The following is a 110,509-nucleotide window of genomic DNA, read 5'->3' on the forward strand; positions in this document are numbered from 1 at the left end:
GACACAGTGCCAGTTTCTGGGTTTAGGTTGGACACCCACTGAGGACGTGAGCTGACAATGTGAGCTGGTGGGGCCTCTGAGGTTTGCGGAACCTGTGGGTGGTGTGCATGGCCATGCCGTGGACAAGACTCAGGATCTGAGTGGCTGAAGGGAGGCTTGGCCTTGAAGCCAGATGGGGCTCACAGGAGAGGCTCCTGGGGCGGCCTCCTGTGCTCTGTGCCTGGGCCAGCACTTTAAAGGCCAGCTCCCTGTTTGTGTTCAGTGTCTCATGGTCCTCCACTTCTCTTCACTGATTTGCCAGAGCTTTCTGAGGTCTGGATGACCAGAAAGGCTCTCCTATCCACAGTGGTGCGATGCAGCATCGGACAGCCAGGCGGTGGTGGGTGAAGGTGCCGTAGCCTCAATTTACTGATCTGTAAAATGGGGGTGATAATAGACCCTAACTCACAAAATCATGGGGCAAAGGCTGTGATAAACAGAAACTGGGTGCAGACACAACCAGCCCTCCACAAGTGTGCATTCTCCTGTCCGCCTCTTCCTTCTACTCAACTCTATCACCAACTGGGGCAAATCACTGACTCTGTGTTTTAATTTCCTTACCTGAAAGTGCTCAATAAATGGTGACCATTACTATTTTTTTAATTGAAGTATAGTTGATTTATAATGTGTTAGTTTCTGGTGTACAGCATAGTGATTCAGTTGGACACACATATGTATATTCTTTTTCATATGCTTTTTCATTACAGGTTATTGATTATAGTTCCCTGTGCTGTACAGTAGGACCTTGTTGTTTATTTAAATGGTGACCGCCGCCCCCCGAACAGAGGCACTGGGGAATTGAACCCAGGACCTTGTACACACCAACATGTGCTCTACCACTGAGCTACATGCCCCGCCCCTACATGATGACTGTTCTTGATGGAAGGATGAAAGAAGCCCAGCAAAGTCTTAGACTTTCCAGGCAGTGGAGCGATGGGGGGGGGGGGGGGTGGCGGCGGCGGAGGGGAGTCTTCTGGCTTTCTTTTGAGGCTAGGACTGGATACGGTCCCAGCAGATGTCAAATTCTTTCTCTGAGTCTCAACATTTTCTCTGCCTTCATTTTTTTCCTTCTTTCATTCAATAATCTCTCATTAAGTACCTCTGATGTGCTGCTGATTGTGTGCTAGGGGTGCTGGGGAATTTTAAAAAAATGAATATGTCAGTGGCTCCGTTTGGAATGAGCTCCTAGGCTTAGAGGGGACACACATGTGTATAAAAATGATGGCCAGCAGCAAGACTAGGATTATGATGGAGGGAATGTTGGAGTGTGCCTGAGGGGGTTAGAGAAGAAGAGATCAGGGCATAAGAAAGAGGAAAAAGGAGACAACCTTCCAAACCAGTGAAAAGAAGGAGAAAAAAAAAAAAAGAAAAAAAGACTTGAATCTGACCAGTGACAGGGCTTTCCATATTCCACATGAAATTAATGCAAAACAGAGCCACATCTAGCCATAATGTGGTTTTTAAAAAAGAAAACCACAAAGAAATACATATCTAAGTATTATACAAAAACGTTACATTTCAATGTACCAAGAAACAGTGATTCCATCTTGGGGCAAATACAATTCTGTATATGTAAGATCTGCAGTTGGCTGTGAGAGTTAGATGAAATTCCCCCTCTGACTCAGTTTGGGGGTCCTAAGAGACTTCTCCACCCCTAAGCAGAGTTGCAAGTTTCCTAACATTTAACAGAAGAAGGGAAAAAAACCTTATCTGAACAAACTCTTGCCCATTGGTTCATGCCAGCGCTCCCCAGCTTTGCCTTGCATGGCTCGCTCATTTTGTACTTTTTTTCCTGGGTATTGCTGTTTACTTTATAGTAACTTTGATTAAATGAAAGTGTCTCCTTGAAGGTTCCCCGTCCATCACAGGCAGACTCCTGGTGCTAAATGATCCCTTGGTCCAGCCTTGGTCCAGCCCTCATGTTCTGCTCTCTTCTTCCTTCTTCCTACCTCTGTCCTCTTTGGGTCCCCAGTCCTGGGAGAGCTTGGACAGGCACCTTCAGGGTCCTGGAGAAATCCCAGGTGCAGCCCTGGCTGACAGCCTCAGACCATGGACAACAGTCCCCCTAGGCTGCCCCAGCATCTTAGCCTTGTTTTCCCCAGGAAGGGCTCCCACTCCAAAGACTAACACTGCTGGGTTCAAATCCTTGCTCCACCACCTGTGCCATTTGTGATCTCAGTTTCCTTATCCGTAAAGTGGGAACAATAATAACTGTCTCCCAAGTATTGAGTTATCTCTTGTAAACTGCTTAGCAGCATGCCCGGCCAGGAAAAATGCTCAGTAAACAGTATCTATCATTGTTGCTGTAGTCACCCCAGAGAAGTACAGAAAGAAAAGGATTTCCTGAATCCAGGACAAAACCCAGTTTTTGTGGTACCAGGGAAACATCCACTGTCATTTAACTCCCAGGGACCTAGCAGCCTTTGCTGTCCCCAGAGGGCGTCACTCCCCTTCCAGATCTGCCCAAGGGGCAGCGCACTTGTCCACTTGACTTTCTCCCTGCTTGCCATCTGAAATGTTTCCCCATATTCCTTCCAGAGCACTCAGGGCCCTCCACACTTTTCATCTTTTTTTGTTCACTCTCACCAGATAAGAAAAAGAGGTAACCTTCTGATCTTTAATGAGTCCCAGAGCCCCTTACCTTCCAGTCACTCATTCCTCCATGCAACAAGCCAGCCAATATTTATTGAGCGCCTACTGTGTGCCAGGCACCCTGCTCAGGGATTTCACTAACCACAATCCTAAATCTAGTCAGGTTGAAGTGGGTTAACTTTCCGCCCAGATCTAGCTGAGTGGCGTCGGGCACATTACTTAACCTCTCTGAGTCTCCATTTCTCATCTGTGAGTTGGAACTGTCATATCTCCCCTGGAGTTGGGATTAAATGAGACCAACCACTCCCCTGCGGCTGGTGTTTACGGTGTATGTGGACAAGTGCCAGAGATGATTTGGATTCTAGGCTTCAGATACATTTCTTTTTGTCTTTCCTTTTTCAAGTTGTTTGTTTTTCTAATTGCCGAAGTATCTAGAATAAAAAGCGAGACTCCTCCTAAGCCCTCGAGACCTCAGACCGCAGAGGTAACTAAGAGCAGAGTGCATTCTCCGTGACCTTTTGTTTTGCACTCACACAAATACACACTCAAGAGGATTGGTTTATTATTTTTCATCTGACGAAAATGGAATAAAGTATCTAGACTGTGCAACAAGCTTGCTTTTGAATTAACAATGTATTACTGCAGTTTCCTTTCTGTGCATGTATCAAATACATACTTTAACAAAATCCGGGCTCACGGCCTGGCAGCAGGCGCTGCAGTTCTGCAGGGGGAGGGGGCGGAGATCCGGGCTCTCACCCCTCCCTTCCCAACCCTCCCTGCGCCAGGGCCTCACCCGCCCCGGCCCCTCCAGCCCAGCCCCTCTCCTTCCGGACCACCCTGCCCCCTCCCTCTCCCAGCCCCCTGCACTGGGCCTCCTCCCCTTCCCAGCACCCCCCTTCACGGACCCCTCCTCCTCCGCTCCTCAGGCCCCTTCTGGGGCCCCCATCCCGAGTTCCCCCTTTCCCAGGCCCCCTTCTCCCAACTCCGTTCCCTAGTCCGTCCAGCCCCTCCCCGGGCCTTCCCCCTCCCAGGCTCCCTTTCTCTCGTACCCTTCCCCCTCCTCTCCCCGGCCCCTCCCCCTCCCGGGACCCCAGCGCCCCTCAGGCCCAGGGGCGGGACGGGAGCCGCGGATCCCGGGAGGCGCGGCAGGGGGCGCTGCGCGGGCTGAGGCGCGGCTGCGGGCGGCGGCGGCGGCGGCGCGAGGAGGAGGCAGGAGGAGGCGGGGGCGGCGGCGGCAGGCGGGGGGCGGGGAGCCGAGCGCGAGAGGGAGGCGAGCGGCGAGACACAGGCTCCGAGGCTCCAGCGAGCGAGCGAGCGCCGAGCGAGCCCGGGAGGGAGGGAGCGAACGAGCGAGTAGTTGCGCCGCCGCCTCGCAATCCGCCGCCATCCCGCCGCCTCCGCGCCCGACCGCCACCCGACCGCCATTGCCCGGCCCAGTCGCACCCGCGGAACCAGACCAGGTGGGCCCGGGGTGCGGGGCGGCGCGGGGCCGGGGCGGCGGCGGCGGCGGCGGCGGCGGGCGCGGTACTAAGATGGAGGCGGCGCGGCCCGGCCGGCTTTGTCTCGGCGGCGGCTGACTGACAGCGGCGAGCCCGGGCCCGGCACACCTTTGTCCGCGAGCGCCGGCCTCGGCCCGCCCCGCGCCGCCGCCGTTGGCCTGCAGGGCCGGGCCGGGGGCGGTCGGGTGGGGGGGCGGCGGGCGGCTGGCTGGCCATTGTTGTGGCGGCGCCGCGCGGCCTCGGCTCGGGCGGGCGGAGGGGTCGGGCCCCTTCTCCCGCCGGGCTCGCAGTCCCCGCGCCCCCGAGGCTGGGCCTGGGCGCCGCGCGGCCGCGGGCCTCCCGGGAAAGGGGCCGCCGGTGCAGACGGGGCCCCCGGAGCCCCCGAGCCGCCTTTCCGCCCCAGATCCCGACGGCCGGGAATGCCTCCGCGGTCTGGAGGGATCGAGGACGGTTCCCGGGTGGCCCCATCTTGCGTACCCGTGAAAGCAGACCCGGGGTGCAGAGCCGGGGTCGCGGGCGACCCTCGGGGCCGGGGGCTGGGCGTAGAGTCGCCGAGCTTTTTCGGGGCGCGAGGCCGGGCGGGTCCCCCCCCCCCCGACTGTCCCCGAAGTTGATGGTCAGGGGCTGCTGGCCTGTGTGCAAGGGACAGGGGGGTTAACAGCCGCGCAGACTGCTGCAGTTTGAGTGCGGGAACAAGAGGATTATTTTCGAAACACTTAATGCTCTGTTGCTGAAAATGTTTAATAATAAACAGGATGTCGCTACTCGGGGCCTGCCAGATCGGTTTTTTTTCATCCCTTCCTTTTTCTTTTTTCCCCCTCCGCCTTCTAAGTAAAACACAGCACTGTTGAAATCGCGGGCTTCTGGAGAGTGGATTTGCCTACGTAAAATTGAAAGGCGGTTTTTTTTTTTTTTCCCTTTCCCGTTTCTCCCTTTTTTTCAGTATCGGGGGCGGTCCGATCCCACCTTTAGGCAAGCCGGGGAGGTGTTTTTCAAGAAAATGGTTAGCTCGAAGGAAGTGGGAGAAGGGGGGCTGGGAGGCTCTCCGGAGTGTGTCATTTGCTAAATGGCTGCCCAGGAGAAACCTTTAGGAAGCTTTGCTTTACAGGACTGTTAAATTGTCTCTGAGATTTGTTTTTTTCCTTCAAGGTTTTGTGTGCATTTTAAGTGAGTTTATACATTATCATCGAGTTTGGTTTTTGTCACCATCCTTTTGAAGTCTTAGCAGGGTTTCTCCCAAGTCCAGCTATAGCCTTCTAGCCCTGTCTGTGCAGTGCTGTGGTCTAAAGTGGGCCTGGGGAGGCCCAGGCTTTGGGGTGTGGATCCTACTTCTGTCAGAGAACTCTGGAACGCTCGGAGCCTTCGCTGGCATACTCAGGGGACATTGCACCCTCCAGCCGGTAGAGTTGGGAAGATGGTGAAAGACCTCGAAGAGGGCCTGGCACACAATTGGTGCTTAATAGTTGTTTCTCCTAGGGCTGTTTGTATAACTGCTATCAAGTCCTAGGGTGGAAGTTAGCCACTTGTGCCGTGCTTCATGCTGAGCCGTCAGGCAGATGCCACAGGTGCTGGGCTAAGGCATGGACAGTGGAGGAGGACTACAGGCACAAAACATCACTGGGCACTGCTTATTCACCACTGGGCTTCTTTGGGAAGACAAGGATGAGAAAGAGTAGCGTTTGGAGCCCTCAAGAACTAAATGGACCTGGGTTGTGTGGTAATTGGTCTCTGTCCTTGGATCTGGGATGCCTGCCCTTTTCGAGGCTGTTCTTGTTCTTTTGGTTTAAGGCAGAGCAGGAGCAGTTCGACAAAACAGGTACCTAAAGACAACAAGCAGAGGCCTTGGGAGTCCTGCCTTTTGAGGATAACTGCCTTCCTTTGGGAATGGCAAGCAATCACTCGGGGAACCTCTGCTTGTTTGGGCAAGCGTGTCTCTTGGAGCCTGGGTTCTGGTCCTCATCGGGTTACCTTACGCAAGTCTAGGCCTCAGCTCCTGTGTCTGTAAAACGGGAATAATTATGCCTTGCCCTGGGTAACTGTTGGGCCTCTTGGGAGCCTCATATACTGTTTGTAGCAAAGTGCTTCCATCCATGGGAGGGTGATGAAAATGTGTTTTTGTTGGTTACTTAGTTTTCTGGTCTCTGCTAATTCCTGCTCTTTTTCTCCTGTTATCTTATTGATGGAACCACGCCAGATTCTATCTCCAGCTAATGTTTTGATAACATTCTGGAAGTATCAGAATGGCCTGGAAGAGCTAAGCTTCTCAGCCAGACCTGTATGTCTGCTGTTCATTGGACACCATAGGAAGGACTGAGGCTAATGCGGGGGAGACTCTCTGAGTCTTGGCCATGGGTGAGGGCTGAGACCCAAGTTTCCTCTGGGCCAAACCTGTAGCTCGTTTGTAAAGGGCCCCAGAGACGACTCTGCTTGGACATAGTGTGGTTCTGCAGTCTAGTGGGAAATTTGTTTTGGTTCATCCCGGCATTCCCACAGCCATCTTAGTTTTGTTTTGTTCTTTTTTTTTTTTTTAACCTCCTTGGAACCTCCTCCAGGCCTGGCTGTGTGACTGAGACATGACTGAGATGTTTCAGCAGCGTCAAGTTGGCCTTTCAGTTTTCCCTACTTCCTGCCTCCTGGCCCATCCTTTGTAACTGATTTCATTCTGGGTCTGGACTGTGTTAGCTGGTTGGTTAGGGAAGTAGATGAATTAGCTGCCCCTCCCATGAACCTTTTTGGTTACCTGTGAATTTCAGTTATCCACTGGCTCCCTAATGCTGATTGCACGATAAAGGGGCCCGTTTCAGCCTGTTGTGGGGGTCTGTCATCTTCTGCAACATTCTGGGTCCTCTCCATTCTCCTTCCAGCCCAACTGGGTGAAAAGAGATCCTGGGGAAGGAAGAGCCAGAAACCTTGGGAGAGTGGAATTTCAGGAATGGCAAGTCAGAACTGGTTCCAGCACTGTCTGGTTGCCTGGAGCCTGGCCGAGGGATTTTTTTGTTATGCCTTTTGGTTGGCCCATCCCCCACCTTCTTTTAAATTTGTTCTTTTTTTTTTTTTTTTCTTGAGGGGATTATTTTATTGTATTCTCAAGATTTTTTTTTTCTTTTTGCCTTGCACAAAGTACTGACTCATGTTGCTAATAGCTGTGTGCTGGTTGTACGTCTCATTCTACCGGTTTAAGATTGATCATTTCTGTGTTGGTTTCTATTTCAAACCTGAATAGGCTGGTTGGGCCAGTCCATGTATTCCTAAATTTGGTAATGAGGCTTCTCCACAGTCAAACATGCCTATCCCGTTACGGGTGAGCAGGTGCTAAATAGGCCAATCTACACTAGATTGTAAAGCAGTGCATTTCCCCCTGAAGAGTACAGTTCAGCAGAGATCTGTTGGGCTTTGTGTTCTGAATCTCATACTTTAGTGAGGGCAAACTAGACTGTCTTCTTTTCTAATCGTAATTTGATTTCTTTCATAAGATTCCCCCCTCCCCCGGAACTTAAATAGACTTGGGAACCTTGGGTCTGTTATTTGGACAAAGAAATAAAGGCATAATCTGAAGAATATAATTGAATCATTTTGCTGTACACCTAAAACTACTGTAACTCAGCTGTACTTCAATTTTAAAAATAGGTAAGCAACAAGGATTTACTGTATAGCATGGGGAACCATATTCAGTGTCTTGTAATAACCTATAATGGAAAATCTGAAAAAAAAAAAGTAACTGAATCACTTTGCTGTACACCTGAAACTAACGTGTTATAAATCGACTATACCTCAATTTAAAAAAACAAAACAAAACTTGGCCTCTGGTGCTGGAGGTGAGACATGGTAATCCTTCTGGTGAAATAGAATTGTGTATGACAAGCTTTTAGGGGTACAAGGTGCCGTTTGGACCGGCCTCCTCCACTGGGAGCTGGAAGACCTGGGCTTTGCTGTGGGTGTTATCACTGTCGCTCTGGATGGCACGTGGGACTCTCAGCCCTAGGAGAGAGGCCTGCCTTTGGGACTTGAGCCAGAAGTCTTGGTTGAGTTTGTTCCTAGCTGTACTCGTTGACTTTTTTTTCCCCACTCCCGTGAGGGCTGAGCTGAGGGCTGGGTTGTTCTGTAGGTGCCAGCAGCGTGGTCGGTGTGTAAGGCTGTGTGTGCGTGCAGCAGGAGGTGTCTGCCAGCAAAGTGAAGTCTGTCTTAAGTTACTGGCGGTCCTTCACAATCTCTCTAGACGACTTCCTTCTGCTCCCACCTCTGCAGCTGGTTTTGTAGCTCTGCTCTATATCCTTTCTTCCTCTTTCAAGAAAACCACTAGCCTTTTCCTCTCTGTAGTGGTGCAAAAGCAGTATTTATTGCTTTTAGAAGTCACTGCTGCATAGCAGATACTCCTTGGGCATCTCCTGTTTGCCAGGCACTGTGCAAAGCCCTTGAAGTACATTTTCCCCCATTCATAAAAGGAACATTTTCACTGAAAAAAAAATGCAAAATACTGAAGAGGATAAAGATAAAAACACAAATCACCTCTACCTCGTCATCCAGAGATAGCATTAAGACTGGTGTATTTCTTTCTTTTGATTATGTTTTTTTTCAAAATTAGAAAAGTACTATATACATTATTCACATTTCATAGGTCCTCTTAATGTTGTAGTATATTTCTGTAAGTTATTGAAAACATGGATTTTTAATAATTACATCATTGTTCTTATGTGGAGATGCCAACATTGACGCAGTTCTCTATTACTAGACATTTAGATTTTTGTTACCCATTTTTCCTTCTTAAAAGCAGAACTTTCGGGAGCATTCTTTCGTGTAAATTTTGGGTCCATGTATTTGAGCCCTTTGATGAATGGGCTTGGGGTCTTAACTCCATTTCCTGGTTTGAGTCTGGACCAGTATCTTGACTTATCTGTTGTTCTGGGGACACAGGTGCGGCTGCCCCCCTTGTGTTCCTCGGGAGCTCATGGGCCAGTCGGGGGAAGGCAGGCACCTCCTTAAAGAGGCCCTCAGGATCCCTCAGCCCCACTCTGTCTTCACCCTCCTGTGAGTCTTTCCTAGTCCCCATTGTTTTTCTTTCTTTTTTCTCTTTTTTCCTCTTGCTTTTGTTTTCTCTTTTTTCCTCTTTTGTTTATAACTTCATTCTCAACTTTAAAAACAGATTTTTTAAACCATTATTTTATTGTAAAGTACACACACAAAGTTCGCCACCTTGAACGTTTTAAGTGTCCAGTCCAATGGCATTAAGTACAGTCACAGTGCTGTTCAACCACCTTCCATCTTCAGACCTCTGTCCTCTACCCGGATTGAAGCTCTGCACCCACTGAACACACTCCTCACCCCCTGTCCCAGGCCCTGGCGGCTGCCGGTTCACTTTCTGTCCCTATGAGTTTGATTAGTCCACGTCCTTTAGATAAGTGGAGTTATCCAATATCTGTCCTTTGGTGAATGGCTTATTTTACAATAGCATACTTTTTTCAGGGTTCATCTGTATTGCTGCGGCATGTGTCTGAACTCCATTCCTTTTTAAGGCTGAATAATATTCCATCACACACTTATTAAAAAATTTTTATCTTTTTAATTTTTTGGTGGGGGGAGGGAGTAATTAGTGCACACGTTTTGTTTATCCATTTGCCTGTTAATGGGCGACAACTTGGAAATATATTTTTGTTTTTGTTTATTGAATTGTCCTTCTCCCCCATGGGGTGAGTGTGACATGAGCAGAGTTCTGTTACTGTCTGTTCCTTGCTGTGTCACACACAGAGGGCCCTCCGTCACCGTGTGTAGGGTGAGCTGTGGAAGAGGGTCTGGTGGGAGCCCTCCGAAAAGTCAGGGCCAGCTCAGCCTGGCTTCGGGGGGGGGGTCAGGGAATGCCTCCCAGAAAATGTGGCAGACTTGAAGTAAGCACCTCTTGAAAATAGCGAGGCTTGGAGTAGTTAAAGATGTGTTTCTAAGTTGAGGTCAGAAATGTGTGGGCCGCAGAGGGAAGCGGGTGGGTCAGCTTGCTTTTAGAAGGTGGACATTGTGCAGGTGCTCTGGTGTGGCATGGGATGGCCGAGATGGGAAGGTGGGCTTGGGCTCCGGGCCTTCCCAGCTGACTCTCCCTTGTGCTTGGAGCTCATCCCCTTGTGGGATGGTGGGATGGATCCCATTGCAGGACCTGCTGGGAAGGGGAGGTCATCTCCTGTGCTCTTTCCATGGTTCCTTTGTGTCTTTAGCGCTTTTTCGGCAGGTGTTGTTTACATCTAGTTCAGTGCTTAAAGAACTGCTCTGTTCCAGGCGGGACAGAACACACAGGCCGGTCTGGGAGGGGCACCCTCCACACTGCTTCCTGGCCGACCTGTCAGTGGGACTGAATGGGCTGAGTGTTCAGAAATGCTGGGGAGAGTGGAACAGTGCCCTGAAGCATAAAGTGGAATTCTTTTTCTGATGTAAAATTAATTACCAAAGTATATGTACCCATATAGAACGAGACGAAAAGAAAAAGCAAGTGTATGTAGAAAAGCGAAAGCTCTTCTCTCCAGCTTCCCAGGCGGTGACCACCGTTTACGGTTTGGTGTGCTTATCCTTCTAGGCTCTGGGTGCGCTCGTGAATGTGGCCCTTTGTAGGCAGGTTTTTAAAAAAGTTCACATGAGAGTATACATAGTGAGCACTCTTCCATACTAAGGTACACAGACCTGTCACCTTGGGTGTTTGAAGAATAATACTTGTTTTTTTAAAGAAAATAATGCAAGTGTATGGAAGAAGAAAACAAAAATAGTTCTTAATCCCTTGGCCCAGAAATGCCAAGTTGTATTGGAAGGCATAAGGGTTCTTCCCCAGTCTCTCTGAAAGGAAACACTATTTGAAATTTCCTATGATTCCTTCCAGAAAAAAAAAGCACATCATTCATCTGCATTTATATATGTTCTTAAAACATGCTGCCCTCTTCACTTAAGGAAATGTCTCCACCTGGGCCCTCCTGTATAGATGGAGCACAGCATCAGTGTTAGCAACTGCAGGCGCTCAGTAAACAGTAGCTATTAATGGTTCCTGGATCCACCACTAGCTGAGGGCCTGGGGGTTTGGAGTAGGCAGGCTTATACGCTTGGGGCTCTTTTGTTTACTAGATGTTGGTGTTTCTAATTGTGTGCTAAGCCTTCTGCTCTGTGCTGAAGATTTAGACCCAAATCAAACCAGCCCTGCCCTCTCCTGCAGAAGCTCAGACCCTGGCCTCCCAGTGGGGCAGGGGCATTGAGCTTCTTTCCGCCATCCATCTCTCTCCGAGGTAAAGACCGTCTAACGGGAGCATTTGTTCACTGCTTGCTGCCCTTTGCCGAGTCTTCTGTTCTTGGAGGGTTTGAAATGTCTTGAAAGAGATAAAGATAGGTTTGTTAAAGCTCATGGGTTCCAGCTGCAAGGGAGGCTCTGCAGCTTGGCAGCCTCGGCCCCAGACTGGCATCAGGCAGACAGGAGTGCTCATTTCTGCCGCTTACACCCCGCAGGCCTGGAGCAAGTCTCCCTTATCCCCCGATCCTGTTTCCTCACCTGCGGGGTGGGGTTGGAACCTGTCTCACCGTGTTACTGTGACAATGGCACCTAGTCCCCTCAGAAACAGTCCAAGGTGTTGATTCTATATTGCTCAGTTTACCAGGACTTTAAATACAATGTAATAGAGGTGTAATTAGTAAGTACAATGTAGCAGTTTGTTACCAAAACCCAAACACTCCAGAAATGCCCAAAGTAGAAAGTAAGAGTCATTCCTTCCTGCTTGCTATGTGTCTTGAAAACAGGTTCTTTTTCCACGAGTGAAAATGTTTTAAGGACACCGGTGAGTTCTAACCCTGAAGCGACTATGGGAAAGCAGGAGGTGAGAATGTTCATTGGTGTACTTAAGGCTATGCGTAGTTTCCAGTCCTTTCCTGTCCTCATAAGGAAAAAAAGAAAGGGCCATGGTGATTCTTTGTCCACCTGGATGACTGGCAGTGCTGTATTGGTGACTCTTAGAAGTGGCAAAGGGGAGTTTGACAGGTGCTGCTTGCTCCCCGGAGATTAAAGCTGTGTGAATTGGTATTGGCCTGGGGGTGTTGGGTACAGGTGAAGGGGGGCTGTGTGCTCCGTGATGAGAGCTTGTTAGAGTAAAGGGGCAGGACAGTGTATGATGGTTTAGGAACTGGGGAGAGAATATGGGGTGGGGTGGGGTCTGGGAGTTGTGATAATAGAGTTCTAGTAGGATGGGTAAGGTCTCAGTAATATCCGTTTATTATAAATAACCAATGAGTAAAGTCAGTGTATTTGTGGGCGAGCACGTGTTCCTCTTTCCCCTTGCTGAAACGACAGGTTGGCGTCCCTCTGAAAGCCCCTGGGGACCACTTAGACCGACCGTATTTTTTGGTTCTTCCTTTTCTTAACTTCACTCCTGATCTTGCCTGATTGGTGACCCAGTGTCTGTCGTCATCCTGCGTCTCCTCTAGTGTCTGAGGCCTGGAGGATAAACAGCACGTGGATTCTGGGGCCCAGTGCCTCGGGCTTTGTTGGAGATCATTTAAACCAACTCAGCCCTTGTTGTTCCCCTGTCTTCAGTCTATTTGAATTTATTTTCATCAAAGAGAAGGTGACTTTGGGGGGGGGCTAGTCGTTGATGAACTCTCTCTATATCAGCAAACACCCTCCTGCACGAGGCTCAGCTCCGAGATGGTGTCACAGAGAGAGAAAGGGGGTGGGCTGACCTTGGCCCCCATTTCCTCATCTGTAAGGGGGTGTGACAGTGAGGACAGCCACCTCAGCGGTTGTGGGCAGGATCCTCTGCACAGTTGTAATTATGATTCTGCCAGCCTGATCCTGGCAGAATTAAAGGGACACATTACCATCCAGGTGGAATGGTTTGTTGCCAAGAAGTCTCCTTGGGGGCCTCTTCTGCCTTCTCTAGACTGAGGATGGGAGGGCGCAGGTGGAGGAGGGCTGCCAGAGGGAGAGGGGTGGTTGTTTTAAGTGGCTGGTGTTCTGTGTCCCTGTGGGCATTAGCTGCTGGAGGGCACTTGCCTCCTGTGTAATTTACCTGGTCAGAGGTCTGGGGCCTGCAACACTGCTGGTGTCTGTCTCTGGGCGGGGTCACAGTTCTCATCTTCCGTCTCACTTTTCTGTCCCTTTCAGTTCTTTGGGCACGAACTCAAAATATGCTTTGTAGGTATATCAGCTGGTACACGAATATTGGCCCAAGAGTTAAGTTCTGTGTACTGGGACATTGGTTGTAGCATTACTTGTTGCAGTGCGCATGGTACGCAGAAAATGATTTCCACGTCCATCTTAGGGCAGTGGGTAAATCAGTGTGGCATAGCTACACAGCGAAATACTACATAGGCATTACAAAGAGTGAGGTAGACCCGTTTGTGTTTTCTTGAAGAGATAACCAGCGTATTAATAAAGGAAAATAAGTTGCAACATAATGTAGTAACATCCCACATTTTTAGGATAAAAACTGAAGACCCACCACTGGTAGCTTTGTGCAGACTGTGAAAAAAAGGCGTGGAGGATATCCACCAAGTTAACATTGGTTACCTTTTGAGTTGGATAGACTTGTTTTGCATACTTTAGTGTCTTTTGAATTTGTTATAATGGATGTGTATTGGAAACACCTGTTAGTTGCAGAGATAACTAATTACACAGGTAACCCATATAAACTTAAAAAGAAAAAAGAAAAGAGAAAAGAGTGTGGGCCAAGACTGAGGCTGGTGCCTTATTGACTCTTTCCTGGGGAGAGCTTCACCTGGGCTCCCTTCTTTGGCTCAGACCCATCCGGAGTGCCTTGGCTCCTAGCTCTGGGGCCCTGATGGGTCACAGGAACCCAACCAATTCAATCATGTCTCTGTTTGTGTGTCAGTGGTCCCGGGAAACTGCTTTGTTGATCTAGTTAGAAGGAACAATCCGATACAAATGCCGTCTCCAATTTCTGTCCTCTACTAAATCAGATTTTATGATACAGAGTGTAGAGTTCGGTGGCATTTGTAGAGTGCTTCTTACTTGCTAATTCACCATTATTTGGCGGTGGAAGGGGAAGGAGAAATGGAAATGGAGTTATGTGTCATGTATTTCTTTTATTTGCAGGTCCTTGGTAAATTTTGACCCTGGGCAGGGAGGCTTATGTGTGACAAAACTGTCCACCCCCAGCTGTATATTGAAATGGCCTTTTCCTTTTTTTTTATTAAAATTTTACTTACTTGCCAAATTAACTGCATATTCAAAAGGTGAGATAGGCCAGTAACTCTCTGCAGACTGCACATGAACTTCTAACTGGAGTCCGCTGCAAGCTTCAGCTCTAGTGTGCCTGTGCGTTAGGTGGGTGGGAACTGACGCCACAGCCCATGAGGAAAAGAGCCATAACAGCATTGAAATTGGCCAAGAGTGATGAGGATCCGACTGGAACCATCCAGCAAGTGCTGTGCTTGAGCCGGCGCACACCCTGGGGCCACTGGACCCTGTGTTAGGAGGAGATGTTCCTTACCTGATGCAGTGCCCCGCTCAGACCCCAGCCACCCACCCGGGGCCAGACTTGCCCTACACAGTCGCGTTGGCTGCAGCCCCAGAGTGCGGGCAGAGCCTGTGCGGGTACTGTGGGTGGTTAATCCTGGGCCTCAGGCCCCTTGGTGGCCCATATGGTTGTTGTCAGGGGCCCACAGCATGGACCTCGTAATCCCAGTGGCAGGCATTGTTTCTCAGGGCGCAGGGAGTGCCCACACTTCCGCTGCAGACCTGGAAGTTAGACTGATTTGGGTTCAAGTTCAGGTTTTGTTCACGCCCTAACATGAAGATGGTGACCTTGGGCCAGTCACTGAGCCTCACTGAGCCTTGGTGTCTTGTCTGTAAAATGAGGGTACAAATGCGTTTCTCTCTTTTATTTCTTGCTTCAAAGAACTATTTTAAAATTGAGCTTTAGTCAAATGTATTCATTCAATGACTTTTGGCTTTTTCTTCATTGTTTCTGTTTTCCTTTGTATTCAATTGTTTCTCTTTTTCTGATTTTTTATATCACATTCTAAATTCCTAACAGAATTTAAAGTTTTTAGATTATTAAATTTCCTCAGAGTACAAATTTGTCTTTGTTTTTAAAGTTTGATGTGTAGTGTTTTTTTCTCCATCTGTGCTATTTTCTAGGTATTCTGCAGCTGTGGTTTTGAATTCCCCTTTGAGTCAAAAGTTCTTAGTAGGGAGTTTTAAGTTTTCCCATTGATGGGGTTATTTTTACTTCTACTTTCATTATATCTTGTTTTATTGCACTGTGGTCAGAGATTTTTGCTTTTCAGAATTTGGGGTTTTCCTTAAAGTCTCCTATGGAATCACTTTTTGAACACATTTGCTGTTCTGCCTTGATCAGATCATGTATTATCATCTCTGTTTTGAATGGGCTTTGACTTACTAAGTTGTAGAGATTTTTATATTTTCCAATGTTTTCTACTTAAAATGATCTTTTTCATTTTAAAATGACTCTGCAAATACAGATTCATGCCAGTTATATTTTCACTATGGATTGTCCCCCAACTCATATGGAATGCCTCTTTGTTCTGCTTTTTACTCTTTTGTGTCTGGCTTCTTTCTTTCAGCATTATATGTTTGTGAGTATCATTTGTGTAGTTGTGTGAGTTTATTCCTCATTTATTTTTCTTTAGTTTTATTGAGATACAAAATGACAAGGTGGACAGCATAATGATTTAACTTACATTATGATTACCACAATAAGTTTCGTGAACATCATCTCATAGAGATACAAAATTTAAAAAATAGAAAAAAACTTTTTTCCTGGTGACGAGAACTCTTAGGATTTACTCTCCTTAACAACTCTCACATGTAACATACAGTAGTGAATTATATTTACATGTTGTACGTTGCAGCCCTAGTTCTTACTTATCTTGTAACTGGAAGTGTGTACCTTTTGACCACCTCTATCCAATTCCCCCCACCACCCCCACCCCGCCTCTAGTAACCAGAAATCTGATTTCTTTTTCTATGAGTTTGTTAGTTTGTTTTTGAAGTATAATTGACCTACAGTACTGTGTTAGTTCCTGGTACACAGCATAGTGATTTGATATTTTTATGCTTTTCAGAATGATCACCATGATAAGTCTAGTTACCATCTGTTCCTTCTCATTGTTAAATAGTATCCTGTTATGTGAATATAATATTTATTCATTCTAGTGGTGGTAGACTTTTAGCTTGTTTCCATTTTGAGCTGTTCCAAATAGTGCTGCAATTAATGTTCTCACACACATCCTTCAACGTGTGTATGTTGGGTGTACACCTAGGAATGGCATTGTCAGGTTGGAGGGTAGGCATTTGTTCGGCGTTAGGGGATGTCTTCCAGATTCCCGAGATTGTACCAGCTGGCACACCCACCAGCTGTGCAGGAGTGGTGTCCCATGCTCACCAGCACTTGGTGGTGGAAAGATGGTAGTTTTCCCCCGGTTGATCTCTGGATTCCATGTCATTCCAGCCAAAATCCCAGCAGACTTTTCTTTTGTTGTTTTGTTTGGCAGGTGACAAACTGATTCTGGAATTTATATAAAAGTGCAAAAGGCCAAGAATAGTCAAAATATTCTTGAAAAAAATTCTTGAAAAGGAACAAAGCTGGAAGGACTTATCTTACTAGATGTCAAGACTTTATAAAAGCTACAGTAACTAAGACAGCACAGTGTTGGTGAAAGAATAGACAAATTGGTTGATAGAATAGATGGAGATCTTAAAACAGACTGCACAGAAGTGATCACTTAATTTATGACAAAGGTGCTACTTGATGAATGGGAAAGATGGCCTTTTCAAAAAAAGGTACTGGGAAAACTGGATTTTCTATATGGTGAAAAAATGAATCTTCTGTCTCAGGTCATATCCAGAATCAGTTTTAGGTAGCTAAACATGAACGATAAAACACAGTAGATCTTCTAGAAGAAAATGCAGACTATCTTTGTGATCTTTGAGAAGATAGTATTCCTTAAATAGGTTACGGAGTGCACTGCCAAAATAGAAATGATTGCTACAGTGAACTACATTAAACCTTCTATCTTCTGCTTTTTAACAGATGCTCAAATAAAATGCGTCAGGTACTATTTTATAATTGACCAGATACATTAGCTCATCTGTCAGTTCCATTTACCCCGGGAACCCTCTGTCCTGCTCTCATCAGGCTGGTCCTCTCTTGCCTGCTGTGCAGATGCCATCTTGGGCTTTCTGGGGTTGTTCTGGATCTGGTCCCTGTGTTGCATCCTGTGTGCGCATCTGTGTATCAGTTGGGTAATGTGAGCATCACATAACAGCAACTGTCTTAAGCTGCCTTAAGCAATAAGGACATTTGTTGGCTCAAGTGACTAGAACTCAGGAGGCGGGCAGGTTTCTGATTGGTTCGTTCTGTGTGTGGTGTTGTGGTCCTTAAGGAATCAGGTGTCTTATTTGTCTGGGTGGGTCACTCGCAAGAGGGTTGGGTTTCTCTTAGACCAGGCTTGCCCTGCCCCCCGAGCTGGGTGTGGGTCAGCCTCCCAGTCCGCAGGCTTCCTGGGGAAGGACAGGGTCACTTCCTCTAGGAAGGAGGAAGGGAGAATTTGCTGCTGTGAAGGCGGGCGGGAGTGGCCACTGTGACGCTTGCCTCTGTCTTGGTTTGCTCTCTTGTTCTAGAGCACCTTTCTCTGCAACCTTCTGAGAAGGCAACTGTTTTGGGTCCTTGTGTGAGTCCGAAGATCTTTTTCTGCCCCCACACTTGGTCAGCTGGGTGCTGGATTTTACACTGAAAATTGTTTTCAGGAGGGGAATGATGCTGATAAGCACATCACTTGTTCCTGAGAACTCACTGCCGTCCCATTGTTCATCCTTGGGACCTCTTTTTGGGGGAATGGCTTTCAGAAGCTTTGGGTTCTTATCTGTATCCCTAATGTACTGAAATTTCACATGTGCCTTGTGCTCTTTTTACTTTCATTATTTTGAGCACTTGGTGAGCCCTTGCAGTCTTGAGTACTTTAACTGGGAACTTTTCTTGTAATTTTTATTTGATAATTTTCCTTCCTTTTTTTTTTTCCTCTTTGTTTCTGGAACTAGTTAAATTTGAACTCGTGGGGATTAATCTAATTTGAGGGTTGGGGAGAGACTTACATTCATCTCCTTGTTAATTTTTCTGAAATTTCCTTGACTTCATCTTGCATTTCTTCTACTGAAATTGAAGTTAAAAATTTTTAGAGTAATTTGGATTTACAGAAAAGTTGGAGGTGCTATATACTTGTTACCAGTTTCTTCTCTTACAAAGATCTTAACATTATTATGGTACATTCGTCCCAACTAATGAACCAATATTTATACACTAGTTTATATTTTACTCAGATTTCCTTAGTTTTTACCTGATGTCCTTCTTCTGTCCTAGGATACCACATTTTAGTTGTCATGTTTCCTTAGGTTCCTTTAGGCTCTGACAGTTACCCAGTTTTCCTGTTTCCGAGGACCTTGACAGTTTTGAGGAGCACTGATCAGGTGTTTTGTAGAATATCTCTTAGTTGGGGTTTGTCTCATATTTTTCTTCTGATTAACCTGGGATTATGAGGTTTTGGTTTTCGTGTGTTAAATTCTTCCTAGGTCTTTTTCCTGTTTTCTGATTGCCCCGAAGCGCATGCACGCACACAGACACACACAAATCCTGTTTCTGTTGCATGTGTGCAGCATCTTCTCTTCATTTCCTGAGGATATTAATTTTATATTACATATTTTAAAAAAAATTTTTGTTTCCTGGCATTGTCTGTTTCCTCCAGGTTCTTTTGTTTGGTTGGTTTCTGTCTCTGAGGTCTCAGATGTCTGTGGTCTTGGGCACACACAGTGGGTCAGAGGGAGCTTTTGGGTGGGTGGGCAGCTGGCCCTTTATTCTTGAGCCCCAAGTGTCTGCGTCTGTAGGTTTTTAGAAGATTCCTTTGCCAGCGGTGGCGAGGTGGAGCTGTTATGTTTGTCTGCGGCTCCCCTGTGAGGCCCACAGCAGAGGGGGCCTGAGGTCCCCCACGATGTGCTCCTCGGGTTTTCACTTAGCTTCTCTTTTAGCTCCTTTCCTCTCCCTCACCCCCTTTGACCCTGGTGTTCTCAAGTCTAGACTTCTCTGGGTTAGCTTATCCAGAGGGGAGAGAGGAGGCGACATGGGAGGCTGGCTGTTGCATAGGCAGCTTTTCTACAAGTGCTCCCAGCTTTAACTCCCCCCCCCCCCAGTCTTACAGGGCACCCCTGCTCCTAGCACCTCCTGAGCCCTCTGGGTTCTCAGTTCCTAGCATCCTTTAGTCTGCTAAGTCTGTTACTACTCTGTCCTTTGTCTGCCTAAGTCGCCCCTGACTTTTGGATTCTCTTTGTCGTTTGTTTTCATTTTAGAGGGTTTTGGAAAGGTGAGCTGTTAATGTCTGTGGTCCTTCTGCCATGTTTAGCCACAACACCCCCATTTTCCAGAAAGTTTCTATGAATCACGTGAACTTAAATTAAGGGCCATGTCTGGGACGTGTGTGCAGACACAGGGATACACAGCCGTAGCTCTGGGCGCCTGTGTTCCAGTCACTGTGTGCGTGTCCATCAGCTACACCGCTTGCTGCTGTCTTCACGTGGTTGGTGGCGGTGTCTTTCTGTGCCAGAACACCTGGAGCTGCTGCTGCTGTGTTGCCAGACCCTGAAGACAGGATGAGTTGGCATGTCTGGTTCGTTGTCACTACCTCCTTATAGAAAGTGAACTGCCTGTCCTTGTTCTCGTGAGTGGGGCGGGAGCCTGAAGGTGCAGCAGGAGAGGTGGGGCATAGTGACGCCATGGGTTGGCTCCTCCTCTGTGCCTGGAGGGCTCCATCAGGGGTGTCTGTGTGACACCTGGGACCGTTGTCTCTAGTCCTGCAACAGCCTTCTAAAGTAGGTCTTCTGTCCCCACTGTGTGGCATTTGGACTCGCCGGCTGGCTCCCACCGTGGCAGTCCGTGCGCAGGGAGACCTGCTGCTTCTCCTGGGGTGGGTGTCAGCTTCTGCTGTCCGCAGCGGCTGTCACTTGGTGGATGATTGAACCCATCTCTGTCTGTCTACCCTCCTGTGTGCCTGTGTTTTTCCGGCAATGAATTTGTGAGGACCTGGAGCTTGGGAAGGTGGAATGAATGCTTTCTCTTGGGCTAAAGAAAGGCACTTCCTGCCAATTAGTTACCCCTCTTCTAGCTTCCAGACTCCAGCTTGGAGGTGACATCATTCCTGCGGGAAAGGCTTTGGGTGTAAACACAGTCACTGCTGGACCGGACAGGGACAGGGACAGTGAAGCTGTGGCTGGCTGGGACGTTGTCCTCTGTGTGTTTATGCTCGGCCTGTCTGCAGTACTCTCTAAGCTTTCTTAAAATCATTCTCATAATTTTTTTTAAAACAGAACAAATCTCTTTAGAATTTACATACACTGATTTTTGACCTTTCTTGCTAAACTCTTGAAATAAGGAAGCTCAGACACAACAGAACAGAGTAGATAATTAGCAGCGCAGCACGCTGCCCCAGAACTGAAGTGACTTGTGCTGGTGAAGAGGGATCCCACAGTGTAGCTGGCAGCTGGTTTACGGGTGATAATTTTCTGTGTTTTCTTTAAGCATCACTGTTTTTCTGTATCAAGCATATATTCCTTTAGCTACTAAAAAATGTCATGGATAAACAAATGAGCAGGGCCGGGATGATTCACCTCCGTGAGGCAGTCTGTCGTAACACCAGTGTGTGGTTGTGTGGAACGTCCCTGCTCATTGCCCTGAAGGAAACCTTGTAGCTAGAGCAGTTTAGTGCTGTTTGAAATGTAGTTACAGTGGAGTGTTTATCTCAAGGGTTTTCTGAGCATTAAAGTGTGTCTCTGTCTCCTGAGAATTAAAGGGGGTCCACAAATAGATCCTAAACATCCATGGGTTTATGGTCATCGATTTGAAGGTCTGCCTTCTGCATCAGGGCCCTTAAGCTGCGATATGCCAAAGCAAAGTGGAGCACAGGTGTCCAGAGGGAGCTGGGAAGTTGGAGGCTTCACTGGTTGTATGGGAGTCTGGGAGGCTGACGGTGGGGCTGGGCAGCTGAGGGGTGAGCAGCGCAGAACCAGGGTGATGGCTGCCCTGGGTCCCGTGGGTTGTAGCCATTCTTTCACTTATTCCTGACGTTAGACCTGTGAGGTGGGTAACGGTGTGTTCATCTCTGTTAAATCCACAGGGAAACTGGCCAGTGTTGGGTGGAGGCAAGATGCAAACCCGTGTTTTGGAGAGATGAGACTGGTGGGGGCATGGTTGGGTGTCGAGATGAGACTGGATGGTGGTCTGGGGCCAGTGTGTTGGGCTAGAGGGTTTGGATTTGACCGTGGAGCAGTGGGATGATGTCGAAGGTATGTGAGCAGGTGCTCGTGACCTGGTTTGATTCTGGTGGCGGCTGGGCTGAGAGAGCTGGGTCTGTGGTTCAGGGAGGCAGTGGCAGGGCACGAACAACCCAAAGTGTGTGGCGAGTTGGGGTAAGGAACTCTGGTCCCTGAAGCACAGGCCTTGAATCTCATTTTTAATTTCTGTTGCTTCCTAAATGTGCCTCTCTCCTCGGGGCATGGCCCTTCTGCTGGTGGCTGACATCTCCCATGACACTGGGAACACTGGGTTACCAGAGCCGCACTTCCACCCAGTGTTGTCCCCTTGGGCCTTCATTTTCAGGCAGCTTACTCTTGGAGAGGTTTGTACTCTGCTCTCCAGGCTCCCACATGCCCTTCCTGCGGAATCCTCACCTGCTCAGGCTTCTGCAGGGGAAGTGACTGCTTGTGTTGCAGACTCAGCAGCGCAGGTTTCAGCTTCCCGGGAGGGCCAGCCCCTGACTGCTGGGCGTGGAGAAGTGGGTGCCCTGCGTTCCGACTGGTGCCCTGTAGGAGCCTCTGAAAGCTAGAGGTGTGGAGGGTGTTCGGTTACGCTGTTGCTGAGTAGTGAGACAACAGACATCCCCCTGCGGACCCAGGCAGGATTCCCCACCCCCATCCCCCACTCCCACCCTGTCCTGGGGTGAACCCCTTTTTATCGAATCCGTTTTATGGTAATGTATCTGCTTCTCCCTTTAGACTGAGGAGTCAGCAAACTGCAGCCCCAAGAGTTCCAATAAAGTTTTATTGGAACCCACCTCTGTGCTTTTGTTTCTGTTGTCTGTGACTGTGGCAGCGGCCGGGCGGTGGAGTGGTGGTGACGGAGATGCTCACTGTCTGGGCCTCCTGAGAAGACACTGCGGAGCTCCTTGTCTCCGCATCCTTGGCACCGCACCCCCAGCAGCACTCTGTTATGCAGAGTGGGCATGCAGGTCTGAGAATTGGAAGTAGGTGATGCGGTGCCTCCCTTATGTCAGAGTGGTTCTTTGCTAGACACTGACTTGCTGGAGAACGATGGAGTTATTTCTTTCTCCCGTACCTGGGTTTTGTGGTGATGGTTCTCTGTGTTTTGACTGAGACTTGACAAGTGTACTGTTTAATGGCTGTATTCTTTCCTGGCCCACGTGCCTGTTTTCTGCACTGTTTATCTGGCCTGCTCTCAGTTTCCATTCCTGTCAGATCATGCGTTTTGGTATGTTTTGTGTAGCAGTGGGATCTTTCCTTTTGGACAGAGATATTCCATCTTCCTTTCTCCCCACTCCAGGTTGGGGCTTCTGCGCTTGTGCCTCGCGGCCCAGGCTCTTAGGCTAAATGCCCGTGCTCCTTGGGGGTGGGGCTGGAACACACAGTGCATCCTTTCATGTTGGTGACTGAAGAAAAGAGCCACATGGTGATGTCACCAGATGTCCTGAGGATTGAGGACTATTTTAAAAAAACAGGTGATTTAGATCAAATATTACTACACTCAGGGAGGCCTGGGTGTGCCCTGAGGCAAATCTGGCTGATGGCAGCATTGGCGCGTATAAAATGTTCATCTTTGAACACCTCGTCCAGTACCACCATCTGTGCCACCACCCAGAAGGCAGCCTTTGAGCTGGGGTTGCCACAGGGCAGAACCAGTGCACTCGCCCTCCCACAGGTAAAGCCTGGAGTCATAGTCCCCCCAGCGTGTGTCTGCAGCCTGGTGTTCCTGCCTGGACTCCAGGCCCGGTTCCAGCATCAGTAGCCTTGTGACTGTGGACAAATTACTTCTCTTTCCTGACTGCACCTTAGCGTCCATCTCTGTAAGGCAGGCTGATGACAGGAGTGTCTTCCAAAGAGGATTGTTGTGTGGAGTTGGGATCAGGGACTGAGCGCTGAGCCGGCGCCTGGCCCTCAGGAGCTGGGCCACACTGTGATCGGCCCTGCATGTGCAGCTGCAGTGGCTCCCCGCTGAGCTACAGGCTGTCCCTAGAGCTGGCTGGGACCCAAATGGGAGTGAAGTGAATCCTGTTACTCGGAAATGGCTTGTGATAACACTGAGTGTGGGAGATCCTCCCCCTGGTGGACGGAGAGCAGTCTGGTGACCTGGACAGGTGGGGCTGCTGTCTGGAGAGGCGGGGCCTGCTTATTAAGTTGCCTTTGTTAGCAAATCTTTCTGGGAGTTTTTGTTCCAGGAAGGCCTGGGCCTCTCAGCACATCTTTAGGTAACTTGCTAAGGTATGCAGACCTGGATTTGCTTTTTAAATGTCCTTTTCTTCATTCCCCAAAGCTATCTTTGTGTGGATTTTAGGTCCTTCTTTCCTCTACCTAATGGCAGCCTATTATTTTAGGTCAAACATTTTCCATATGCCTGCGGGGGGCCTGCGGGGCCTGAGGGCTTGCAGCAGTGGGGGTGGGGCACAGGCAGGACTCCCTCTCAGGCAGGGCTTCCCTTGGCTTGTGTCTGTTTTGTAGATAATACTGAGGATCCAAATTAGATCTTGTTTGGGGAAAAAAAAGCAGAAATGAATTCTGTTGCCTACAGAAGGGAGCGAGAGCAGCGTGAAAGCGGTGGCTGCACTCCAAGCTTGGTCTGTGCCCATCAGGCTTGAAAGGACACGCCTGTGACCCACCCAGAAGCATGTTCACTCTGCTGGCTCCGTGATTCACACCCAGTTGTTTGCCTGCACCTCTTTCTGCTGTCTGATAGGGCTGGGCAAGCTTAGGGGTGTGTGTGTGTGTGTGTGTGTGTGTGTGTGTGTGTGTGTGTGTGTGTGTGTGTGTGTTGATGGATAGAAAGTCAGCAGATATTTGGAAGCTGGTTAAACCCCTAGTAACAGTCAGTGTCCCTGGCCTGAGTTTATGAAAACCAGGGGCAGGCAGAGGAGCCAGATGGGTGTAGGACGGAGCTAGGCCCCAGACGTGGCCCCGGTTCACTGGAGGTGCGTACAGTTGGGGGAACCAGAATGATTTCATTTGTGTTTCGGATTTGTGTCCAGTAGAATCTGGTTAAATGAAAGAACCCCTGTATGCTCTAAGGCCCGTGTCTGTATTCTTTCTTTGTAAAGGGCCAGAGAGTACACAGTTTTGCCTTGTGGGCCACTGATGTGCATTCTTCAGGCCAACTCCAGCTTTAAGGGAGAGTTGGGGCTGGAAGAGCCTCCCTCTGTGTGGTCTCACTGTGGAGCATCACACTGACCAGGTATCAGGCTCCCTCCCCTGGTGCTGTTTCCATAGCAATGGTCACTTGGTTCCCACAGCCCGTTAGCATCCTAGGTTTCTGTCAATATAAAATCCAACCCCGGATGTGTGGTCAGAGATGGCTGCTTTGATGGTGAATCACTTGTAATTCCTTGGCTGTGGGTTATTAACATCGATATGTTTGATTTTAGAACCTTCTGGCACTTGTGAAGTCTTGTCTTGGCTCCCCAGTTCTGTAGATGGGGAAACAGGTCTAGAGAGGCCAGAATGTGCTCAACAGGCACAAAACTTGGTTAAAAGGTGGGAGAAGGGGCTTCAAAAAATTGCAGTGTTGGGTTGAGCGTAGGCGGTAGCCCCATGTGTCCTCTGTTTCAGCTTCTCTGAGGGGCCCTCATTGCAAGAAGTAGGAGGCGTTTTACCTAAACATAGTAGGTGGTGGTCAGTTAGTATTTGCTGAATGGTTGAACTTATTGAGAGGACAGAGTTCAAGCAACAGGTGGAGACCAGCCAACATCTCTTAGACACGGTTCCCAGGAGAGTGGCTTTCAGTGGCCCAGCGCCTGCCTGCCTGTCTTTCCTTCTTTCCTTCTTCCTTCCTTCCTGCAGGAGTGGGGTTGTGGTCAGGCTCTGGCCTCCTGATGCTTCCTGGGGGTGGGGTGGGGCTGGTTAGTTCTGAGAAGCGTGGTGTCACCAGGAAGACCCATGGAGGGCTCTCCGCTCCGACATTTGCCCCTGGGCCCAGGCAGTGCAGAGTCAAAGAAAGATTGGTTTGTATCAGTGAACAGGCAGAAGTTTGGTCTGGCAGGTTTTTTTTTTATAATGTTACGTAAGTTTCATGTGTACACATCGCATTTCTACTGCTGCAAACCCCACAGCGTGCTCACCGCCAACAGTGTAGTTTCCATCCGTCCCCACACAATTGATCTCCTTTGCCCATTTCGCCCTCCCCCAATCCCTTCCTTTCTGGTCACCACTACTCTGTTCTCTGTATCCATGTGTTTTTGATTGGTTTGGTTTGTTCATCTATTTTGTGTTTGGTTGGTTTTTATATTCCACATAAAAGTGAAATCTTTCTTTGTCTATCTCCATCTGACTTATTTCACTTAACGTAATACTCTTGAGGTCCACCCGTATTATGCAAATGGCAAGGTTTGAGTAATAGTCCGTTGCATTTATATATACTACATCTGTTTTATCCATTCATCCATTTAGGCTGTTCCCATATTTTGTCATTTTGGCTTTTGTAAGTAATGCCATAATGAACATAGGGTGCGTATATATTTTTTTCAAATTAGTATTTTCCTATTCTTTGGATAAATACCCAGAAGTGGGATAACTGGATCACATGGTAGTTCTGTTAATTTTTTGAGGAATCGCCATACACTCTTGCACAGTGGCTGCACCAGTACACATTCCTGTGGACTAACAGATTTTAAGTAGCTCGGTCAGGGACCGCGGAGGTGTAGCTGTGATTTAGCATTTCTGCCGTTGTGCTGCAGTGAAGGGTTGTGGAACATGCTGCTTATGAACTAGCCCTGTGACCGTGGGTGAGTCCCACCATCTCTGCAGGCTGGATGCCGCGTGGAGGTTGTGTCCCCTTTATCCCCTGCATGTCCCAGGCCCAGCTCACTGCGGGCACATGGCAGTGCTCAGGAAAAATGTGTTGGATAAATGAGTGCATTAGTTTTCTATCGTTGCTTTGACAGATTACCATAAATCTAGTGGCTTAAAACAACACATGGATTCTCTCACAGTTCTGGAGGTCAGAAGTCTGAAATGAATCTTGTTGGTCTGAAATCAAAGTGTCAGCAGGGCTGTGTTCCTTTTGGAGGCTCTAGGGGGAATCTGTTTCCTTGCCTTTTCTGGCTTCTGGAGGCCGCCTGCCTGCCTCTGCTCTCTGTCCTCTTCCAACTTTAAAGAACATCGCTCCAGCCTGTGCTCCTATTGCCACGCCTCTCCTACTCCGAGCCTCCTGCCTCGTGCTTCTGAGGACCCTTGTGATTCCACTGAGCCCGCCCTGATAATCCAGGACCATCTCCCCTTGCCAGGGTCCTTCCTCACATCCCTTTGGCTGTGACACATGGAGGGTAGCATGGCCACAGGTTGTGGGGATTAGGACATCCGCATCTTTGTTGCTTGGCTTGTCACAGTTTGTTCAGTATCCTGGTCAGAGTCCATGGGGAGGCCTCCTGCTGGTGAGTGGAAGACTCAGCCCTCTGCCTGGGCCCCCGTCTCTTGGCGGGCCCTACTTGGACCCTTGCTCAGGCTGTAGGGCCTCTTCAGGGGTGCCCCCCAGGCTGCCCAGCTGTTTCCCACCTGAGACCTTTGAAAGTGCTTGTTTAAGGCCTTTCCTTTTAGACCCAGGGTCAGCAAACTTTGCAGGCTGCATGCTATCCTCTTGCATGTTCTTTGCTGTTCTGTTTTTTTTTTTTTTTAACAAATATGAAGAATGTAAGAAAAAGTCATTTTAGCTTGAGGGCCTTAAAAAACAGGCCATTGGCTGGGGCCCTGACTTGTGTTTGCCAACCCCTGTTACAAACCGAGCTCTGCACGCAGGGGCCATGTGTGGCTCTCACCACAGCGACAGTGCCAAGCGCTTTTGTTGATGGTGTTGAGTGTGTGTGTGTGTGTGTGTGTGTGCGCGCGCGCACTAGCGCTAGCAGGGGTTCCTGTCCCCCCCAGTGGTCTTTTCTGCTGGTTTGATTTGACAGAATTACCTGATCTTAATGGAGACTTCCAGGCTATTCACGTTTGAAAGCCTGTTAAGCACTGGCCATTCTGCCGCAAGCAAGAGCCGCTCCCTTTCCTGGAGGGGCTTACAGCCCAGTCTAGGGGGAGGCAGCCCGGGGAGGCTGTTACTAATTCTGACTTCGGTGGAATTGGACCCAGTTTGGGGGAGGGAGATCTAAAGGTAAGGGGTGTGTTGTGGAACCCTGGGGCGTCAAATCTGAATTTAGACACTTTGGGATGGTTTCCACCCCCGGTCACTGCTGTTCCTTGCTCCTGGCACTTGAGGGTGACTGGTACTGAGTGGCTCTGACTGGTAACTTGGTGAGCATTTCTGCTGGTTCCTTTTTCACTGAGCCCGCTCTCCTGGACGCTGCAGGGCTCTTACCTCCTGGGCTTGGGTGCCGACGCGAGCCTCTCCCTTCCCCTCGGCCAGCTGAGCTGAGTGAACCAGGATGTAGGTGGGGAAAGGAGTTAAGTATTCAAGCTGGGTGGCTGCAACCATGTGGGGAGGAGAGGAGCCTTTCCCTGAGAGAGGGGTGACCACCTGGTAGGTGTCCCCTGTGCAGAGGCGAGCTCTGCGCATCGCACCCAAGCCAGGACTCTTGCCCCTGGGCGCCCATCGAGGTGCGTAAGCTTCCAGCTACAAATTGCATGCTTATCTGTTCCTGCACCTGAGACAGTGACTGGAGGGTCTTGAGTATCAGATTTATTCATTTTCATGACTTGTGAAATGAACGAAAGGTTGGATAACACCCAGCCTGTTGGATGTGCTCTTCTGGCCTGCGTGGCTTCGGACTAGGATGAAGTGACAACCCTTCCTGCTGCAGCGAGACCAAGTGCCTCTTATGAGGCATGGGTGTTTTCACAGCTGTCTGTTTCATCATTAAAGACAAATTGTCAATATGTCTAAGTTGATGCTTTAGCTTTCTTTTCCATACATTAATTCCAGTGGAGGTAACGGTCACCTGTACAAGTTTTTATTTTCCATGATCAAGTTTAGAACCGATAGCCAGGATTGGATGTAGAATAAAGGGCACTGGAGCTATTAGTCCTCAGTGCCTGGCACGGGGCCTAAGTATTTGAGTGGATGAGTGAAGCCAGTGCTCACGGAGGAGCCTGCAGAAAGGTAGGAAGTAGCAGAGGGGAGGAGCTTCTCTTCAAGATTTCCTCCGAGTGGGGAGGCAGGAATCGGGGGAGCAGGCATGGACATGCAGCCCCGTGTGGGCTCCCCCAGGGAGCGCCTGCTCCCTGCTCTCTGCTTGCCACGTCTGCACCTCAGAGAGCCCTGCTCTTGTTGGCTAAGCAGGCGTTTTTCCCTCTGGGTGCTGGTTCTTTATTTTGAAAAGAAAGGAACCCAGCTGCTTGGTTGTGTCCCTAGACTTGGTTTGGCTCATCTGTGAAGTGGCCAGCCTTCCGTCAGCGAGTTTTGTGCTCCCCCCCCCCCGTCTGCCTGCCTTATTTTGGTGGTACATGGATGTGCTGCAAGTGACAAGTAAGCATTTATTTTTGCACCTTGAGGAGCTGTCCTTGCCTCAGAGAGAGGACTCGGTGTGTGCAGGCTTCCCTTTCCGTGTGATGGGTGAGTGAGAGACTCCAGCTGGTTTTCAGCTGGGGGAGAGCTCTCAGCCTGGTGGGGTGGGGTGGGGTGGTGTCTACAAAATGCTCTGATTTAAACGTGAGCAGGACAGCTTGTGTGTGGTAAGGACATCTTTCTAGGGACAGAGTCCAGAGCTTTCTTCAGATCTTCAAGGAGATCCACCATCCCTGAAGGATTCAGTCCATTGTGTCAGAGGTTCTGGCAGATTAACATGCTCTTTTTTTCCTTTTCAAAGGCAGATCGGGAGCGGTGCCAAGAAAAATTTCCTTACTAGATGACATTTCATCGCAATGTCCGATCGTTTGGGGCAAATAACCAAGGGCAAGGATGGGAAAAGCAAGTATTCGACTCTCAGCCTGTTTGATAAGTATAAAGGAAAATCAGTAGACGCAATCAGATCCTCAGGTAAGAGCGAGTTGGAAGCCAGCTCCTTATGCTTTCCCTTCGGTGAGAAGCCCGAGGTCAAGGACTGGGAAAAGCCAGAGTCCCCTGTCTGGTCAGACAGATGTGGTCCACGCACGCCAGTCTCTGGGCCGTGGTGGTCATCCCGCAGTTCCAGGGAAGCAAATCACTCTCTGCTCCTATTTGATGTTTGATTTCAGAGCCTGGAGTGTCCTGACTGCTGTAGTAGGGTTATTTCCTCATCTATCTTTTCTTACTGAAGCCATGAATATTTTTAGCCTGAAGGGTAGAATGGAACTTAATTTGCATTAGAGTCACTTTTTTTGGGTTTCTTGGTTCTGATATTCTGGAACTTGGTGGGAAGAGTTCCTGTTGATTGTATCCGTACCCTGTGAGGATTGTATGGATGTCAGGGGCCCCGCTCAGGCTTGGGTCCAGGAGAGGCTGTCCCTCCAGCCCTGCTGTAACAAGGCCGGAGCAGTTGCCCCTTGCAGGGGGTGGCTACTCTGTGAGATGGAGGTTTCGGGCCTGGCTCCTTGCCCGTGTTGTAAACTCCCTGAGCCTTCTGTGCTCCAGTGAAGTGGGAGCCTCTGCTCAGATTTCAGCAGCTCCTGTTTCTCTGAAGTCCTCGTTGAAGAGCTTGTAAAGTGACCACTTTTTGTTTCCGTGACAGGTCTGTCCCTTGTCTTTCGTTTGATTGTCTTTGACATTATCAAGTAGAGTTTGGAAGAGCAGCAGAATGAACCCAGCATCTTTCCTTCTGTAACTTTCCTGTTTCCACCTCTCCCTTCCTGCAGTTCTTCCTAGACATGGCTTACAGAGTCTCGGGAAAGTTGCCACAGCCCGGCGTATGCCACCGCCTGCAAACCTACCAAGCTTGAAGTCTGAAAACAAAGGAAACGACCCCAACATCGTTATAGTACCCAAGGACGGGACGGGATGGGCAAACAAGCAGGAGCAGCAAGACCCAAAGAGGTTTTGGGAGAGGGGCTGGCGGGGGGCGGGGGCTGGGGCTTTCCTTCTGTAGGCTGCCACGCTGGAACCAGGGAGATTCCAAAGGAAGCTGCTTCCACCCTTCCTCCTGCTGCTTAGTTGTTTTTTGCGCCCTGCCTTAATTTTTCCTAACTCTGGGAGCTGATGCTGCGGTGTTTCTGTGAGCTGCCTTGTCCCCAGTGACCATGTCCCCTGTACCTTGTTAGGAAGGGACTCATCACCCCCCAGAGGAGCTTGTGCAGTGACTCAGAGCCAGTTCCTGTACGAGCCCCGGGGGACAGAGCTGGTGCTTGAGTTCTTCATGCTGGTGGGGGTCCCCAGGTGCTGGGCTCCTGGCTGTGGGGCCAGCAGCTTTCCACACAGGCTGCTGCAGGAGCTCCAAACAGCCCAGTCACTAAGGAGAGCACCCCCAAATCCACGGAGTCAGGGTCAGTACGCAGCCTCCCTGAAGGCTCCCCCTCTGCCAGCACAGTGCTTATGGGAGCCTTAGGGGCTGACACACAAGTCATCACTAGAGAAAGAGAGCAACCGTTGCAGCTGCTATTGGGTGGTGGGGCCGAAAGCTCAAGTCCGCCAGGCACGCGACCTGGTCCTGCCTTCCCTCAGACGCCTGGGCCTTTGTCCCTCTCCTTCCGCTGCTGGTCTCCTCGGGCTGCATTTCAGCCAGTGACAGGCTGTCCAGGAAAGAGGACTTGGGGTTTGTGCTGAGGGGGGCCTGGGGAGGGACAGGACCTTGCTAAGGCTGGCAGGCGGAGTCCTACTGCTAGGGTTTGCCTGTTGGGGAGTGAAAACAAAGTGGTCCGGCCTTTTACACTTTCTTGCCCTGCCTCCCTCGTGGTGTGGCTGCTCAGACTCAGGACCCAGAAAGTAAAAGTGGCCCAGGTGACAGCTTGCCCCCAGGGCCCTTTTCTCTTTTCTGAAAATGGCCACAGTAGCTTTTGTGAAACCTCCCTGTAGTGACTTCAGATGACACGTGGAGAGTGAGCAAATAATTCAGTCAGGTTGTCATTGAAGTAGTCATACCTGAAATAGAGTCTTGCAGTAGCTGTTTAAACACCCTTCCCAACGTGTCCTCAAGGGTCGTACTGATTGATGGTATAGTATGACTTTCAGAGTCGGGCAGGTGTGTGCGTGTGATTTCTATCCACGCCCTTTATTAGCTTTATGGGACCTGGGGAATGATCTGAATTCTGAGCATCAGTGTCCTCCTGTGAAGTAGAACTAATACCTGGCTCCGGGGGGTTTCAGGAGGTAGAGGAGGTTACGCAAGGCAAGCTCTGAGCACAGAGCCTGGCACAGAGGCCGTGCTCGCAGGTGTCAGCTGTCACTGTCATCGCTCTATCCAAGTGTGGAACGCTACAAACTCGGTAGTGAAACTGACACTGTTCATTTCAGTGAAAGCAGCGAAATGCCTCTGCTACTGACAGTTCTAGAGAGAGGACAGAGCCTCGCTCTCTCCCCTTATCCAGTCTTACCCAGCGTCGGCAGAGAAAGTACCAAGTAGCTGGAATGAGGCCAGTTGTGCTGAAGCCAGCCTGCCAGTGAGGGGTGGAGTGCAGTCCTCCGCTGCCCTGGGCCACAACCCCCGGGCTGTCAGGGCGGTGGCGGAGCAGGGGCCACACCTGCTGGAAGTCAGTGCTTGGGTTTGGAGAACACAGAAGTGACGCTACCTGGAAGCGTCCATCTGAGGCAGAGGGTGACGTGGGCAAAGGAGGACTTACTGTGTAGCCGTTGTGCGTGGCGAGTTGTAGTGCTGAGTAAGCCTGGGAGAGTGTATGTGTAGAGTTTGGCTTCAGCTTACAGATGAGCCGCTGGCATTGGTGGATTCTGGCCAAGAGCTTGCGTCCTTCTTGAATCTCGTCAGGTGGAGACTGAACAGAAAGAGTGACTAGAAGGCTGCAGGCTGGCAGGCTCTTGTTGCTGTCTCAGACGATTACTTGGGGAGTAATTAACAGATGCACTTTGCCAGAGGGCAGTCCCACTCTAGGGCAGTCCCACTCTATCTTTTAAACTTCAAAACATCTTTTAATCCAGCTTTTCCATTTCTCAGAACTTAGACTGCTGAACTGCTCACACACAAGTGTGCAAAGATACATGCGTAGAAAAGTTTACTGCAGTTTTTATCTGTAATAGAAGAGAAATTGGAGATTGTTACATGTGGCCCAGCCACCTATGCTGTGTCGTTAAAAGAAAGGTAGAGCCATGTGCATTCTCATGGAAATGTGTCAGGTGGATTAAGTAAAGCGCAAGCTGTGGAACTGTGCGTGTATGCGTGTGAACTGTATGTTACCCCACGGGTATTGAAAAAATAGTCTTACTATATGTAGAAAAAATCTACTTGAGTTTCTCTCTGGAGGATGAGATTGTGACAAATTCTGTGTCATGTTTATTAATTTATTTTTACTATGAGCATATAATTCTTTTACAAGCTAAGAGAAGGTTAGAAAAACACCATGTTTCAAAGCAGCCAGCCCCTGAGTTGCTGTGGGCTCTTGGTCAGGAGTGAGGGGCAAGGGGCTCAGCCCCTTCCCTGCACTGGCTCAGTGCCCCGCTTGGCAAACCCTCCATCCCTTCCTTGTTCATGGTGAGCTCTCAGTTTTGGCAGACAGAAGGCCCTGCAAGAAGGCAGAGGTCTGGCCTGTAGGATGTCACGGTGTTGGCCTTACGTGTGGTTCAGTTTCTCATTGCCTTTGCCAGCATAGGAGTCTACCTGGGAAGGTATTTTTGTCACCCACAGGAGTCTTGCTCCCAGCGAGCAACCGTGTCTCTTGGGAACGCGGAGGGACCTTGTCAGCCTGGCCGGTGCCTGTCTAACTCTCATGTATCCTGTCTTTGTCTAGTTCCACTGCGACGGCCTCTCAGCCGCCGGAGTCGCAGCCGCAGCCGGGTTTGCAGAAATCTGTCTCCAATTTACAGAAGCCGACACAGTCAATCAGTCAAGAGGTAGGTGCTAGGGACCCTGTCCCTATTGTTGACCAGACATTGGAGCGCTTTGCGCCCCTGTGCCGGGGTCGGCTGGGGGCTGTCACCGAGCAGGGGAAGTCTGCACAGCCTGCTTACTCCAGAGACAGACCCCAAGAGGGGTTTGGGAGAGGAGTGTGGGAGATGGCCGTGGTCGCTGGTGGAGCAGGTCATCTGCAGCTCTTGGGAAAGATCCCAGGTCCGGAATGGAATGCAGATACCTCATTTGGTTCCTGTTGGCTGAACCTGAGGTGAGGTTGCTCAGGCCAGCAGGGGCCTAGATCAGGGTCCCTCAGTGTCTGTGTGGAAGCTAGGGCCTTAAAGAAACAAGGGTTAGGGCCCAGAAAGTTCAGTGTCACGTGAGTTTGAAAAGCAAAATTAAACAAGCTGCTTTACTTGCTTTTTCTTAATGTCGTGCTTTTTCTCCACATCTTCAATATGCCAGCGTGTCCTGGGACACTCTTAGAAGAAGACGTAATGGACGGCATTCCCCAAATTTACTTGTCCTTGGGAAGCTTTTCTAACTGAATGTCTGTAGAAACTGGTGTCTCTCTGAACACACTGGGAAATACTGCACTATAACCCTTTACTTGCTGATGCATTTAAGCGGAAGTCATGATGTAATCGATGTAAACTTCAAAACATCACAGCATGCCCAGTCCATCGGAGTCTGTCTGTGGGTCACAGAGATCAGCTGGCAGCTAGGATTCTAGATGGTGTCTGAATCTATTAGAAGACCAAAAGAAAACCAGATAGGTTCCTGACATTCCCTGGCACTCTTGAAAACAGTTTGAACTGCTAATTTTGTGTTGCTGCCTGGGTGGTAAAAGGTCTGAGGTGCTGTCCTCTGTCTGTGGGGAAGGTTTCTGGCTTTGCCGGAAGGATACCCTCCTCCACCCAACACTGAACTGTGCTTTGGAATTAAGGGAAAAGAAAGGAAGAAATCCATGTTCACACGAGGCCCCATGTCCATTGGCCTAAGTCTCCTGGGGCCTGTCAGTCAGAGTATGTAGCGTTGAGTTCCCCAGAATTTGAAACTAAGTGAAATTAAGGACCTTGGTTAATTTTACAGCCTTGGCTCTACATCAGACTCAGCCTTCAGAGCTCATCAGAGACGTGCACATCTGTACCAGTGCTGCAGGGTCCGGGCTGGGCCTGCGTGCGGTCCTAGGCAGTTGGCTGTGGGAACTGTCTGTGGTCAGGGTGGGGCCCTGTCCTGGAGCCAGCACCCAGCACTACCTGGCGCTCAGCTCCTCCCAGCGCATACCAGCCCTCCTCTCATGTGGGGCTGGGAGCAGGGGAGGCTCCCCATGTTCTCTGGCTTTTAAAACCTCACCTGAGTCATTACAGCAGTTCTCCTCTTGGGATGAGATTTGCCACAATGTTAGGAACCCCTTCTTGGCCCCGCAGGCGTTCTCTTCTGTTTCAGTGCCTTTGGTGGGTGAGGACAGGGGTGCTGTCCCTGTGACTACAGACATCAAGCGGGAGGCTGTGGGGCGGCAGCACCCAGGGCACCCCTGCTTCCTGCTGGTCTGGAGCCTCGCCTCCCCCCTGCCAAGGGACGCCAGCCCCAGCAGGAGCTGCCTTGCTGGTCATGTTGCTGTCACCACCCGCATGTGGTCTGCGTGGGGGGATTGTGGGCATTCCAGACCACCCATGGCAGGCACTCAGGGCACATCTGTGAGAAATAAGTGGATTGTTGCTCTGCACTGCGGGTGAGAGAGACGGCCTCTGCTTTGAGTTGTGCAGTGGTGGTGGCAGGGGGAGGGGTGATTATTTAATCTGAGATCTAATCCAGTGAGTGATGGAATGGCCTGCTGCTTCAGCTGCTTTGTTTTGTGTCTTTACCTTCAGTTGTTAAGCCTCGTGTTGTTGGGAAAGGCAGCTGACCTCAGTGGTGGAGACCTGAAGGGCCTTTGGACGCAAGCAGGCGGGGGCACGTCCTAGTCCTGCCTCTCTAGCTGGGTGTCTAACCCAAGTGACTCTCAGCCTTGGCCGGGAGGTGGGGGGGGGTGTCCCAGGTGTGCTGCAGTGAGCTTCTGGCAAAGGTTAGTGGAGCCGGCAAGTCCAGATCCGTGCAGGGATCCGTGCAGGCAGAGGCGTCTGACTTGGGGAGCTGTGCATTGTAGGATGGCAGGAGTTATGGGAAGTGGTGCAGTGGCCTGGCCAGCCGAGCGCCAGGCGGGTTTGTGTTCTTCTGTAGCAGTGGCACCCAGTGTTTGAGACATGTGCTAGAACTGGGGTTTGGTCTTTTTCCGGAGCAAGACAGTAGTTCTGTGTGGGCCCGGGAGGCAATGTGAGGGCATGCTCGGAGCCCGGCATGGCTTGGCTGTGTGACTGCGGGCTGGCCACTCACCCCTGCCCTGCGCCGCATCTGTCCGACCCCCGGCTTCTGCATGAACCAGAGACTGTGGGGGTGGATCCTGCTCAGCTGGTGGTACTGGGAACAAGGCTGTAGCGGTTGGGCCTCCGGTGAGGGCCCAGGGGGCACCTTGTTCTGACTCACTCAGTGATGGACAGCAGGCCCACCAGGCTGGCCCTGTTCTCACTGTCTGTCTTCTTTCAGAGTACAAGTTCAGTGCCAGGTGGACCAAAGTCATGGGCACAGCTGAATGGAAAGCCAGCAGGACACGAAGGTGGTAAGTGTGTGTGGGGCATTGCTGTGGGCAGGTGTGAGAGACTGGCCTGGCTGGGCCAGGCGGTCTTTGGCCTGAAGCTTTGTGGACCCTTCCCCAAGTGAGATACTGCTCTGTGGGGTCTTTGCCTTCGCCCCGGCTGTGGAAGCGCTGATTCTGCAGAACCCATCAGCTCTCGGATGTCATTGCATGTTACTGCTGAAGCAGTCCTGCGGTGTGCAGGGCAGACCCGGGTGCCCGCCCTGCCGCCAGTTGCTTGGCCGAGCTGCTGATGGAGTCAGCGCCCCTGGGTCTTGCCAACTCTCACCCCCTCCTCTCTCCTGGGGCCCCGGGAGGGGGGCGTGTGTCGGGCGGTGACCTTCCTTTGGGCCTGGGTTTATAAATAAGCCGGCCATGGGAGTTGAGCTGCTTGCTTTTGCACAGTAACACCAGTGTTGAGAGGGCTACGTGGGATTTGTTGCCATTAGTCCATTAGGTCGTGCCAGACACTGGGGAAGCACTGGAAAATGCAGTTGGCTCTGTCCAGCTGTGGGGCTTCAGCAGAGGGAGGATGGGGGTTGGGAGGCAGAGGAGAGAGAGTCCAGAGCTTTGAACTCATGCTGAATGGCAAACTGAGTGGCTTCCGAGGCAGGACTGGAACAGAGCAGTGTGGGTGAGGGGCGGGGGTGCCGTGGGGCCCGGAGCCTGTGAGCCCTGAGCCGGGGGTGGGGGGCGGGGACACGCTCCCCTCCAGCGACCAGAGCCCTTTGAGTGTGTGGGCCCAGGGTCAGCAGGTGTTTTTGAGAGAAGGCAAAGATCCAGACTTTTCTTCAAGAGCTCCCCTAACCTTCCAGCGTTGGCTTGACCGTCTCTAGCTCGCTGTGCAGTCCTTGCTCGGCGAGCCCCCGAGCTGGAGGGAGAGGGAACGTGGTGTGAGCGGTTAGACCCCAGGTGCTCTTCCTTCTGTACAGAGCACGGGCTGCCTTTTCCACCCTTTGCCCCCTGACCTGGCATTGCTCTCTGTCTTCTGTGTACCCCTGCCAGCCAAGGCCTTGCCAGACTTAACGTTTTATAGCTTATAGTAGAAAAAGAGCTACATGTCCTGCTTTCCCTGTGCAGCCCTCACCACTCTGATGCCCAGAGGACGCGCCATCCCAGGGTTGGAGGCCCACCTCTTGCTCCGCCCCTGTGGGGAAGGGCACGTCAGTCCGTGCGCTGGGTTGAAGTTCCAGCTCCTCTAGAGGAGCTACGGGCAGGGGATGTCGGCCTGGGACTGTGAGCGGGCTGTACGGGTGTCTCCAGCCTGGGGTGAAATGGAGGGATGGGCGGGCCGGGTGGTGACAAGGCATCCCAGCCCCTCAAACCAGGTCTTTACGGAGGATTCACTCGACTGTTAACAGTGGTTCTTCGCTTTCTGTAGCCTTTGTTTCTGTACTGTTGGAATTTAAGTAAACCAATGTATTAATTTTTATTTAAAAAGAACTACAGAGATAAATAAAGAGCTCGCGTACATGGGCACAACCCCTCTGGAGGGCAGCTGGGCACTGCCTGTCACATACCAATTTGATACCTTTGACCCGGCACTTCCACTTTCAGGAAATCACCCTGTTAAGTGACACTTGCAGGTGTATGAAATGGCATATATACAAGATGATTCACTGCAGCATTGTAATAGCAAAAGATTGGAAACAGTCACTTGAGATATCCATCAATTTATGGTACTTTAATAAATAGTATCTGGCTATAAGGAAAAAAAGCAGTTTTCTGCTGATATGGCAAGATCTCCAGGACATTAAAAAAAAAAGTGTAGAATAGTATGTAGAACATATTGTTATCATTTGTGCAAAAAATCAGGGTGTGGGAAAATACACTTTAAAGAAATGTTGAATATGCAAAAAAAAAAGTCTCTAGAAGGAAACATAAGAGGAAGGGAGGGGAGGAAACAGAAAACCACCTGTTTTGTGTAGGCAGATGGGGCACGAGGCGGGGAGGAAGCCTTTCAGTTTATACCTTTTAAGGCTTTTTGCTTTTGAACCTTGTGATTGTATTACCTATTAAAAATAAAACTTGATTTAGAAAGTGATTCTAAAACAGTAAAATACTCTAAACGTGTGATAACTCGTCTGCGAGACGGCGAACCCAGCGGTCGGGGGAGAGAACAGAGGCGTGCCGACCCAGTGGGGCCAGGGTGGGCTTCTGACTCCCCTCCTGTGCTGGGGCCACAAGCCAGTGATGCCAGCAGATTGTGGGGATTTGAGGGTGTTGCCCGCAAACCTTTTCAGGGCTTTGAAATTCAGAAGAATTCTTCCTGAATTGATAGGCTCTCTCCATGTAGAAGGTGGTTGTGTGGTCAGTTTCACCTGGGTCAGACCCAGGAGGCCTAAGGGTATGGTTCAGGCAGAGGCCAAAGGCACATGGCTCGTGGCCTCTGCTGCCAGCAGCACCACCAGGGGCTTGATCTGGGGCCTTGGAAGAACCCCCTGACTTTCCCACCTCGGTTTCTCACGACGGAGAACAGATGATGGGGCGGGAGGTGGACATTGTAGGGCATGGAAGGAAACCTTAGGAATACTACTGCTTTGGTTGGAGATTTTGAGTTCTTCACTTTATCCTTTTTGCCTGTGGAGGGTAAGTTTAATTCATGATTGGAATAATACCTTTAGGACTGTCGAGGTAGAGAAAAAGTAGTGGGCATTTGCTGGTTTTTTTTTTTTTTTTTTAACTTCAAATAATCTACTGTATTTTTACACTATTACTTTCACAACTCATTCTTGCCAGTGACCTTTTAACATAATGAAGCAGCTATGTGAGTCAGGGGCCCCTCCACAGAGCAGTAAGGCTCCATCGTGATGCTTGGCAATTGTCTCTCAGGTTAATCATTTGTTAACCATGTGCCCAGTGATCAGCCTGGCAGGTTCTTTTGACCGTGGACCTTTTCACTAAGTGGGATGGTAAATGAACTGGCTCCTTATGCATCTTCACTAGTCCCGGCTGCATCTTTCTGCAAAGTCTGCCTTCGTTAGCAGGTCCACAAATCAGTGGTGCTAAGAAATTTGCCTTGGGGCAAATTTGACTTTATTTTCTAGGGAGTAAGTCATATCACAGCTGGACATCGTGCTGTGGTGTTAGCCTTACTAAGTTTGTAGGGTGCTGGGCGTGTGCTGTGTATTCCAGATAAAAGGATCAAATCCTACTTGAGACCCTAAAATTCGTCACTTATTAACAATTCATTCAAAAGATGACTGCAGGCTCCCGATGCTGAGTGCAGTGAGTGATAGGAACAGTTAGAAAAAGGCTTCTTCCCTGAAGGAGTATCTAGTCTTGGGGAATGGTTGGAAGAACAAAGAAAGAAATCATTCCCAGGATTACAAGAGTGAAATGTTTGGCCTTGAGGAACTTTGGAGAAAATGGTAAACTGGAGCGGACAAACGAGGAGACAGTTGTGAGGGTCAGCCTATGGTGGAGGCATTGCATGGGGGCATTGCCTCCACCCAGAAGCAGCTGACTTCACTGGGCTGATTTCACTGAAGACCATGCTTATCTGCCCCCAGGGTCACCAGCAGGACCTTACTGCCTTCTTCCAGGAGCGGACTGGGGAGGGTCTGGGCTGGAGCAGCTGTGGCATCTTCCCCCACGCCCTCTGTAACCAGCTGCTGCAGGTTAGCTGGCAAGGGGCCTGGTGCAGCCTGCAGCTGGCCTCTCCTTGTCACCCTCAGGGAACCCCGGCATCGCTGTGCCGGCACCAAACGCCAGCGCAGACAGCGCACTTGAAGGGAGCTCACTTCAGGGCCGTGTGGCTTTGGGGGTGGGCAGTTGCCGCAGCAGAGAGCTGTGATGCTGCTCTCACTCGCTCCATAAGTCTTTCTCATTTTCTTGACAGGTTTAAGGGGCTCAAGCCGACTGTTATCCTTCTCTCCCGAGGAATTTCCGACGCTGAAAGCAGCTGGAGGGCAGGACAAGGCTGGCAGAGAAAAGGGCGTCTTAGATCTGTCGTATGGGCCAGGACCAAGCCTCCGCCCTCAGAGTAAGTGAGCTACAGCCCCTCTGGGCGCCCGTGGGAGCAGCAGGATTTCCCCACCTTTCTGGCCTTTAAGAAGTGTGCCGCTTCTCACAAAGTTAGAGCTCCGGGGTCCAGGCTCCTTGCCCAGAAGGCGTGGTTACTGACCCTGCACCTGATCCCTGCATCTGCCGGACCTACTCCCTGGGCTGGGCTGGAGGTCTCTTCCTGTCTTGACCTTCGGGTCGGGCCAGGCCTATTTGCCTTCCCGGCTGTCATGGGATGTCTGTTCTGCTGAGCGTGGGTGGTCGTGGCGAGGACAGACAGGCCAGCTTGGCCCCTGATTCCAGAGGTGGTTTTCTAAGCTGTGGTCCCCAAACCTAGACAGATCCCATCAGCATCACTTGGGGAGTTGGTTAAAAAGTCTGATTTCCAGCGCTCCCCCATCCCTAGCCAAATTAGAATGTATTTTTTTAATACATCCCCCTGGTTGAGTCGCCAGCCCAGCACTAGTCTCCCCAGCCCCCTCATCAGGCGTTGGCCAAGGGGCCAGCAGGATGGTGGAGTGATACTTGCTGCTGATGTTTTTTTCTTGGTGGCCTAGGGTGATAAGTTAAGGTGTTGTTTAGAAATGAGATTTTCCATCTGTTCTAATCACGGGTTCTGAAATAGCTCAGGTTGAGGGGTGGGTGTTGATTGGGTCCTGAAATATGAGGGACTTTTATCTGCTTGTTTTGATTACTCCCCAAGGTATCCGAAAGTCAGAACTGATACTCCGTAAATGAAATGATCACTATGCGACTCTTTAATGAAACATACTGCCTTTTCAGTGACCATTGCTGGGTTATTTTGTCCACTCCAAAAATATAATCAAATTCCTTAGGCCAAGAACTGGAACTTACAGGGATTAATTAAGATGAGCTGCTATGGACTATAAAAAATTAGAACTAGGAGAAGCTTCTCGGAACGATTCTACTTTCGGGTTTGAGAAGATGAAGAAGCAGATGGCCAGAGGGGTGATCACAGGGCTTGGCCAAGGTCACGCACAGGTGGTTGAAGAGCTGGGGGCAGACTCTGATTTTGAGGCTCCCGTCCTGAGCTTCATTCTCACAGGGGTCAAGTGTTCAGGGGTCTTCATGTTTCAACTCCTGCCAAAAAGTTGACTGAAAAGAGGTTTTTTTTGGCTCATCTGATTTCTCCTTGGCCTCTAATTCCATCAGATTCTGCTGTGTTGGGCAGTAGAAAGCATCACCTTAAAACGTTTGGGAGGATTGGCAGTTCTCAGCCTGTAACCCACAGGAGGGCCCCATGGGCTGCTGCCGGGGTAGACAAGGGTGAAGGCCCCAGACCCTTCCACACCTCTGGCCTACCTCAGGAACTGGGGGGTCTCTGGAGGTGCCTCTGTTGAGCAGAGCTTGAAAACGTGTCAGGGATTCCCTGGGCTCAACATCAAGTCCATGCTGAGCACATTGCTGGTTCTGATGGGGCTGGGTCGGTGTTTGTGAAGAAATGACCAGACGCTGTTTTCCTCGGGGCTGTCTTGGTTTCTCTGGGGTGTTAGGTCTGTGGCTGTGTGGTTTCTGTGGCTCGGTGAAGACCTTGTCTTGTTTACACTTCCCTTCTCTCTGGGCGGACCTCATTTTTGTGTTTCTCTTACAATTGGACTTCCCTCAGCAAGTTCATGCTCACTGGCCAGGTGTCCGCCCCCACCTTCCCTGACAGGCTTAAACAGTTGGCTCGATTCCTCACTTTGTTTTTTATTTTTATTTTTGTTTTTGGTGAATGAGGGGGGTCCCTTGACCTTCAGAACCTCATGCAATCCCTCCTCCCCCCTCCTCTTTCCTCTCCCCTTTTGCCCCCTTTCGATTTCCAGATGTGACAAGCTGGAGGGAGGGCGGTGGGCGAAACATAATTTCTGCCACGTCTCTGAGCGCCTCCCCAACTGAGCTGGGCAACAGGAACTCGAGTGCGGGAGACGGAGCCCCCTCCTCGGCATGTACCAGCGATTCTAAGGACCCCTCTCTCCGCCCGGCTCAGCCTGTCCGAAAAGGGGCTTCACAGTCCATGGGGAGTGTATACCACCCACCTACATACCATGACATGCTTCCTGCTTTTGTAAGTCTTCGGAGTGTGTGCTTCTCCCCGTGAGGTCAGATGGTTCATGTCCAGCAGAACCTGCTTCCTTCAAGTGGTTGAATGTCCACCTGGGGTTCTCCCTCCCGATTTCTTTGCCCTGATACCCTACTCTGGAGGCTTCCATTACTCTTGCATTTTCTTTCCCCCTTTTCAAATCTCAACAGCCTCTAACTTCTTTCCCTGGTGATGTGGACGTCATTTAGCCTTGGTTCTTTAAGAGAAGGAGAGGCAGGTATTCCCCAAGACACAAGTCCCCGGATTCACATACTGACAGCAGGAGAAAAACGGGGGAGATGGTGATAGAGTTAATTGGGAAACCCCAAGACTTTCCTGTTTTTCCCATTTTCCAAAACAAATTTTAATGCAAGTGGAACTTAGAATCTGGGCCATTACCAGAAAACCCTGTTCATTGATGTTATGTTTCAGATGTGTTCGCCACAGTCATCAGAGAACCAGGGTACAGTGGAACGAGGATCTTTCCCCCTTCCCCAGCTCCGTCTTGAGCCCCGTGTTCCTTTTAGACAGTTCCAGATGAATGACCAGGACGGGTAAGGCTACTGCGTTATAGTCACGTACGTAGAAGCTATCCCAGTTGGTGATACTGGACAAGATAGTGGGGCTGACGCATGAGAGTGCTTTGTCTTCTGGAGGCTTCAGGAAACCTGAAAGCCAACTCGAGGCCCCAGGGTGTGTGGGATGGCTGGCTGGGACGTGGGGCTGAACAAGGGATGGGGTTATCATTTCAAGTTCCTGACAAAGTTGAAGATTTGACACATGTTTATTGCTGCTACCCAAGATGTTAGCACTGAGCGTGTAAAACTGCAGAAGGAAGCTGAACTTCTGTCTGGGAAGCTGAACTCCTTCATTATATGTTTTGTAAAAAGGAGATGATTTTAATATTAAAGGCAAACATGCACCTTGGCAATGTAGGACTTCCGCCTGTATACCTGTCATGGGTCCAGCATCTTTACCCTTCTCTCTCTCATCAGAAAAGAAAACAGGCTGGGGGTGACTCGCCCGGTCCGTCCACTGAGGCAGCTGGTGGAACGGGCGCCACGGCCCACCATTATCAATGCAGAAAACCTGAAGGGCCTTGACGATCTGGACACCGACGCTGACGATGGCTGGGCAGGTGGGTTGTGGCGTTCCTGGTGTGCTCACAACTGATGATTTAAAATGGGAGGCCTACAGTCCGTCTCTGCTTACCAGGCTTGAAAATAACACCCTCTGACAGCCTCGTGTTTTCCCTCGGCAGGTCAGAATGGAGACATGGGGCAGGGAGCAGCTTCACTGCCCTGAAGAGGTTGGCATTCAGACCGTGTTTGCTTCAAGACCGTGGTCTTGATCTCAGAGGGAGATTTTTGTTAACTTTTTAAAAAGATTTTTTATAATGGAAACGTTGAAACAGTGTAATGAACCCCCTGCCAGGCTGCCCATCACCCCATTCTGCCAAGATTCTTCCACTACCTTCACCTGCACCCCCTCCCCCAACCTTACTTTCTTTTGAAATTCTTTTGGATCGTTTGTTTACAAGTAAACTTTAATGGAATTGAAAGGCACACATTTAGTTGTTTGATTTTTGCAAATGCACCCACATGTGTGATACAGCCCCCCAGTCCCTTCCCAGTCAGTCTTCCTCCCCGACTCTGCCCAAGGCTTCCCTCCAGTCTTAACCTGGATTAGCTTTGCCTGTTACACAGCTGCAAATGGATGGGGTCCTACAGTTGTTACTTTGGTGTCAGGTTTTTGAGGTTCATCAATTTTGTTGCCTACATCAGTGGTTGCTTTTAATAACTGAGACATACTTCACTGTGTCAAATACTGTAATTTGTTTATCCACCCGAATGTTCTATTATGAATAATATTTTCATTTTTCTTGAGTAAATATCTAGGAGTAGGACTGTGGGCCAGAGAGTAGGTGTGTGTTAGGTTTGTAAGGCCCACGGACCTTTTTCCGTGGTGGCTGGGGGTGTCATCCCCAGCAGCAGTTTTGAGAATTTGGTTGCTCTACACCCTCACAACATTTAGCCGTTCTAGTGGGTGTGTAGTGGTAGCTCACGCTGCTTTTAATTTGCATCTTGCCGATGACTAATGGTGATCAACACGTTTTCATGTTTCATGTGCTGTTTGGCTACTGGTGCCTTTTTTTCCCGAGTGGTTGAATACAAGCACTTCACAGATCTTTTTTCCCATTGCCTACCTTGTCTGTGCATTTGTTTTTAGCCCTAGGTATTGATGAGAAGTTTTAAACTTTGATGAAGTTTAATTTATAAATTTATTTTTATGATTTTTACTTTTGTGTCCTTTATAAAAATCTTTGGTGGTGAAGGTATTCCCTTATGTTTTACAGCTTTACCTGTTACTTACTGACCTGTGGTCCATGTTGTAGTAGTTCTTGTGTATGAAGCAAGGTAGCAGTCAGGGTTCGTTTTAATCCGTAAGGACACCCAGTTGCTCTGCATCGTTTGTTGGTAAGACTTTACTCTCCCTATTGGGCTGCTCTGGCACCTTTGCCAACAATCAGCTGATCATTAAGTGTGGGTCTGTATCTGGTCCCCTGATCCTTATGCCAGTACCACAGTGTAGCTTCGTAGTAGGTTTTATATTCAAGTAGTGTAAGTTTTCCAGTTTTGTTCTTTTTCGAGATTATTTGACTATCCTAAATTCTTTTCATTCTCATATGAATTTAGAATCAACCTGTCAGTATTTTAAAAGACCTGCAGGTATTTTGATTAAGATTGTGTTGAATTTATTTCTGGATAAATGATATCTTAATTTTGAATCTTCTGTCCAGGAACGTGAAGAAACTTTCTCTATTAGGTATTTTCATTTCTCTCAGCAGTGTTTCGTAGTTTTCATTCTAGAGGTCTTGAGCATTTTTGTTGAATTTATTCCTAAATATTGTTATGTTTTCTGATGCTATTGTAAATGGCGTTGTTTCTTTTTTAATCATTTTATTTTTTAGTCTTTAGTGTTATTATATATACATAAGTAGAGTTGATTTTTGTGTATTGATTTTATATTGGAAACTTCACTGAGTACACTTTTTAATTTTACTAGTTTTTGTTGATTTCTTAGAATTTTCTATATAAACCATCATGTTGTCTATGAGTAGGAAGAGCTTTTGCCTTTCATTTCTTTTTCTTGTCCTATTGCATTGTGCCACTTTTAGTACGGTGTTGTATTCAAGTTCTTTGTTCCTGATCTTAAGGAGAAAGTGTTCAGTGTTTCCCCTTTAAGTCTGATGACAGTTGTAGGCCTTCTGGAGATGGTCTTTACCAGATCGGAGAGGTTCTCTTCTACTTCTAGTTTGCTAAATGGCTTTTTTAGGTCATGAATGGGTATTGAATTTTGTTAAATACTTTTTCTGTCTCTGATCATATGATTTTTTTTTCTTTTGTTTTAAAATCTATTGGGTTGCATTGATTTTTTTTTTTTTATGCTGAACCAGCTTTTCATTCCTAGAGTAAATTCTACCTGTTTGTATGGTTAGGTTGGATTTGCTGATAATTTTATTAAGATTCTTGGTGTCTAGTTCATGTGGATATTGGTCTGTGATTTTCTTTTAATATCTTTGTGGGTTTTGATAATCATCTTATGGCTGGGCTCATAAGATGTGCTGGAAAATGTTCCTCCTTTACTTTCTGAAAGAGCTTCCCTGGGGTTGGTACTCTTTCCTTTGATACGCGCCTCGTAAAATTGACCTGTGAAACAGTTTGATCCTGGAGTTTCCTTTCTGAAGGCATTTGTGTGTATAATTTATTTGATTAGTCACAGGGCTGCTCAGGTTTCCTGTGTTTTGCATCAGTGCTTGATAAGTTATGATTTTCAAGGGATTTGTTCATTTCTTTCAGTTGAAGTTCTTGGTGTAAAGTTGTTGACAACATTCCTTTTCCTCTTGATGTCTGCAGGATCTGTAGTGATACACCACTTCCACTCCTGACAGTTGGTAGCTTGTGTTTGTTCTCTTTTTCTTGTTCGCTTCTGCCAAGGGCTTAGTAGTCTTCTTAATCTTCACAGAGGGGCAGCATTTAGCTTTAATTTTCTCCATTGCTTGATTGTTTTCTAGTTCATCGATGTGTTCATTTTAATTATTGGGGCTTTCTAGATTTCTAACTTAATTTCATTACAGTCAAGAGAGCACATTGTTTATGACTTCAAGTTATTGAGACTTATTTTATGACCATGATGTGGTCTGCCCTGGTGAATATTCCAGCTGCATTTGAAAAGAATGTGTACTCTCTAGATGTTAGAGATCATGTTCTGTAAATGTCAACACAGTCAAGGTGGTTGTCAGTGTCGTTCAGACCTTATGTACCTACGGATATTTTTGCCTACTTCTATCAGTTACTGAAACTGAGGTGTTAAAAAACTCTTCGCTATAATTCACTATCTCTTTCTTCCTTTAATTCTGTCAGTTTTGCTTCATTTAATTTGAAGCTGTTAATGAGGCATAAGCACATTGGTCATTTATAGAACTGACATACTGACCCTTTGTGTTGTTTTCTGATGTCCTTCTCTAATTCTTGTAATAGTTCTTGGAGTCTGTTTTGTTAAATGTTAAAATCATTGTTCTAACTTTGTTTATTGTTGTCATGGTATATATTTTTCCATTCTTTTCCTTAGAGACCCTTTGTGTTTGTGTTCAAAGTGATGCTCTGGTAGACGGCGCGTCGTTGCACTTGCTGGGTCATCACATCTAATGCTCTTTTTAGTTGAATCGGGCTTTTTGTTGTTGTTTACCCTTTTTTAACTATATATAGTTCATGTAACAAAGTTTCATATTGTGTAACATTTACCCTTTTAAAGTCTAAAATTCAGAGATTTTTTAGTATAGTCACAAGTTTGTGCCATCATTTCTACTAATTCCAGACCATTTTTGTCACCCACAAAAGAAGCCCCTTACCTGTTAGCAGTCACTCCCAGTTACCACCACACCCTCTGGCAACCACTGATCTACTTCCTGCCTCTGGGTTTGTGTATTCTGGACATTTCATATAGATGACATAATATGTGGCCTTTCACATCTGGCTCTAGCACTCGGCAGAATGTTTTCAGGGATCCCCTTTTGTAGTACCACATTGTGTGTCGCCCATCGCAGGGTGGGGAGTGCCCTGGGACAAAACGGCAGCTCGCAGATCTGGTCGGGCTTCTGTATTGCTGGGATAGACTCCTGCGTGGTGTCTGCCCGCTTTTGCTCACTCTCCTGCACCTAGTATACTTGCAAAAATATCTTGTCCAGATTCAAGAACTGTTATCTTAATAGGGTTAAGTCTAACTAAGGAGGGTTAGTCTAACCAGGCTTCTTTGCTGTTACTAGAGTCAGAGCTGTCCTTCACTCTAATCTGCTGTGTTTGCTCTGGTGGTAGCAGCTGGGTGGTGTGACTCACCCAGTCGGGTTGACATAGTTCCTGCCTGGAGGAAGCCTCCCACTGGCGCTCTTAGCACTGTTGAGATTCACATTTTTTGTCATTCTCCTTGACACTCCTGTTGCAGGCCTCCATGAGGAAGTGGACTACTCTGAGAAATTGAAGTTCAGTGATGATGAAGAGGAGGAAGAAGCTGTGAAGGATGGCAGGCCAAAGTGGTAAGGAGCCCCGTCCCTGCTCATAACACCGTTTGAGCGGAACATGGCATTAGTGAGATGTGAGTGCACCAGCATTTTGGTGCTGCTGTGTGCTGGTCACCACGCAGGTGCATTTGCTAGTTCCCCAGCAGCCTCCCGGGGGCAGATGTTCCCGTTTTGCAGATGAGGGGGCCATAGCTATCAGGAATGGAGCGGGATTTGCATCCAGGTGTGGCCAGCTGGCTGAGTCCTAGTGATTTGACCGTTATGCCAGTATTTTCCCGAGTACGTACAGACTACTTGTTCTGCAGAGTGCTTTGGTTGTATTGCCCCAAAAGGGTTTTCTGGCCAAGCAAATTTGAGAAACCACCTGGGTTCAACGTACTCCTTTACTCCCAGAGCCTAGGATACACATGCTGAAGCATGCTGGGAAATCTTCGGGTGGCAGGAGAAGCAGGAGGCAGGGGATGCAAGATTTCCTGAACTGATTTGACCACTTTAATGTTCTCTCTCTCTTTCTCTCTCTCTCTCTTTTTTTTTTTTTTTTTTTTGGATCATTTCATTGGACTGCTTTTTATTCATAATGCCCTTTGGAAAATACTTCATTGTAGTCTAGTCCCTCTAGTTTTTAGCATAATATCAGTAGCATTGGCTAATACTTTTAAAATAGTACCTGTGGTTGCTTTAATTTGCTTTTTTCTTCCGCCTCAGTACCAGCAAATACAAATGCTTCTCTTTGTGTGGAATTGCCTGTTTCCTTTTATATTTATTTAACTTACTATACTTTCCATTAAAATGTGATTACTGTTTTATATTGCATAGATATTATGGTCTAATATTTTTCCCTTTGTCTATTTTATTGTCAATAATTGAATGTTTATGTAGTTGAGTCTGCAAGTCTTGGTTATTTCCTCTTTTGTTTCAGAGCTTCACCCCTGGAGGGAGCTGGTCATGATCTTTTGCCACGCTCTCTGATGATACACAAACAATTAACTAATTGAGGCTTCTGTAATTTATTTTAATGCTGCTCGATTTTAACTGAAGCTTTGGATGTGCTTGAGAAATAAATATCTATGGGTCAGTTCTTGGAACACAAAAGGAAATGTGATCAAGAATTTAAATCAGAGGCAAAGATATAAAATTTTACAGATTTATTGGAGCAGTAGGCTGCTCTGTTCCCTGTGTCTTTCAGTTGATGTGAACTGACTATTCAGTGGAAAGAGACAGACGTGGGTTTTGGACCCAGCTTCACTACTGTCTGTGACCAAGGACACATCAGATAGAGAGCTCTCAAACCAGCCACCTCCTCCCTAAACCTGCTCTTTTTCAGTGTTCTCTGAGCTGGTTGAGACTTCTACTGCAGGCTTCTGAGTCTTCTCTAACATCTTTATTTCCCCATAAAGGGAGCCCATTCATAAATCCATGGTAAAAACATCATAATAACAAAAAATAAATCCATGGTGGTTTCCTGAAACCTCCCCTATTTCATTCCTTTCTGTTCATCGTCTCTGGGGGCCACTGGGACCAGCATCCTTCCTTCTCTGCACCAATCAGAGGCCAGCCTTCCTTTCATCTTACTCTTCACGTTAAAGACACAGATCTTTTCTGGTGGATCAGAAACCTCGGTGTGGCCTCCGTGTCTCTGCATGAAGTCAGGAGTCACTCACAGTTGTCGCCCTGTCTCTGGTCTCCTGATCCATCCCACCCACCTCATCTCCCCTCCACCTTCTGTACATGTGTGTGCTTGTACGTGTGTGTGCACACGTGTTAACCAGACCTGACTCCCTGCCTCTCTCTGCATGCCTGTTGTGTTTACTGGGTGCTGCTTCTGCAAAGACGAGGTGCTCAGTAGATGCATACATGTGTTCTGCCCCAGTGCCTTTGTTTACACCAGAGCACAAGAGGTGAGCACTGCACGGATCTCTGTTCCCTTCGAGCCTGCCCAGAGTCTCCGTCTGGCGTCTGTCTTCTCCTTTTCTGTGCTATGTGTGCTTTGCCTTGCACCTCTTACTCTTAATGCATCATTTGGGGAGCCCTCTTTTGCTGCTGGGGGGCATTTATTAAGCACATCCTTTATGCAAAGCACAGGGAAGGAGGTAGAATACAGGGAGAAGGGCCTTCATTCGGGTCGCAGATTCAAGTCTTAGCTCTTCCTTGTGAAAATAGCTCTCCAGTCTCTCAGACTCAGTTACCAACTCTTTAAAACAGAGGGAGTAAAGACTCTTTCTGCAGTAAGTGAAGTAATGAATGTGAGCCATCCTGCCTGGAGCTGTGTGTGTAAGACTGACTTGGTAAACGTTGGTGCTGATTTTGGTGCTCTGGGCGTGTCCTCTCACCTGTAAAGGGGGTGAAGGGTAGGTCTGTTCTCGTGAAGGAAATTGTTATTGTTAGACAGCTGACTGTGGAACTCCCGAGGGCCTGACTGGTAAGATCAGACCATGTTTGGGCCGACTAGAAAAACTAACCCTCCGTGCGATTTGTCCTAGGAACAGCTGGGACCCCAGGCGGCAGCGGCAGTTGTCAATGAGCTCTGCAGACAGTGCGGATGCCAAGCGCACCCAAGAGGAAGGGAAGGACTGGGGTGAGACAGTAGGCATGAGCCGTGTCGTCCGGAAGGTGCCAGAATCTCAGCCGCCTTCCAGGAAGCTTCACAGCTGGGCGTCAGGCCCTGACTACCAGGTACCGTGGGCGCTGGAGGGGGTCTGTGCCTGCGGTTAGCTGGGACACCCACGTGTACACACACGCACACAAGCTCTCACGTTCATTTGACCAGAGTCCCAAGGCAGAGACTCCAGCAGGTCACCTAGTTGGCTGTTCTGAGCCTTCCTGTTTCGCTGAGTTCAGTGGCCAGGTTTCTGAGAAAATCCAGGTGGACATTTCTTGCTCTTTCTCTTTTTTAAACTGAAAACATTTCTTTTAAAATTTCGAGACAGTCACAGCCTTACAGAAAAGTTGGGAGCGCAATAGAAAGAATATTTTTTTTTGGAACCATTTGAAGAGTACATTGCTAGCCTGATCAGGCCCTGTCACTGCAGAACACTTTGGTATCTACTTCCTCCCGAGAGATGACATTCCCGCTTGGTGGCCACAGTCAAACCCAGGAAATCAGCACAGATACATCCCCGCCATCTGGTCCCCAGAACCCATCCTGCTCTTGCCCATTGTCCCGTCAGTGTTCCTCACACCAGAGAATCCGAGTCAGAGTTTCATGCTGCCTCGGTTGTCCCGCTCTTTGCTCTTTAGCTCCCCTCGGTCTGGAGCAGCTCGTTAGCCTTCATCACACTTTCATTTCAGGATGTTGATACTTCTGAAGATCACAGTCAATTATTTTGTGGAATTCACCTCAGATTGAGTTTTACCTCGTGCTTCCTCATGATTAAGTGTAAGGTTTCCCCTTTTTGGCTGGAATCTTGGAAATGGCCCCGACTCTTCTTGCTGCATCCTGCTGGGTGACCATGATTCCGCTCTGCCTGCTGGCCACCTTCACTTGGGTCACTTGATTGAAGTGGTGTCTACCAAGTGTCTCACCGTGGAATTTTCACATTTCACACACTCTTCCTGATCTGTAATTGGTAGAAATTTTGTGGAGAGTTACTTTGAGACCATGAATATCCCATGTCTCATCACACTTTGGAAAAAAAAAAAAAATATATATATATATATATATATATATATATATATGTATATGAATAGATATATATCAGTGGGTTATAATCTGTTACTCTCATTGTTTGTTTTGAAGTTCAGATTGTCTCTGGTTTGGCTTTCGGGAGCCTCTTCAAGCTGACGGCTATGTCCTTCTTTACATGTCTTCATTCTGTTTTGAGGGATTCCTTGCTTTGTGATGGAACAAGCTTTTCCAAGCTTGCTTTGTCCTTACCCTGCCTTGGCCCTAGAATCAGGCTTCATGATGTTTAGAAACCAGTATGAGCACAAGTGTGCTCACCGCTGTTGAGGTGTCGTTGCTCCTGGGCCCTCTCTGTGGACAGAGTTAGGGAATATAAGTCTCTGATACACAGACGTATAACACAGTAATATCTCCAGTTCCACAGAATCCATTCTAGTTTTCTCCCATTGCATGTTTGTAGCTCCTTCAACAGTGAGGTATCTGTCTCCTGTGGTCTGTAAAATTTGCACTGATTTGGTCAGTCTCCCTATTTCCACCACCTCTCTTTCTCCCTTGCACACATGCCCTCCTCAGCCACTCAGATGTCAGTGCCCCCCACATGGAAGCCCTGAATTTCTCTGGTGGGCCACCTCTCCTTAGGAATTCCTGTCTCACTCAGCTTGATTGGGCTTCAACGCCCACAGCAGCCACGTCTCCATGTCGACAGCCTCCTCACCTGCCTGGGCTCCGACCACCTGTCCTGAGCTGTCGTGACTCCCTGGCACCAGGTGCCTGCCTTGTTCTGCCACATCTCATGACTCTGGGACTGAATTCAGCAGGAGGGCCAAAGCAGGGGGTGGGTAGATGTAATTTAAATACACCTGGCAAAATCTGGCATATTCAATTCACTTTGCTATTTAAAAGGCTCCTGTTCCATATCTTCTTATAAAATGAAAATGCCCTTTACCTTCAGACTTTTTTACTGAGTTCATATTATGTGCTAGGCACTGGGCTAGACTCAGGAGACACAGAAGTGAAACAAAATAGACACAGTACGACTCCTGGAGATTACCTTGCAGTTAATCTAAATTTCATTCATATATTGGGATTGCTTGGTATTCAAAAGAAGGTTTCACTGTGAGCTGCTGATAACAGCACTGAATTAACTGAATAGAGCCAACAAAGATAAAATCTGTATAATTTTATGCATCCAGATTTCTGTAAAGATTGTCACAGTTCAAGTGTTTTGCAGAACATTTAGTTTATAAAATGATGGCTAATTTGGGGGCCAGTTTGGAAGGGCGCGTCTGTAGTCTTGATGATGTACACATATCCTTTGATTCTGCTGTTTCATTTCTGGGAAATTCTGAGGAAAGTAGTCAGGGATACACATGAAGGTTGGTATGTACCGAACACCAGGGGGTAAGGTAAACTGTGGTATCAGCCGTGCAGTGAGACAGCTCACAGCCATTACAGAGCACAGACAGGTGTTAGTGCTCAAGGACAAAGTGGGGGAAGAGGGCACACTTTGGTTCCAATTGTATTACGTAAAAAGTACCTTCATGCTTCTAAATTAGAAATTTATAATCCTTTACGATTGTAGTAATTGTCTCTGGATTATGAGAAGTTAATTTTTGGGAGAAAACTCCTTAACTGCAGTCACTCTGTTACATAGTACTTTTATGGAGGTGTAATTGACATACAAGAAAAGGCATAGATCTTGATTTTTTCATGTCTAATGACTTTTGACAGTTACGTACATCTGCGTAACTGCAAAACAGGAAGTTATATGTTTTTTCTTATCGAATCTCACTGGAATTTTAGTGGCTGGCATTCAGTTAAACTTGCCCATCATTTGTACTATTACATATTCTGCATGTAGCTTCGCTTCCTGCAGATCAGTGAGAAGTCTTCCCAGTTTTGAGAGTTTTTCATGCTGGATCTTTTGCACCCTGGTGGTTGTCCAGTAACTGGCAACCAGGGAGAGGCTCAAAAGCGGGTAAAATATTCAAAAGAGATGTTTCTAGAGATGCTTTTATATATAAAGAATCACCTTGAAACCTTATTTCTGAGTATGAATTTCAGTTTCTGGCTCATCGTGACCCGAGTTTATGTATTTTCATGGGAGAAAGGGTAGAGCAGTTTTATGGCTGAGAAATGCTGGGGGTGTGGTTTCCCACTCTGTTCTTTAGCTCTGGAGGCTCAGTCTGCTGTGCCCATGAGTAGTGGTCAGAGCGTCCATTACCCGGGGGTGACCTAGGTGTACGTCCTGGCACTGAGTGCTTTGCAAACAGTTTATTGCCTTCTCACAGTCCCGAGGGCTTCCTGTATTGTCCACAGTTTACAAGTGAGAAACTAAGTTATAGAACGTGGCCGCTTGCCCAAACCTCATTCCACATACGGGAAAGGGCAGAGTAGGAGTAAAACCCGGGTCTGGCAGCACGTGACTGTGCTCAAGGGTCTTGGGAAGGAGCGCTGATCCCACCCTGGGGGTGGGCCCTTCTCCGGGTTTGCGACATGCGCCTCAGCTGAGGCTTTCTTCTCCTGGCAGAAGTCCTCCGTAGGCAGTGTGTTCCGGCAGCAGTCTGTCGAGGACAAAGAGGACAAGCCGCCCCCGCGGCAGAAGTTTATCCAGTCAGAGATGTCTGAGGCTGTGGAACGAGCCCGAAAGCGCCGGGAGGAGGAGGAGCGCCGGGCCCGGGAGGAGCGGTTGGCCGCCTGTGCTGCCAAACTCAAGCAGCTGGACCAGAAGTGTAAGCAGGCACAGAAGGCGAGCGAGGCCCAGAAGCAGGTGGAGAGGGAGGTTCCCCGCTCTCCAGGCGTCGAGAAAGCGCCTGCACAGGAGAATGGCCCTGCTGTCCGCAAAGGTAAGCGGTGGGCCCTCGTCCCACAACCTGCAGGCCGTGGGCTGTTTTCACTGGCGGTTGTCTGCATCTCCCTGTGTCTTACAGCTGGGTGATGTTGGGAAGCCCCAGTCGTTAAGAGTTTGGGCCTGGGTCAGGGGCCTGGGTTCACATCCTGTTCCAACTACTTCAGCCCACTGGCTTCAGCCGCACCTCTCGAGCATGTTTGCTCACCTGTGACACAGGGTGGCGATAGCACATGCCTCCCCGCATCCTGAGGGGCCGCAGGAGGTGTGAGCACTTGGCACGTTTCCGGGTGCGGAGAGCATTCGGTGGTGTCACCAGGTTTGTCATCACCGCTGCTGCTACTCAGCCAGAGATGCAGGAGCTCGAGGACCTGAGCATGAGCACGGGATCTTGTTCACGACAGGGAGGGAAGAATACGTTTCTCCTGACGTTATTCTAGAAGGACTGCATCGCTCGGCTGCACAAGCGATGTTGAACGCTATTACATGATGGAGGGTGTCTTTGGACGTCAATCTTAAAGAATATGTTCTTGCTGACTTTCTCAAATCAACTGAAACCAACTTTCTTCAGTAGAGAAGGACCTGATGTTAGTTTCAGGTGCTGAAACTTCTCAGATGGAAGAATTGCTCTTGGTCTGATGGTCATCAGCACCCTTCAGGCCAAGGAACTCAGAGAAATAGATCATTGTCCTTCTGTAAATGTCCTGTCCATGCAGGACTCGCCGAGGTGGGGCAGTGGGAGTCTGGGCAGTGGACTGCGGGTGTGAGTGTGGGCCGTGGGTGCTGGTCTGCTGGTGGGCCTGGGTGTTGTGTGTGCCCCAAGCCCCTCTGTACCCGCCCTGCCTGTCAGTATTCCCCCGGGACGCTGGGTCCCTGGGGCTTCGCCTCGACATTTGTTTGCCTTCTGCAGTAGAATTAAGAACACGAATGTCAATTACTCCTCAACAAAGCTGAAAAAAAACCAAAAAGAGTGCAAAGCTGGGACGGGGCAAGAAAGAAGGGAATTCCAAAGAGAACAGTGATGGGAGATTGGGTTGAGCCTTTACCACTCGCCAGCTGCTGTTTTCAGTCCACCCCATGGACTGTCCCGCTTGATTCTCCCAGAAGCCCTGGGGCGGGTGCGCCTGTTCTCCTCACTCACAGATGAAGGAACGTGCCGGGAGAGGCTGGCGGGCTGGCCCGGCTCACACAGCCGTGGGCTGTGCTGATTCTCGTGGCCGGAGGATGGGTGTGTGGACTCTAGTGGCTGATGGCTGCTCTCCTGTTTCCTGGGGTCTGTTCTAGCAGAGCCGCTCCCGTCTGGAGCCAGGTCCCCACTCTGCTGACGGTGTGGCCTCAGGCGGCCCACCCCACCTCTCGGCCCTTAGTGTGCTGGTCTCTCACGTGAGGATGAGCTGGGGACCCCGTGAGCTTGTGTGTGGAGAGCAGTTAGCACAGCACCAGGGGTTGAGGATGGGTGTCTAGCCGTGGAACGTAAGTGCCACCGAGAAAGAGCATTTGCTGTTAAACATTCGGTCAGCCAAGCTTTTGTGGACTCACCCGGCAGTTTCTCTTCTTCTTTGTTCCTTAGGCTCCCCTGAGTTCCCTGCCCACGAAGCCCCCAACACGTTTTCGGAAGAAGCTCCCACAGCTCCTCCAGCTGTGGCTCAGAGCAGCAGCAGTGAGGAGGGGGCCAGGGAGGCTGGATCCCCTGCACAGGAATTCAGCAAGTACCAGAAGTCCCTTCCTCCCCGATTTCAGCGCCAGCAGCAGCAGCAGCAGCAGCAGCAGCAGCAGCAGCAGCAGCATCAGCAGCAGGTGAACAGGGGATGTTAGGTGTTGTCAGCAGACCCGCCCCTGAGCAGGCGTCCCCTCTCCTCCGCACACCACCTTCGAGGAGAACCCAGTGCAAAAGGTTGCTCATGTGTATCCTGGTCACCAGCAGGGATATCAGGAATTCTGCCTCAAAACTTGGAGCCTTGGGAAGTCAGCCCTGGCCATTAATTTTTCCAAGTAATTTCTCCTTTGAATGAAAACCCTCGTTGGTAGTTTAGGGACCCTGTTGTCTAATACTGGTAAGGAAGAGTGAGTTAGTGGTGTCTAAGTCGTTTTTTCATTCAGAGCCCTACAACGTGGCCACTCCTTACGCCGACAATCGCCCTGTCCTTGGGAGCCTCCCAAGGACTGGGGAAGGCCTGAGCTGCTGGGAGAGCTTCAGAAAGAGCTATGTTAGCCTTGGGTCAGGGAGGTGGGTTGTAGGTTTTGAGTTGGATGGCTGTGGAGTCTGGTGCAGCTTACCTAGTCAGGTGTGACCTTGGACAGGTCAGTGTCAAGCAGCGGGAATGAACACCTGCCTCTCAGTGTGACAATCAGGGTTTAATGATGCCTGTGAACTGACTTGCCAGTACAATCAGGGTCTTCTTTATTGGTGATTCATAAATCTTAAAAAGGACCTACTTTTTGCTCTGAGGAAGACTGCATGGGTCATGGTAATCATAGCGGTCTCTTGTAGTCCTGGTCATCTTGCCCAGCTGGAACCACCCATAATAATTATTTGTCTTAGAGGAGTGACCCATGGAAGAGCTGACTGCTAATGAACAGTGCGTCTTGGTGGGAAACAGATCATGCATGGACGTGCTTAGCTAGGTGTACAGTAAATTATTGTTAATAATCGAAGTGTTTCAAAACATGGGTGCCCTAGGAAACACATCAACATCTCAGACCTTTTCCCAGAATCTCTTTAGTTGCCTTCAAAACCTTTACCCCAGATCCTCCTTTCCTTGGGTCCCTAGGAAGCATTCCAGAAGCTGACCACATTCTGCCCTCTCAACAGGAAGTTACATTCATTGTGCTTTAGTTACTTACGGGCTTGGTGAAGAATTCCTGATTGACTGGGGAGGTCTGGAGTAAATCAAGCCAGACACAGTAGGAACAGTTGTTCTAGGTAACTCTTCTGGGGCGCAGTGACGGGTAAATCCTTCCTCATGAATAGAAAGAAGTCTGAACGTGCCAGTGTAGCCTGAGGAGTCTGGCAAACAGACTGTCTGTTCGGGTTCCCCAGGGACTTGGGGTCTAGACAGGAGGAGGAGCCGTGGGCAGAGGCCCGCAGCCTCCTGTGTGGGCCAGGAGCTCTTATTTATCAAGTGCTGAATGCTCCTAAGAGGTGCTGTGAGTGCCGGCGAGCTGCCCAGGGAATCCGGCCCAGGCTGGGGTTGGGCTAGCAGGCTGGTAGGAAGGGGTGTGCAGGTCAGCGACCCACCCTTGTCTGAGTCTGCCACGAGCGCTGCCAGAATGCTGGTCCAGGACGCACTTGTGAGGGCAGCCCTGGAGATCACTGGTGCCCTGGAACAGGATCTGAGGTGACCCCTCACTGGGTCCAGGTTCTTAATTTTTAATACTCTGTTGATGCTTTACATTCATTCTTTTGGGCACCAACATTTTCTGCACCAGGTCCGGTGGTAGGGACGCGGATGCTGCGGGGAACTCGCGTCGGTCTCATGGTTTAGGGAGGGAAACCGGCAGCAGCAGTGTTACCTGTTGCTGATGGTACAAAGGAGAGCAGAGGACGGGGGCCTGACCTTGGGTTCAGAGTTGTGAACCCAACTTCCCAGAGGAAGTGCTCGTTAGGCTGAAACCTAAAGCATGGGTGTGGGTGAGCAGGTTTGGGGATGGAGGGACAGAGGGCCCAAAGCAGGCAGGCAGGCAGGAATGTGGAGCGGAGAGCCAGGGCAGTTGTGGGGCATTGCTAGAGAGGCGGGTCGGGGGCAAGGGGGCGGGCAGGAGCCGCAGGGCCCTGTGGGTCACATGTACCCCTGTGGGATTTGGGCTGTTAGCTGGAAAGCTATGGAGAACCCTTGAAGGATCTTGACCTGGTCAGGGCGTCTGAGTGTGGAGAGTGGACTGAAGGAACAGTGTGGTGGGGGTAAGGGGGGCATCCCTGGGTGCTGTTCTGGCCAGGCGCCATTCCAGGTGAGTATTGGTCTTAATGAAACCCCGTCCCTCTTGTGTGGCAGAGGAGCCCAGGGCATGGCTTCCATCCGGCTTGGGAGAGGCTTGGGAGAGGGCCTGAGTGCTGTAATATGCTGGGATCTCCCCCTCGGAGCAGCTGCTCCTCCCTCCCCTCTTTGCCCATCTGTGCTGGGTGGGCTGTCTGTGCCACCTGGGGGAAAGCTGAAGAGCCTGTGTGTGCGTGTGCACATGTTTGTGTGCATGTGCTTGTGCACGCGTGTGTGTGTGTACGTGCATTTGTGTGCGGCCTCTTCACCCCCCAGCATCTGTCCAACCTGGTCTCTCTCCCCCTGGTCAGGAGCAGCTGTACAAGATGCAGCACTGGCAGCCGGTGTACCCTCCTCCACCTTCGCACCCACAGCGCACCTTCTACCCGCACCACCCCCAGATGCTGGGCTTCGATCCCAGGTGGATGATGATGCCTTCCTACATGGACCCCCGGATCACGCCCACCCGGACCCCAGTGGACTTCTATCCCTCAGCCCTGCACCCCTCGGGTAAGCGTCATGGTCTAGGGGCCTTACCTGGGAGCCCATGATAGTGTGGCGTTGGAGGGCGTTGCCTCGTGAGGTAGACAGACCCACCTGGAGTCCAGTCTGGCCTCTTTGCAAGTCACGTGACCAGTCTGAGCTTTAACTTCTTTGTTTGCAGAATGAGAGTGTGATAATAGCACCTGTCACAGAGAACTGTCAGGAAGAGGCCTTCCTAAGATCATGCCTTGTAAATGGCTTTAATTAATTTTTCTGTCTCTTCTGTGTCATTTTGTCCCTCTTTCCATTTTTAATGTTTTTGTGCTTTCTTTTTCCCCTTGACTAGCCTTTCCCAAGGTTTATCGAATGCCATTTTTTAAAAGTATCATTTGGGTTTCTTAAGTCCCGTTTTATTTGGCTTTTGTTTCATTAACTTCTGCTTTTTCCCCCCTCATTATTTCCACTGAAATTATTTTGTTCTTATTCTGACTGATTACGTTGGATGCTTATTTAGCTCATTAATTTCTGGCTTTCCTGATGTATTTAAATCTCACCTGAGCTAAGAGCTCCTATGAGTATTAAGATGAAACATTTGTATTATTGTGCAGTTCTAAATGTTGGTCTGCTTTTGATTTATCTGTTTTGAGTGATGATTTTTAATGATGTAAGTTTTCCAGATACAGAGTTTTAAGACTATCTTTAAGGTTAATTTCTAGTGTGGCTGCCTTCTGATCAGATAATAAGGTCTACATGATACAGATCAGGAGTCACAGACGTTTTCTATTAATGCCCGATAATAAAAATTCTAGGCTTTGAGCTGCTGCTTAGCTTTGCTGTTCTAGAACAAAATAGCTGTGGGCAGTAGTGAGTGAATGGACATGGAGCCTTCACTTTCCTGTAAAACTTTATTTTTAAAACCAGGTGGCCGATCCAATTTCACTCAAGGGCTGTAAGTGTGCCAGCCAACCCCCCATCTAGATTGCTTGACACTTGTTGAGATTTTCTTTGTAGGCTGTTACGTGGTCCTTTTTTCTTTTTTTAAATCATTCTGTTTGCTTGAAAATAATGTGTTCTCTAATTGGATGTGGTCCATTCAATTGTGCTTGCCAATTGTGCTGTGCGAATGTATCTGTAACATTACGATGTATCCCCTTGATCAGTTACTACGAGGTGTGTGAACATTTCCCGCCATGACTGTGGATTTGTCAAATCTTGTGATGCTGTTAGGTTTTTGCTTTGTCTATCTGGACTCGAGTGCAGGCTTGGAATTACTGCAGCTTGCCGCTTTCAGCTTTTCGTGGCTCCCTCGTTACCACTCGCTGTGCTTCCTACCCTCAGTGTGTGCTTGGGGGTAACATCATCATTCTAGATTTCTTTTGACTCATATTTACATGGTTTCTTTTCCCCCCAGCTTTTTGCCATCAGCCTGAGTTCTTTCTGGGGGAGCATATCTTTGTGTATACGAGTTGTGTGTGGTTTTACCCACTTTGAAGATCTGTGACTTAAATTGCTAACGTTGGTCTCTTTAGATTTACTGGAATCATTACATTCAGATTTCCTGTTGTCCTATTTCATGCTTTCTTTTTATCCCTCTTTCTTTGCTTTTCTTTTTCTTCCTTTTTTGGCGTCAAGATTTCCTGTTTCTGCTTATTTTCCTTCTGCATTTTCTTTCTAATGTGTGAGTGGTTACATTGAATTCTAACCTGCACCGTTAACTTGGCAAAGGCGAACCGATACATGCACCCTGAACCTGAGCTCTGACTACCTCCTCATCAGTCTTGTTACCTTTGCCTGGAGTTTTAGTGCTTCCTTATTATCCTCGTTGTTTATTCCGTCTGCGCCCGTTCAGATCTGCCTGCGTGTTTACTGCTTTCCCTTCCAGCTTCTTCCTCCCACCTGGATTCCACTTCTTCTTCATGAAGTACACTCCGTCAAGTTCTTTAGGAAGATCTTTTGGCAGTAGAAAATCATTTTGCCTGAAAAAGTCTTTACGTCACCCTTTCTCTTGAAATAGCATCACTGGGAATAGAATTCTGGGTTGGCAGTTACTTTTTTTTTGAGTACTGTGAAGATGGTGTTCCTTTTTTTTCTGGCTCCTGTGTCATATTTGTGTCTGGGTGGTCTGCAGTCTCCTTTCTGGCTGCTGTTAGGGTCTTCTTGTCTTTGGTCTCCCGCAGTTCTTTCTCACTGTGCTGTGTCTCGGTACATATCTGTCTTTTCTCACTTTATTCCGCTTAGAACTCACAGTGCTTGAATCTAAGGATGTATGTCTTTCATTGCTTCTGGAAAATTCTTTTCTAATTATCACAACAAACATTGCCTTCTTCCTCCTCATTCATTCTTTGTACCATTTTTTCATAGGACTCCCACTTAGATTATTTTGTGCCTTCTCATTCTGGCTTCCAAGTCTCTTAAATACGTAAGAGAGGTTATCTTTGTGGTATCTTCTGGGAAAATGCCTCAGAACTATCTTCCAGTTCAGTTTTCTCTTCAGCTGTGTCTAGTCTGTTCTTTTTCACTGTCCAGTGAGATTTTTATTTCAGTCATTATAGTTTTATTACTAGAATTTTTCCCTCAAATCTGTTTTTCTCATGTCTCTGTTTTTCTTAAGTTTTAATTCTTTCTTTTATGCTTTTAATCATTTGAAACATAATTTTCTAGTGTTTAACATTTTCATTTGTCATCTGAAGTTCTTGGGGAAGGTGTGTAATCCTGTGGACTCACCACAGACTCCTGGCGGGTTGCTTTCCACGCATGTTCTGGTAATTTTAGATTGCAGTTCCATTTTAAACAGTTTCATTTATCGTGAGGATCCAGTATGACTTGATTTAAGAGTATATCCCTCCAGTGTGGTTTTATGTCTTCTGCAGCCTAGAACCATCCTTTATTTTAACTTGGATGGTTTCTGGAGCATTCTAGGCATAAATCTGAATCATACCCCCACCCCAACCCTCGACCTGCATGCAAGCTGGCATGTGGCTATGAATTACTAGCGAAGGACTATTTTCCTTACCTTGGCCCAGGCCGAGACAAAAGCTCAGTCACCTTCCTGTACTAAAGAGCATGCATTTTTCTGATCTACCTTTTAACTGAGGGCACAACCCTTTGGGGGGTCTTTGTTCTAAGCAACATCTCAGCTACAGCTCTCTGCTTTGTGCAGAGAGCCCTGTCTCCTGTCCTGTGAGGGCATTTAGCACCAAGCCCTGAGGTTACCAAGGCTGACGGCAGAGTCCCTGGCTCCCCTGTGGGAAGCACTAGCTCCGGGCCCATGGCTTGTGGCTTTAGCTCCCTGGCGGTTTCCCATTCTTGAGGGGGGAGTCGCAGCTCTGCACATGACATGTTTAACATACTCTCTCCAGCACTTCTGTGACAGGTGTTTTCAGGTAACATGAGCTGCCACATTGCTTGTACAGTGCTGAGCAGTTCCACCCACCTCGTGACCAATACTTAATAGACGATGTGTAGTTTTAGGATTCCAGAGAGGGTCCCCACCACCACTTGACTCAGACTAACTTTGTGTTGGACTCAGGTACTGATAGCAGTTAAACAGAGCGCTCCATAGCTAAAAGAAAGCTTAAAACTGCTGGCCTGATACAGAAACATTTTCCTGGTCAGATTATCTCAGCTTAAAAGACAGCACAACACAATTTTTGGCTAATAATTAGCTTTGTAAAGAAAATATCTGAAAAATCAGATCTTTTCCCTGCAGACTTTGGCCCAGTGAGAGACACCTTTAATATTGTCTGCACCAACCCAGCCGCTAGTGTAATAGACATGGGCAGAGGCCCTGGGTTGGGGGCGCCGCTTCCCGGCTAGTTTATATCTGGTAGGACCCAGATGTCAGCTTTATCCTCAGCTCCTCTGGCCAGTTAACAGTTCATTGTCATTTGCGTATTCCCTGTACAAAATGTGAGAGTTACTGCCAACCTTAGGGTTAGAAATAAAAGGAACTAAAGCCCAAATCCCTTCCTGCATCTTCTTGCTGGCGTTTGGAAGCAGGTGGATGCCAGCTGCTTGTCCCGTGTGGGCTCCTGGCGGGTAGCTCATCTTCACCTGTCTGTGCAGAGACCCTTCTGGCCTCTCCCGTTGCCGACTGACTGGCCCCTCTAACCCTCTGCCGTCATCTGTGAGCTGTGCAGTCTGCTGTTCCCTGTTTCCGTTTGCCAGTTCTGTATACCCTTCCCCCACCCCGGGGCTCTTCACCCAGGAACTAAGGCTAAACCTCACAGGTCTTCCAGCAGGCCTTTTGGGTTGCTTGCGTGGGTGCCTTCAGAGATTCTGTGAGCAGAAAGATGAGACCCCAGTGAGGTTGAGCAGGTGGGGCGCTGTGTCGATGTGATTGGTAGTTGGAATAACTTGTCTCCTTTGGGCCTGTGGTTGGCCCATGGCTTTCTGAACGAGGTGACAGATCGGTTCTCTGCCTTCTCCAGGATTGATGAAACCCATGATGCCCCAAGATCCCCTCGGTGGGACTGGCTGTCGCTCTGAGGACCAGAGCTGTGTGCCCCCACTGCAGGAAAGGAAGGTGACTGCCATCGATCCAGCCCCTGTGTGGGGCCCCGAGGGCTACATGGCATTGCAGAGCAAGGGCTACTCGCTCCCCCACCCGAAATCCAACGACACTTTGGCCATGGATGTGCATGTCAGGTGAGACGAAACTTGGTCCTACTGACCTGCTGCTGAAGGAAGACTCTCCAGGTCCTAATTGAGACAGGGCTCTGGGAAGAGGCACTATCCCAGGAGACACTGCCCAGGGGAAAGGGCGTCTTTGGAGGGGCTGCAGTGCCCTCTGGGGAAGGGAGAGTGTGAGGAGGATTGCTTGATGCTTTTGTGTGAGAGACGCTGAAGGTGGGACTGGACGCCAAGGAGAAATCCTGCGGTTGCAGGCACACTCTGTGGAACCTTGGGCTGGGGCAAGGGGTGGGGCCTCACAGGGCAGGTGGGGTCGAGTGCGTGGGTCACGGCTCCTTCCTGTGAAAGTAAAGTAAAGCAAGCTGGCCCTGCTGGCCCAGTGCCCAGACTCTCCACGGACTCCCAGGCTCCAGCTTGTTTGAACCAGAGGATCCCCAGCTGCTCGCTGTCTCCAGGGTGGCAGGCTGAGTCCACCAGCAGCCACTGAGTTCTTCAACTCTCTGGACTCCAGGGCCACCACCAGCCCACGGCCCAGCATCTCTAAGACCTGTTTACAGATAGAGCAAATGTTGGTGCTATGGTTTTTTTCTTTAAATTTTTTTTTTCCTTTTTAAAACTAAACTGTGTTCAGCATGGAAACAAGGAACCAGGCTCCAATCACATTGACTGATTTTTCTGGTTCCTTTTCAGGAATGAAAGCTCTTACTCTGCCTCACCCGGAAGGTCAGGGGGCGTAAGTGCCCAGCGAGATCTCCTTGAGGAGAGAGGGGAGGAGTACTTGAGTGCTTTTGACAAGAAGGCCCCCGCAGACTTTGACAGCTGTGTCTCTTCTCAAAGAATAGGCCAGGAGCTTTTGTTTGCATCCCAAGAAAATGTTCAGGAAGCAGGTGCTCCTGGGAGTCACACCCCAAACCTCAGGTGTTCCCCCTTGGAGCCCGACTTTTCCCCTGCTGAGAAAAAACCAGAGTATAGCAGTTGGGACATTAGCCACCAGCCAAAGGCCGCTGACACAGCCACCACTGTTGAGAAGGAGGCGCCCCGGGAGGAGCCATCCTTTAGCGTCTCCTCCTGGGAGAAGGAAGGGAGCCCCAACAAACAGCCATCCCTGGAGCCCGAGTGGACACCGGAACCCCGGGGCTCCAGCAGCCAGCACCAGGAGCAGACCAGCAGGACCCGGAGGTCGGGACCCATCAAGAAACCTGTCCTGAAAGCCCTCAAAGTGGAAGACAAGGAGAAGGAACTCGAGAAGATGAAGCAGGAGCCAGGAGAAGGGAGTGCCCGCCTGGCCCAGGAGAAGGGGCCCGTCCTTCAGATGGCAGAGAAGGAGGACCAAGAGAACGACCCAGCACTGGCCAACTCGGGCCCCGCCCCCCCAGAGGACCCGGGCTCTGCCCACGCTGGTTTGGGCCACGAGGCCAGCAAGCCCAAGGAGGAGGAGAAGCCCGACAGGGCCTGGGAGACCAGACCCTCCCGAGAGTCCAGCGACACCCCCCCGACAAAGAGGAATAACTGGATCTTTATTGACGAGGAGCAAGCCTTTGGGGGCCGAGGGCAGGCGCGGGGCCGGGGCCGCGGTTTCAGAGAGTTCACCTTCCGAGGGCGGCCTGCCGGCGGCCTCTGCAGCGGGGGGGTCCTCGGGGCACGAGGCATCTACAGCAGCAGCCAGAGAAGTGGCCGAGGCCGGGGACTGCGGGAGTTCGGTCAGCCGGAGGACTACCCTCGGGCCAAGCCCCGGCGGAGGATCGCCAGCGAGACCCACAGTGAGGGCTCCGAGTACGAAGAGCTTCCCAAGCGGCGGCGGCAGAGGGGCGCGGAGCCCGGGGACGAAGGCCCACTCCCTGAGAGGGAGGAGGGCGCCTCGAGGAAAGGCGACTTCAGAGAGTCCTGGCGGTCCAGCAGGGTGTACCCCGAGGACCATGGCGGACTGGATGCCAAGAACCGAGGCCCTCGGGCCTTTGGGCGAGCCCTTCCGCCGCGGCTGAGCAATTGCGCATATGGTCGGAGAACCTTCGTGTCCAGGGACCCCACCCACTGGCAGGGCAAGAGCCTGGCTGCCTCCCGGCAGGAGTACGGCCCTCCCGACGCCTGCGGGGCCCGGCGGCCCCCAGACCGAGATCTTATCCCGGACACCTACAGACACTCAGATGCACTGGGCGCGCGGGCCTTCGAGGACAGCCGCGTGGAGGACAAGAGGTCCTTCTTTCAAGATGACCACACGGCAGACTCTGAAAATGCCGAGAACCGGCCCTTCAGGAGAAGGCGGCCCCCGCGCCAGGACAAACCACCTCGCTTCCGGCGCCTCCGGCAGGAGCGAGAATCCCTGGGCCTATGGGGGCCAGAGGAGGAGCCCCCTATGCTGGCTGGCCCGTGGCCAGGCCGGCCCAGGCTGTGTCCTGGGGACAAGGGCGGCGCCGTGGGCCGCAGGTCCCCTGAGCTCTCATACCAGAATTCCTCCGATCCAGCCAATGAGGAGTGGGAGACGGCCTCTGAGAGCAGCGACTTCAGCGAGCGACGGGAACGGCGAGATGGCCCCGAGCCCGACCCCCAGGTGGACGGCAGCCTGCCTGGGGCAGGTTTGGGCGAGAAGAAGGAGCTGGCCAAGAGGAGCTTCTCCAGTCAGAGACCCCTGGTTGACAGACAGAGCCGAAAGCTGGAGCCGGGAGGGTTTGGGGAGAAGGCTGTTAGGCCAGGTGGTGGTGAAACTTCTCCCCGTTATGAGAGCCAACAGAGTGGGACGCCTTTGAAAGCCAAAAGGTAAAACAAAAACAAAATCCCAGGTTCTGTTTTGTTGCTGTTCTGTTACAAAGTTGGTTTTTCCAGCAGCACGTCCTGCATGCATGTCCCACCTTGTGTCAGGTGCCCCTGGCTATTTCCCGCTCGTTGTGCTCCCGGAGGGCAGCCGCCCACCCAGCCCATTGTATGTGAGCGTCTCCATCACTTGCTCTTGCTTGCTGTCTGCTTCTCTTGTGGCGTGTTGTTGTCACTGTGGCTTCATAACCAAAACTAGACCTTCCCCCCACCCCTCGGTGGTCCCCATATGGTTCCTGTCCCAGCACCTGTCTCCAGAGTTCACCCTCCACGTGTTTCCTTGGAGTCTGGCTGAGGGGCCGCCGCAGTGAGGGGGCAGGATCTGTGCGTGGCAGCCGGTGAGCACCGGTCAGCTCACCACACTCCTCTGCTCGGGGCTGCTGGACGGGCTTTGCTGGCCTTCTGGCCCTGCAGAGTTGGCTCTGCCCCGAGTGGCTCTGCTCCTTGACACAGTGAGGAGACACAGCACCGCTTCGGGGATTGCCACCTCGGCCTGATGAGAGGCAGGCAGGAACCAGAGTGGGTGGGCCGCCGGAGGCCCAGTGAGCATCCCTTCAGGAATGAGAGGCTTTGAGGTGGATGGTCTGTGCTCATTGTCCAAGGGTGCCCCAGAGTCAGAGAAAGGGAGACTCCATGCAGCCTACATTCTTGATCAGGCACAGGCCATGCCCCAGTGTGCCAAGGAAGACTGTTTCCTACCTCTTGCCCCCCCTTAGAATTCAGGGCACAGGAAGGAGCCTGGGCTGTAATTAATCCACCTGCAGAGAAGGAGCCACTGGGGAGTGTAGATTCCTTCAGGGGTTGGTCTAGTCTAGGTTCTAGGCCCCAGATGCCAAGACTTGGCTTTGCTTCTGATTTCTGCCCCAAGAGGCTGTCAGTAGGGCAAGGCTTGGGGTCCTTGATGGTCAGTCTCGTGAAAGGAGTAGAAGGTTCTGGACCCTGTTCTAAGCATTCCCCTTCTTTCTTTCTGTAGTTCCGCTAAGTTTGGCACATGGTGGGAAAGGACAGAAGTACTAGCGCTGGGCAGGGGTTGGGGAGAGCAGCATTCCCGTGGGCTCTGCTGTAGCAGTGTGGCTTGCACTGCTGCCCTGCGAGCAGCTCCTGCAGAGTGAAGAGGATGGTGGGAGGAAGTGGACGTGGATTGGGCGCTGTGTTGGCGTGCATGCTGTGTGTGCATGCTGTGTGCACATGCAGTTTTAACTTTTCTCTACTTCCCTAACCTTCGGCCACTTCTGAGCTAAAAGGAGCCTCCTTCCTTTGTAGGTCCCCAGAAGAGGCCTTGCCTGGAGGCCTGGGCTGCAGCACTGGGAGCAGCCACTACACACTGGAGAGGGCACCCCATGCCACCTCTGACATCCCTGAAGCCTCCTGTGAGAAGGCAGAGAAGGAGGCCAAGCTGACTGCTCAGAGGGCAGGCGAGCAGGGAGAGACCATGAAACAGTTTGACCTGAGCTATGGAAGTGAGTCTGACCTCATGTCTGCAGGGCAGGAAGAACCTAGGCAAACCCGGGGTCCATGACCAGCTCCGTGGGTGGCTGAATTTGCCCTTCACTGAATGTCTTAGCCTCTGGGCAGGTACTGGCTTAAGAGCAAAACACACAGGATTCCCACTCTCATGTTACTCACAACGATAATAGTTCTGCTGTGTCCCAGTTTTAAAGATCTGGAATCCAGGGCTCAGAGAGGTTGAGTGGTTAGTCAGCGGTCACACAGCAGAGCTGAGACTGAAGTGTCTGTCTCCAAAGACTCTCCTCTTAATCATAATGTTGGGCCTCTTTGGTTTGCGCTAACAGTGTGTCGGGGTAGGGGGTGGGGTGAAAGAAAGGGTGCAGGAATCACAGCTGGGTTTCCCAGACCTTGGTGAATACGCTGGGGCTCAAGCCAGCTGCTGCCCGGCCCTCTGAGCTAAGTCTGACCTTAGATATCCTTAGATGCCTGTAAGGTTGGGTTATTCTTGGTTTCCAATAAATGGAAACATTGTCCCTTCTTACGAATCTTGGTTCAGATGCCATCATTGAAAATTGCGGATCCAGCCCCGGGGAGGAGAGTGAGGTGGGCTCTATGGTGGGAGAAGGCTTCATTGAAGTCCTGACCAAGAAACAGCGCCGCCTGCTGGAGGAAGAGAGGAGAAAGAAAGAGCAAGCCGTGCAGGTACATGGGGTGCGGGCCCAGGAGTCGGGCAGGAGGGCAGGCTGATGCAGAGGAGCCCGGAGCCGGGAGGATAGGAAGCCCAGGCTCGGGGAGGGAGAGCATAAAGATGAGAGCATTAAGCAGGTGCTCCGGGTGCCCACTATCCCTGTAGTCCTGTGGGAGTAGATGGTGTTGTCCCTGCTCTCAGAGGTGACTTGTTCTGGGAGAAACCAGCTGAAAGGGGGCTGAGCCGGATGCAGACCTCTGTCAGCTCTGAAGTCCATCCTCCCACTGTGCTCCGGCCTGAGTGGGACAAGACTTGTCACCCCGGGAATCACGAGGGCTGGCCGCTCTGTTCTCAAAATGAAGTCAGGGCCGAGCACCGCATGCTTGCCTGTGTGGTTGGTGTTCAGAGCACAGTTCCCCAGCCCGGGAGCCCTTTCCAGGGGTGGTCGAAGTCTTGACTGGCAGGTGCTCCAGCATCTCTGGAGCACTTTCTCGGGGTGTGGTCTGGGGGGGAACTTGTCCTCTTTCATGTCTGACGTCTAGGCTGGACTACATCGCCTTTTTTCTCCTTAGGTACCTGTCAAAGGTCGAGGTCTTTCCTCTCGTATCCCTCCTCGGTTTGCTAAAAAGCAAAACAACCTGTGCCTGGAGCAAGGCGATGGGACTGTGCCTGGCAGTAGCCTGGGCACCGAGATCTGGGAGAGCAGCAGCCAGGGTAAGAGTTGGGTGTTTGGGCTCAGCTGCTCGGCCCACAGCCGCCTCTTCCTCGGGACATCTTACTTTGGGGCCATGAGCGTAGACGAGCTTTACCTGTTTCCCGGCTTCCTTTGCTGAGTCAGGGTGTTAGATGCCACCTTAGCACCACGTTCTGCTGCAGCCTCTGAACAGATGGAAGGTGGTCCCTGCCTGAAATCTCTTGGAGAGCAGACCATTCCATATCCGCTGATCCGGAAAAGGATAGCCCCCAACTCCACCAGCTGAAGTTGCTTGGGGAGTTGGCTCGACTCTGCCACGTCAGTTATCCTTTCTTCTTACCTTGTGGCCGAGCAGCAGACGACTGCCAAGAAGAATGGGAGTCCCGGAGCGTTCCTGTCTGTGCTGTGTGCCCTTCCCTCACCAGGAGGAAGGTTCTATCAGCCCCTTCCCAGATGCTCCCTTAGAAAGACTTGAGACCAGACCATGGTGGCCCTTACTTTTTGGAAAGTGTGTTTCCCTGAACTTAAAAAAATTTCATATTCAATGCTATTTTTCCAGTAAATTTGCATTTTAAAATACAAAACCATTTTAATTAAGCAGATTCTTCTTGAATGCCTGCTTTTGGCAGGGCCTGCAGGGTGCACAAGGGGGGCTTGGAGAAACCATCCATTTCCAACTTTTAATAGAAAGCAGTGAAGTCTTCCAGAGTGAAGTGACTTGACCCCAGAGCCATGGGGCAAACACCCAAGATCCAAGGTTCTGACTCTATCCATTTTACCACGTGGCCTATCCTCACGCTGGTTAAAACCTGGGATCCAACACATTGCCAGATAACATTGGGAAATAGTCAACTCCAACTGAAAATACAATTATATTTTAATAACATTTTGGTATCATTCGATTTGGTAGTTTGTGAGTGGTGGTGTCATGGTATAAATGTCCGAAAGTACTTCCTGCCAGATTGGTCAGGCAGAGGGGACTAACTCAAGAGCCACGCCTGGTTACTGCCTTTCCCTCCAGGACTCTGCAGTGTCTAATTGGTTGCTCAGACCAGGGGTCTGTGGATGGCTTCAGAGGGCCTCTGGATCTTAAAATAGCACGTGAGGCTTTGTGTATGTACACAAGGTCTGTGGCTTTTGTTGGACTTTCAGGGTGGTCTGTGAGCTAACAAAAGTTGCATAATACCAGCTCAGATCTTTCAAAGACTTGAAGAGATGCCAGCTTGTAGAAATAAATGAAAAGAGCTTTACCACAGCAGGGGTGGTGACACAGAATTCTAATAAGTGTCAATAAAAAGTGGCCGGTGTGTTCTGCAGAGCACATAGTCAGTGAAAGAACAGGATCACTTTGATTGAAACCGGTCCGAGGATGCTGAACGCCAGGTGTCGAAGCTGTGCGCTAGCGTGTGGACGGTGGCGGCAGGGAGGGTGGCTGGGGGCTTGGGTCTGTGCTGGTTTTCCAGCTTGGTGCTTCTCCTCTAATTCCCTGTCTGTCTTCCTCCTCTGGCAGCCCTCCCCATTCAGGCCTCAACCAGCGACTCCTGGACCAAAGCTGCCACTGCCTTCAACAGCGCCGAGCCTGGCTCTGCTGAGGTGAGTGGCTGTCGAGCTGCCCAGGTGGTGAGTGTGTGCTCGCCATCTGCCTTGGTCTCCAGTCTTGCTTTCTTCCAGCGTGAGGTGCCTGTGTTGGGGGAAGGCAGGGAGGGGATGGCCAGGGAAGACCTACCCTGGGTAGGGCAGTGGCTAAGGGCCTCGCCTCCACGCCTGGTGGTGGTCACGCGCCGGGTTTGGTTCACCGGTGCAGTGAGTTTGGCGGTTTCCATCCAGGGCCTACACGAACCTGTGGTTGCGGTCTCGGGCTGGTTTGGCGCATTTGGCGTGTCTCCAGTTGTCAGAACAGGACCCTGGAAGGCACAGGCAGCCAGGAAATGTGTCTTGGTCTCACTCTGCAGTAGAGGTTGCACTCTGACCTCTTTTATGCCTCGCACAGCAGGGTTTTAAGAGCAGCCAGGGAGATAGTGGCGTTGACCTTAGCGCCGAGTCTCGAGAGTCATCTGCGACCTCCTCGCAGCGCAGCTCCCCGTACGGCACTCTGAAGCCAGAGGAGGTGAGCGGCCCCGGCCTGGAAGCCAAGGCCGACGGCCACAAGGAGCAGGCGCAGAAGCAGTCGGAGCCAAAGGTAGCCTGGGAGCCCCGCCCCTGGGGCTGGGCAGAGGGGCTGATGTCTTTTGTCTTCTTCCCCGGCTCCTGGGACTTAGAAGCTAGAGATCAGGGTCGTTCCAGGATGTGTGTCTCAGCCTCTGCTTTTCTATCCAGGATTCAGAACAAGGCTCAGGACAGAGCAAGGAGCACAGACCGGGACCTATCGGCAACGAGCGTTCTCTGAAAAACAGAAAGGGCTCGGAGGGGGCCGAGCGGCTGCAGGGGACCGTGGTCCCACCTGTCAATGGGGTGGAGATTCATGTGGACTCCGTGCTGCCGGTGCCACCCATTGAATTTGGAGTCAATCCAAAAGTGAGGCTTTGATTTGTTTCCTTGTGGGGAGTAGGGTGCTTGGAGAGAAAGGAGGGGGCTTAGACCAGTGTCTCCTGGGAGGAGCAGGGAGATGGGAGCTGGCAGTACTCCAGGGGGCGTGTTGGCATGGAGTCGTGGGCCAGGAGGTGCTGTGAGCTGCTTTCTCAGTTTTCCTACTGACAGCAGCCGCCTTCTCAGGCCGAGCCGTCTGCTGATCTTCATCTCTGCTGGGTGGGGCGGGGAGCCGGCAGGCAGAGTAAGGGGGTAACATCCTTTCTTGGGTGCTGTCGGGAAACATCTGGCTGTCTTGCTCACATGGTGAGTGCCGCTTAGTGGGTTTTTTGGGTTTCTGAAACTGGGAACCAAATGAATGTGTCTCTGCCAGAAGGTAAGCCAGGATGATTTCTGTGGGTTTGTTCCCTTTTTCTAGGACTCTGACTTTAGCTTGCAGCCTGGTTCTGCCTCTGGTCCCACAGGGAATCCAGTTGTTAAACTTCAGGACGCGTTGGCCAGTAATGTAAGTCTGTGCTTCCACCTCCAGCTCTATGGTGGCCGTGCTGGCAGGCCCTGGGCTGCACGTGGTGCTCCGGAACCAGAGGAGGCGTGTCAGCACTGACGTGGGTGGGCAGGCCTAGTTTGAGCCCTCGTGCCCTCTCTAGGTAGTTACACATCCGTGGGCAAGTTGTTCCACGCCTTGGTCTTTTGAAATTAAAATGGAGTAGTGTAATTCCTAAGGTCTGGTTTGTTTGGCATTTTGTGACTTGAAATGTTTCAAGTTCTGTAGTCACGCATGTTAGAGATTGCTGGGCTAAATAAATTTCTTTACTCTACAATTTCTCAGAATCCTTTTAACGTGCTGGTGGGCTTCTGCAGGAGGAGGGTCTAGCAGTTGCATTTCCGAACACGTTTCTAGGGATTTCTTTGTCACAGTTTCGAGGGGAGGGGGACTGAGCCAGGACCTAGGATCTCCACACCAGGCAGTGGGTGCCTGTGTGCTGGCAGCCCGTCTTTTCATGCTGTTGGGGCACAGCTGCCCCTGCTGGGGGGCTTGGTGGGGTGCAGGGGTGGGCGTGGCTCTCCATGGCCTTCTCTCGAGGGAATCAGTGAAGGCAGCTATTTTGGGGGTGGCCTTGCACACGACCAGAATGGAAGGTGTGTTTCCGTGAGCTGTGGGTTCTTCTGTGCCTGTCAGTACTCCATGGTGGCCTTCCCTCCAGGCTGGGCTGACGCAGAGCATTCCCATTCTCCGGCGTGACCATCACATCCAGAGGGCCATGGGCCTCTCCCAGATGTCCTTCCCCACCGCTGACCTCACTCTGAAGGTAACCCTGCCAGGAGCTGGGCAGGGGCCACGAGGTGCCTTAGCTTGCCTGCCGACCCCTCCCCCTCCCCAGGCTCGGATCTGTGCTGCGCGCTGCCTCCCAGGTAGTGATTCTCATCTCCCCACCTCCTTGCTTCTAAAGATGGAGTCTGCGCGCAAGGCTTGGGAAAACTCACCCAGTTTGCCGGAGCAGAGCTCTCCAGGAGGCGCTGGCTCGGGCCTCCAGCCCCCATCCTCTGCGGGAGCCTCCAGCGGGGTCAGCTACAGCTCCTTCGGCGGAGTCTCCATGCCGCCCATGCCCGTGGCCTCAGTGGCACCTTCTGCTTCCCTTCCAGGTACGTCGGCCCCAGGCCAGCCCAGGGAGCCTCCCCACTCACTCAGGAGAAACGCTGGACGGCCCTGAGCACCACTCTTCCTTGACTGAAGGAGTGTGTTGGGGGAGCTGGTTTCCAGCTGGGTGCTTGTGGCTGCCCACGTGCTCGGATAACTTGCACCTTCTGCTTTCCAGCTTCCCTCCACGGGGAAGCGGGACTGTGACTCCGGCGAGGCTCGCCCCCCTCCTGGAGAGTCAGACCACGTCACATGCAGTGTGTGTCACCTCTGCCTGTCAGCAGCTCTCTCAGCCTTGGCCCCTCCTCTGTGAAAAGACAGGGTGGTGATGGCATTCTCTGGGGGTAGCCATGCCAATGGGACCAGATCGTATCGGAAAGTGCTTTGTATCAGTGAGCCCTCGATAGGTGGTAGCCCTGACTCACCATCCCCATCACTGTGTTGGTGCTGCAAGGCAGCCTGTGGGGACTTTGAGGGCCCAGCTGCCAGAGTCTCAGTGATGCAATTCCAATAGATCCTTCTGACCCTCCACTGTGGACTCAATAGCAGGGAGATGAAGAGGAACATGACTGAGAGACCAAGGCAGCCTTCAGTTATGACGAGTCCCTCTTGCGTGTGGGGGCGGCGGGCGAGGGGGTTCGGTGGGAAAGGTGGGCTGGGGCCAGCCCCTCCTCGTGGGCACCGTGCTGGGCAGGAGCACTAGGCCGGCAGCGGGCCGGAGCAGGCTCTGCACACCCAAGTCCTGGGACCTTCAGGAACAGTGAGACTTGATCCTGTTCTACCTCCTTGGATTCTGTTTCCAGGCAACCACCTGGCACCTCTCTACCTGGATGGCCATGTGTTTGCAAGTCAGCCCCGGCTGGTCCCTCAAACGATACCTCAGCAGCAGAGTTACCAACAGGTGATGAGAGCAAGCCAGGTGGCCCTGTGGGGGACTGGGGAGGGTGCAGCACACAGTGTGGCTACTTTCTTCATTTATCTGTTTGTTGTCAGTCTTGCTTCCCGTGCCCCTCACGTTATGCCCAGCTCCTGGCATGTCCTGGCAGCCAGTCAGCGTTTATTGAATGAATAAATGAGAGACAGGAAGGAGAAATGGGGCTGAGTGCTCCAGACACTGCATAGTTTTCCTTTCTCAAAGTTCTCCTTCCTGCACCCCAGCTGGGGAATTCGCTGAAACGCAATTCTCTTTGGTGATCAGGTATCCTTCTGATGAAGAGAAGACAGGCCTAGACTCCCAGGCATGGATGCATTAGAAAGAGGTAGTTTTAGAAGCAAGCAGGTGTTTGTTTTTATGCAGGATTGGCATACCTTCTGTCCTGTGAGGGGATGATGTTTGGAAGTCTCCCTCCTGAAGCTGGTGCTGGCTTTCCACAGGGTCCCACGGTCCACAGCCCCGTGTGACTGCACAGACCAGGACCAAGTGCATTTTCCGGGACAGAGGACTTGGCCTGTCCTAGCCTCTTTTTAAAGTGTATTCTTAAATGCTGTGTTGTTGTTCAGTTGTGCAAGATCTTGACCTCCACGTGACTGAATTGTGCTGCACGTGTTCTTTATGTGCATTTTCCATTCACCGTCATGTTTCTGTTGGTACGTGTAGCTAGGATTCGTTCTTGCTGCTGTACAGAATCCAGTATGTAGATATACTGGGGTTTGGGGTTGCTTTTTGCTGAGAGCAAAGGAAGCCTGGGAAGGACTTGCTGAGTTTGTGTTCTGGGCAGTGTTCGGCTGCCCCTGGAGAGGGGCTGGGGGAGAGGGGAGGTGAGTATTAGCTGGGAGGACACCATGGTGACCTGCCGGGCTTCCCGTCCACAGGCCGCCGCTGCCCAGCAGATCCCAATTTCCCTTCACACATCTCTGCAGGCTCAAGCTCAGCTTGGACTGAGGGGCGGGCTCCCCGTCTCCCAGTCTCAGGAGATCTTCAGCTCCTTACAGCCCTTCAGGTGAGATGCCAGGGCGGAACGGGCCCAGCGTCCCGGCCTGTGGACCTGTTCCCTGTGTCTGCTGTTGCTCTGCGCTGCTCTGCTCTGGGCCGTGGTTGGGGGGGGCAGTCACAGCCACTTCACAGTGAACTGTGTGGTAGCAGGCCAGGGGCCTGGCCCCGTTTTTCTCACCAAGTCATACTGCTCTTCCTCCCCCTGCCTCACCACCTGTGACTTGCTCGTTCAGGGCGTCTGATGTCCTGTGCTGTCGGCAGCACACAGGTTTTCCTGTGCCTTGTACAGCCTGGATATGGGGTCTGTTTAATTCAGTGATGCTCGGACCGTGGTCCCTAGACCAGCAGCAGCAGCACCAGCTAGGAGTCTGTTACAAATGCAGACGCTCAGGGCCCATCCCAGACCTTCTGAATCAGAAACTGTGGAGGCGGGGCGGGCAGCCGTGTTTGAGCAGGCTGATACGTGCTCACGTGCTCACGGCTGAGATAACGCCGGTGCGGTCGTGCGCTGACCTGCCCGTCTGGCTCTTGCAGATCTCAGGTGTACATGCACCCCAGCCTGTCACCGCCCAGCACCATGATCCTCTCTGGAGGCACAGCCTTGAAGCCCCCGTACTCGGCGTTCCCAGGCATGCAGCCTTTGGAGATGGTGAAGCCCCAGTCCGGCTCGCCCTACCAGCCCATGAGTGGAAACCAAGCCCTGGTCTACGAGAGCCAGCTTGGCCAGGCTGCAGGGCTCGGCGCCTCCCAGATGTTGGACTCCCAGCTCCCACAGGTCAGAAATTCACTCACCAGGGCTCTTTCCTTCATGATTGTTTATCCCTTTTGTTTGCCTCTTGATGTATCCTGACTTACTGTCTGTAGCCACTGTGACTGGTCCTTGGGCTGCGAGAACCAGGGCCAGGTCCTCCACCTCTTGTCAACAGTCCCAAGGCCTGGCTTTCCCTTAAGAGCGAGGCTTCTCTTCCCGCCCTCCTAGCTGGGGCTGGGGGTGGGTGAGTGTCCTCTGGGCATGCTCCCTGATGCTTCTAGACTGCTCTGCCTCCCTCCTCCCTAACCCCAGCTTTGAGGCCCACACCAGAGACTCTGCCCCCTCCGGCCCTCCACACTGCTGTGAGCAGACTGCTGAGTCCGCATGGGGTTCCCTGTCATCCTCTCCCTTGAGCCGAGGGCAAGAGAGACAGCTCTGAGGGTCACTCCCCTCCCTCGGCCCCTGGCTCGGTCTCCAGCATGGTTCCTGTGGTACATCTCAGGGGTTTTGCTGTCTCTGTAGATGACACCCCAGGTCTCTGCCCCCAGTTCCATGGCCTTCTCACCACCAGTGCTCCACTCTGCTCATGCTCCTGTCTGGACTGGTCATTACCGGGAGCCGTCATCTCAGGCTTGAGGGTCCTCCCCGGTCACCACCTCTGACGTTTCTCTCCCACTCCATCTGGTGACCTGCCTCCGACCACCTTTTTCTCACGCCCTCCTTTCCTGCCCCTTCAGCAGATCCCCACACCCGCCCTTGTCTTTGCACTCAGCTCCACCCCTCCCTCACTGAGTTAACCAGGGTTAGATCCTCCCTGCCTCTGCCCAGCTGTCTATGACGGGAGGAGACACCCCTGTCAAACCACATTCAGCTCCGGACAGCCAACCCACCGTGGGTCTGCGTGCCTCCCTACCCTCCTCGTTGCCTTCCCCACCTCCATCTTGCATCCTGTGCTGCCAAGGAAATAGCAGTTGTAACAAAAAGAGGATTGCTCCAAGCTCCCAGCGCCTCCGAGCCAAGGGGTGGGGGTGGGGCCGGCCCGGCTTTGAGGGTGGGCTGTGTGCCTGGGAGCTGTCCTGCCCGCCCCCGTGGGCGCTGCTCCAGCAGGCACTCAGATGTGCTGCCCTGCTGCCTCCAGCCGTGAAGGTCCTCTCACCACATCTCCAGGAAGTTCCTCCGGTTTGTTAAAAAACAAAAACCAGAAATCTTGTCTGAGGATATCAGTAGATTCCATGTTCCTGAGTCTGATGGGTAGTTCTGCATCCTCCTCCTGCTGGCCCATCACATTTTGACCCTGTGATCGCTCTTTCCCTCTGAGTCACGTTCTCGGTTCCGAGGACCTCTTTTGGTTTTCCTTCTGCCTCCCTGAAGCCTTCTTCCTTGGTCTCCTTTGTTGTTCCCTCCTTGCCTCCCCAGTCTGTAAGTTGCCGTGCCTCCTGGGCGCTGTCCTCTGGCCTCTTTCTAGTCCTGTGGCTCTAAGCTTCATCCAAATTCAGCTCTTCCCAGTTCTCCCAAATTTATATCTTTATCCCAGATCCATCTCCTGGATCTGAACTCAGATCCAGTGGGCTGCCTGCCACCTCTGCTCATGACTCATGGTAGCTCAGACTTAAAGTGAGCGGAATTCCTGTCTGGCATCGGTCATCCCTGGGCCCCTGCTCCCCCGCCCCCCCGCCTCTTCAGCATGTTCTGTTCGCTCTGCCTGTGGAAAGCATTCAGAATCCAGCCCATTCTCGTCCCCTCTAGCCACCACCCTGTCCAGGCTGCAGGAGCTCCGGCCTCCTCTCCTGCTCCTGCTCCTGGGCCTGACGGTTGGTTCTCAAACACAAGTCAGGTCACACCACACCCTGAGCCAGTGCCATCCCCGTCCCCATCCCACACCCAGTTGCACACAAGGGGCAGCACAGGGTCCTGGGGTCTGGCCGCCACGTGTCTCAGTGATGCAATTCCAATAGATCCTTCTGACCCTCCACAGTGGACTCAACAGCAGGGAGATGAGGAGGACTGTGACTGAGAGACAGAACGTGGCTTCCCCGCCCCCGCCCCACCCCACAAGGGTCTCCAGGCCCACCTCCTCCCTCTCACCCACCTCGGACTTAAGGAGTATTCCCTCTGGCCTGGCAGTTCCCGCCCCGTTCTTCTGTCATAACACGATTCAAAAGGATCTCAGACTTTAAAAGGATTCCAGGAACCCAAAATCCCAGACCCCTGTTGAGTCTTGTTTTCTGTCACCTTTGGAGGTAAAGCAGTGAAGGGCCTTGCCTTTTTGTGCTGCACGGAGTAGCGCCAAGATACACCACTTCCTGAGGGGGCTTCCTGGCCTTCCCTGACCCACCCCACCTCCACGCACTCTGTACCCATTCTGTGTCCCGCGTGTCACTGTGTTCTAGCTGTTTCCCGGGTCTGGACGTGTCCTGGTGTCTCCCCAGCAGAGAACGTGTGCTCAGGGGACCTCTGTGGGATGACAGCGGCAGGGCCAGAGCTGCACACAGACAGTCCTCAGGGAGGAGCCGAGCACGGCCACCACCTAGGGCCTGTCCCTGCCTCTGAGAGTGTGGAGTCCGGGGTAGTCTGCTCTGCTCAGACTGTGGTCCAGCGTCTGTCCGCCGTGTGAAGGCCTTGCTTTCATTATTCTGGGATAAGAACCTGCAGTAGAACCTGTGGTTGCTCTTGGATGCGTGTGTAAATGCTCATTTGTGGCTTTCTCCCCACATCTCGTCCTCTTCCTGACTGTCCCTGTTGTCCTGCAGCTGACGATGCCACTGCCCGGCTCCCAGCTGCCCCTGCCTCGCTATGGCTCCGGGCAGCAGCCCCTGATCCTGCCACAATCCATCCAGCTGCCACAGGGGCAAAGCCTCTCTGTCGGGGCCCCCCGAAGAATTCTCCCGCCTGGGTCCCAGCCTTCGGTCCTTAACACCAGCAGAGAGGTAAGGCTGACTCCCTCTTGCTGTGTCCCAGGGTTGGGGGTAGGTTATCCTAGGGACCCTCTCTAGATAGTCAGGAACCACTGCTGTGGCAGAAAATGCTGGCGGTCCGGGAGACAAGCTCCAGGGCCTCACTGGGCCCTGCTGATCTCTTGTTCATTGCCAAGTCCTCTCAGTCCCACAGCAGGAACCCCTTGGTCATGTATAACCAGCAACGCAAGAGGACTGGGTGTGTGTAGATGCCAGGGCAGGGCGGGGACGGTGTGTGATACTGAGGCCGAGGGTTGGGTGGCAAGGAAGTGTGTGGGACCCGCAGTCCTCACCAGCTCCCAGATTCTGCTGAGCATACTCCTAGGGGAGCGAGGTCGCATCCACCACGCGGGTCTGCTGGGGGTGGCGCCCAGTCCACCATTCCCGCCCCACTGGAAAAAAAGCAAAAATGCGGGACATTCCTGCCTGAAGCCTGGACTTGGGGGGGAAGGCCTGCACATTCCCTTAGAAGATGCCTCTCCGTCCTGAGGCCATCAAGGCCCCGTCGGCTCTGCCCAGGGTGGTTCAGCGAGGGCCAGCTGTCTCCAGGGCCCTCCAGTGGCAACCTGTCATGTCTCGGTCTCTTTAGTCCTCTCAGATGGAGATGAAGGGCTTCCACTTTGCCGACAGTAAGCAGAACGTTCCTTCAGGAGGCTCTGTGCCGTCGCCACAGACCTACAGGTAAAGAGACGCACCAGGGGTTGGATGCTCACAGCGGGGCCCTCACTGTTGGGACCTGGGCCCAGGGGAGCAGCACAAGGGCTCTGAGGCTGAGTCGCCTTTGTTGGCCCACGTGTCACCGTGAAGTTCCTGTGCCAGGACACAGGAGAATCTGAAATTGGGAGGATGGTTTTGTTTTTATTTCTCACCATTAAGTGCTCTGGTTTGGGAGAGCTAGGAAAAGGAATGGCTGGTGTTGTAACAGCGTCAGGACTGACCCTGGCTACTCACAGCTTTCTTGCCAGATTTTTTAAAAAGATTGGTGGAGAAGGCAGACACCCTAGAAGAGGAGAACTTCCTCTTCTGGGGCCGCGTGTCCCCTGAACTGGCCCTCTGACCCTCCCAGGACTTGTTGCTGCCGGGCTGGGGGCTGTGCCTCAGTGTGGCCCCACCTCTGCCGCCTCTGGGTCTATCACAGCCTCCAGTAACTGTCCCGGCCCCTCAGCTGGATTCAGAGGTGGCTTTGTATAAATTAGGGTGTTGAATTGCAGTTGACCCTTGAACAGTGCAGGGGTTGAGGCGCTGGCCCTCCATGCAGTTGAAGATTCAGGGATAACTTCACAGCCAGCTCTTCATATCCATGGTTCCGCTTCTGGGGATTCAACCAACTGTGGATCGTGTAGTACGTATTTATTGAAGGAAATCTGAGTGTAAGTGGATCAGTGCAGTTCAAACCCTGTGATGGTCAAGGGTCAACTGTATTTAGTATGTTTAAAAAGTCAGAGAACTTTTCACCCCTGGAGAAGAGCGCTGGCTGGGAGGCAGCACACTCTGGCTTTGGGCCCGAGGGTTGGTACAGCCGACTCTTGTTAATTGTGGGAGATTCCCGGAGACCCTCCTGTTGGCAAATGAGTAGGAAGAAATCCAGGACCTGCAGTGTCCCGCGTGAGGTTGACCGCGCAGCTCGGCGCGTGGGTCCCTGGCGGGGGCAAGGCACTCCTGCAGGTCAGTCTCTGACGTCCCGAGTCACTCTTGCTGTGGTCGCCCTGCCCTGTTGCTCTTGGAGCGTGGAGGCTGAGTCCTCCTCTGCCCCGGCATTCCGCGTTTCCAACTGCACTTCCTCAGAGAGGGATTTTTGTGAATTGTTCCCCATTTCTTTATCTTTTCTGTTCTTACTTTCACTTTCTTGGCTTTACGTACTCTGTTTTGTTTTCCAACCATATTGTTCACATTGGCCAAAATAATAGAATGAAAGAAAAATGCACACGGACAGCAGCACCACACAGTGGTGTGGTTGGGGGAAGGGAGGAAGCGCCCCGCACGAACAGATGCTGCGGGCAGACTTCAGCTGCATCTGTGTAGCGCCTTCCTCGGGGGCCAGTCCAGAGCAGGGACGCTCGCACGAGAGTCGCCTGTGTCCATCCGGTGTAGGAGTGGCAGCAGCTTTAGTCTTTGAAGAATGTTTAGGAAATAACAGCCTTAACTGGCAGCTTCTGTTCTGTTGGTGTTTCAGCAGGGTTGGGAAAACGGGTGTGTTTTTATAGTGCAGCGTTTCCCACATTTTCTGGGAACAGGACTTCTGAGGCACGCCCTGTCAGGAAAGAGTTCCCTGTGCAGATACTGGGGGTGTGCTGTGCCCAGGAGGGCTTGCTGGGGAGTTGGGGTGCACCTCAGCATGGGGGTGGAGTGGCCCCTGCGGAGAGTCCTGTTGAGTTCCACGTACATAATTTCTCAGGATTTTTGACCACAGAATCTTTCTTTCCCACATAGCACCTAGTTAACATCCCTGGGAGAGAGCCGTCTGGTCCATGGAACACATTTAGAAAGACATTGTACATTTTTGTTACTTTTGGTATCTCTCTTTCCCACTCCCACCCCCAAGCGAAGACTAGAAAGATACTCGGCATCAGTCTTGTCAGGTTTACGGACCTTGTGTCTGGATCCCAGCATCCTATTGGTCCAGATTCTCCAAACCCTGAGAGACGGTCCGTTGTGTCCGTCCATCGCCCATTCAGGGTCTGCCCGTGATGGGGCCCTGGCCTCTGTCCCCCAAGGGCAGCTCTGTGACCTGGGCTGGAGGTGCCAGGGCACAGTGACGACCCCCTCGCCCTGCGCTCTGCCTGTCCGGTTCTATTTCCTCCATCGGAGGCTTGACTCCGTTTCTGTGGTGACGCGTGTGTTCTCACCCCCTCCTTTGGTTTTTTCAGGCCTAGCTCTGCTAGCCCCAGTGGGAAGCCCTCTGGATCAGCAGTTAACATGGGCTCTGTGCAGGGACACTACGTTCAACAGGTAGAAGATGGCTTTCCAGACCCTCCAGCCCCGGACGCTTAGGCCCGTCTCCAAGCGCCAAAAGAGGAGGGACTGTCCAGCCTGTTTGAGTGCTCCTCTTAGAGAGACGTGCCCTGGCGCTTAGAGCGTGGCGCTGGGAGCCGGGGAGCCCGAGTCCCTCCTGGAGAAGGCACTTCTCCTCTTGACGGGCGTCTGGATCCTTCCTTGTCCTGCAGAGAAGGGAGGATGCGGATTCCTCTGAGGAGGTGACGCCAGAAGGTGGACTATCCCTCCATAGCGATTGGGCTGTGAAGGCGCTGGGACTTGGTTAGGCCTGTGGGTCAGCTCTAGAAGCCGGGGCGTGTGTGCGTGCCTGGCGGGTGTGCCTGGCGTGTGGCTGCGCGTGCTAGCTCTAGTAAGTGCTGTGTCTCGTCCTTGTCTTGGCCGGGTGGGGTTCAGACGCAATGACGTCTTCCCGTTTTGTCCCAAGAGGGATGTCTCAGTGTCTTGGTCTTGGGCACCGTTCTCTTCACCACTCCTCTAAAATGTGACCGGGCTCCGGGGCGCAGACACGTCAGGTGTGGGGTTTGAGTCAGACAGCGTTCCTGGCTGGCGGAGGTGGAAGGGGGTTGTTCATTTCGCTTCTCCTGCCTTGGGTCCCTGGGGGTTGCTCTTCGAGTTGTTCAGACTGAGCTTCCAAAGCTTTCTTCCAGAGTTCGCACCACGGCGTGAGGGGCAGAATCTGACACACTTCGCTGCACAGAGCTGCACGTTCAGGGGACCCTGACTGGGAATCTTGAGATTGAACTAGAGGCTTTAGGAAAGGTTTCTACAAAGTGAGAGCTGGGGAGGGTCAAAGATCTGGGAAACCAAGTCAGCCAAGAGGCTTCACGCCCCTCAGCACAGTCAGGAGCTCTAAGACTTGTGGGTGCACTAGAGGGGCGTGGGGTGCACTGATTTGAAAAGGTTCTTCCAGTGGGCCTTGGCCCGCGGGCACCGCAGAAGCTGCCCGGAGGACCTGGTGTCTTCCTGCCTCCGAATCACTGCACTCGGCGCCCACGGGAGGGAGTTGCTTCCAAGTCTGGTCTTTCTGCCCGAGGACCGGCTCTTTCCTGTAGCTTTCCCCGTGACTGAGGAGCAGCAGGCAGGTGGTGGGAGTGCGTCTCCTGGCCTGTGATTCTGCATGAGGGTAACTTCCTTTGTCCCCATCCGTCTGTCCAAAGGCCAAACGAGTGGATGAAAAGCCCAGCCTGGGAGGCGTGAAGCTGCCAGAGGCGCCCTCGGCTGCTTCCCCGATGAAGCGAACGGGAGCCATCAAGCCTCGGGCGGTCAAAGTGGAGGAGAGCAAGGCCTGAAGGGGCTCTGGCCGCCTGCCCCGAGGACCGCCGCCACGCAGCCGGATGCTGATGCTGGGGAGTCTCACCGACGGCTGGATGCACCGTCCACCCCCGGGCGGGACTGAGAGACCTCCCTCTCTTCTCCACTCCTGAAAGCAACGTCGTCCAACCAGCTTGCACCCCTGGATATGTGGCATTGACCTGCTTGCTTGAATACGAAACAAACAAAAAAGCAGACGACTCCATTCCCATCTCCTTTCCGCCACGACTGTGGAGGGACAGCCTTCGAGCAGTGCAGATGAGCCGCCCCTCCTGTCCCGCTCCCTCCTGGCCGCAGGGGCCCTCACAGCGCTTCCTCCCCGCCCGCCTCCTGTCTGTCCCCAGACACACTGGTTTGGCAGCAGGGCCATTTTATTAGTTGGAGACTTTTTGTTTTAAAAAGCAGCTAAGGATTTTACAAAGGAGAAAGGAAAAGAAAACAAAAACACAAGCTATGTCTGTGTAGCTGGACTTTTATATGTCCTTCGCCATTCTCTCCCCACCCCCTTTTCTGTTCTGGTAGTTTCCTATAAACTCTCTCCTGTTAGTTTGGCACATCACAGCGATACCTTAAGAGATGACTCTTAAGAATGTGTCCTCTCCTGCTCTCTCTCGGTTAATCTTTGAGGTTACTTGTAAAAAGGAGTGGTGATTTAAGACACGCTCCTAAGCACAAGGTGTCCCGCCGTGTGCTTGGGAGGTGGTGATGCGGTGGGGAGGGTGGGCGGCTTTCAGTTGAGTTCCAGCCCCTGGCCTGATGGCCCAGGGGAGCTTACGGGCAGCCCAGTGAGGTTAATGGCGTTTTTAGCATAAGAATTAAACAGAATTTCTGTCTTAGACTCTTCTGAAGCTAGTGGGAACACTGACCGCTGGGCACCCAAGGTGAATCATGGAGATTAAGGCTCTGGCATTTTCCAGCTTGGCCTGGGCAGTGCACAGACACCGCCCTTCAGCGTCTCTGCTTCTGGGGCTTCAGCACCTTCAGGGGCTGTTTCACATACTCCCCCTTTCCTAACTTTCCATATCATGCCCATCTCCTTCCTTCTTCCTGAGCCTGCTGCCTCCTCTCTGGGTCCTCCTGTCCCTCCACTTCCCACGCAGCTAGAAACCAGTTCCTCCGTGTGGTGATGGGTGTGGGGGTGGCTGTCACCAGAGACCATGCAGTTCCTCTGCATGGTGACCAGAGGGCATGGATGGCGGTTTGGCTGGATCTGCAGCAAAAGCACGTGGTCTGGGAGGCTGCTGGGACAGAGAGGCCTGAACTGGGCAGTGGGTGTGGGTCTTTGCAGAGGCCAGAGCAGGGTCCAGGGGGAAGATAAGATGGGTTGCAGGGCTGACCATGGTTCTGGAACAGCCTGGGTGGTCTCTCGAGTCTGCAGAGCCGCCTCTGTCAGGATGTGTGTGTGAGGCGTTTTATGCTGGGGTTTTTCTTGTTTTTAAAATAAGAACTAGAAGGAAATCCTCCCAGATTCTGTCATCCCAAGGAAGGGCGAGGGGACGTTTGTTTCAAGCTTTGCACATTCTCTTCAGAGTAACTAACCAGCCATCTACCTGTCAGTGCCGGTGGGTCCAGGGAAGACCTGGCTCAGAGGACGAGGGGTAGGCAATAGGGGGTGTGCCCCGGGCCGTGGTCTTCGGCCCCATGTCCAGTGAGCACACAGGGAGGAAGCGCCTCGGGGACCACTGGGGTCACTGCTCGTTGCTCCTTGCTGCTTTAAGGGAATGGGGACAGCCTCCTAGCAGAGTGCCCAGGTCTCTTCCTGGGGTCATCTGGGGAGGACCGGATGCTTTACTGCTTAAACAGTAGCTTTCAGCACTCCCCTCCTTGCCTCTACTCTCAGACCTTACTTCTCACTAGCCTGTCTTTTTTTCTCCTTCATCCCCTGAATCTTGACCCTAAAGTCCCTTCTCAAAGGGCCACCCATTGAATGGAGGGCCCCGTGTGCCCATGCGCTCTCCACCCACTTCCCCGGCGGGCATCTGGCTGCTGTCCCAGTCCCGAGCCGCCCTCCTCTCTGCTTCCAGTCACCCCTGCGGGAGCCACACACTTACAGTTAGAAAACACGGCCAGACCCCTCACACTTAATTCCAGTGCACATTGTCTGTCAAAAGGAAAAAAGATTTTGTCACTTCGAAATTCAACAGAACAGTCCTGGATGCTGTTACAAACTCAAGATGTACCCTTCAGGTGAACCTGCCATCACAGTGACAGTACTCCCTGTTTGAGGGGGGAAAAAAAGGGTCACCTGTTATCCTGCCTTTTTCTCTACCCCTGTATCCCCCACCCCCCAATAAAAACAGAAAACACTAGAATTTATTTATATGTATTGATGTTGTAGGTCTAGGTGAAAAAAAGGTAAATGTTTCACTGCTCTATTTATATATAATGTCTGAATTATTCTGTGCAGGAAAGGCCAGGAAATTGCATGTGAAGTTCAGTGCGTTTACCACCTCTGTGTGCCCAAGCTGTGGTCTCTTTCCCACTAAGATATGGATTTTGAATTGAACTCTGGAGGCAGAAGGTAGGCCTCAGGCCTGCCCAACACCCAATCCCTTCCTTGGCCTGATTAAATGCAGAGCTAATCAGGTCTGATTAGTGCAGACATGTTTTAAGGTGCAATATCTCTCCTCCTTTAATGTGGTTTTTAGAGCCAAGCTCAAGTAATAGGACTTAAGGTCTTACTTTGGCTTCAAATCCCCATCCTCAGAGTGCATGTCCATGCAGAGGCCTCTGCCAGAATGCTGTGGGGCTTTGGCGGGAACAGGCGAAGACCAGCACTTAACTTTTCTGCCACTGAGGTTGGGGGGGTGGTGTCAGAACCTTCTCCCTGCACCTTTGCCTACTAAAGATGCCCTCTCTTCTGATGCTGGCAGCTTTGCCCTGGCTGTTGAAGCTGTAGCCCGCTACTCGGCAGCAGTGACCCGCGGTAGTGCCCGTCCAGCGTCAGTTTCTCAGTGGGGTGAAGCCCCAGAGTGTGGGTTCATGTATCTGTGAGGCGGCGTCCCCCACTGAAGACTTCTTTGTCAGCTGTATTTGGTCTGGTTTTCTTTACCATTGCTTCTTTATTTTATTTATTTTTTTTTTTTAATCAACATGATTACTGTTTTCAAACTTGGAATTCATACACTTCTGGCTCTTGGTTCTTTAAGGGGGAAAACTAAAGGATGACTTTCACACATTCAGGAAACTCGGTTGGTCCGGTTCCAAAGCCATGGCCATTCCAGCCATTTTGAGGGGATACTGTGGTAGCTTGTTAAATATTGGCATCAGTTCTCTCCAGCCGTACCCTCGTCCTCCTGTCTTCTGGATCCACCTTCTGGATGGTTGATGAGGTTTGTGACTAATGCCCACGGGCCAAGGAGGTGGAGGGTCTGCACACGTGTGCGGCCTCACGCAGATCTGGCCCCTTGGGGCAGTGGGTGGTGAACTGGGAAAGCCCCCTCTGCTGTTTGGTTCCCCTCTGCCAAGTAGTTGCATGTTGCCTCTCAAATTTGCATTTGTTCCTTTTCCCTTCTTGCAGAGCAAGCCTGGGTTAGAAGGTCTGTTGGAAATGGCCTTCCACAGCCAAGGACACTAGAGTGTTTGTGCTTTGTTGTGTTCTGTGATGACTGGGAAATGCATACTTCCAGAAAGCCAGCTCTTCCTGTCTGAAAAATGTGAGACGGACCTAAGAGAGATCACCCGGACAGGAGTGGCTCAGGGACGGGGTCAGACACTGCCCCCCAGCCGTGCTCTCGACCCAGACCACCAGCGCATTTGTGGCTAGTGATCTTCCCGGTGCATCCCACCTGCTTTTCAGCTTTTCTCCAGCCGTTAGGTGGTCTCCAAGATGGCAGCAGTGTCTCCAGGGCCCTGCCTTCACGCTGCAAAGCCTGGGAGTGGAACTTTCTGTAAAGCTCTGTGGATGACTCTCTTCCATTGTTCAAAGGGGATACTGTACTCCAAGCTTTGGACCTCATGCCTTGCATAGTCAAAAGGGTTTGGGGTTTTGTTCTTGAGAGGGTTTTTTTTTTTTTCTTCTTATTTTGGCCTTTCCTCTCTTTGTCTTTTCACGTAGACCAGATATTTGAAAGGGCAGACGATGGCTAAAGGTGTAACATGCAGCTTGTTTCTACGTTGTTTGGGGGAGCTTTGACCTTGGATGGAAATGGAACTGTGGACTCACTGGCCATGGTGGCCCACTCACCCTCCCCTCTTCCCTCCGGTTCAGTACCTGTTGTTTCTCCTTTCAAATATGTGATTGTACTAGCTCTTTCCATATGAAAGAATTCTCCTTATTTAAATAAAAAAAGTTAAAAAAAAAAAAAGCCCACCGCTGAACATGCTTCCACAGGTTGTGTGTCCTCGATTCTCTGTCATTTGACTAGAGACTCACAGACAAAAGTTTTCGTTCTCTGAGTATCAGGAGGGACTGGACTGAAACACCTTATGGCACTCTGGGGGGAGGTGCGGTTGAAACCTGCGGTTAAGGCATCTTCCAAAGGGGTGGGTTAGCAGTCCCACCCCTACCCTCGCCGCCCTGCTCCTCATTTGTCCTGTTTTGTTGCCACCTCTAGCATCCCATTTGGCTGTAAGTTAGAGAGGATTGTGCTGCACCTTGGGATAGGAGAGAGCAGGCCAGGTGCCGGCAGGGCAGTGTCGAGAGCTTGGATTTGGGTTCAAGCAATAGCTCTCATTTCTGCCATCCACTGGTGGCTTTGCGACCTTGGGAGAGCCACTTCACCATTCCTGAGTCACAATTTCCCTCACTGTAAAACATGAGTTGTAACCAATGCCTACCCCGTGGGGAAGTGTGGCTGCAAGGAGGTCGTGGGCAGCTTGCACCAGGTAAGACTGTAGGAAACTTATAAATTATCCCCAAGTAAGTTTAACAGTTTCCATGAGGAATCCCGGCCCGCAGATCCTCCTCCTGAGCCTCTCGACTGTACAATCCTGGAGGCAGGGCAGGGAGGCGCTCAGCTCTACCGGCCACCCCGCCCCCTGGATTCACTGCTTCTGATGACAGGAAGTTCAGACCTCGAGGAGCCCTGCCGCGAGGGAGCCCGGGGGCCCCACAGGACCCCACAGGATGGGGCCTCTGAATTCTGATGACGCGGACGGTCCCTGCTTTTGTATGAAAGACCAAGGGCTGAGAGCCCAGCCCCAATCCTCCGGGGACCAGGAAGCCCAGCTCCCTCCCTCCCCACAACCTAGGTAAGTCAGAGTAACCTGCACGCCGCCTAACACCGGGTGACCAACATTCATTTCAGTTATTGAACCTGCAGTATCCTTTTGTTCTTGAGGGTTAACTCCCATATCGACAAGGGACCGGGAAGCAGGGTTGTCTTCCTGCCGGTTAATCGTCCCGGCCATTCCCTTAACCCGAGGTACTGTGTCGCGCTGCGCCGGGCCACGAAGGCTGTGTGGGGCCGGGGGGGGACGGGGGGCGCAGCGGCCCCAGGCCCGCCTCCGCCTGCGCGCGCGTCCGCGCCACACTGAACGAAGTGCACATAAGGTCCCACTGGGCCGTTTTAAGGAGGTGCCCGTGTTTGCGCGCATAGCAATCCCGGAATGCCAAAGCCGTTACTGACACCAAGGCGGCGTGAGCCCACACAGTGCGCACGCGCGTCTCCCTCGCCCAGTGCGCACGCGCGCCACACCCCCCGGCGGGCCCCGCAGACGCGGCGAATCGAGCGTCGAGCGGGCCGGTGGGCGGCGGAGAGTGCCGAGCGCCCTCGCCCTCAACGGTCGGCGCGCCACCCCCCGCCCCCAAGGCCGATCCGAGGCGTGGCCAGGCGCGGGGAGCGGCTCTACGGGGACTTCAAGAAACGCTGAGTACGTTTGGGGTGCCGGGGACTACAGCCCAGCCGGGAGCCGGACAGTCAGTGCGGGACGCGCGTGAGCGGCCTGCGGAGGAACTGGGGCCGGGGGCGGCCGGGTCCTGCGCGACCCCGCGGCGGGGCCGAGGGCAGGTGCGCGCCGGGAGAGGGGCCTGCCGTAAGACGCAGCCTGGATTTGAGAAGGGAACGCCCGGGGCAGCTGTGCCCGGCGAGAAAGGGGCGGCGCCCAGGGGCAGGTGAAACCTTTGGGAAGGATAGCGGCCCGGGACAAGTGCAGCCTGTGAGAGAAAGGCAGTGCCTCCCAGGGCAGATCACATCTTTGGAGAGAAGAGGGGTGCTCAGGTCAGATGAAGCTGCAGGGAGAAACATCCAGGACAGATGTAGCCGTAAGGATGGAAACGCACCGCTAGAGACCAGATGCAGAAACAGGTGCGAGAAACAGGGTGCCGGAGGCAGATAAGAGAAGTGGAGCCCAAGGGAGGATGAAGCCTCGGGAAGGAAACAGGGTGCCGGTTGCACATGCGCCCTCAGGGTGAGAAAGGGGACGCCCAGGGGATGGTGCTGTCACAAGGCGGGAAGGGAGGGAGGCTCTGAGGCTCAGGGGATGGAGGTCACCTGGCTGTAAGCTGTTCACACTGCCCAGATGAGGTGAGGCAGGGAGGCAGCCTCATTCATTGACAGGAAGTGCCCAGCAGGTGTTGGTGGAGCGAATGAATATTCAGTTCTGAATCCCCACCTTGGTTGACTGCTGGTACCCACCTGACTTTCTCAGCGACCCCACACCGTGGTCCTCCCTGGTGCATCCAGGGTCCTGTTCAGTCTCTTGTGAGTCTTCAGGGTGCCTGCCACAGGTGTTCTGATGACAATTTCTTGCTTTTTTTCCAGAGCATCCTCCCACGCCTGCTTTTTTGGAAGATGGGATTTCTGCAGCGCCCTGTGGTGGTGACAGCTGACATCAACTTGAATGTCGTGGCTCTGACTGCGGTCGGGTTACTGAGCCGGCTGTGGCAACTTGCCTATCCACGGGCTGTGGTGTAAGCCAAACAATTCCATTCAGGGTGAATTGGAAGGAACTGTAATTTGTTCAGTGCACTGGTGACAGGAAGTGCCTTTTTAAACAGCATAAATGGGAGAGTAAAATTGTGGTCTTCCCGGTGATGGGTGTTTTTGGCAGTTAGTGGAGAGATTACCTTGCCCCAGGACAGCCCCTGCAGAGGCCACCGATTCGGTCTTGCCCCATAGGTCTATAGTGGGTGCAGTAGTCTTGGGTGACCACTGACATTCTGGAGAGTGGAGGGTGGAAGATTGAGGAATTTGGAAGTGAGTCCTCACTGACCTGAGAGTGTCATAGTGGGAAATGATTGCCATTATTATTAAAGGGTTGTTGATTATGTGAGTAATACATGTGTTCTTTTTCATTTAACTTTTTATGATGGAAAATGTCAAACATATACAAAAGTGGGGAGAACTGTATATTCATCACCCAGCTTCAACAGTTCCCAGCTCATAGCCAACCCCTTCTCTGCGGTGGATTTTTTTGAGGCACATCAGAGACTTTATGTTTCACTCATCAACAATTCAGTATCTGTCTCTAAAAGAGCAGGATTTTCACAAACCATGTGACCACAGAAACATCATCACACGTGAGAAACCAACAGCAGTTCCTCCATGTCATCCCATGTCCCTGATTATCTTTTATACCTGCGACTGTTCTGTCAGGTCACCAGGTCTGACTCCAACTCTTGGCTGCAGACACAGTGGACAGGGGGCTAAGCCTTGAGTTGGGGACACCATATGGTTGGGGTAAAGATCCAACCTTTGCAGGTCACTGTCCAGAGTCATTTGGACACAGGTGTACGTTTATCCTCGTGCTGTTTGTTGACAGTTAAGATTTCTAGTTGACTGTGACGTGGGTTTGCTTTTCAGTTTTGATGAAGTGTATTATGGGCAGTACATCTCTTTTTACATGAAGCGGATCTTCTTCTTGGACAGCAGTGGACCGCCGTTTGGCCACATGCTGCTGGCCTTGGGAGGTAGGATTCATTAGTAAGAGAGGTGGGCCTTGAACACTTATAAATGAAATTTCTCTAGGGCAGAAGTGGTGTCTCATTCTCTGGTTATCATTGTTTCCTTGTTGCCTGCCACAGTTTGGTATTTCAGAAATATTTACCAAACAGGATAGTTATTGGTTAATCTTCTGTTTTAGGTTATATAGGAGGATTCGATGGTAACTTTTTGTGGAACAGAATTGGAGCAGGTAAAATATTTTCATTTCCCTTATTAATTTACATAAATTAGAATGGAGAAGTAGGAAGGTTAAGTAATAAAGTTTCACAACTATGGTGTACCATTCTTTTTTTCTTTTTATGGAGATACTGGGGACTGAACCCAGGACCTCGTGCATGCTAAGCACGCACTCCACCACTGAGCCACTGAGCATGCCCTCCCCTGACAATTGGTTTATTAATCTGAATCCAGGGTATGATAAATTGTTTCAATACAAAATCTGGTAAATATCTTAGTGTTTAGTTACGGTAAGTATTTTATCCCTGGTTTTTGATCCACGAAGCACACTCTCTGTACATGTCATCTGACTGCATTTATCTTTCGTGCGTATAAATTTTGTGTTGCTAGTGTTTTTGGAGATAGACAGGGTAAACTTACACATAAGCGTTAACTCCTTTCAGAGTCCTCGGCATCATTCCTGTACTTACTGAGAACTGGTCCTTGACCACATGAAGCTCCTTGGAAAGCCTTGCCCGTGGCCCATACATCCCGCTCCCGATGTGGTCTCCTGTCTTGCAAACTTGCGATTTAGTCTGTGACCCTGATGCTCTGTATGAAGAGGCATGGGCAGCAGATGCAGGCAGCGTGTGCCCGGTCGCTCAGCCCTGCTGTGCTTGCTTTTCCAGAATACAGCAGCAACGTGCCCGTGTGGTGTCTGCGCCTGCTGCCGGCCCTCGCAGGGGCCCTGTCAGTCCCCATGGCTTACCAGATCGTGTGGGAGCTGGGCTTCTCTCCCTGTGCCGCCATGGGGGCCGCTCTGCTGGTGCTGATCGGTAAGACCTGGGCCTCCGCCCCCTGTGGTGTGTGTTTGGGGGGGGGTCCCCTCACGCTGGCCTTTGTCCTGTGTCAGTGTGCCGGGTGGCGGCGGGGGGAGGCTCATGGCTTTGGAAGATGGACCCCCTGCAGCGACTTCCACTCACAAGACAGCAGAAAGCACATCTGATTTGTCCAGGTTGGACTCGGAGTCACCCCAGTCCCAGGTGGTGGGATCTTGGGGCTGTGTGTGCAGACTGCAACATTAGGAGGTGCAGGCGAGGGTGGCGGGCTGCCCAAGCACCGCTCCTACATCCACAATGAGCATCTCCCGCTCCGACCACATCTGTCCTCAAATGAGAAGCTGACCAGCGGGGATGTGGGCGGACTCAGCAGTTAGTGGACATTCCTCAGAAAGGACCTCTCAGCCCAGGTCTCCGAACACATGAAATTAAATGAGATGAAAATAAAAAGAATTCATGTCTGTTGAGCGCCGACCCTAACTGGAGCCCCATGCCCAGAGAATGTGAGACCGTCCAGGTGGCCCTGCAGAGTGGGAATGTCTCCTGCAGATGAGGAAAATGAAGGCTCAGAAAGGTTCAGGGACATCCCCAAAGTCCTACAGGCGTGATTCACGCCCCAGAATTGGCCTTCGTGCTTCAGAGCCTGCATGTCCCCTCCCAGCCACCCCGGGTCTGAAATTCCCGCCTTCATGTTTGGCGATGATTGGTGTGTGTCCCTGTCTGGGGCCGACACGCGCCGTCTTTCTGACAGAGAACGCTCTAGTCACTCAGTCACGGCTGATGCTTTTGGAGTCAGTGCTGATATTTTTTGATCTATTGGCCGTGCTGTCTTACCTGAAGTTCTTCAACTCCCAGAAACACAGGTACGGAAGACGGGGCGTGTCCTCCCCAGCTGGTAAGAAAGAGGGGTCTCGGTGGGTTGTTGGCCTGAGAAGGTCTGGTCCCTTTCCATTTGGGGGAGCTGCTCCCCATTTCTTGGGCACCTTGATTGGCTCTTGGCTTGTGACTAAAAATAATTCTTATTTTTCTATAACTTTAAGTGGAAAAAAACGTTCTGGCCAAAAAGGAAAATTCTCTCAGGACTGATGGCTCTTTTGGGAGATGTGGAATCATTTTCTTGTCCCTGAAGCTTGGCACAGCCAGCAGACCCTGAGATCTCCGAGGGGGGAGCCTTCTTCGGCCTTCAGGAAACAGTCTGAGTTCCCAGCTCACTGCTCTGCTTTGCCCCAGGCCCTTCTCCCTGAGCTGGTGGTTTTGGCTGACGCTGACGGGCATGGCCTGCTCCTGTGCAGTTGGGTGAGTTTGATCCTCCGGCGGGCGGGCCAGTGTCCGCGTCCCCTCGGGCTGTCTCATCTCAGCTTTCTCTCCTCAGCGTCAAATACGTGGGTGTGTTCACCTACCTGCTCGTGCTCGGAGTTGCCGCCGTCCACGCCTGGCACCTGATAGGAGACCAGACACTGTCAAACGTAGGTGCTGACGTCCAGTGCTTGGGGAGGCTGGCCCGCAGGGGTGCAGGGAGCGCCTGGTGCCAGGGCCTCGGAGGAGGACCGGCCGGGGCCAGCCTCCCGGTCTGCGTCTGTAGGGAGCTCGGAGCTTCGGCAGCCGGTGCTCCCTGAGTGGCGGGGTCTGTGGTCCGGGGTGGGCCCGCCGTCCCCTGAGCAGCAGGGCTAGGGGGCAGTGACTCCTCCTCCCTGGTCTGGCAGGTCTGTGTGCTCTGTCACCTGCTGGCCCGAGCTGTGGCTCTGCTGGTCATCCCAGCCGCCACGTACCTGCTGTTCTTCTACGTCCACCTGGCCCTGCTCTGCCGTTCTGGGCCTCATGACCAAATCATGTCCAGTGCTTTCCAGGCGAGCTTGGAGGTAAAAGCGGGACCCCTGGCAACCTGAGAAGGAAGGCAACACTAGACCTGAAGTTTTCTTACACAAATAGCACCAAGCGAGCAGTAGAGAAAAGTCAGGTCAAGAAGTGAGGTGTCTGCTTCACTGTTTCTAAGCTAGTTCTGAACCTGCTGGCGGTGTGGGGAGGGGACGGGGTCTGCGCTCTGCAGCAGGGGTGCTGGGAGCTGGGCCATCCTGCTGTGTCTGTGCAGGTGCTGGGTGCACCGGGCAAACACGGCTCCACGTTCACTCAGACTGACTTTGCAAAAACAATAAACTGCTCCCGTGGAGGTGAGCAGGAATGCAGGCTCTGAGGTCAGACAGGCCTGCTCTTAAGTGCCGGCCCGGCCAACAGCCAGTTCTGTGTGTTCCGGCAAATCTCTTAACTCACCTAAGTCCCAGTTTTTGCATCTCTTGGACGAATGTAATTGCCTTTATCCCAGGGTGCTTGTAAGAAGTAAATGAGGACGAGCGGGGAGGGATGAGGTGAGTGTCTGGCAGAGGGCAGCCTGCAGTCAGTGGTGCCACAGCGCAACAGGACAGGATGGCCGCATTCTCTCTCGCTCTCTCTTGCCCTTGCTCTCTCACTCACTGGCCACTCTGCTTCTGTCTCAGGGGGGCCTGGCGCGCATCACACAAGGCCAGCCACTGGAGGTGGCCTATGGCTCCCAGGTCACTCTGAAGAACGCCTTTGGCAAACCCGTGCCCTGCTGGCTTCATTCCCACCAGAGCACCTACCCCGTGATGTAAGGAAAGTGACGTTTGTCGTTTGAAGAGTATAAAGTGTCTTATTTTCTCACATTTGTTGCTGTTGCCCGCTTTCACTTGATGTGAACGAGTTTGTGAGACAAAAAGAAATCGAGCTCTTAGACCCCAGTTCTCGATGAGTCTTGTGGCTTCTGCGTGGAGAGCCACCGAGGGCCTGCGGGGCAGGACGACCAGACACCTGGCCGGGGGGCGCCCAGAGGGACCTGGGGAGTCAGGGCCCCTTGGCCCCACCTACAGGCGCATCCTCTTCATGCAGCTATGAGAGCGGCCGAGGCAGCTCCCACCAGCAGCAGGTGACCTGTTACCCCTTCAAGGACGTCAATAACTGGTGGATTATAAAGGACCCCAGGAGGTAAGTGCAGGTCCTGGACGCCCCTGCCTTAGTCCCAGGCCTCTCTGTCCACGCACCCCCTCCCCCCTTGAAGCTTTGGGGCCTGCTGTGCTGAGAAGCCTGCGGTCAGAGACTTAGCCCAGCATTTCATCCCAGGTATTCACAGGCATGTCCCAAACTCTCCTCCTCCTGTGTCCGTCTGCCTCCACTCCCCCTCACCCTCTCCCCTCCCCTCCATGCACAAGGGAGAATCCCCTCTCCAAAGGCTTTCTCTCACTGGGCCTCCGTGACCCCCCACCTCCAGCCCATCAGCCAGTCTTGTTGATTCTGCCTCCAGCTGATCCCCGAGATCTTGAACTCTCCAGTCTCCACTGCCCCCCCACCGCAGTCTGCATGCATCCATGCATACCTTCCCCCTACCCCCCAACGCTGCAGCACCTGTAGCCCCAAGGTGTCAGGTCACTCTCCTGCTCAGCGCCTTCCTGAGAGCTGGGCTTCCGTGGCTCGTGGCTCTTAGAATGAATCCGGCCCCTCAGGGTGGCCTGCAGGGCCGCTCCACCAGCTCCAGCCTCCCTCGCCCTGCTCCTGCTCCCACACATGGCACTCGCCCTGCCTCTGCGTTTCTGGAGCCAGGGGGCCTCCTGCCTCGGCTCTGCACGCGCTGTCCCCGCAGCCGGGCAAGGTCGCACTGGCAGACTCCCTCTGACTTAGCGCTGCGGGTCACCTCCTCTGGGAGGCTATCTCAGCCGCCCTCCAGGGCTCGAGGTCCCCTATCTGTCACTGTCCCATAGGCTGCCCTGTGTCCGCTCCCTGCTTCCCGCTTAGTGCAGTAACTGGAAGGCAGTGGCCACATCTGGCCTTAGCCAGATACTCAGCACCCAGCCCAGCATCAGGGCCTGATGGGCCCTTCGTCCTCTTTCTCTGAGTGAATACGGACCAAAGTCTGCCTGTTAGAAGGGTCTGGGGGCAGGCATGGGTGTTCTTAGCAAGTATAGCGCAGCCACAGCGAGACGATGGCGAGCAGGGCCACGCTGGGAGGCCTGGAAAGTGACCTGAGGTTTCAGGAAAGAGTTTTTAAATATAGTGTACGGGCTGTGTTTTCCCACGCACTCACCTCGAACAAGGTGCACACTGACGGGGCAGCTGTGGAATCCCAAATTGCCTAAGCAAGGACAGGGCCCTGACACCAGCACTTTCTCCCCAGGCACCAGCTGGTGGTGAACAATCCTCCAAGGCCCGTGCGGCACGGCGACATCGTGCAGCTGGTGCACGGCATGACCACCCGCTTCCTCAACACGTGAGTCCAGAGCAGCACGTGCCCACTGCCGCTGCCTTGCTGTGCACTGGATGTTGTGGGCGTGCCCAGTGATGGCCGTGGCTGGGAGGGAGGGGGCGGGAGGGGAGCCTTTGTGATCGGAGCCGGGACGCAGCCAAGGGGCTCGAGTGACGGGAGAGTCCTGCCCAGAACACAGTGCAGGCACCCTTGCAGATGTGGGCCCCACTGAAGCAGAAGGGAGTTCAAGAAGGATCTAAACTGGGGGATGGAGTCAGGACCCTCCCTGCCTTGACCCCTGAGTGGCCGCCTTTGTCCCGCTTCCACCCGGCCTCCCAGGTCATCCCATGGGGTCTTCATGACCCACATCCAAGCCTCAGTCCCGGCCTCCCTGCTGAACGCCTGGGCTCTCTGCCTTGGGTCGGTGGCGGCTCAGCCGTCATCCTCTCCCTGTTCATTCCTAGTCACTGCATCGGAAGATCCACTCCCCTCTCTCCTCACCCACCCCCGCACCCAGCCCCTTCACTCGTCCTTGGGAGCCACCCCGACCTGTGCCTCCCTCCCGTTCCTGCGCAGCAGCCACTGCCGTCTTTGCAAAACACACATCCTACTGGCATCGCTTCTCTGCTGAGGTCCCTCCAGTGACTTCCAGTGCGACTGTCACACTCAGAACAACCCCCACCTCTCCCCTGGCTGCAGGCCCCTGATACCCCCCACCTGGTGGCTCCCTGGGGAACATGCCAGTCACCCAACCCCCCCCCCACTATCCCCAGAATGACCAAGTGCAGCCCCCTGGGGCCTTCACATTTGTTCTGTCTGCCTGGAATGTTCTTTCACTAAGGCCCCCCCTGCCCCACAGCCCATTCACGCAGTTTATTCAGGTGTCAGCTGAAGTGTCCCCTCACCAAAAGCATTTCTTGCACAGTGTCCCCAGCCTGTTTTGAGATTATTCATAGTGCTCAGGCGGCCTGTGGTCGAGTCTTCCCTTTTCAGGGTGTGAGGGCCATCTCCCCGCTCACTGCGGGGTCCCCAGCTCCTCCAGAGGGCCCTGCGCAAAGCTTGATAAAGCGTGATTTCCCAGTGAGTGAACAAGGGGAAATGGTGTTTCTGGGCGTCTGAGGTCAACATCACAGAGGGGACCTGGTCTTCCAACAATATTCTTAGCACCCCACCCACTTCGAGTTGAGTCCTGGTGGCAGGGAGCCCCCAGCCTGCTCAGGCTGCACGCCTGGGCTTGGCTCTTCCTCTGAAAGAGGCCCATGGTCTAGATGGACGCCTGCCAGATCCCGTATCTTGTGCTTTCCCCCAGAAGTGTGATTATCGCAGGGCCTCTGCCCTTCTGTGTTTGATTCGTTGCCTAGCTCACAGTGGTGCTTCCTTGGGGAGTGGCAGTGGTGATGCTTTAAGACGCAGCTGGCTTTGTTTCCCAGAAAGCGTTTTTCCCCCTTAAAGAACCAGTGAGTGCCTTCCAGAGGAGCTGAGCTCGGGGAGGCCCCTCCGCAGCATTGTTTGGTTTTCCAGGCATGACGTGGCGGCCCCCCTGAGCCCCCACTCGCAGGAGGTCTCCTGCTACGTCGACTACAACATCTCCATGCCCGCCCAGAACCTCTGGAGACTGGTGAGTCCCCACTGGAAACGTGCACAAGCAACACAGCACGTTCCAAACCGCACCCTAGGATCAGTGAGCAGGTGTACGATGAGGTAGGGCGTTTGCACAGGGGGCAGCCTCCCCATTCTAGGGCACGCAGGACTTGGGTGGTTTTCTGGTACCAGAGGAAGGAGCTTCAGGCACAACTGGTGAACGGCCCCCGCAGGGCTCCACCTGGCTCTGCGCTGCCAGGAGAGGTTTCCCTCCACTGTTTTTAGCCTCCAGACCAGCTCACTGAACACACGTGGTTGGGGCTCTGGCCACCTTCCCTCAGCCAGGAGCCTCTTTCGTCAGCACTTGCCCGATGTGAACAAGGATTCCTAGGGGAATGGCTGCTGGGCGCTCCATGGCAGGACACCAGCACCCCCGTTCCTGGTCCCTGGGCCTGGGGGCGCCTTCCTCTGAATGCGACCCTCACTCTTCAGGGCCACACGCAGTGCCCGGGGCAGGGCAGTGGGAGGGAAGTGTTCTGTTCCTGGATTGTTGGACCCTTTGAAGTCGAGGACCTGAGTGCGAAACACAGTAGTGGTGTGGCGATCGCCTGGGGCCTGCCTCCGAGAGAGCCAGATGCCCTGCAGTGCTTACCGGTGCGGCAGCAGGGGCCGCGGAGGCCGCCTTCAGTCTCTGTGCAGAGCAGGGCCTGGGCTCTGTGCCGCAGACGCTCCATGTCCCTCCCCGACGTGAGTTGTTGCCCCCGTCCCTTGTCCCCAGGATTCTCCTGAAGGTCCTGCCTGCTCCCCTCACTGCCGCTGCCGAGGCCGTGGTTGACCCTTTTCCTTCTCCCCCGCCCCGGCTGGTGGCACATCAGCCCTACACGCCCACATTCCCAGGAAGAGAAGTGCAGGGAACCCGCGGGGAGGACGGCTGACCGGGGGCTGTGTTCCAGGCCAGCCCTCCTGTCCTGCTCCCGCTTAGCCCTCGGGTTCTGGCTCGTCAGCAGCTGCCTGACCTCTGGGGCCGTCGCCAGTCTCCAGTAAGTTCCAAATGACAGTGCCAAGCTCTTCAGATGCTGTTTTTTATTATCTAAAGTCAGGAGCCCCCTCTAAGGGCGTCTTTTCAGGGACAGGCTCCAACTTCCTTTGCCCCATCTTTGTGTTTGGTCCGAGCTCTGAGCCCTCGCACTGACCAGGAATCACAGAAGCACGAGGAGAAGCATCGTCTTTAAGTGCCCGCTGAAAAGGCTGCCCCGGGCAGCGTCTGGAGGCGGGCGGTGCCCCCGCCCTGACCCCCACCAGCACCTTGCACAGGTCTCAGGAAGAGGGTTGACAGCGCTGTCCAGGATCAGCCGTCAGTCTCCCTGGGGGATGGCCCCCTCATACCAGACCTAGTCAGCCTCACTGTTGGGTGACTGGTCTTCATTTTACACTTACGGAAACTTGACAAAGAATGAACTAATGGACAGGATCTGCTCTTACAGGACATTGTGAATCGGGAGTCGGACGCAGAGGTCTGGAAGACCATCCTGTCCGAGGTCCGCTTCGTGCATGTAAACACCTCGGCCATCCTGAAGGTAACCAGGCACTTCCTCTTGGCTTGGCCGCTCTCAGCCATGGGGGAAGACCCTTCAAGCTCTCTCGGCTCCTGCCCGGCGGGTTTGGGCGAAGTCTTTACTGTGTTTACACTGAAGGTGGGAGGGGCGTCTCTGTAACTTCTCAGAACTGAACCCTCACGTGAAGATCCCCACTGGAGAGCCAGCTGCTCTTGTTGGCTGCTGAACAGTGACCAGGGTGGGGTCCCCCCGGCTGAGCTGAGCCGGGGACTCAGGCACTCCCGTCACACCCTCCCCTCCCCCACTTTGCTAGCTGAGCGGGGCGCACCTCCCGGATTGGGGCTTTCGGCAGCTGGAGGTGGTCGGGGAGAAGCTGTCCCGGGGCTACCACGAGAGCACCGTGTGGAACGTGGAGGAACATCGCTACGGCAAGAGTGAGTCCCCCAGCCACCTGCGCCCCCGAGACCCCGCGCTGAGTCCCTGGTGGGAAGGGAACACGGGCGCTGAGCTCTGCTCCAAACCCTCTCCCTCCCCGTGCAAGCTGAAGCCGTAAAGCACCAGGGAGAGGGCCTGGGGTCACTGGAAGGCAGTACCACTGAGCTTTCTTGCCCAAAAGATCCTCAGCAGAAAGGGGGAAATTGTGCACGACAGGGAAAACCACATGGAGCGATGTGGTTGGAAGGAGCCCTGGCGGGTTGTTTGAAAAGCAGCGATGTCAGCGTCTGACTGAGCTGACATTTCCTGCGGGGGCTTCTGACCTGCTTCTACTCTGGTCTTTTGGGTCCTGGTGTGTCCGTCAGGCCAGGAGCAGAAGGAGCGGGAGTTGGAGCTGCACTCACCGACGGAGAGCGACATCAGCAGGAACCTGAGCTTCATGGCCAGATTCTCGGAGCTGCAGGTGACAGGCGGGCAGAGGGGGTGTGACTTTGTCCCCCGGGTCTGCAGAGTACAGTGTGATCTGTAGGACACTTACTGCCCAGCGTCAGTCTTTACACTGGGACCTGGCTGGGCAGCCAGGGAGCGTTTCCCTCTGTCCACTGCGACACACACGGCACTGTCGGTCCCCTGCCTCGGGGCTTTGTCGGCAGGAACAGTCAGGGACCGAGGAGACTGCAGCATCATGGCATTGCCACACAGGTCAGGTCACAGTGGGCCACAGTCAACATGACAGAGCTCTAGAGGACTGGGAACCAGACACTCAGGGTCCCGAATCTAAAGTTGCCCTTAGCACCCAGTCCCATCGCTTAATCAACAGGCGGGCGGTGGGAGCCCTAGGGTAGGCGCCTCCTGGGGCCACTGCGGGGTTAGAATTCAGGTCTCCTGGCCCGTTGCACTGCCTCCGCTGCGTGATCTAAATGAACTTGAAGTTGGACGCCCACGTGAGAGGGGCAGCAGTTTAGCCCGACGCCTGGCAGATCCCTGAGCGAGGGAGGCAGCTGGCTGTCCCTGTGACTCCGGGAGACCTCTGCTTTATTGCAGTGGAGAATGCTGACAGTGAGAAGTGATGACTCAGAACACAAGTACAGCTCTACGCCGCTGGACTGGGTCATGCTGGACACCAACATCGCTTACTGGCTGCACCCCAGGACCAGTGTAAGTGGAGCATTTGCGTGGGCAGAGTTGCCCTGTGCCTGAGAATCCTCTGCTGCTGAAAGTAGCCATTGCTCCTGACCAAGGCCCAGCTTTCTCTTGTTCTTCTCTGACAAATGCCTAGGACCTGCTTTTCTCTAAGTGCTTTGGCAGCACAGGGCCAAAGCTCCTGTGAGATGCCAGGGAGTCGGGTCCTAGCGTGTCTGCAGGTTGAGGGAAACCAGGCGTCACTGCTGGGGTGGGAGTGCATGGTTCCCATCTTTGGCAAACATGGTTTTAAATAGCCCCGCTTGATTTCCTGCATAGCACCTGGCATCCGAGCCAGCCAGTGCTGTTTACCTACATCCTCTCTCTCCACCTGGGAGCACCGTCGCAGCATGCAGGCAGTGCCCAGTAATCACTGACTGACGGGTGTCTGCTGGAGATGCTCGCCTTTCTCCACAAGCCGGGGAGCGCTCACTCGCTGAGAAGCAGGGTCTGAGATGAGAGCTTCCCCGGAACCCTGCAGCCCTACCTCCCCTCTGTGAGCAGCTCTGTTGTCGGAAAGGAATCCCGTCCACTCCCAGTTCTCAGCTGCAGCTTACAAAACTGAGACCCTTCGCCCTTCGGTAGACAGGGTCTCGCCGGGCACAGGCACGTCCATCCTGGCAGCAAGGGCGGAGGGTGCGGAGGGCGCCGGGGCTGCAGCGTCTTGGCTGCGGTGACCGAGTCTCCGTGTGCGCCGCAGGCCCAGATCCACCTGCTCGGGAACATCGTGATCTGGGCTTCGGCCAGCCTCGCCACCATGGTGTACGCCCTGCTCTTCCTCTGGTACCTGCTCAGACGCCGAAGGAAAGTCTACGACCTCCCTGAGGGTTCGTGCAGCTGCCCACGAGGGCCGCCCTCACGCCCCCTCCCCCTGGTTCTGATGGGAGCTCCCTGTGCTTCAAGGATCAACCCAGCTGCACCCGGAGGCAGTGCCTTGAGGAGGCCTCTTTGTTCCTGCCTCAAGGGAACTTAAGTTATTTCTCTCCCTGGAGACAGAGTGTTGCAATCCAGTTCTCACGTGGCCTTCCAGGCTTCCCCAGGGAAGAGCAGGTCAAGAACTTGCTCCCTGACCCCAGGATGCCCTGGAAGTGGCTGATCGGACAGACCAGCCAGTGGGCACTTAGGGGTGGTTGAGTGGCCATTTGCAAGGACAGAAGCCCCCTTAAAACCATCCTGAAACACAGAAGGAGCAAACACCCAGGGCAGGGCTGGCCCCAAAGGCGCCTTCTCCGGGCTCAGCTCTGAGCTGGCCTACTCTCTCCACTGACTCCTGGCTCCCCTGGGTGTATGCACAGATCCAGCCCCTCCACTGCTCCCCAAAGAGTCAGACCGAACTTAGGATTCCCGGGTGAGCTGAGACCAGGGGGGATCGAGAATAAGCGGGGCCTGGCCCCAGGGGGGCGGGGATCTCTCAGGAAGGGATGGTAGGACCAGCGGGAAGTTACAGTACGTTCTTAGGACACAGTCTGTTCCTCCTCCAGAGACGGTGGGAAGGGCTTGGAAGGGAGATGGAAGCCGGGAGCTGGTGTGTCCCCTCCAGACAAGGAAGCCAGCCTGCTGGCCTGCAGAAAGTACGCCGGCCTAAGATGACTTCTCCTCCCAGATTCCTGGCTGCGCTGGGTGCTGGCTGGGGCGCTGTGTGCCGGGGGCTGGGCCGTGAACTACCTCCCCTTCTTCCTGATGGAGAAGACGCTCTTCCTCTACCACTACCTGCCCGCGCTCACCTTCCAGATCCTGCTGCTCCCCGTGGTCTTCGAGCACATCAGCAACCACCTGTGCAGGTACAGGGCCTCGCACCTTGGAGGCCAGGGGCCGGGGGTCATGAATGGCAGCTTCAGTGTGACGTGGACTGGGTTAGGTCACGAAAGAGGCACAAGGCACTGAGGGGGCTCAGAGGATGAAGCTGAGGCTGGAGGGAGACGATGGGAAAATGGGGAAGGACCTTTAGGCCTGGAGCAAAGGAAAGGAAAGGAAACCGTGTGGTGTGGCCTGGAGCAGCCAGTGGCTACTGGCTGGATTGCAAGGTGCGAGGTAGAAAGAAACCAGGAAGCTCTGTGAACCGGAGCGAGTTCTGGAGGTCAGAGCAGAAGGCGCGTCCTCTCTTCTTTTGGTAGCCAGGAGCCTCAGAGTATCTCGGGGACTGTGCTGTGACTGCGCCGGGCTTGGGGACAGCACGCCAGCATTAGGGGTTAGATGGAGCAGAAGCTGTGGAGATTCTGGAAGCACAGGGGCGAGGAGGGCGGGGCTCAGTGCATCGTGCAGGGTGTGATAAGGGCTGACAGTGAGGTGGGGGGGCAGGAGGAACAGAAAGACTGGGGTGGGTGACCACGTGAGCGAGTGATGTGGAGAGGGTGTTGCGGGGATGAGCCAGCCTCCCCAGGCCCGCGCTCCGCTCTGGTGCCTGCAGGTCCCAGCTCCAGAGGAGTCTCTTTGGCGCGCTGGTTGTGGCCTGGTTCGCCTCCGCCTGTCATGTGTCGAACACGCTGCGTCCCCTAACCTATGGGGACAGGTCACTCTCACCCAGTGAACTCAAGGCCCTCCGTTGGAAAGACAGCTGGGACATCTTGATCCGAAAATACTAGCAGTTCAAGAGCACGGTGAACGGCAGGGCCGGGGTCGGGCCAAGGCAGAAGCTTCTTTAAGGAGCGTGTGTTTCTGACCAGCAGAGTGGCTCTCGGTGTGGTGGGGACTCTGGCTCAAGGACTCCTTTCTGGTTTTGTCCCTGAAACAGTCCCCTGACTACCACATCATTTTGAGCAAAGTCTACTTTTCCGAGGCCACAAAGAACATGCTCTCCCTCCACTGACTCCTAAGAGCCCCCTGAACTGAGTGTGGAATGGCCAGCGTAGGACTCGGGGATGGCGGAGAAGAGGCAGGAAGAGAGCGAGTTAGGTCAATCCAGACAGGGCCCCGGTCCTGCTGACAGAGGCCAGTGATGGGGTTTGGCTGACGGGCCTGGCCCTGCTCACCCAGAGCCCCTGTCCCCAGCCAGGCCTTGAGGAATCACCCTAACGCTTCAGTGCCAGAGAAGCTACTGGGGTGACAGCCCTGGCGAGGTGGTCATGGGACACTGGGTGTGACTCCTGTCACTGACTCTTAGAACTCCCTGCCCTGAGATTCTGCTGAGAGGTGTGTGAGAGAGTAGCGCCTTTAACCGCCAAGGTTTATCATCTGTACACCTCCTTGTCCTGAATTCACCTTTTTTTATGTAATTAAAAAGGGACAAACTGGCATTCATATTTGGTGTTATTTATTGATTCTCTCTCCAAGAGCACAATAAGCTTGACAAACCTGTCACATGGTCATCAGAAACCGGCCACCGAGTCCAGCCACGCTCGATGGACGTCATCTTGAGTGAATACAGTTAGTACTTGAGAGCTGGTGGTGATGGGAGAGGATCAGTTTTACAGAAACAGCTGCCACGTGGGAGGGAGGACAACCAGGACAAGACCACGAGCGTCTGTGAGGCGTGGACGCGGGGTGAGCACGGGGACAGGCTGCCTCTGGGCAGCAGCATCTGTTCGTGCCCCTTCGGTCCACACACACCTCGGCTGGGGGTGGTGTCCCCTGGACTTGGCCGTGGGTGACACCGGGGAAGGCCTGTCCAGACAGCAGCCGGGCTCAGGGGCCCCGAGCAGGACTGTGAGGGCACTGCGCCTGCTAGAAGGCGGGCCCCCACCAGGCAGGCTCAGGGCTGGGTGAGCCGGGCACTCCCCGCGTTGTGTGTTTGATGCTGGTTAAGGAAACGCTTGCTCCCCAGGGCTCGCTCCTGGCTCTGCCTTCGGAGCGCAAGCCAGGAGGAAGGAAGCCCCTCTCTGGCTCCTTGAGTTCCAGATCCGTACGTACCGGGTTCACAACCCACTGGTGGGTCATGAGACTGGGCTGAGAGGTCACCATGAGCAAGGGGTTAGGAAGCGTACTGCAGCAGAAAACGTGGTGTGTAATGCAAAAAGGCCTGCAGCCTTCTGCTTCAGTTACGTGTGTGTGAAACAGACCAGTCTTCCTCACTGTGTCCTTACTGTCACGGTCACAGCATCCAGGCTGTTTCCTCAACGTCCCCCCAGATAGTTACTTGCTTCCCACGTGTTGGGTGGCATGTCTCAGTAACTAGAGGCTCGGCCTCCTTAACTCGAGGAGGCAGGTGAAAACGTCAGGGTCGCCTGCAGATAGCCTGTCAAACCCAGTCTGAATGACGTGTCCAGGATTCCCGAGTTAGTGAGGGACCCCAGACCCTGACACCACCCCGTCCATACCGGCCGCTGAGAAGAAGTGGCGGTTGCGTTTTTAGTGGCAGGCGGGCATCTCTGGACCGCCGGGAGCCAAGCACCCCGCTCCTCAGTGGGGCCTGCTGCTGGACTCCAGGTGCGACCGTTTGCCCGAGGTCAGCACCCCAGGGTGGTCTCCGGGCTCGGAAAACGTCCTCTTGTAGCTGCGCCCGTTGGACCCTCCGCGGTGCCACTTGCAGATGTCGCCGTTGAGGATGTCCTGGATGTGCTGCACGATCAGGTTGATGGCCACTGCGGCAAGGACAGACAAGGGCGGGGTCAGCCGCCTCTGTTCTCCATCGCGGCCCTGAGGCCCCAGGGCACTCGGCCAGGAGGGCTGCCCACCTAGGGAACCGCTCCGCGTCCTTACTCGGGAAGCATGCGGCCCTTCTCCCCGGGGCCTCCGCAGACGGACAGGTGCGCGCCGGGGCCGAGCACAAAACCTACCCGGCTTGGTGGATGAGGGTTTCGGTACTAACGCTGGTTAAAATACTTCCTGCTAACGAGTGGCTCCCTGCAAACAGTTTTCCATGCGTCTATCTTTCCCTCCAGCTGTACTGAGGTGTAACTGACACAGCACGTTGCGTCAGTTTAAGCTGTACAGCACGTTTAATATTCTTCCAAGTGCCACTGATACGCCTCACGCAGGGACTTCTCAGGGACCGTGACAGGAGGGGCAGTGCCTGCTTCATGGCCCTGGGAGGGGTCGGGGTGGCCGGCAGGCCTGGTCCTTACCCATGTTGTCCACCCCTCGAGGGATTATCACGTCAGCATACTTCTTCGTCTGTAAGGCAAGAAAAGGAGGGTCTCGTAAGGGCCGGTCCTGAAGGTGATTTCAGCCTGCTTGGGGCCAGAGGCAGGGGAGCAGGCCCGGCCTGGCCCAGCAGGGTAGTTCTCAACCAGCTGAGAGACGGTGACCCCAGAAGTGAGGGAAAGGGGGCCAAGGCAGCCAGAGGAAACGGCCCTGCTGTCCTGGTGTCTCTGAGGCTGCTCTCTCCATGAACACCGCTGCAGAGACTGGTTCTCTGTGCTGACGGCCTGCTTCCCTGGGCCAAGTGAAGCGGGCGCCCTGCCCCTACACGGGGCCTTCCTCCGCTGGAGTCTGGGACCTTGACAAGAAGCCGGAGGAGCAAGCGGGGCAGGTGCAGCGTTCTCACCCCGGTGACAACAGGGCTGCACTGCAGGCGAGGATGTCCGCAGAGCCTGCGCCCTTCCGCCAACGCCCTCACCTGCTCCCACGCCGGTAACTCACTCCCTGCCCAGTGCTCTGCGGGGTGACCAGGGACAGACACCAGGGGGTGCAGGGCCATCTGAGGGACCCCAACCAGATGCTGCTGAGGGGGCTGCATCTGAATCAACAGAGGGAGGCGAGGCAGAAAACGGTCTGAGCCAAGAGACAGACCGCACACCACCAAGTGTCGCTGGCGTGTGGATCTGGGACAACGAGGCCCATCACAAGAGATGAGCCCCCGGGGGCAGGTGGGACCGAGTCTTGGGGCCGCCGCGTCTGCAGGCAGCGGCCACCCTCTAAAGATGTGAGCACAGGAGGGCCAGGGCTGCCTTCTACAAGGCGGCCTCTCGGGGGGCGCAGACGGTGGGCTGAGGGTGCAGAAGTGCAGCCCAGCAAAAAGCTGAGAAAGGGCTTCACTGCGGGGATGGGGGGTGGGGGGGTGGGGGGTGACCAGGTTAGCTGGACTCAGTGTGTGGCTACATGTAACGGGCTGGGGGGAGAGGGAGGCTCAGGCTGAGAATGGTCCTGCCTCCACACGGGGGCCCCCAGTCACACGTGATGTCCAAAGTTTTACCATCAGCTACCGACTTCGCCAAGTGTCTTTCTATGAATGAGAGACTACAACAGTCCAGAAACTCATTGGCCATCAGGCCATTGTCTGCTGCCCGTTCCTTTGTGCTGTATTTTTACATTTAAGAAGCAAAATATTAACAACCAAAAAAAAGCAGCAGCAAAATATTGTTAAATTTCCCTTTAAATCCCTCCATCAGTCCTATCCAGTGAGAAGTGTAAGATGGAGGAAGAGACAGGTGGCCACACACAGTGAGTCCCTCCTCTCTGCAAGCCGCTGGACCTTCCAGTGCCGGCCAAGGGCAGCCCAGAGGCACACCTGGCATGGGTGAAGTTATTAAGCACCTACTATGTGCCAGACACCATTTTGGCAGTGAACAGACAAAAACCCCTACCCTCGTGGAGCCTGCCATCCTAAGCAGGGATAGGGGAGCGCACGGTGTGCGTCAGCTGACAGGCAGGGCCCCGGGAAATGGCAGGTGTTGTGGGGGAAGGCCTGGGGCAGGGGGGATGCTGGCGGCAGGAAGACGGGGACCTGGGCTCTCTGAGGCAGCGAGGGTGGAAAGAACAGAGAACACATTCATAGCTAAGACCTGCTCCCTGTGAACTTAGCTACAATAAGCTAATTTCTCCATTTATACAGCAGACCCCATTTATACAGCACAATTCAGCTCTCAGAGAACAGGGCACTGCGGGTCCTTCTGAAAAGGGAGAGGGGAGGAGGTTCCCAAGTAAGCGAAAGGCAGTACCGGGAGGCAGAACTCCTCGAAGGCCGGCTTGACGAAGGTGGTGTACTGCGTCAGAATCTGCTCCAGATCCCGGCCACGGTGCACGTCCCGAAGAACTGCAGCCACAGGAACAAGGCGGGGGCCTTCAGACCTCGGGCCTCGCAGCTGGCCAGAATGGAGGCAGGGAGGCCCAAGTCCACCTTACCTCTTCTTGACAGCCTGACATCGGAGTCAGTGTCCACAAAGAGGCGCAGGTGGAACATGTCCCGGATCTCCTGGCTGTAGAACACCAAGATGCCCTCAAACAGGACCACGTCTGCAGGGTAGACCACTGTGGTCTCCGCTAACCTGCGAGGCGAGAGCAGGTGGGGAGCCCGCAGTCAGCTTCAGTCCCCAGGCACTGACTCTGTGGTGAGCACGGATCCCAGTGCGGGAGAAGGGTGTCCCCAGAACCAGCAGGGCGGGGCCCACTGTGGGGTCCCGGGGGGTTGTCCTCACCAGCCCCCAGCACACAGCCCTCTCCTCCCAGGAACCACTTGCTTACCTTGAGTGGGTCACAAAATCATAGGTTGGGACCTCGACAGTTTTGCCTTCCACAATGTTTTTCAGAGTCCTGTGCATCAAATCGTTATCAAAAGCATCTGCAGGGAGGGAACAAGATGAGCCCAGTGTCCTTGTGCTGGGGACAGGAGGGAACTTGCCCTGCCTTGGGGTCAGCACAGCTGGGTGCAGGTACTACCAACGACCCTAAGAAACATTTGGACGAGGAGCTGCCTCTAGTTTATGTTTGCAGGATCTAAATCCCAGGATGGATCTGTCCTTGCTGCCCTCAGGCATTGCCACTGCTCAGGTTGCTGTCCCACCCAGAAGTCAGAACACAGGGATCTCCTGATCAGCCAGCCCTGGGAGGCAGGTGGGCCAGGCGTCTGCTTCTCAGGCCACCTTCCCATGTGTCCCCTGGAAAGGAATGAAGATGGGAGCCAACCACAAAGTGGAATCTCCCAGTAGCAGCAGGCAGGGACAGGCTGGCCCTTCCGCCTGACCCACTCCATCTCCACCTGTTCTCCTGGCCCCTGATCAGACCAGGAAACAGGGCTTCAAGGCCTCTGGTTCTTGTTTACCCACTGCTGGCCTCTTGAGGCCTCTGCCCCAGGGCAGGTGGGGAACTGAAAGGCCATGGTGGTCGTGACCTGTGCAGAGGGCCACTAAAATCAGGGAGGTGAGTGGATTTCTCGACGACCACAGTTGTGGCAGAGCGGTGGTCCTGCAGGCCCTTCCGAGGTGAAGACATCCTGACTGGCTCCAATCAAAGGAGCCTGTAACTCCTGCAGCATCACCCAGGGCCCGGAGAGCTCCGGAAAGACTTCCTGGCCTAACCACACAGCCGGCTCCAGCACGGATTATTCAGGTGATTTCACGGAACCACTCAGGTTTCTCCGTATCCCTGTCCAACCCTGGACCCAGGCTCCCTGCTCTGCCCTCCTCCCACACACCCTCCCTACTCTCAGGGTCTCTACCTGGATGGTCGAAATTGTACTGTCCCTTCAAGGCCTTGGCCTTCTGTTCCGCGGTCAGGACCTTATAGAAACTGTCCTGACTGAGGATGACCAGCTTCCGCTGCCGGTGGTCTACTTCATTCTGTCCCAGCAGCTCCATGATCTTCTCACACACGGTTGACTGGGGACACAGAAACAGATCCCCGCCTGGAGACGCTCATCCCGCCGCGGGCGTTGGGGCCTGCACAGACCTGGCTTCTGGAGACGGACCCACCAGGTCCCGAGGGGCTGCCAGGTCCGTCAGGGGCAACGCGGACCTGGAAGCTACGAGAGGCCAGGCCAACGGGAGGCTTGGGGGGAGCCCCGAGGTCCAGCGCCCCACTCCCAGCCTACGCCCTGTCGGGGCCCGGTCCGTCACGCCGCAGCCCCTCGGCCCGCCCCCAGCCCGGCCTACGCCCACGCCCGGGAGGGGGCACCTCGACAGCCAGAGGCTGGGATCTCTCTCTGGACGGAGGCCAGATCGGGCGGCCCGGAATCCCAGGGGGCCGGGGGCCGGGGGTCGGGGTGACACGCAGGCCCCGCCGCCCAGCCCCTTACCTTGCCGCTCGCGGTGCCGCCGCTCACCCCGATCAGGAAGGGCCGCTGGTGAGGACGGTCCGCCTCGGGCGCGGCGGCTTCGCAGTCGCCGCCTCCAGCCGAAGCCATCTCCGGCGCCGCTCGCCCGCATCGGGTTCCTAGCTCCCGCCGCCTCCCCAAACCAGCCGGCCCTCCCGCCCCCGCGCAAAGGTCGGAGACGCCCACCGGGGCTCCACTTCCGGGAGGCGCGCGACGCGGCGGGGCGGGGCGGGGCGGGGCGGGGCGGGGCGGGGCGGCGCGCGCGCGGGGCACGACGGGAGTTGTAGTCCCAGGAGCCGAGGGCGATGCGCAGGCGTGGGACAGGCCCCGCGGCAGCTCCGCGAGGATCCCGAGGCCCTTGGACACGTTACCTCGGCGTCCGTTTTTTTGTTTTTTTTTTTTCCCTAGCTACAAAGGACAAAAGCCACTCAGAATCGCAACTGGCTGAGGAGGTGTCCAGATGCCAGGCGGCTTCCCAGCAGAGACTCGTGTCGGGAAGATTCCGTCCACCCGCACCTACGGTGCCTGGGGGCATCGGAATGACCTCCCGAACTGCAGGACTGGGGTCGGGGACATGGGCCAGCGTCAGCACTGGCTGATCAAGACTCCTCAGTCCCGTGCCCCGGGCCGGAAACTGGAACCAGTTTTGCCGTCTCGTTTGCTGTCATCCCGAGAGCGAGGCATCACCTCTGCACCTCTCCCTAACGCTCAGCTCCTGCCTCCAACACGGGGTCCGACCCCTCTTGCCTTAGCACAGCCTTAGCAGTGCCTCGGCTCGCCCCGACTGCAG

General features: G+C 52.6%; 3 protein-coding genes, 2 non-coding genes and 1 pseudogene across 21 annotated transcripts; 4 read left to right on the plus strand and 2 right to left on the minus strand.

Annotated features, from left to right (window-relative positions):
- Positions 1–3,862: 3,862 nt before the first annotated feature.
- On the plus strand, positions 3,863–85,242 carry PRRC2B (proline rich coiled-coil 2B). 13 transcript variants are annotated; one of them, XM_031450727.2, is made up of 32 exons: positions 3,863–4,091; positions 29,184–29,353; positions 30,148–30,325; positions 33,184–33,286; positions 35,871–35,943; positions 39,800–39,943; positions 41,790–42,031; positions 42,479–42,600; positions 43,042–43,184; positions 47,549–47,639; positions 50,111–50,297; positions 53,777–54,092; positions 55,665–55,891; positions 58,380–58,578; positions 62,982–63,198; positions 63,874–65,937; positions 67,255–67,451; positions 67,997–68,142; positions 68,701–68,842; positions 70,333–70,415; positions 70,813–71,001; positions 71,139–71,336; positions 71,767–71,853; positions 72,554–72,658; positions 72,800–72,992; positions 73,791–73,888; positions 74,800–74,927; positions 75,455–75,695; positions 78,422–78,598; positions 79,215–79,306; positions 81,493–81,574; positions 82,777–85,242. In XM_031450727.2, the coding sequence occupies exons 2-32, from the start codon at positions 29,239–29,241 to the stop codon at positions 82,906–82,908; spliced, it is 6,711 nt and encodes a 2,236-aa protein (XP_031306587.2). In that variant the 5' UTR covers positions 3,863–4,091; positions 29,184–29,238; the 3' UTR covers positions 82,909–85,242. The 13 variants fall into 13 exon arrangements, 11 of the variants coding, with proteins under 11 accessions (XP_031306587.2, XP_031306593.2, XP_031306584.2 ...); XR_010382826.1 differs by having other exon boundaries at positions 3,864–4,091; positions 50,105–50,297; positions 81,493–81,832; positions 82,777–82,914; XR_010382827.1 differs by having other exon boundaries at positions 3,864–4,091; positions 50,105–50,297; positions 81,493–81,819; positions 82,777–82,912.
- Positions 73,479–73,564, plus strand: LOC116152831 (small nucleolar RNA SNORD62). Its single transcript, XR_004136535.1, has one exon. It is a non-coding gene; the product is annotated as a small nucleolar RNA SNORD62 (small nucleolar RNA).
- LOC116152832 (small nucleolar RNA SNORD62) lies at positions 77,604–77,689 on the plus strand. The gene has a single exon (XR_004136536.1). It is a non-coding gene; the product is annotated as a small nucleolar RNA SNORD62 (small nucleolar RNA).
- A 1,220-nt stretch (positions 85,243–86,462) lies between the features above and the next one.
- On the minus strand, positions 86,463–87,189 carry LOC116152754 (uncharacterized; annotated as a pseudogene).
- Positions 87,190–88,603: 1,414 nt separating this feature from the next.
- Positions 88,604–104,051, plus strand: POMT1 (protein O-mannosyltransferase 1). Of its 5 annotated transcripts, none has more exons than XM_031450734.2 (22): positions 88,604–88,744; positions 89,635–89,783; positions 90,676–90,782; positions 90,956–91,006; positions 91,662–91,808; positions 92,563–92,674; positions 93,042–93,107; positions 93,184–93,277; positions 93,515–93,670; positions 94,304–94,434; positions 94,713–94,808; positions 95,992–96,084; positions 97,582–97,678; positions 98,134–98,388; positions 98,595–98,681; positions 99,126–99,218; positions 99,511–99,631; positions 99,998–100,095; positions 100,677–100,790; positions 101,515–101,641; positions 102,418–102,595; positions 103,222–104,051. In XM_031450734.2, the coding sequence occupies exons 2-22, from the start codon at positions 89,665–89,667 to the stop codon at positions 103,394–103,396; spliced, it is 2,517 nt and encodes an 838-aa protein (XP_031306594.1). In that variant the 5' UTR covers positions 88,604–88,744; positions 89,635–89,664; the 3' UTR covers positions 103,397–104,051. The 5 variants fall into 5 exon arrangements, with proteins under 5 accessions (XP_031306594.1, XP_064346701.1, XP_031306597.1 ...); XM_031450735.2 differs by lacking the exon at positions 88,604–88,744 and adding an exon at positions 88,751–88,881; XM_064490631.1 differs by lacking the exon at positions 103,222–104,051 and having other exon boundaries at positions 102,296–102,561.
- Positions 104,052–105,012: 961 nt separating this feature from the next.
- UCK1 (uridine-cytidine kinase 1) lies at positions 105,013–109,896 on the minus strand. The gene is made up of 7 exons (XM_031450739.2): positions 109,702–109,896; positions 109,126–109,285; positions 108,153–108,249; positions 107,814–107,956; positions 107,630–107,724; positions 105,815–105,863; positions 105,013–105,331 (listed from the first exon to the last, which is right to left on the minus strand). Exons 1-7 carry the CDS (start codon positions 109,807–109,809, stop codon positions 105,150–105,152), a joined length of 834 nt encoding a protein of 277 aa, XP_031306599.2. The 5' UTR covers positions 109,810–109,896; the 3' UTR covers positions 105,013–105,149.
- Between the last annotated feature and the right edge of the window lie 613 nt (positions 109,897–110,509).

This window comes from Camelus dromedarius, chromosome 10, assembly GCF_036321535.1.
Source record: "Camelus dromedarius isolate mCamDro1 chromosome 10, mCamDro1.pat, whole genome shotgun sequence".
Classification (NCBI taxonomy): domain Eukaryota; kingdom Metazoa; phylum Chordata; class Mammalia; order Artiodactyla; family Camelidae; genus Camelus; species Camelus dromedarius.

Bases quoted from the DNA above. Each gene is read 5' to 3' on its own strand.
- PRRC2B (XM_031450724.2), top strand. From the start codon at position 29,239: ATGTCCGATCGTTTGGGGCAAATAACCAAGGGCAAGGATGGGAAAAGC. The intron at 39,944-41,789 runs GTAAGTGAGCTA...TTCGATTTCCAG, and splicing joins ACCAAGCCTCCGCCCTCAGA to ATGTGACAAGCTGGAGGGAG. The intron at 54,093-55,664 runs GTAAGCGGTGGG...TTTGTTCCTTAG, and splicing joins TGGCCCTGCTGTCCGCAAAG to GCTCCCCTGAGTTCCCTGCC.
- POMT1 (XM_031450734.2), top strand. From the start codon at position 89,665: ATGGGATTTCTGCAGCGCCCTGTGGTGGTGACAGCTGACATCAACTTG. The intron at 91,809-92,562 runs GTAAGACCTGGG...TCTTTCTGACAG, and splicing joins CGCTCTGCTGGTGCTGATCG to AGAACGCTCTAGTCACTCAG. The intron at 94,809-95,991 runs GTAAGTGCAGGT...CTTTCTCCCCAG, and splicing joins ATTATAAAGGACCCCAGGAG to GCACCAGCTGGTGGTGAACA.
- UCK1 (XM_031450739.2), bottom strand. From the start codon at position 109,809: ATGGCTTCGGCTGGAGGCGGCGACTGCGAAGCCGCCGCGCCCGAGGCG. The intron at 109,286-109,701 runs GTAAGGGGCTGG...CTGTGTCCCCAG, and splicing joins GCGGCACCGCGAGCGGCAAG to TCAACCGTGTGTGAGAAGAT. The intron at 107,957-108,152 runs GTAAGCAAGTGG...CTCGCCTCGCAG, and splicing joins GATTTTGTGACCCACTCAAG to GTTAGCGGAGACCACAGTGG.